Source organism: Malaclemys terrapin, chromosome 11 (genome assembly GCF_027887155.1).
Source record: "Malaclemys terrapin pileata isolate rMalTer1 chromosome 11, rMalTer1.hap1, whole genome shotgun sequence".
Taxonomy (NCBI): Eukaryota; Metazoa; Chordata; order Testudines; family Emydidae; genus Malaclemys; species Malaclemys terrapin.
The window spans coordinates 38,127,347-38,271,525 of record NC_071515.1 but is presented as its reverse complement, the minus strand read 5'-3'; the positions used below and the strand labels follow the sequence as shown (position 1 = coordinate 38,271,525).

Here is a 144,179-nt window from a genome sequence, read left to right as displayed (position 1 = left end):
CCTGTACTTGCACCATTGCGGGAGGTGATTGGGTTCTATGGGGAAATGTGTTCTTGGTGTACAGCTAGAGAAGAAGTGAAACATGGAATACAGGGTTGATTCTAAAATGATCAAGGGAGCTGGATCTTTAAGGTGACTGGGTTGATTTGTCACCAAATCTAGTATGAGTCAAGGAATGGATAGTCTCGTTTCTGAGAGGGCCTATATATACAGAGGCATTCTGTTGAAAGCCTTACCTTTTGTCCTGTAGAGTAGGTGTGCTCCTGTTGTCTGCCTTTGTCCGCATACCTTTTTAGTCCTCCTCCATGTTTTCAAGGTGTCAACCTCCGCTTGGATATGATGCATGTGTTGTGTTAGATCTGAGGCAGATGGGTTGTGGGAGGATGTGGGTGAAATCAGGGGTGGTACCCATAGTTGATAAAGACAGGGCTGTGGATGCCTAGTCCTCATTATTGTATGAGAACTCTGCATAGGGTAACAGTGAAGACTAGACATACTGGTGATGGTTGATGGAGCATCTTAAGTATTGTTCAATAATCTGTTTGATTCTTTCTGCTTGGCCATTTGCTTGAGGATGGTACGCAGAAGACAGATGTGTGTTGACTCCTAATAAATGCCTCATGCCAGAAGCGTGCAGTAAACTGAGGTGACATGATCTGGGAGGCCCAAAAGGAAACTATGTTGTTTATTGAGAGCTAGGCAACTTCCTCCACAGAGGGTAAACCCATGCAGGGAATGAAGTGAGCCATCTTAGAAAAGTGAACTGCCACTGTTAGGATGGTTGTGAAACCGCTGAAGTCTGACAGTTCCACTATAAAGTCCAAGGTAATAGCCTCCCAGGGCCAAGATGGGGCTGGAGGAGACCGCAGATTCTCTGGGCAGGGCACACACTTTGCAGGAAGCTACAAAGGTCTCTATCATGAAGTGCATTCAGGACCACCAGAAGAAATCATTGGGTTTTATATCACCAGAAGTGTCCCGCCAGGGTGGAGTCATGGCACAGTTGAAGATCTGCCACTCTCACAGGTTCTGGGGAAGCACAAATACAGTCTCTTATGAATATGATCCTCCTGAGTGTTGTGCAGTTCTCATTTGATAATGGCTCTCTCGTCAGGTGGCCACTCTGGGACTCTGCCAATCAGATCTCGGGGCAGAGCCTTACAGCATGACTGGGCTTCGTGGGTCTCATGTAAGCTGTTGCCAGCAGGCTGGTAGGCAGAGGGTTGAAGTGTGGCTGCTCTCATGAACCTTGTGGGCCTGGGTTTGAGAACTGTTGGTCATGACAATCTGCAACGCAAACTCATGTCTGTAACATGCTTATAAAAAAATATCTATGAAACACCTATTAACCCTTTAGAAACCATTTATAAACAGACCTTTAACTTGGTTATACTTTATTTTAATGTCTTTGGAAAAGGTCCATGTGACGTGCTCTTCAAAGTCTGTGTTCAAGCCATAGGCCACAAGAGAGGCCACAGCCAGGTAGCTCTAGCAGAAGAGGAGCTATAGGTCTCTGACACCACCATCACAGTCCCTCTTTCCATGGATAAATACAGCCAGAAATAAGGAGAAGTGAGGTCCTGACCCCAGTCTCTGTGCTCCTCCATCCCTGCTTTTTGTTCCCTGCATTATCTCCTCCCCTCCACCCACCCACCGCACACGTGTGCCCCCACACACAGATTTTTCCAAAGACCCAACAAAATGAAATCTTCTGTGGGAGCCCCTTCTCCCTAGAATTCCCAGTGACTAATAATTAAACAATGTCCTATGCCCTTCCTAGAATTACTGGGATATAAATGTAAATGACAAACATAAACAAACAAATCTTAAATGTCTCTTAGCACATTGCCTTCCAAAGTTCCCATAGCCATTTAAACTATATACATACATCACCAGGGAAAAGCACCCCCTGTGGGACAGAGGGATCTAATCACCCAGTTTAATAGCACCCTTCACAAACTGTTTGGGGGAGGCAAGCCCCTAACTTTACCAATAAAGCACAGCTTATTATAGCCAGAAATTATATGAACAAATTGCCACATGTCAGAAATAATTTTCTACTCTCATTACAGAAACCAATTTTCAAAGAAAACAAATCTATTGCATGTCAAAAAGTGATAAACAAAGAACTCAGTTCATATTAGACAAATGCCTTTTCAACCATGATTCCCAGGGATACAACAATTGGAAGCAAATGATAAAATAAAGTCAGATTTGGTGGAATTATGAGGAAATCCATTCATGTCTATATTAACCCCTTGGCACTGGTGGTCCCTTTCATACACGGTCTTCAGGAAATCCTGGCATTAAGAGATTAAATATTGCAAATGAACTAATCAACGGTACATCCATGTTGCATTAAACCACTTGAATCTTTTGGACAAAAGAAAAGAGAAAGGATAAAGCATACATGGATTAGTCATGCCTGAGTGTGCCAGGAATTAACATTACAACTTTCATTCCTGTTTACATTTTCTGTACAAAAAGAAATGTAAACAATATATCCACTCTCTGACTATTCAAAGAATAAAGTGTTGCATCTTCAGTTGTCATCTGTATTGTTAAATGTGACAGTGAATGTGTACAACCATTTTGTAAAGAACAACACTTTATTTTCCAGAATTCTCACCCTTGACCTTGACAAAGACTCAATTATTTCTGTTACCAGTCTTATAAACCCTACAGGGACATTCATTATTTCTGGGTTAGATATGACAAAATGCAACACCAAACAAACTTCCACCTTATAAACTCAATGTTATTAAAAAAATATGTATCAATACAATTAATGACTAAAATTGGACATAACTGCCTCTACTGTTTTTATTCTTTTATGCACTCACTAAAAAAGAGCATCACTTTTAAATGTTTGTTCTCTGAAGATCTATCCCTGGATTTGGTCTCTTTCTGGAAGTTAAATCCCAGGAGTGCAGATCCTATGCAAATGGTATCTTTGGAGAAAGTCAGCTTTCACAAACACTGAAAGCAACAGCATTCCAAACTGTGTCTGGGGACGGGAAATTACACCAAATATATTCCATCCTGTGAGGGCTCGGGTGTATACTTCCTAGAAACGGCTGGGGGTTCACCCCCCAAAATTAGCAGATCTGTCAGGATCTGCACACATCTCAGGGGATCTAAGAAGGCACAGAATCATCTTACAGGCCCGGTGGTAGCAGGGCTTCTGTAGAGTCATGACATAAAATGGTTTCTCTCTCTAGCTACTGCCTGTGGGATCCCTCTTCCAGGCGGGTTCCATGTCACAGAGGAAGAAATTAAAGCCAATAGGGTTAGTATTAACATACTCTACAGTATGTTGGGAGGGCTACATTGCCACCAAGTCTTCCTCAAGCCATGCTTCCTCCTAAAATATGGAGGCATTACCACATGGAGTTGTTTCAAAAGGATCTGATGAGGATGCCACTGAGGCAATGGTCTCACTTTCTGTGCTCCTCCCCCGCTTTAATATGTCACCTGTGGAAACCTGATATGACCCTTCCACTCACTTTTCAACCTTAGGGTCTCAATCCTGATCCTCTTGGAGCTGACAGGACGTCTGCTATTGACTCAGGGAGGAATTTCAGAACCTAAATTTGGGTGCTCAATTCGGAGTACTCAAACAGGCATTAGATCCCTTGAAAGTGCAGCTGGTGGCCTAAATGCCAATTTGAGTATGCAGATGTAGGATTTGGGCTAACTAGGATGTCCATGTTTGAAACCTGGGCTTTTCATTCTGAGCTAATTTAAAGAAGCTACCTTAAAACGCAGCAGCAAAGAGGATGGAAAACCAGTGTTACCATCTTTTGTGGGGAAGTAAACTGAAAGAAAGATTTATTCTTGTGCCTTTCTTTTGCATATTTTCTCGGAAGTTATTCAACTTAAGTTTTGCAAAGCAATTTTCCAAGTTGCACTGTAAAATAAATCTGATTTGAAAAATCTTACTTCAGCAGGGTTGGTTTGCAGATGTTATTTGCACCATTTATTTATCAAAAATAACTAGAAAATGTTTTTAAAACATCATTCCAAACTGTACAAATAGAAATGTGACATGCTTGGCATGGCTGTCTGTTTTACTTATACTGTTTTACTGTTTCATATTCTGAGCAAACAGAGAGGCTATTTTCCCCAAGGGTTCAGGAGGGCATACTATTTCATTTCTTCAGAAAATTGTTTCTCAGGATTTCAATCTTTTTAGCTAGATATGACAAAACATAATAGCAAGAACACATGCTTTTTATCAGCTCTATTTTCAAAGCATAAATAATAGATCAGTATACATTTAAGTCAGGTGACCAAGACTTATCTAGGAAATCAGATAAACAATTCAGAATGCTTAAATGATATTGTCCATTTTCATACTACACCTTTTAAAATGCCTTCAAAAGACCAATTTATAAGGATTGAGCAGTTCTAGAGATTGCCACCTGAATGGGGAATGAACTATCAATTTTCTAAGTCTTAGGGTTAACGAGGCAAAAGAACAAAAATTAAATTGGCCTCACAGCTTGGTTTAAATATTTTTGTAGCTGTCACATTAGTAAAACTAAGGCTCTTTTGGTACCGTTCACATTGACTTACAGTATTTTGGCTCTCGGCATCATTACACTTCTGTTTATAATGGATCTTGTGAAAACTTTAAAATCTCAAATGTTTTAAGAAGAGAACAAATCAGGCATCAACGGGTAGATGAGCATAATGCCTTTCTATGATACACTAGGAGTATCTCAACTAGTTGCACACAGCTTTAGCTGAGCAATTCCCATTAGCATTAATATACCTCTACATTTCTACTCTCCTATCACTTACGCAGTAATCTGAGCATCAGCTCAATTTCATGGGGATTTCACTATTATAAACCTTTGTAATACTGCATTGAGACATCATAAAGCTTTCATAGATTTTGAATGGTAACTGAACAAAAAACTATATTTAAAAAATCATCAGGTTTGAGACAAGCCTTCAAAAGACAATACCTTCTGCACCCAGGCTAGCACCATCTCTCTCTTAGCAATATATAGATATAGATACACGCACACACTCACTCTAGAGATACTGCAGTATATAGGACCTGTAGCAAAAGACCTCGTAATGCTGCACAGTCTTATATAACCAAAGGAGTGCTTCACAAATAATACTGCAGTAGGAATGCTGAAGCAAATATCTCTATGAATCCCTACACTTAATACATGAGTATATTAAAGAAAAATACTTGTCCAGTATTATGCAACACTTTTGTAAGACTTCCATTCTTGCAAGACCTCCTGTGCCTCAAATGCTCTTTAAAGTAGTTTATATTTTATGTAGTTATCTATAGGACAGAAGAATTAAAGCTGGACAGAGTCTATAAAAAATTCACTCATTCGCAGTATGCAAACAACTAAAATGAAATACTGAGTTTGGCAAGTACTCCAGCATCAATTGCCTTTTGCAATGCAACCTTTTCCAAACAGTGAAATGCAGTTGTCTATGCTAAGGATAGGGTTGCCAACTGTCTAATCACACAAACACAGACCCCCCTTGCTCTGCCCCTTCCCCAAGACCATGCCTCTGCCCTGACCCTTTTCCAAGGCCCCACCCCCACTCACTCCAGCCCCCCTCCTACATTGCTCACTCTCCCCCACCCTCACTCACTTTCACTGAGCTGGGACTGGGGTGTGGGCTCTGGGATGGGGCCAAGGTGGCTCTGGGCTGAGCCTGAGGCAGGGGGTTGGGGTGCTGGAGATGGTTTGGGATGCGGGCTCCAGGAGGAAGTTTGGGTGTAGGATGGGGCTCAGCACTAGGGAAAGGGGCTGGGGTGCAGGCTCTGGGAAGGAGTTGGGGTACAGGAGGGGGCTGGGGCAGGGGGTTCTGGTGCAGGCTCCGGCCGGGTGATGCTTACCTCAGGTGGCTCCCAGAAGCGGCAGCAAGTCCGTCAGCGGCTCCCTAGACTCATGGGCGGCCAGGCAGCGCTGCACACTGCCCCTGCCTGCAAGCATCACCCCTGCAGCTCCCGGGAGCAGTGCAGAGCCAGGGCAGGTAGTGAGCCGGTCTTAGCCCCACTGCACTGCCAGACTATTAGCATCCTAATATCTCCCGGATGGGCTTCAGTAGCCTCCAGGAGATCGAGCCCAATTCTGGGAGACTCCCGGCCAAACTGGGAGGGTTGGCAACCCTAGCTAAGGATCAAGGACCTGCACTATTTATTTTCCCTTTTAAAATTAATGCAATCTTGAAATTGACCCTCTCCAAAGATAGATAAATAATAATCCTTCATAACTCATCATCATAACAAATGTAATATATTCTCCTTGTTAACCCACACACATACACACACACACACACACACACACACACAGCAGCATGGTCTGAGACCTTAGGGTTTGGGCCTTTGAGATGCTGGGCACCTTCTACTATTGTTTCGAGCCATTTTTACTTCTGGTTCTCATATCTCAGCAGGATGCTTCAGTGTCTGGACTGTAAATACTGTGTGGTCAAATTATTCCTTTGCTTTGTTTACGTTTAAATAAAATCTAAATTGGGGCCTAGATTGTCATACTGGAACCCCATTAAGAATCCTAGCTGCTGAAACAAACCCCAATCCTGCACACTGCTACATATAGGGACACCCCTGCACCCAGACTTTATAGGATTGGGGCCGCAGGGCTAATTTATGCAAATGTAATGACATGCTCTGTCATATCTTACTCTCCTTTCTTCCCAAGGAACAAACACAATATTGCAGGAAAAGCCTATTTTCATTAGCATACAAACTGCCCTCTGCCAGGAAGATGATGTGCTGTTAGGGGTCTGAAGAAACAGACAGACAGAGTGAGAATGTGCTGTTGCCTCAGGAATAAAGACGAGCAAACATGGACAGCAGCTATGAATACTTACCAGCTGGAGCACAGAAAGAAACTACCACCACTTATGCAATGGCTGCTTTAGTGCTCGGCTCAGCCAAATTTAAAGGGCCACCCCTCTGAAAGTAACACTGGGAAAAGTCCCTATAAAAGGGCAACTCTAGCGTGGGGAGGCCATGGTTATTGTGTGACATACCCAGGGTAAAATCTAGAGCAGTGAATAGCTGTGACTGTCACCCCTTTCTTTTAACCTGCAGTGCCCTTTACACGGCTTTACTGTTGTTGCCTCCACTTCAGGACTGCTCACAAGCAGTCTCCAGCATGTAAGTTACTCCCAGCCATGTCTGCCTGTGACTGCAACCTTCCAGCTTGAAGGTGACCCCAACTCCTTCCAGGCCCAGATTTCCCCCAGAAATGTATATCTTGTACTGCCCAGCCCTCCCCTGGAAAGTACAATCTCATATAAAGTCCATCGTTTCATTAATAGAAATTATATGCACAAATCCTGTTATCCCAAATGGAGTTTCCCAAACCCTTCAATCCAAACACACTGGTTTAGATAAAACAATAAAACAAGTTGATTAACTACAACGCAATCTTAAGTGAATACAAGTAATGAGACAGAAAAGTCAGAAATGGTTACAAGAAAAATAAAAATTAAACAACTAGTGTCTAACTTAAACTAGGATATATTCAAAGTGAAGTTTTTCTCATCACATGCTCTCAGTAGTTTTACTGGCCAGGACCCCTTCTTCTGTGCAACAGCTGCTTCCTTTGTTCCTTCTGGTGTAGTGCCTCAATGGACAGAGAGTGAGAAAGGAGGAGAGGTCCTTTGGGGTGTTCCCCCTTTGCTAAGCATCTCCAGCTGAGATCATGGCAACAAGCAGTCTGTAGGGATGGGAACCCCATGCTGTTTCTTTGCTAAAATGTAGACTTTTCACCCACACCCCCTTTCCTGCCAAAGAATGGCTATTTAGCAGATAACGACCCATTGACCATGTTTAAACTGGCTGAGGTGTCAGCTCGCCCTTTGCCTCTGAGGAACTGGTTTGGCCACTCCCCTGACTTGGGACATGTTTTAGTAATATCAGAGTGAAATCTTATAACTCCACATACAATGTTGCTCTACATATTTTACCAGGACAATAATGACTGCGTATTATGAGTTTTCAAATGATACCTCACAGGGCATGCTTTGTACAAAGATTATTACAATGGTGTGCAAGGGGTGAATACAGGGGTAAAATTATTACTATTATTTAATATCTCCTGGAGGAGAGTTTTATAAAGTTTCACACTTAACATCCAGATATGTCCACTCTTAGGCAGTTGCCGAAAATAGCTGTCTTCAGAGACTCATTGTTTTACATAAACGCAAATGTGGATTTATTTTGCTTAGTGTCCCAAGGGTTGCATCCCTCCTTTTGTGTTCTGGCCTATCCAGAGTCCTTCAGCTTATCAGTGTGCTTTGTCTTTAGTTTCATTTCCCTCCCCCCCCCGCTTTTGGGTGGTGCCCTGCACCTACTGGCCAGGTGTCCAGCTCTGAAGGCAATGCCACCGCCAGCAGCAGTGCAAAAGTAAGGGTTGCAATACCAAACCACGCCACTCTCACTTCTGTGCTGCTGCCTTCACTGCTGGACTTCCAACCAACAGCCACAAAACTGCCTGCAGTCGGGGGAGGTTTCCAGAGATGGGTCTGACCCAGCCTCAGTAGCGGCCTGTGCAGAGGAAGAGGAAGTCTGGGACTAGCAGCTGGAGCCCAGCGCACACTAGGAGCCCTCGGCTGGGTCACCATCACCCTGCTCCTCCCCAGCACTTGGTAGTTAAAGGGGCCTTGAGCTGCCTGTGTGTGACCACAGCAATCCTCTGACCATGAGGCCCTGGGCAGTTGCCTACTCGCCCACCTGTAAGGCCAGCCCCACCCCTGCCAAAAATTAAAGACCCCCCCCCAAAACCATGCCACCCTCACTTCTGCGCTGCTGCCTTCAGAGCTGGGTTCCTGGCTAGCAGTCGCCGCTCTCTTGCTTCCCAACTCTGTGAAATCTGGTCTCCCCTACAACAGCCAGATTTCATGGGAGAGATCAGATTTCACGTTCCATTGTGCATTTTTCATGGCCATGAATGTGACAGAGCCCTACTTATGAATGATTCATCTGTGGACAGCTGCAGGATCCAGGCCTTAGAGTTGATACTGGAAACACTTACATATGAACGGTGTATTATGCACAGCAAGTAGTACTGCTGAGGTAATAATAAAGAAGTGTCTTATATAATATGTGCCTAGGCTATTTACTGTGCATTGAATGTAAATGTTTTCTTTTCTTCCTGCAGATGTTAAGCACCGAAGTTATTTGTACCACTGTGGAAAGGGGACAAGTTTGGAGGGGTTTGGGGTTAAGGTTCTGGACTAGAATTCAGGGGGTCTGGATTCAGTTCACAGTTGTGTCAAACTTTAAGTGAAAACCTGCCTCTATTGACGTTGATGAGAATTTGAGTTGAATACAACAAGGATTTCATTCAGGGTGTGACCTTGGGTAAGTCACTTCTCTCTCTGTGCCTTAGTTCCCAATCTTCTGCTTGTACGATGTATCCCTTTCTACCAGCCTTTGTTGTGTTGCTTTAGAATATAGATTTTCAGGGCAGAGACTGTCTTAAGATAGGTTTGCATAGTGACTAGCATGATGGAGCTCTCATTTTGGTTGGGGAAATGTAGGTGCTTCTGTCTAATAAAGTATTTGAAGGCCATCACTGAAGAGAATGTTCAACACAATTCAGATGTGCCTGTAAGGCTGAATGCCCAACTGGTGATGGAACAGGCAGCTCAGGAGACTGATAATGGGATTTACTTCTAGATCAGCACTTTGAATGTTGTCCATGACAGTAGTGATAGAAAGGCACTGACAGTTATTCAGTTGCTTGTTTAAAATGACCTGGTGATCTCAGCCTAATTCTTAGTGGACAGGTGTCCACAGTATAGAAGCCCCCGGCACTCGTTTTAGAAGTGTCTGGAAACTGTTAACTCTTTGGGGCAGGACTATCTTGATATGTGTTTGTACACAGAAGCACTAGAACCAAGAGGCGCTATCACACTACAAAAATAGGTTAGGAAAGGAATGGACAGAGACATTAAACTAGCTTCCTCCTGGTTTGGGTAAGTGTGGTGTTTAGATGCTGCTTGTATTATTAGAACTGGGAGCACTGGCTGTTGGGAGTCTGAAAGGACAGGAAACAGGAAGGAGGGGGGAGGAGCCGAGTGAGAGTTACAGTGTGTGCAGCAGCAGCTTGGTAAAGAGATTTCCACTGTAAATAAAGTTCTGTTCAAGTTTGTGAATACCTGGCCTGGGTGATACAACAGTAGGTTAAAGAGGAGACTCATTACCGTGCCAGCTCACAGGGCCCCTATGTTTCTCTTCGGTCGATCATAGAGTCTTAAACATCACTTAAAAATGAAATTCACCTAAAAATAAATAGCAATGGGTCTTTGCAAACGTAAGGCCTTATCCTGCAAACATTTGTGTGTATGAGTAACTTGACGCGTGCGAGTCATCCCATTCAAGGCATACTCGGGCAGCTAAAGTTGCAAGTGTACGTGCTTGCAGGGTTGGCCCCTTAGCTGGGAACCAGAGTATGGATAATACTATAGAGCTTTTCACTGTATTGGAACAATGGCATTAAACAGCCTAGAAAATAACCTCTCTCAGAAAACAGTATTGCAACAAAATGCCAACTGCACAGGAGCAAGTGCTCACATCTTTCTGCTACTGAACTATGTTAATTTAAAACCCAGGATTCTCTTGAAAAAAAAATTCACCCTCACATTTTGTAAATCAGAAAGTTTCCCAAGATTGTATCCATTTCTGCATTTGCAAAATATATTTAACTTAGAAGCATCCTCTTTTTTCCCCTGACATAATTGCTTACAAGAGGAGAGCTAAAACACAATCTCAAGTGTAGTAAAGGTAATTGCTGCACTTACTGCTCATGTCATGTTGATGTATTACTATGTATCAAAGGTCACAGTTCTGTACTCATACATTATCAAATTTGAAAGAGCAATATTCGGTTCTGACCAACCTTTAAACTGCTCACAATGTGTGTGAAAATGGATGGAAGGCTACCTTGGGTTTAGAAAAAAAAAAAAAAACCCATGTTTCGGAAGCTGAGAGGTCAATGAGCCAGACTGACAGGGTTAGATGGCAGTACTATGAATCTAATACTCTCTTAGATTATCAATGAGGTGCAGTGCAATGATCACAAGCTAAAACAGCTACGCTAATGAAAATGAAACAGTCTACAAAAATTAGGTGTTACAGGCCTGTGACATAGGGCAGAACCTTGTGGACAATAATGCAGAAATAAGGACATAAATCACCATTTAGAGACAATAAAACTGATAATACCTACCCTGAAATGTTTACGTGTCTATTGAAAGGAATATCCCAGGACAAAAGCCTGCAGCTTCACAATGCTGTACTTTCTTGGGAAGTTGCACTAAAGGCAGGTGAGGTTCTTGAATACCCCTACCCCATCGCACACACAAAATTGAGTAGTTATTTGCCATCCTTATCTTAGAGGGTAGGGGGCTGTTCATGCCATGATCCAACAATTGTTTGCTGTACAGATAAATTGGTCTTATTAGAATCTACTCAACCCTGAACAATTTCTGTATTCTGCCTATACCTCCAATGCAATGGTAGAGGTGGGGGATGGGGAAGTCAAGGGGAAATCCCCATAACTGTGTCAATAGCACATATAGTCATTTTAAGAAGACATGAAATCTAATTGTATTTGATCACACACAATTAGAGGAGAATGGATTATTAATAAAGAACCACATCACCCCAGAAAGAGACCACAGATAATGTGAAACCATTGAAAGGAGAACTTGAAAGGAGAACTAAATATATGTGCCTATGAAAAATTTGGGCAAATCCCAAAGCCCTTATTTTGTAGCACAGGTAACTATTAAGCATGTACAGTGCATCAGCTTTGTTTCAACTATAACCATAGTTCAGATCAGATAATAAAACTTTCAATGGCCTTTCCAGAATCATTGTTCCTACAGTAAGATGACAGAAAAGGGAGAACACACATTTACACAGTGGACTAAATAATTTTACCAAGCTAGAGTGTAGGGGTATGTCTACAAAGCAAAGAAAACCCTGTGGCTGGCCCAGGCGAGCCGACTCGGGCTCCTGGGGCTCAGACATCCGGGCTGTTTCATCGCTGTGTAGACTTCTGAGCTCAGGGGTCCCAGAGCTCGGGCTCCAGCCCGACCTAGAAGTCTACATAGCAATGGAACAGCCCCACAGCCCGAGCCCCACCAGCCCATGTCTGCTGGCATGGGCATGGGCCAGCCACAGTTTTTTCTTTGCTGTGTAGACAGACCCTAAGGGGGGACTGCTCCGGGCTACTTGTGCCTCATTCAGAGCTTTGTTGGGTCCTGATGGAGGACAGGTGTTCCCTATAGAAAGCCAGAGAGGAACAGGAAATAGGGAAAGTCGGCTAGCTAGATTGAACTGGCTGGTCAGGGGAGATGAAAGTGATAAATTATACTGAAAGCAGGCTAGAAAATGTGGACAGAGAAAGTATTGAGGACAACTCGATGCAAGCAAGGAAAAAGAAAAGGGTAGATTCTTTAGAACCAGCAGAAGGAACAGCAAGTGGGAAGGAAGGAATGGGACAGGCGGAAAGTTATATCATAGTAAAATCCCTAGCTAGGGAATGTCAGCTCCCTGAGGATTGCAGAGTGGTTCAAAAAAAAAAAAAAAAAAAAAGTGTTGGAGATATAATAAAAGCTAGGAAACTTCCTGGTGGAGGCTTGTTAACAGAGTTCAAAAACAAAGAAGAAGAAGTAGGGAAGCTCCTTAAAAGAAAGATGCTAGGAAACCTAAAAATAAGCTGTCAGCTATCTATGTTCCTAATTGAAACGAGAGGGGTAGTATATGGTGTGCCACTTGAAATGTCAGAAGAGGACATAATGCCAGGAGTTGGTGAAGATGAGGGGATACATGCTAAGAGGCTAATCAGCAAAAGTGGAGGTGATAACAAGCCCCCCACAATTATGCTGGTCACATTTAAGACAAGGACATTCTTCAGATTATCTGATACCCTAAAGTTACTAAGATGTATTTACCTCCTCCACTGGAATGCTTTAGGTGTCAAAGGTTTGGTCAAATAGGAAATAATTGCAAAGGGAAATTAAGGTGCAGCAAGTGTAGAGGTAACTATTCATATGATGGATTGTGAGGAAGGGACAGAACAAAAATGTTGCAGCTGTGGAGGAAGACACAGCTCAGCATATGGAGGATGTACTGAGGCAAAGCAAGCTAGAAAAATACAAAAAACTAAAATCATTAATAACTTCTCATATGCAGAAGCTGCTAGGAAACACCTGAAAAGGAAAAAAAGGAGGAAAAAAGAAAACTCAAGATGAGGACAGGGATTAGAAAGCAACAAATTACTGGAAAGAAGGCAATGAATGACATCAGGGTAAAAGCAGATGACGTGCTACTTACAGAAAAAGAGAGACGTTGCATTTATGACTGAAGTCATAAATTATACTTCTCAGACAGGAAAAAAACAGAGAAAATGAGAATTATAAGTAAAGCTGCTGAAAAGTACCTATAGGGGAGCAACCTATCAGCAGAATACTTTCCTAAATGAAGGAAGTATTCAAAGTTAAGAGAATGGGTGTGACTATTTTTTAGCTGGAATGCACATAGCATTATAGCACATGAGCAGGAATTAAAGACTCATATTATTGATATGATGACAAAGCCTGGTATAATATGCATACCAGAGACTTGGCCAATACAAAAAACCATGGATGTGGTATAGATAGATATGAGAGAAATAGGACAGGGCATGGGTATCTGTACCCTTGTTAAGGAGAACCAGAACTACTTTGAAGTAGATGTTAAAAAGCTAAATCTCAAGTATAATGCTGTTGATACACTGACACAAATCAACTCTGCATCTCTCAGACCACATAATGCTTCTAACCCATGCAGAAAACTAGAGGCTACAAAACTGAAAGAATTAATTGCATATGTCACACTCCCATACATTATCTGCAGTGATCTGAACAGATGCAAAAGATTGTGGGGAAGCAGGACAAATGATAAGAATGGAAAATGTCTAGAGGAATTTTTTGAAGGTAATGTAGTAATATTAAATAATGGAACACTTACCAGGTTCAATGCGGTGGATGGAAACCTCTCTTGCCTAGACCTGTGAATAGCTTCTAGTAACATAGCAAGCAAATGCTGCTGGGAAATTTACAAAGAGAAGGGAAAGTGACCACTTCCCAATGTTAATTACATATCCAGGAAAAGGAAATAAATACCACCCTCACCTGGAACCTAAAAAAAGCAAATTGGAAACTCTTTAGACACAAAAATGAAGAATATGTGGGCAAGCAGTGTGTAAGTGAGCATATTGAGGAATTCTGTAGTATTACCACCCAGGGAATTATAAAGAGACAGCCTGGCTATCCCTAGGATACCAACTTTAATTAAAGATAGGAAAAGTGTACCGTAGTGGAACAAGGAATGTGACAAGGTAGTTAAAGAAAGGAACAAGGCTTATAAGAAAGCAAAAAACTACATTAACTGGTGAGGAGTTAATTACATATAAAAAAGTAAGGTAGTTGCACAACGGGCTATAAAAAGGACAAAAAGAAAAGCTGGAGGAAATACTGTGGAAAAATAAATAAAGATACCAATACATCAGAGGTATACAAGCAACTTTGGAAAATGAACGGAATAAAGCGTGAAAGCAACGCAGTATCAAGACTTGCGGTGAAAAGCCATGGAGAAAATAAGCGCCAGCAAAGAACAAGTGACAGAGAGTCCTGTGGCACCTTTAAGACTAACAGATGTATTGGAGCATAAGCTTTCGTGGGTGAATACACTTCGTCAGACGCATGGAAAAAGTGGAAATTCTGACCACCATGTTTCAAAAAGTCAGTAATGACAAGGACCAGAGGATAGAAATTAGGGAAAGGAAAAGAACATCCCTTAATAATAATTCCGAAATGAAGAGCTGGGAGGCAGATGTGGATCTTATTTGAAATGAAAACTTCAGTGTGAGGGAACTCCAAAAAATGAAAATAAGGAGGAAAAGCACTGCCCCAAGCAAGGACAAAATAAGCTTTGAAATGTTCAAACACGTAGGTGACGAAAGCCTGAGGGGTAGCCGTGTTAGTCTGAATCTGTAAAAAGCAACAGAGGGTCCTGTGGCACCTTTAAGACTAACAGAAGTATTGGGAGCATAAGCTTTCGTGGGTAAGAACCTCACTTCTTCAGATGAAAGCCTGAGGGTAGTACTAAAATTATACAATAGCATATGGAGAAAAGGGGAAATACCTGAAACATGTCATTATTGTTTCCGTGAGGAAACCAGGCAAGATGCACTGCAGGCCTGAGACATACAGGCCAACTGCCCTCACAGCACGTTTTGGTAAAATGGAGGAAAAACTGGTGACAGAGATTAGTAGCCTACTTAGAAGGAAACAGGCTCATAGATGGAAGTGGGTTCAGAAGAGGTAGGAGTGCAACTGACCACATTGCAAAGACACACACAGAAGAACAAAGAACACATGATAGTGACCTTCCTGGACATAGGAAAAAAACTATGTGTTATGGAGAGAAGGATTATTATATAAACTGAAAACCATGGTTATTGTAGGAAGAACATACACATGGATCAGAGATTTCCTAAGCAAAAGAACTATGCGAGTCCAAGAAGGGAAAGCCTTTTTCCAATGTATATCCCATTACAAATGGAACTCCATATGGGAGCGTCATTAGCTCATTCTTTTTAACATCATGATAAATGATCTTCTAAAGGGAATGAGTGCAGGAATAGGCATCACATTATTTGCTGATGACTGTGCCATATGGACCAAAAGCTGAAACCTTGAAAATGCCACCAAACAAATCAAGTATGTCCTTCAGGGGAAAACAGAAAGAGGAAGAAAAAGTGGGGCTTCAAGTTCTCCATTGATAAAGTTAAGGGAGTGATCTTCACAACACAGAAGATTCAAAAAGTCATACAATTATATTGATATGACTAGCAGATAAGGATAGTGAAAAAGGACAAATTCCTAGCTAGAATATTTGATAACCAGCCCATTTGGATGGAGCTTATTGAAAATATTATAGATAAGTGCAAAGGAAGAATCAACTTACTTAAAAGTACATCTGAAATCTCCTGGAGAGCAGATAAAAAACAAAACCAGTGATAAGGCTATACAGAGTGCTAATCACAACTATTAGCGAGTATGGCTGCCAGGCCCGTAGGTCAACATCAAAAACAAATCTGAGAAATCTAGACTCTCTCCAAGTTTAGGCATTGTATATAGCATATAGTGCTTTCATTACTGTGCATGTAATGTCTATCATGTTTAGAATGAAGCTCCTAGACTTACCTTTTATGCCAAAGTACTAGGTAGTCTTGATAACACACCGAGCTAATATATACTGATTGCTGAGAATTAAGTGGAGAGCGGGTAGGACAAAAACTCAAAAATCCTCCAGGTAAGCAGGGTAAATAAGTGGATAAAAGGAACTCAGTGAAAAGAAAAGCTTGAAAGAGACCACAATCAATAGCTATGGGAATCCATCCCTCTCCCCTTAGATCGACATGGAATTATATAATAAAATAAACAAAAACAAGAAAAATTATAACGATACATGATATAGCAAATCAATATATCTGTGTCAGCTGAATACTGCAAGTGTACATACAGTACTGTATGTAATGCTGGTTCCAAACAGGAAGGAACGGGGAGAGTGGGAACAGCTTTGTGTACACCTGCATTCAGACTCAAGAAAGCTATAAGCTAACAGGGATACTGATGGCACTAATCTGGGCCTTAGATGTGGAGTCAGACAGGACAGCCATGGCAGCTGACTCCTTATCAGGGCTGCACGCACTATACAATGGCAAGTCTGACAGCAGAAACAGTATACTTAATGAAATATTACTGCTAACAACTGAATTAGACCATAGTAAAAGCATGGATCCTGGTGCATATAGGAACAGCTGGCAACGAATTGGCCGACAGGCAAAAAATCCTATTAAGCATGAATGAATTGACCTAGAGATCCCCTGTTTAAACTGGAATTTAAACACTTCATCAAAAATGAGCCAAGGAAGGAATGGAAAGAACTGTGGGCATATGAAATGAGGGGGAAAAAATTCCATTAAATATGCCCAATAGTTGAAAATGTTAATGTTATCCGAAGCCCTGAGAGGAAGAGTGAAGTGGCTTTATTCAGAATTTTAACAGGGCATTGTGGATTAAAGTAGTAATCTATTTCTAATCAACAAGCATAAGGATGGACTATAAGAAACATGTAATGTCCAGGGAATGATAGATCATCTCTTATGGAATTGTGACGACTGGATCAGTGAAAGGAGATATTCATATGGAAAAAAAACTTAGAAACCTTAAAGTAACATTTTTTTCTTTGTAACACCTATACAAAATACAAGGAAAATGGCTAGTGTGCAATTCTTTAAGAATACTGGGAAATCTACAAAATCCAGTGAATGGTGGTCAGACTCGGGAAGTGAGTCTGCTGCACCACTCCCAAGAAGAAGGGCCAGGGAGAGGACGTTTAGGAAACTGCAGAGAGTGAGAAAGACTCCTGGAGGGAAGAAACAGCAGGAGAGTTTGGAAGGAAGAGCCAGTAGGCAGAGCTCCAGCCAGGGGAGAGAGACAACTGAGTTCTGTTTTGACAGACTGTTTCCAACCTGAGTGGAATGGGTGAAAGGCAAATCAAAGGGACCAGGGAGAAGAACTGCTCAAGCCCCAGAAGGAGGGCTATGGGTTCCATTAGTCAAGAAGGAAGGGTTTGGGTCTAGTGGGCCACTGGAGACTGTGAGCAAGATTAAATAAGTAGATCCCACCCAGGAGGTGTAATTTTATTTGAAATACTGTGGGCTGTGTAGTTCTTAAGAAGCCTAGACCAGGAGGAAACAAAGGCAAGGTGCTTCTCTGGCCATAAGGAGGCAGCTGACCCTATTACATAGAACAACTGAGCTTTACTGAAATATACCAGATCTCAACAGGTAAGCAAAAGCTTAACATTTTTGCAGATTGCAATCCACAGAAACTAAGAGAGAAAGAGGTATTTCATGGTAAGGCATATCTACCTTGATGATACATTCAGAGCATATGCTGGCAGATCCCTTTACAATTGACTTTACTGGGGCTCCATTTCAGCACAGAGGTTCACTTGTATATGATCCACTTGTATATAAGGACTGGGGGCCATAGCGAATCTGAATTACTTTTCTGTCCAGTTGAAAAACCCCATTTGATTAAAGCTATTGTTTATATAACATATTCTTTGAATGCACTGTAAAGGCTATTACAGCAATATGACTGGGCCAAACTATACATATGTTGTATTTTCTATCCCTGTTTCTCTGGTTAGAGATATAGCTCAATAAATAACTGTTTATGTACTAAAGTCCATACCATCCTATATCCAGAATGTGTAACATAGTTGACTTAACATTGCACTAGGAACCTTAACATTTGCATTTCTTGACTTTTTATCCTAAAGCAGGCAACATAATTATAGAAAGAATCAATTACAATTGAATTGTCTTGTTTTATTTAAAAAGTTAATATGCACAATATTAATAATTAAATGGTTCTAATTAGGCTTTAAATGAATTCACAGCTCATTAATGTGAATGGGAAGAACAACTTTCCTCACTGAGATGAATGGGGTGGGGCACAAGTCCAGTCTTCACTCTTCCCATTTTACCAGAGAGTTTTCTACAAGTCTAGGTTAGTGGAAGAAATGCACGTCCATTTTCTTTGGAAATGAGACAACCAAATTTCATTTTTAAGTTTAACTTTAACACTTACAGAATGCAACAAAACTGTGGAGAAACCCTAAAAACTTGTGAGATTCTCCAGTTTTTACAACCTCAATTTTCTCTTATCCTGGCTATTTAGAGAATTTTGCTGGGTATATTTCAGTCAGCCAGTTGCAATCACCCTTGTGAAAGTTGCTTCAGCAACAAAGAACAGCAGCCACTGTCCCACAGTGCCTTTGGGCAAGGCAGGGAAAATGCCTAATGATCTCACAAAAGGGGAAGGGTTTGTTAGGCTGTGCTGGAAAAATATTAGTGACTTCTTACTGAGCATGCTCCCAAACATAGCATGGAAGCTTATAACCATCTAGCCAGATATTAGAAGTTTGCTTATTTCAAATACTGTGCTCACTGTGCCTTGAAAAGGAGAGAGAAATGCATGTGATGGGAATTGTAGGTCAATATTAGTACATTATGTGAACGAGAGGTGTATCGGCTTCTATTAATTCTCTTTGCAGTCCTGCAGAATCTCTTTGCAGTTTTGGTATGTTCTGGAGTAATCCTGAAACATGCTAGTCTTATACTGGTGGCAGGCCTTATGCTGAGTAAAAAGCATGTTAGGATTAGAAATAGTATTTTATTTTTTCTGGATACAAATAAAGAGACTGATTATAAAATGTTGTTATATAACCCAAAGATGATTAAAGTACAATGAAGTGATTTAAGTTTTGCAGTGTTGCCAACTCAGGATTTTATCATGAGTCTTGAAAAACTTCATTTTTTTAAACCGTCCTAATATTCTGGGGTTTATCTGACCTGACTGTGCACAAAAGTGTAAATTAGAATTTTCATGCCAAACCTGTGCACCTTCATACTTTAAGTATTCTTAAACAAGGATGAAATCAATCTTTCCGCATCGGTTTTATCATCCTACCTGCTGTGGTTTTTGTGCAGCAAACAAAGTCACGAAGCAAGTAATGGGCTCAGTTCGACCCCTCAATATTAATCAACAGGGAAAATGAAAGTACTACACTACCAAGGTCTTTGGAGGTCTCTTGGACCCCAAACAAGTACAAAAAATTAAATAAAACACAATAGGCAAACCACTGTCTCTTAGACTCAGACTTTAAGGCCAGATGGGACCATCATGATCATCTAGTTTGATCTCCTGCACATTGCAAGCCACAGATCACCACCTATCCAATCCTGTAATAGGCCCATAATCTCTGGCTGAGTTACTGTACTCCTCAAATCATGATTTAAAGACTTCAAGTTACAGAGACTCCACCAATTACATTAGTTTAAAGCTGAAAGTGACCCATGCCCCACGGTTCAGAGGAAGGCGAAACCCCTCCGGGATCTCTGCCAATCTGACCTGGCGGAAAATTCCTTCCTGACCCCAAATATGGTGATCAGTTAGACCTTAAGCATGTGGGCAAGACCCACCAGCAAGACCCCAAACACATACAAATATTTAAATAAAACGTAATAGTCAAACCATTGTCTCTTCTTTCTTTAAGTATTCTCAAGCTATGATGAGGACAACCAGTCAGTATTGGTTTTGTCTGTATAGCGGTTGTACTTTTAGTGTAGCAAAAATGTCACTCAAAAGATATTGGTGTCAGTTAGATCCCAAATTAATTACTGTATGTATTCCAGCATCAGATAGAAATGACGACGATAAAAAATATGGTTTTTGTTTTTTTCCAAAATGCACCAAAAGGATCTCAGGGGACTGTGAGATGTCTGAGAACACTTGCCTCATGTATCATACAATTGTTCAGCCAATTGAGTTTCTTTGAAGATAACGTTGTCAAACAATCTCTGGGACACCTATACTTGCTATGAAGAGCTTCTGGAGAAGCCACAATTGTCAGACACGTTTTCTGGCAAGCCCACACTTGACAGCTACTGTTGCTGGGGCAAAGACTCGTTGCACTCTGCATGTCTGAATGCATACCGTGTTTGGATTTTGTTGAATTACACACAGCATAATAAATCCCTGAGTAATAAATCTCAGCGACCTGGATACCAAAATGGTGAAGCCACTGGTGCAGGTAAGGAACATTGCAGCTGTGCCTCAGGGTTCCAGAGAAGCAGCATCTAGTGTGCTGGGTACTGAACAGAGCCTAAGAAACCGGAAGATGTTACGTCTGTTTCAGAGAATGACAGAAAAAGACATCAAAAAATGTTCAAAGTAAAACCCCAAACAAAGTAAAACCTGTGTATGTTCAGAACATGTCACCTATTTGCGCCATTTGTTCATAGTAGTAGACCATTTACTGCCACTTTGCTGTGCTACCTAGTTTCATTGTCTAAACCTGGGGTCAATTAGACCTCAACACCTGTATAGTTATAGCATTTTTAAAATGTGTTTGATCATGGGGCCTCTCTCTTTCTCTTCTTAAATCGGGGTTTTCCCTCTTCATGACTTGGCCTTCTGGCCAGGTCACTAATATAATCCTCCCCTTCTAGGGTAACAGTCTTTCCAGGCCTGCTGTCCGGTGGCATTTCCAATGCTCCTGTGCCTGCTAGGGAACCCCCTGCCTACCACACCGGGTTCCATTCCAGGGACCCTATAACAAGCAACCAAGATCTGCACAGTCCTACCCCCTACTTCTGTTTCCCTGTGCTTCTTCCTACCTTGCCCTCAGGTTTTCTTTCACCACAACTCTTCTGGGGTTGACCCTTCTTCCAGGGCTAGAACCACAATGCTTATTCTCCCTCTTGGGTTTTCTCCTCCCCTTCTCTCTGCTCCCAGAGAGTCGCTGCAGACTCTCCCCCTGCAGGCCCCTTCCTCTGCAAACACTTCCCAGGCACTTTTGCTGACAGTATGAAGGAATTAATGGGCAAGTTATTCAGTGATGCCATTAGGACAGGGGTAAAGTACAGTACAGAAGACACAGGTTATGTCTACACTCTAATTAAACACATGCAGCTGACCTGCGTCAGCAGACTCGGGCTCATGAGGCTCGGGCTGCATAACTGCAGTGTAGACGTTCGGGCTCAGCCTGGAGCCTGGGTTCTGTGACCCCATGAGGGGAGAGGGTCTCAGGAACCTGAGCTCCAGCCTGAGCCCAAACGTCTACACCACAACTTTACAGCCTCGCAGCCCAGGTCAGCTGCAGGTGTTTAATTGCAGCATAGATATACCCAAAGGGCCCCTCTTTTACCCCTGTAAGACACAAAGTAACTTGTAAGGAGGAGTTATTTTAACTTCCGATTTTCTTTCATTATTCCCATTTTATAGAGATCAGAAATAACTGCATGATGGCAGCAACTGAAATTATATTTTTTATGAAATAAAATATTTAAATTACAAAATAAAAGGGGTACAGAGTCAAAACACATTAAAGGGGAAGCAATTGTGTTTTTTGTACACCTGAAACTTACACCGGAATAACACAGCAATTAGGACTGTCGACTAATTACTTTTTGGTATTGACATTTTTCTTAAAGTTTTCAAACAGCCAAAAGCCATTTTTTTCCAAGCTAAATGTTTGAGCTTGTTTTTTCAATGAAAACCCAAAAACTTTCATTAAAAATTGACATTTCCCTTGCAAATATCAGTTTAGATGAAAAAGACATTTTTCTTAAAAAAAGAAAAAAAATTAATGAAAAAATTTCAACCAACTCTACTTTTTATAACTATACCCCCAACCTTCAGTTCCATGGATAGGCTGTGCATGCAGCCCTAACAATTACTATTTTTAAGTGGTTCTAGGACACCAGATAAGTGCTCCATGAGAACAGGCACCTGCAAGAGGCAATTCGCAAAGGAGAATGCTATATAGGAGACCACTTTGCATGCAGGGACCTAAACTCATGTCATTTTAACTTCTGAAACACTAACATTCACCTGTTGGCCACTCCACTCACGAGGCTTATAACCAAAGTGCAAACAAAACCTTACTCGTAATAGTGCTAAAGGAGGCTAGAGAAAATGTCTCAACTTGCTTAGTTAATTTGTTATAATACCTTGAGCTTCCTTTCTGAAAAGTAAGCTTTATATATACACAAGTCACTGAAATACAAAGGAAAGCAGCAGATATAGGTATGTACTTGTACCAAGATAACACTCTTGCGTTTTTAGATCGTTTTCAGCCAAATAGTTCCCATAACACTTTACAAAAAATTAATTGATATCTTAGGATGGGAAATTTAGCATGTTGAACATATTTCTAGTAAGATGTATGTGTATCCCCCTTAGCACTTTACTTGTATACTGTATCCCTTTTCTCCTCCCTCTGGTCTGAGACAGTACATTCTTAAGACAGAGACAGTGTGTTTTATTTGGGAGCACATTTTGGATGCCAGCATGGACTAAATCAATATCTGCATATTGTGTGTATATGTGCTAGTGAAATGACGTGAAGCCAGTCATATGACAAACATTGCATTTATTATGCTCTTTTGACTACCTCATCTGCACTCTGCCCACGGGGCCTACTTCTAACAATCCAAGAGCATCTTAAGGCAGCTGCAATTAACATGTTCCATAAAAATATTTCCCTGAAATATGGAGCTTCCCCTCAACACAACCCCTAGTCAATGACAGGTTCAAATTTGATATCTTAACCATGAAGGTAAAAAAATAGCATAACTGAAAACTGAAGATTACCAGCTTTCAAATGAAACTACTTGTGTCCCTCTCACTTGTCAATATATGAAACCTAAAATCATATTTAGCAGGAAAGTACACTGTTTTTTGGGATAATTTAATCTATCCTCCAAAGGTGTACAAATGACTCAAGAGAAACTGGTTTTGCAGACAGAAAGACATGAAAAATGTTGTTTGCAGCATTGTTGTAGCCGTGTCGGCCCCAAGATACGAGAGAGACAAGGTAGGTGAGAGAATAACTTTTATTGAACCCACTTCTGTTGGTGGACAGGACAAGCTTTCAAGCTTCACAGAGCTCTTCCTCAGGTCTGGAGAAGGTAGCAGAGTGTCCAAACTAAATACAAGGTGGGACAGATTGTTAAGCAGAGGTTCTCTCACGTAGGAGACTACTTAAAATGAAGTGGAAAAATGCACCATGAAACTAACAATATAATCAATGATATTTTAATCCAGATGACCTGAACTCCCTCAGACTTCCACCACAACTTCAACCACCACTACCCATCCAATGAACTCTCTGGAATACTCCCACTCTAGCATCAACTTCCTGGACACCACAATCAGCTTCAGCAATGGAACACTACATACAACTATATACAAGAAACCCATGGATCACCATACTAATTGCCACACATCCAGTGACCACCCCAGATACACTAAGATATTTTATGTACAGACAGGCACTCAATTTGCTCCAAAGAGGAAGTCTGGGATACACACCAAAACTCACTAGAAATCACCTCCACCAAACAAGGACTCGCCCACCAGAGAAGTAGATCATATCATGGAATGGCCACCCAAATACCCTGGGAGAACCTGCTTCAATACAGAAAAAAACCCACTGACAGCACACCCCTAAGGTGTCACCCACCACACCAAACTAAAACCCATACGGGGTATCAAATAATTACAATCCATACTTGATAGGGGCCACTTCCTGAAAGAAATCTTTCCCAAACCTCCTCTTGTAGCCTTCAAACAACTGCACACCAACCTGCCAAGCACATCATCAGAAGCAAGCTTCCCACAAACCAGGACATACCAATTCAAAGTGGAACCAAACCCTACCAGCACAACAGACAAAACCTGCAAGCCTGCACACAAAAACTGCTACGAGTATTAATTACTCCCCCCGCAAAACACACCTTTCAGGATCCATGGGTCCTACACATGCCTATCACAATATGGGGTGTACCTCATTCAGTGTATCAAATACCCCAACAACTACTATGTGGGTGAAACCACACAATCACTAAGCTCTCAAATGAACTCGCTCAGAAAAAATGATAAGAGACATAAAAGACAAAAACACCCCATTACCTGTCGGTGTACACTTTTCACAAAGCAATCACTCCATGTCTGACCTCTCAGTCCTAATCCTCAAAGGAAACCTGCAGAGAGAGCCTGGGAATTTAAATTAATAACTCTGCTGTACTCTAAAAAAACATGGACCTAACGGAGACACTGGTTGTATGACTCATTACAACAATTTGTAACACGCACTACTGCCTGCTAACCCTTAATTACCCACTTCATTCTAAGTTGTCTCCTATAGCATGCATGAACCCCTTATGCCTAACTATCTGTCCCAACTTCTATTTAATTTGGACACATTGGTTACCTTCCCCAGACCTGAAGAAGAGCCTGAAAGCTTGCCCCTTCCACAAACAGAAGTTGGCTCAATAAGAGATATTACCTCATGAAAATATTAATATTTTAACAATACTTGAAAATATTTTTTCTGTGCAACGAGGCACATGCAGAGTACATGATGGTGCGGAAGAGGTTTGACTGACAATTATTTGGGATGGTCTGCATTACTCTGTGTCAGACACAAATGGTTTATTCAGGCCATCCCAAACATGTCAATAAGACTTCTAATATAAGAGAATACATAATAGTTATACGTTCTGCATACACAAACCAATGAAATATCACCACCTCGGGGGTGAAATGTGACATCAGCTTAACAGTGTAAAGCAACTAATTAAAACTCCAAGGATAATTTTAGGCAGGTAGAATATAACTAGACAATATGGAAATTGGTTAGGATGATGTGGATCAAAGTCCTTTCTGCAAGTACTACACGGAATTTTTAAAGACCACCAACTACCAGGATCTCTGTTTTACATGCCACTCTTAGGAGGGCAGCTCCAGCAGTAAAACCACTCAACTGTGCTACAAGGTTTTGTTTTTAAAACATAATGGCAGCTCTACAGTAATCAGCTAAGTGGAAACAACTAAGGCCTTGTCTACACTACCAGGATAAGTTGACCTAAGTTACGCTACTCCAGCTATGACTATGTGAATAACGTAGCTGGAGTTGATGTAGCTTAGGTCGACTTACTGTGGTGTCTACACCACACTGCATTGACAGGAGACGCTCTCCTGTCGACTTACCTTATTCTTCTCGGGGAGCTGGAGTACCGGAGTCGACTGGAGAGTACTCTGTGGTCAATTTAGCAGGTCTTCACTAGACCCTCTAAATCGACCCTGCTGCATCGATTGCAGCAGCATCGATCCCTGGTAAGCGTAGACATGGTCTTAGTAATTCAATGTGCTGTTAACCAAAAAAACTGGAATTGTAAATTAGGCACATTTAGAAAACAGTGGAATGTATTAACATAACTCTACAAAAAGCTTCTAGGTTAATTACCAGCCCAGTTCAATTCTACCAGCGAAGTCACATAAGTACTAAAATACATGCTCTTTATAAAGCAAATTGACATATTCCTTCAAGAGTCTCCATAAACTGTTATAGTTGCTATATAGCACATGAAGTTTTCCCATGATTTCTGGAAAATACAAAGCAAATATTGTTGCTAGATAGTCTTTATTTTCCTTTAACAAAAACACAAAGGCACAAAATTCACTTATATATTGTCATTATTATACAGGTATAAATAACGCTCAGTATTCAAGTACAGTCAAGTAGAGACTTCCTATACCTTATGTAAACACAAACTAATTTTGTATATCATGTGCCTTCGGCCCATCTGCACACAGGTAATGCCAAAGGAGTTACAATACAGCTTAGTGCTGTTTAACTGCATTCTGTCAAAAAAGTTCAGACAATGACTAAGCTGTTACAGTTATGACACTTTCACACTGCTTAAGCTGAATGCCTAAAGACATTTTAGCCTGTAAACATCTAGATATTTAAAAGTCATTCAATCAATTTTAATGGGTAAACATTAAAAAAAATCCTAAAAGTTCACAAAACCAAAACTCCACTAGATAAGTTGTTGCTAATTACTGCAGCTTATGTTCAATACCTAAAACTTAGTATGCATTTGGTTAAGTGTATGGAAAATAACCCTGTAGGTAAATTTTAGTTTTCAAATATACAAAACTAAGCTAAAGCGACCTGTGATTGTGTTAGACTTCAACCAACTATACATTCTGCAGTGCATTAGCTCACTGAAAGAATACATGCTTAATTTTCAATATCCAGTAGTGCACATAGCTTCGACGTACTGTGGTAGTGAGGCAGTCTGAGCTCAAGAGAGATTTTAATTTGAACCATTTTCAAAAAGCCCACCTGAAGAGTAACAACTGGCATGAACAAAGCTAAGGCACTTGAAGTACTTATTCTGCTTCTGGGACAGACTCATCACTTTGTTCAGTTGGAACAGCGGAATCGATTTTTGTAACTGAAGGTTCAGTTTCATTTGTTGTTTCTTCTTTCACAGCCTCTTCAGATAATTCAACCCCTTGCTGCTCAGTACTCGATGCCTCACCATCTATCTGGTCTGCCTCAATAATATGTGTAATTTGTTCTATGGGTTCTGAGAAAAAAAATGATTAAATTAATAATTTGATCACTTCCAGAAATACTGAATACACAGTTAACGTAAGGAAGTGTGGGACTTAGACTTGAACATTTTCTAAATCACAGGTTTAGGGTACTGTCACTGTATAGAAGTTCTTTATAAATACCAGGACCAACCTGCAGTGGGTTGATATTTCTCTAATGGTAAGGCCAAAAGTAAGAATTTGCAGAGTTTTTTTTTTTTTTTGGGGGGGGGAGGGAGGAGAGAGAAAAGTAGACAATGGGAGGAAAAGATATTGAAAATTCAAAGCTATCAAGGTAGGCATTTATATATTCTAGCACATTTGATACAAGATTACGCACAAGAATGTTATTATAAATTGCGAATTTAAGTGCTCAAAAATTAAGTATCAGAGTTAAGGTTTCCTATGCAACCTTAATTTAGTACCCTTGTGCATATGCATTATGATATAGTCTTTAATTACATATTCACATACCATTTTTTCCACAGGACCCCTGCCTCATTTCATGGACAGGACAGCCCAACTCTGGAATTAAATCAGAGCTGGGCAATGAAGGAGGCTGTTTGTAGGACCCTTTGCAGCTTCTGCAAGAGATGAGGCAGCTCAACTGGAGCTGACTAGGATCTGATTTGTGTGTGTTCACATACCATTTTTTCCACAGGACCCCTGCCTCATCTCTTGCAGAAGCTAGGTGGTGTGTAATATTTATAGTACTGGAGGCAGGGGGGTTTAGGCCTGCCTATAACTATAGGCCCAACCCCTCAACTACGGGGGAGGAACCAATGAGCCCAGACTACAGTTGATTTCTGGGGACAACAAATGAAAAAACAGGCATGAGAGTGAGATCAGAGGTAAAGAATAAGAGATCCAGAGGGGGACACAAAGCAGAGAACCCCAGACAGCATCCACTGCTTCTCTAAGGAATTTAGGAAGTCAGTGGACACTGCCCAGAGGAACTCTGCCCAAAGACGTAAGCGGAAAAGGGACCGAAAATAGGCCCCATGGTAACAGAACACCCCTCTGTCTAGCTTCCTCCTCCTGGAATGATGGATGGCCAGCTTGGCCAGCACCAGGAGGAGGTTGATGAGGAGGTCCTGCAACTTTGTTGGGCCCCGGATGCGGTGTGCATAGATCAGGAGGTGTGGGAAAAAATGTGGCCAGAACCGGCTCCTCCAGAGCCTCTTGCTGAGGAAGAGGGGCTGCAACCTGATGTGCACCAGGGTCTCCTCGTTGCAGAAGGGGCAGGCATCAGGGGATTTCGTGAACTGCACCACGTACATGCCTGTGCTCACAGCTCTGTGGAGGAGCCACCAAATGATATCCCTCGCAGGCTGTGGGACCAGACTGGAATATAGACTGGCCTGCCAGGATTCCTAACCCTCCTCTGGTGGCAGCAGGTCCTGCCACTTGGTGTCAGGGCAGGACACAAAGGTGAGAATGTGGATAGTATGAAGCATGAGCACATACAGATGTTCTCTGGGCAGGGTTCGGAGGCAGACTAGCTGGACGCTGTGCAGTTGGCTCAGGTAGCATGTTGGGAATGGCTGGGGAGGCTTGCAGGATAAGGGTCCAATGATGAGTTTTGGAGGGGCAGAGGTGAAGGATGGGAGGGAAGCACCCTCCTGAAGGACTTGCTCGAGAAAAGCGAGAGAAGCCGGAAGCAAGGCTGCTCTCAGCTCCTGGAGTGCACATCAGGTGATGTGCAGGATGGAAAGCCCCATGCACTGGCCTACGGTTGCAGGGTCCACCTAGCCCCTCTGATCAGAGTCCAGGTGTGTAATGAATGAGGCGGGGATGCAGGAAGAGAAAGGGTGGTGTCTCAGTTAAGAATGCTGCTCTGGAAAACACTGCATTCTATCCCTGCCTCTACACAAAGTTCCTGTGTGGTGCTAGGCAAGTCACTTAAACGAACTTTTCACAGTTGGTTACTAATTTTGTGTGCTTTATTTTCTGTATGCACAACCTGAGATCCAGATTTGAGTCTGATTTGCAAGAAGACTGAGCACTCATAGCTGCAACTGAAGTCACAGCTGTACTCTGATCATATGAACTGTTAAGTACTCTGAAAAATCAGATCCTAGTCAGCTCAAGTTGAGCACTGAAAGTTAAGGTCAGAAGTGTCCACTAATCGCCAAGCTTCCCATCTGTAAAATGGGGATATCACTTCCCTCTCATCTCTCACAGGTGTTATGAAGATACATTAATGTTTGTGATGTACACAGATACTACAGTGATGAGCACCACAGAACGGCCCCCCGAGCAAATTAATAATTTTGTCTTCAGAGGAGAGTTTCAATACCGCGCAGTAAAGGCATGGGGACACTAACTGACCAATGAGGAGGAAACAAAATATTTAATACTTCTCATTAGCTGGGCATCATTTAACCTGCACATTGAATGAGGCAGGGGTCCTCTGGAAAAAACTATATGTGATCATATAATAAGGCTTTCACAAGGGAGCAAATTAAAGTTGGACAGACAACCTTAATTTTGGCATTTCCTAACTTCTGAGTGCTCAACTTTGCAACCTTAATATTCTTTTAATGTAGTTTTTTTAAAATATAATTTACTAGGTCTTTAAGAAAGCAAACTATAAAAAACAAATTCCATTATATGGCATCATACTGACACTCATGAGGTTCACCAGCAGCGCTGGAATCTTTAAAGCCACCACACTGATCTCTGCCACTTGAGCTAATGTTGTAAATGGTAGCAGTAGAAGGCTGTCATCCTCTACATGGATCAGCACCAGAGTGGTAAGTCATACTGATGGGGGGTTCACAGATATTTGCTGACCACAAAGGAATGGGGAGATTCAGGCATCTTGGATTCCATTCCAGGGTCTAGAGGGGAGTGTGGTCTAGTGGGCACAGGCTTTTGCACATTCCCTCCAATTTGACTCCTTCTGCTCTGTCCCTCTAACCAGTCCCTGTCTAGTCTCTTCCCCACCCATCTCATCATCCCAGACTCATTAGACAATGAGATGAGGCTAAGACTCCACTCCTCAGGCTTCTCATCCCAACCAGTTTCCTGGCCCAGTCTGTTTCATCTCCCAGTTCCTCATTCAATCTGTCTCTCCGCTCCTCCTTGGCCTCTAGTCCTTCCCGCCCGCACTGGTTTCCCAGTCCCAATTATTCTCCCCAGACTCCTCATCTAGTCTGTCTCTCTTATCCCCACCCCACCCCCTGGCTCCTTGTCCCAGTCTCAGTCTCCCAACTCCCAGTCAGATTTTCTTCCATACCTTACTTCAGTCCCTGTCTCAGACTCCTTGTTCCAATCTACTCCTCTCTTTGCCCAGTTCTTATCCTCTCTGCATTCAAGTCAGGTAGCTTTCTCCTCCATGGGCTCTGGCCCCAGGGTGGGTGGGAGTGCCATTGAAAGCACAGGAGAGACACCCTTCCCCTGCTATCAGTTCCAGTGCCCAGCCGCAACGTAGCCTGGAGATTTTAGCAGCGCCACCAAGAAGTCTGAGCACGTGTGAACTGCAATTTTTCAAAAGCTTATAGCAGCCAAATTTGGGTGGATTTTCAAAGGGAAAGCAAAAGGCACATTCTTGATACAGAGACCACTCCCCTGCCAAATTTCAAGCCCCTAAACTGAAGCATAGGGGCACACTAGAGGTCTCAAAAGAAGATTCCAAGCATGTGAAAAGGTAAGTAAAAAGTAAGTTTTTATCATTTAAAAATAATTCTGGCAAAGGGCTGAACTGTTTGGGCTGAAACTTTCAAAAAAAATATTCAACCTGAGGAAACGCTATGCATAAAAAAATTCAGCATAAATGCTTAAAAGTTGGCAAAGTTATATGCAACTAAAAACAGGGTCTTATAACAGCTCCACCTATTATATAACAAACTCTGATGTTTAAAGCTTTCATGTGCAAATACAAGGATTTAATTTTACATTATAACAAATTGGTTATGATTAATGTAAATGTCTAAAGTCATTTAGATCTCAGTAACACAATTTAAATGCTAGTAAAAGCTGTAATTATAGAGGGCTAAAACTCTGAAAATGAAATTGAAAAGGACAAAATATTACAATGCAAATATCTTATTTAGTTGAAGTCTTTGAGTATTAGCAATTAGTCTTGATTGATTTAATTGAAGGAAAATACACCTACATATATCGGCCTTCCACACAACTATTGTAGATTGCTTAAGACAGATTTTAATATGTCAAAGCCATTACCATATTATAGCACTCTTAACAAAAAAACTGATTCCAACAGCCATGCATTACTTAACATCCTTGCTCAGCGTTTAGTATTAAACAAAAACATGTAAACAGAGCCTTCTTCACAGTCAGCTAATGAAGTCAACTGTCCTACCTTTGCGGTAGGGAATGTTTCCCACAACAACCAGCGAGCTCACAATATTATGATTTCAGTTTGACTAAGGTGGTAGGCATCTGTTATGAGGGAGTTCACAAAAATCATGTAATAAGTAAATACCAAGTGGAAAGGAATCCCCCTATGACCTAACGTGCAACTAGTTATTTTTTAAGAAGCTGTGGTAGCAACACATGAAACCAGATTCTTAGATTTTGAGTGTGGGGAGGAACAGCCGGAGGAAGGAGAGGGGAAAAAGGAGAGAACAGAGAAACAACCTATTGCCTAGTCTCTCAAATTCTGAAGCAAGAGGCTTTTGTAACACTTCTGCAGCAGTGATGGCATCCAGCCACCTGTAATTCTACACTCAAGGAATCCACCACTAGCAGCAGAATTTCAAGAACTCTGGCTTTTCATAACTCTGTTCACAAAGGCTTAGAAGCAAGGGAATTTAAACCTTTCTGAACTAGAAAAATCAGTATATGATTAAATGGTTTCAAATTCAAAAATTCTCTGAAAACCTGGGTTATCAAAAGTGAAACAAGTTTATTTAATTCAATTCAACCTAGCACTCCACAGGATGTCAATTCTGTATGACAAGAATGGAGCAGCAGAATTACAGTTCAGGGATATACATAAAAGATATGTGAACAAGTTACTGTATACAAAAGCTTTTCTGCATTGTACAGTGCTTTATCTGGTATTAACAGTATTTCACTCTAAATAATAAAGGTCATCCAAAAAGTTTCAAGTTCGAGTCCGGGGATGCATATGTCTAAGGCCTGGTCCACACTAACCCCCCACTTCGGACTAAGGTACGCAAATTCAGCTACGTTAATAATGTAGCTGAATTCGAAGTACCTTAGTCCGAACTTACCGCGGGTCCAGACACGGCAGGCAGGCTCCCCCGTCGATGCCGCGTACTCCTCTCGCTGAGCTGGAGTACCGGCGTCGACGGCAAGCACTTCCGGGATCGATTTATCGCGTCTAGACAAGACGCGATAAATCGATCCCAGAAGATCGACTGCCTGCCGCCGAACCAGGAAGTAAGTGTAGACCTACCCTTACTCACTAAGGGTATGTCTACACTACGGGATTAATCCGAATTTAGATAATTCGGATTTGAGAAACAGGTTGTATAAAGTCGAAATGAGTGCGGCCACACTAGCACAGTAATTCGGTGGTGTGCGTCCAAGTACCGGGGCTAGCGTCGATTTCTGCACTGTTGCACTGTGGGTAGCAATTCCATAGCTATCCCATAGTTCCCGCAGTCTCCCGCGCCCATTGGGATTGTGGGTTAAGATCCCAGTGCCTGATGGGACAAAAAACATCGTCGCAGGTGGTTCTGGGTACAGCCTCACTTCCTCCCTCCCTCCCTCCCTGCATGAAAGCAACGGACGGCAGACAACCATTTTCGCGCCTTTTTTCCTGGGTGGGTGAACACTGCAGACTCCATACCACGGCAAGCATGGAGCCCGCTGAGGTCAAGACAGCACTCATGAATATTGCAAACACCTCGTGCGTTCTCGTGGAGTTTATGCTCAGCCAGGACCAGAAAAACGAGGCGAGGAGGCAGCGGCGGCGGCAGCGCAGCGACAAGCATGATGAGGACGTGGACACGGACACGGACACAGAATTCAGTGAAACCACAGGCCCCGGTGCTTTGGAGATCATGTTGTTAATGGGGCAGATTCTATCCATGGAACGCCGATTCTGGGCAAGGGAAACAAGCACAGACTGGTGGGACCGCATAGTGTTGCAGGTCTGGGACGATGCCCAGTGGCTGCGGAACTTTCGCATGCGTAAGGGCACTTTCATGGAACTTTGTGACTTGCTGTCTCCTGCCCTGAAACGCCAGAATACTAAGATGAGAGCAGCCCTCACAGTTGAGAAGCGCGTGGCGATAGCCCTGTGGAAGCTTGCAACGCCAGACAGCTACCGGTCAGTCGGGAATCAATTTGGAGTGGGCAAATCTACGGTGGGGGCTGCTGTGATGCAAGTAGCCAAAGCAATCACTCAGGTGCTGCTACGAAAGTTAGTGACTCTGGGAAATGTGCAGGCTATAGTGGATGGTTTTGCTGCAATGGGATTCCCTAACTGTGGTGGGGCAATAGACGGAACCCATATCCCTATCTTGGCACCGGAGCACCAAGCCACCGAGTACATAAACCGCAAGGGGTACTTTTCAATGGTGCTGCAAGCACTTGTGGATCACAAGGGACATTTCACCAACATCAACGCGGGCTGGGCGGGAAGGGTTCATGACGCTCGCGTCTTCAGGAACACTACTCTGTTTAAAGGGCTGCAGCAAGGGACTTACTTTCCGGACCAGAAAATAACCGTTGGGGATGTTGAAATGCCCATAGTTATTCTTGGGGACCCAGCCTACCCCTTAATGCCATGGCTTATGAAGCCATACACAGGCAGCCTGGACAGGAGTCAGGAGCTGTTTAACTACAGGCTAAGCAAGTGCAGAATGGTGGTAGAATGTGCATTTGGCCGTTTAAAAGGTCGCTGGAGATCATTATTGACTCGCTCTGACCTCAGCCAAAGAAATCTCCCCATTGTTATTTCTGCTTGCTGTGTGCTCCACAATCTCTGTGAAAGTAAGGGGGAGACCTTTATGGCGGGGTGGGAGGCTGATGCAAATCGCCTGGCTGCTGATTACGCGCAGCCAGACACCAGGGCGATTAGAAGATCACACCATGAAGCGCTGTGCATCAGAGAAGCTTTGAAAACCAGTTTCATGGCTGGCCAGGCTACCGTGTGAAATATCTGTTTGTTTCTCCTTCATGAAAACCCTCCCCCTTTACTGACTGATTTTCTGTAAGGAACCCACCCTGCCCCTTCCCCCATCTTTCTTTCAAACCAAATAAAGTCACTATCATTTAAAAATCATTTATTCTTTATTAATAGATTAGAAAAAGAGGGAGGGAACCCGGGTGGTATTTGGGAGGAGGATTGCTGGGAAGGAAAAAGCCACAAAGAAAAGGTTAAAAAAATGACAGCCTTTTGCTTGGGCTGTCTACTGGGGTGGAATGGGAAGGTGTACGGAGCCTCCCCCCCCGCGTTCTTACACGTCTGGGTGAGGAGGATACGGAACATGGGGAGGGGGGAGGGTGGAACAGGGGCTGAAGCGGCAGTCTGTTTTCCAGCAGCCGTTCCTGAACCTCCACCAGATGCCGGAGCAGCCCCAGCGTTGCATCCTTCATCCTCTGGTCTTCCTGCCGCCATCTCTCATCTCGATCGTCCCTCCTCTCCTCACGTTGGTCCCTCCTCTCCTCACGTTGGTCCCTCCTCTCCTCACGTTCACTGACTTCTTTCCTATACTTTGAAACTGTTTCCTTCCACTCATTCAGATGAGCTCTGTCACTCCTGCTGGATTGCATAATTTCAGAAAACATGTCCTCCCGCGTCTTCTTCTTACGACGCCTTATCTGTGATAACCTTCGGGATGGAGGAGGGAGGCTTGAGGAATTTGCAGCTGCTGTAGGGAGGGGAAAAAAAGAGAGAATTGTTTTAAAAGCTACATTTTGCAGAACAATGCTTATACTCTTTCACGGTGACCAACACTGTTCACATTACATAGCACATGTGATTTCTGTGCAAGGTCGCATTTTGCCTCTTAATGCTGAGTGCCTGTGGCTTTGCTGCTAGAGATCACAGGTCTGGGCAACAGAATTCGGCTTGCATGCGGCCATGGTAAGCCATTGTTTTACAGCTTCTGCACCCTCCTTTCCCACATACCAAGCATAGCCTGTAGAGTGCTGCAGAAGCCTGGCCAATCTCAGCCAGTTGGGGGGGGGGGGGCAGTGTGGGGGGGCTTGTCTGGGCCCCTTCAGGCAAGTAGAGTGCTGCGGTTTTTCTGTTAACATTCAGCAGCACCAGAAAACAAACTAACCCCCCCCCCCCCGCCATGAATTCTCTGGGATGATCACGGTACCCCTCCCCCCACTGCATGGCTGGTATCAGGGAAGATCCCTGCAAGCACCAAACTACCCCCCCCCCCGCCGCCGACCCCCCCCCTCGCCATGAATTCTCTGGGATGATCACGGTACCCTCCCCCCACCGCGTGGCTGGTAACAGGGAAGATCCCTGCTAGCCAAACGCGGAAAACTTCAGGGCCAATTTCCCATCTGCGCTTGGCTAACTGCAGGGAAGGATTTATTTTCCGCCACAGGCAAACAGCCCAGTAGGAACGGCCACCTCTGTCCCCTTAATTAAGTTCCCGTATTTCAACCAGGTTACCAGGAGTGATATCACTCTCCTGAGGATTACACAACAAGATAAAGAACGGATGTTGCTTGAATGCCAGCAAACACCGGGACCATACGCTGCCAGGCTTTGTCAGGCAATGATACCAGATTACTTGCTGCAAGCATGGCGTGGTCAAGTGTCCTACCATGGAGGAGGGAATAAGGATGCACTGCCCAGAAACCTTCTGGCAAGGCTTTCGGAGTACCTCCAGGAGAGCTTCATGGAGATGTCCCTGGAGGATTTCCGCTCCATCCCCAGACACGTTAACAGACTTTTCCAGTAGCTACAGACTTTTCCAGTAGCTGAACTGACCGCGAATGCAAAGTCAGGCAAAGTAATCATTAAAAACCGTTTGCTTTTAAAACAAGTTTTATATTTTAAAAGGTAAACTCACCTGAGGTCCCTTCCATGGGGTCAGGGTCTTGGGTACTGGCTTGGGAGGCTTGGGAGGGTACTTCAGTCAGGGTGATAAAAAGATCCTGGCTGTTGGGGAGAATGGAGTGCTGTGTGCTCTCTGCAAGCTCATCCTCCTCCTCCTCCTCCTCCTCTACCCCATCGGCAGAATCCTCAGGCGTCGAGACTATCCCCGACCCAGAATCCACGAACAAAGGTGGGGTAGTGGTGGCAGCCCCCCCTAGAATTGCATGCAGCTCGGCGTAGTAGCGGCATGTCCGCGGCTCTGACCCGGAGCGACCGTTTGCCTCCTTTGTTTTTTGATAGGCTTGTCTGAGCTCCTTGACCTTCACGCGGCACTGCTCAGAGTCCCTATTGTGGCCTCTCTCCATCATGCCCTTGGAAATTTTTTCAAAAGTTTTTGCATTTCGTCTTTTAGAACGAAGTTCTGCAAGCACTGAATCCTCTCCCCATACAGCGATCAGATCCAGTACCTCCCTCACGGTCCATGCTGGTGCTCTTTTTCGATTATCAGCCTGCATGGTTACCTGTGCTGATGAGGTATCTGTGGTCACCTGTGCTCTCCACGCTGGGCAAACAGGAAATGAAGTTCAAATGTTCGCGGGGCTTTTCCTGTCTACCTGGCCAGTGCATCCGAGTTCGGATTGCTGTCCAGAGCGGTCACAATGATGCACTGTGGGATAGCTCCCGGAGGCCAATACCATCGAATTGCGGCCACACTAACCCTAATTCGAATTGCTAAAATCGATTTTGGCGCTACTCCGCTCGTTGGAGTGGAGTACAGAAATCGATTTAAAGGGCCCTTTACATCGAATTAAATGGCGTCGTTGTGTGGACGGTTACAGGGTTAATTCGAATTAAAGCTGATAAATCCGAATTAAAGTCGTAGTGTAGACCAGGCCTAAGAGTGAAGTGTGACACAGGAAGGTAATATTTGAAAGTTTTCATCTAGTTACACACAAAGCAAAATGTCTATTTTCAACGCAGAATGCCAGGTTTCAGTTTTATAGACCACGTGACATCAGCATTGTGTCATGTAGTCAACTCCATGGTGTCACATTTAGATTGACTGACAAACCTCATACTACCAAAGTGCACATTTTGGGGAGCTGTATGGAGTCTCTTTATTAAGTGAATTTTAAATGTTCAGAAGAACCAACCACTGGTTAAATAAGGATTACTGGGTTAAATCAACTCTTCAACTCCCAGCTTTAAAGAGTCTCATGCCCTGACTTGCAAACTACAGAACTTTTACTAGTAGTAAAAGCATGAGGGGCAGTGCATGCGTCACCTAGCTTGAAAACATTCTGAAACAGAGGCATAACACATACCCCAACCTTCTAATCATTTCTTTAGTAGTTCCTTCCACTGACAGAAGTTATCTCAGAACCTTCATTTGCTCTTTTGCATTGGGCATACTCATTTTTATTTTTATTATTCTTGGTACAACGCAGGATAGCTTAGGAGTTGACAAAAGCAACCAAAGGTCTTAAAGTAACTCAAGTTTTTGACCATATATGAATTTTCTCAAAGGCTAGGTTTTCTTCTCCACTGTAGCAGACCCAGTGAAATAATCTGACTTTTAAAAATGTGCACTAGTGAGGTTTGCACTTTCCAGTGTCTCAAATACCTGCCTGAGGGATATTTGTCTCACAGGTATTCCGTGTGCATGGCTTTTATACCATGAGGAAGGAAGGAATACATGCATTTTAGTTTTTCTTGAAGGAGAAAGCCTAACATTTACACAGCAATTGCATCCATATGCCCTTTGCGGTTTTGCCAAAGAGGTAGATGAGAGCTCCTCAGCAAGTCAGACTGAACTGAGTAAAAGGGTCAACAACTTAGGACATTTTTACACTGAAAAAAAGTCATATTAGAAGTAATTGAATCCAAGAAAAGCTGATTCATCTCCTCAGTCCTCTATGCCAGAGTCAGGAGGTCTGAAGAAAAAAAGCACATAAGACATTTGGAGGCAGAAATACTATTCTTCCAAAGAAAATGTCTTACGGGTTTAAGAAATGGTGCCCTAGTGCTATTCTCTTACAGAGCTAGAGGATGTTAAGCCTTACTGGTTAAGAGACAAGCCAATTCTTTGCCAACAAAGTTTGCTTTCAGATCTGGTTTCTTGATCAGTCATTCCGAGCTGTCATTCAAACCAAGCTAGATTTATTCCCCTATAGTAGTTATTATGTCTCTGCTGCAAGTATCTCAAAAAACATATCTGACATTTGAACCAGTCTCTATTCTTCTGGAGCATCTGGTAGGTAGCCAAACAATGAGGTCAGCACTTAGTCTTAGAAACATGCATGGTTGTCTGCTGAACTTCAGTCTACATTTCTGAATCTCCCTTTTGAAGGGTAGGACTTTTTTTTTTTACAGGTAAAATAGACGAGCCAGGAAAAATAAAGATATCCGATCATCTGCCACATTGGCCTATCTCCTGGCCTGCCCCAACTGCCATTAAAAAAAACTTTGAGCATCTTTTTGTTTCTAGTAGTCACCTCATGGAAGAGGTGACTGGTGGAAGAACCCTTCATGTTGGGGATCTCAAAACATCAGATACCTAAACCATTGTCAGATCAGCAGTTTAGGAAGGGTCATATGTGCAGTCATCCTCTCCTGCTTGATGTGCAGTGAGGACTGTGCCTGCCTACCATTAGCTGCCCTGCGGCAGCGAAGACATCCTTTTCGCTATACTGCCTGTGGGGGCTTTGGTGTCTGGGGACTCCCTATCCCCTTTGCAGTGAGGCAGGATTTCTGTACTTTGGCAGTGAATTGTATGGGATGTGCTCATGTGTGGGTGTGTATACAGATTTTTGAATTTAATGGTTTTTATTCCACTTTTGATATGCAAGAAAGCCAATAAAATCTCTATGGGGGAAAAAAAAAATCAGTCTTAAGATAGGATAGGGGATCTAGAGCTCATATGAAACTCCTTGACTTTCTCTACCTTTCTGGATTATTTGTTCCAATATTTTCCAGCACTGCAATCACCTTTGATTGATAGGTCTTGGAAGTTAAAGTTTACATTGAGTTAATGGCATATCAAAACCTAATCTCCTCTCCGGGGTCCTTCTAATAACAAGTTTCTAATGGATAACTCATGTTCCTGTCAGACAGAAGCCATGGAACTATAACCAGAGCTTTATTGGGGCAGAAGTTTTACTCCAACTGTCCTCAGGGAAAAAGATTTCTGTCCCATTTTTGAGCACTGAAAATGGAAAAAAACAGTGAAAAAGAAGTTTAGGATGGCTTCTCAGCAGCTAGTATGGCTTATCTGCTTTCTCCCATCCCTTAGTAAATGGACTCATTTTTATCTCCCAATTTATAATCCTATCAACCCTTGGAACACTTGTATGGCTCTGATTAATTTTACATGTTCCTTTCAGACACATTAGCAATATTACTAAGATTACTGGGTTCTTCTTCAGCCTTTAGGAAAAATAGTGTAAGACAACATGGCTTTAAATCCTCAAGATACAATTTTGCATCCAAAGTGGTCAGAGACTTCTACATAAATCAATGTATTCTGCTTCCACTGTTTCTTCCAAGACATGATCTCCTTGGGGAGAGGAGATTAGATATCTCTGTTGTTAAAATGATTCAATTTTGTTTTATTTAAAAACTCAAATTTAAAAGACTGTCCACTTGGGGCTATGGATGCCTTTGCCATCAGCTAAATGCACAATACACAAGCCAATTACAAAAATAAAATCAAAATAGCAGAATTCTTCCACACACCAGTCACTAGTCAGCATATTACATATTATCTGCCAAACAAAAATCCTACAATCACAGCTCTATCCAAGTATCAACTCAGAGGAACTTTGTAGGATGCTTGGATAAGATCTGAGTTATTTTAGAATGAAGCTGTATACCAGGGGGGTTGGGGGGAGGATGCTTTCCCAAAGGACCCAAAGGTTCAAACTGAGTACCTATGCAGATCTCAAATTGTGGCAGTATGGTATAAGGAGACAGGAAGGTCCTTGGCCATTTAGGTTTAGGGCCTTATAGGTCAAAACCAACACCATAAACTCTGCCTGGAAGCCAATAGGCATCCAGTGCAGATACCGGAGCACAGGTGTCACATTTTCGCCATGAGATACCACACTTATGAAGCATGCTGATGAACCATGCACTAGTTTCAGCTTCCAAACAAATGTTAAGTATGACCACTTTGAAGAGCACATTACAGTATTATAAAGTACAGGTGACAAAAAACATGAAACAAGGACAAGGTCAGCATCAAAGAGAGGACTGCTCTCTCTTAATCAAATAGAGAGGAAAAAAAGTCCTTATCACTGCCACTAGTTGATCATTCAAAAGCTGCTGGTAATCTAATCAGACCACCAAACTACAAACTTTGGTTACAAGTCTTGTAGATTCACACTCAATCAGGGGTACTGATAACTTCCACCAGCTCGTCTGCTTCCTTACTGCAACTTACCATTAATTACCGAGTCTTCTCAGGACTGAGTCTCAATCAGCTCACTCTCATTGCACCCAGATACTAGGAAAAAACACTGAATCATACTCTCTGGATCGGTGAAATATGAAGTTGGGTGTCACTAGCTCTAGCAGCCCCATATATGCAATGAATAAGAGGGATGAGAAAGTAGATCCTTGTGGTATACCATGACAGCGCTTGGGGAGAGAGGGAGGGGTAAGAGCAAATCCAATACTATCTTCCATGATCTATCAAGAAGAAAGAAATTAAGGCAATGAAGTGCAGCTCTGTCCATTCTCTCCAGAGATCCCGGGCACGTTCAACATCACCTCATGATTTAAGGTACTGAAAAGCTGATTGAGGCCTATCTTAAAATGAACACCTGATCGGTTTGCATCAGGTGTTTGTCAATGCAATAAAGCATTCTGTGCCATACTCAGGTTGGAATCCCAGTTGCTCAAGGTCAAGTAAATCAGAACCACAGATCTTCCAAGATTTGTCACATTGCTGCCTTTCTACAGTTTTAATTGGATATAATGCTCCATTTTTGGTTATCAAATATTTTCAGTGTCAAGATTTGGCTTTTTCCAACAGGGATTAAATATGGTGCACTCAACAGAAACATTTGGAGACACAGAACAACAGCTGCTGTTCCCAACTAACAGGACAAAGAGAAGACTACACATGATTACTTTAAAGCACTCTGTGCTCGGTCTTCAAATGAAACCAGAGGAGCAAAATGGATAAAACTGTGCTTTGTAGCTTCTTAAAAATTCTGTTGGAGATTTAGTACTAAAATGACTCAGGTTTTAATCTACTAGAGGGAAGCCAGCTACCATGGTTTCCCTAATGAATTTCTCAATTACTGAGATATATTGAGGCTGCCATTTGGAGCTCAATTCAAACATTTACTAAGCACTAGTCTTTTGATTCAGATGCAAGATAAGATGGTAGGCATGTGAGAGCAATTTGCTCAACTAGTTTTCCTCAGGAACATCTCTGCTGGCTAATCTCTATCAAGTTGAGATCTGCAGAAGCAATTTCATGGAGAAAAGAAGAGCAATCACCTTAGTGTTTTAGTGTCAACAGGTACTTTAACCCTCTAGGTCTGTGACCATAAAAGATTATGCAGCCGGCTAGTGAATACTTGAACACAAAACTGGGGGGGAGGGGAAAGAGGGGCAGGGGAGGGAATTGGACCCAGTCATCTTTACTGAAGGTTGTTAGTCATTTTGCCCATGCGACTGTGGTTTTGCTATGTTGGTAATGGCATTAACCTTACTCCAAGGCTATGGTTTATCAGGGTTACTGATCCAAATCATGTTTCTGAATGGTGCCAACATTTTGGTAGAAGTTACTTTCCTGTTGCCAACATCTGTTGTAATTATAATTAAATATGCCACTTTTTGCCAGGAGAGAACCGTCTTAATAGGTGATCTGCAAAAGCCTTGCTTACAGTTTATACCTCATTAAAAGGAAAGCTTAGTAGCTTAAGTTTACAGAGTTACATTAATTAAACCCTTTAAAATAAGTATGGGTTAAAACTATCTGTAAGCAGAGTTTATGCTATAAATTATATCTGACAAAAATGGCTTATTGAAAATGCTTTTCGACAGATTGAGAGAATATTATTTTCATAAGAGAGGGCTGCTCAAATGAAATGCCTTGACTCAAGTCATTGTCAGTTTGTGCATAATGACAAAATTACAAATTAGCATCAACCTATAGTGCACCATCTAATATGGGTACAAGAAAACATTCTTTTGCATAGTACAGTTAGAGAATTAATATTTTGTTTTATACATCTATTATAATGTCTTAAAAGACAGTAGGTACAATATTTATCTAGTATATTATAGGGCTGAGATTTTCAGAAGATAAGGAAATTAGATGCCCACATTCCAGTAACAGTGGGTGTTGGGAACCCAATTCCTTCTTCTGTAAATCCCAGCCTGTTTTAAAAATTTAGTCCGATGCACATAGATTATACTTTCATACTTTACTTATTGACAATTAACTAATTGACAATCTGGATTGCATGTTTTGTTTTAGAACACCTTAATCCTTTTTCAATTATATCAATGATTTCCCTGTTTATCTGCATTCTGACTGCATTCTACACCGAGAACTTTGGAAAATAAGAAATGGTTAATACAATTTTATCTGCAATAGCAGCAGGAAGATCTGGGTCTGCGTTCAATAAACAACTCAACGTTTAACTAATATAACTCAAGATCACACAGGCAGGGGTGGCATTTTTGTAGAAATTTTGGTGGTGCCCAGAACCCGCCCCTGCCCAAACTCTGCACCCCCCCCCCCACCTGCCCAAGGCTCTGGGAGGGAGTTTGGGTGAGGGAGGAGATCTGGGGTGCAGGCCCTAGGCTGGGGCAGGGGATTGGGGTGCAGGCTCTGGGAGAGAGTTTGGGGATGGGAGGGGTGCAGGGGTGAGGGCTGTGGGGTGTGACTGCAGATGAGGGGTTTGGAGTGTGGGAGGGGCTCAGGGCTCTGTCTGGGGCTGGCAATGGGGGGTTTAGAGTGTGGGAGGGGCTCAGGGCGAGAGTAGGAGTGTGGGGGTGAGGGCTCTGGCTGGGACTGGGGATAAGGTGTTTGGAGTGCTGGAGGGGCTCAGGGCTAGGGTAGAGGGTTGAAGGTGTGGTGGTGGGGTAAAAGCTCTGACTGGGAGTGTGGGCTCTGGGGTGGGGCAGGGCTGGGGATGAGTTTGGGGTGCAGGCAGGCTGCTCCGGGACAGGGGACAGAGAAGAGGACTCCCCCGCAGCCCTTTCCCTGCCAGCAGCAGCAGCAAGCTGTGGGGGAGGAGCCCCCCTTTCGTGCCCCCCCCCAGCAGCACACTGTCACTGCATGTGCTCCTAGGGCCCCTCTCAGGTCCAGGATTCTCCCTCGCCTCCCCTGTGGTGGGTGCCATGGGGTGCTGCGTGCACCTCCTCCCCTGCTGTTGCCCCTGACTGTAACTTCACTGGGGGTGAGGGATGGGGCTGCCTCCTTGCCCAGCATGGGGCAGGAGTGGTGACTGCGGGGGGGGGGGGGGGGAAGAGAAAGAGATGCCCTGTGCTGCTGGAGGGTCCCATTGGAAAATGAAAAGGTTTGAGGGGTAAGGGCAGGCTCAGGGTCAGTCTGCTGCCCTGGCAGTGGAGCAGGGGGCACTAGGACCCTGCAGCAGCAGTTGCTGCAGGGAAGCAGCATGGAGGAGACAAAGACAGAGATGCTCTGCTCCAGCTGGGAAGGCGGGGGGGGGGGGGGGCAGCAACTCGGGGCCACGGGACACTCGGGGAAGGCATGGGGGGGCGGCAGGTGGGGCCAGGGGGGACACCCGGCCCCAAATATTGGTGGAGCTGGGCCCCTGGGTTCTGAATATTGCTGGTGCTCGAGCACCACGTGGGTATGGAACTCGCTGCCTATGCACACTGGTAAAACCAAATTGATGGCCATCATGATTTTCATGATAAAAAAAATCAATTGAAAGATGATCCCATAGTTAATACATTTCAATATAGGGAATATTAATGTAACATACCTGAGAAAATACAAAGAAAAATACTTCTTTTCAGAGAAGCAGAATTACAAGGTATCGTCTTTAAAGACAGTTTGCTTCACCAGCAAGATTTTCTCTCTATGAAGATTGAGTTCACAGATAAAAGCAACTACACCCTGGGCTGCTTTAATCTATGCTGGGGACAGTTACAGTTACAGTCAGCTTCAAGAGCAAGTGGGAGCTGTAAACAGCTACTTTGGAGTTCCTTCACTTAGTTGCACCCAATAAACTCTGGGTGCAGCAAAGGATTGAGCCTGAAACCTCTTGGCTAAAGAGATTAAAAGGTAGGAAAGGTAGGAAGACTAATAAAGCCAATATGGCTCCATCAGGAGCTCTTTAATTATATGAAAAATCAAAAAGGAATCCTACACAAAGTGGAGAGATGGACAAATTGCATGTGTTTCTTCCTCCTTGTTGTTAATATTAATTGTTAAGCATCTGGCCACGGTTAACCTTATTAGTGAATGCTGAAGCAAAATAGGCATTAAACACCTCAGCCTTTTTGATGTCATCAGTTATTAGCTCTCCTTCCCCGTTAAGTAGAAGATCTACACCTTCCTTAGAGTTCATCTACACTGCAACGTAACACCATGCTTGAGCCCGGGCTGAAGCCAAACCTGACCAATGCAAAAAGTTTAAAAAAATTAGGCATGTTAGGCTCGAGAAAAGACGACTGAAGGAGGTCCTAATAACAGTCTTCAAATATAAGGGCTATTATAAATAAGATGATCAATTGTTCTTCATGTCTACTTCTTACCCTCCCTTCAGCTTAATCTGCAGTAAGGGAGATTTAAATTAGATAGTTAGAAAGGGTTTTCTAACATAAGTGTAGCTAAGTTCTGGAAGAGATTACCAAGGGAGAATGGGAAATCCCCATCACTTTTAAGAACAAGTTGGATAAACCCTGTCAGGGACGGTGTAGGTTTTCTTGGTCCTGCCTAAACTCAAGGTTTCTTCCAGCCCTGCAGTTCTATGATTTTATGATTAAGCAGGATTGACTAGAAACTGGAGAACACAACAAGGCCCTGAATAAGGGCTAAAGCAGCAAGAGGCACTCCCACATCAGAGCCACTGAGCAGCTTCTTCGCTGACCAATCAGAAAGGAACTGTCTGGAATGTTCTGGGGCCTCTAAGGTTATGTCTACACTGCGAAGAAAAACTCACAATGCCAAATCTCAGAGCCCAGGTCAATTGGCTCAGGCTGTGGGATTAAAAATAGCAGTTTCGTCATCCCAACTCACGCGGGAGCCCTGGCTCTGGAAGACAGAGGGTGGATGGTGGTGGAGCCTGTGTCCCAGCTCGAATGGGATGTCTACACCTCTATTTTTAGCCCCGCACCCCAAAGCCGAGGAGCCCGAATCAATTGACCTGAACTCTGAGACTCCATGCGTCAGGTTTTCCTTTGCGGTGGAGACATACCCTGAGGTATGTGAAGTTGGAGCATATTCAGTAAGTTAGAACTCTCAAGCCAGCTTGCAGGTGCCTCACTGGATCAAATTTCTCAAGACCTAGAGGCAGTTTCCCACATGACTCATGCTGAGGCAGGAGACATCAGTAATGAGAATTCTGTACAAGTGGTATTTTTAGAGAACCGCAGCACTATTAGCAAGTAATTAGACACTAATTGTGTGTATTTTTAACCAGTTTAAGCCATTAAAGATCTTAATACACCACTACAAAAAACCCCAAATTTATTAATCTGTCCTCTGTGCAATGGCAAAGATGATCACCCTGCCTCTTCATGCCACATACAAAGTGAAAGACAATGCCACTCTGTCCCTGACATGAAAAGATTACAACGGAAGGGAGTTTTATTTGTTAAACTACTAGAACTATTTCCTGTAGTCAGCTGCCTTTTAAACCTCTTCAGCTAAGCACATAGTGACATGAACTGCTCCATACTCCCCAGCCCCACATGCTTTAGATCTTGTCTGGTTTTAACCGAACCGTAGAGAAATCCATACCTCTTTAGTAAGTAATCAAAATTAAGTCTAACTGAAGATTCTTTGGTTTTAATTACAACTATTTTCTAAACTCTCCTGAAAACATTGCATCTTCTTGTTGGTTGAACACTAGACACCTACTGTATTTGCAGACTATAAAACTTCTCAAAAGGAACTTTGTTAAATTAAAATTGACAATTTGTCTTTGAACTCTTGATTTTAAGCAAGGCAGTTTTACTAGATTTTCCTGCCCTGGGGAAAATAGCAAAACTAACTTAAGGAACAAAGGCAGGAATTTCAACCCACCTCAACCAAATGACCTACTGAAAAAACAGTGAAATTTAACCACTTAGGAGCAGATTGTCTTGTTAACTATGCACGTAATAGACAGTTTAGGTTTGCTATTTGTTTATCAATGATAAAAAAACAGGGATTTCATTAGGCCGTATTTTCAAAGGGAAAATAAACTTGCCAGACATGAGTGAAGTAAGACTGAATTTTAAGGAGTTGTATAGCTAAAAATCCTTCAGCCATGCAGATGAAGGGTAAACTACAAACACTAAGGAACAAACAATGCAAAATACACACACTACAGGAGAACAAAAAGGTTAGAATACTTTAAAAACTGCTGCACTTTAAGGAAAAAAGGCTGAACCAAGAAGAGTAGTGACAAAAGGATTTCAATGAAAATTAATAATGTCAAGCTTCACAGGATTAGTACACACCTTCCCTTGGTGGATTCTCTTGAAGTTTTACCCCTCCAGAATGCAAAGGTTCAACCGTAGTCAGCAATTCTGTTGGCTGCCTCTTTTCACAGCTGAAGTCTGGGAGTCGTGGAGCTTGCGGTCTAGTTTTTCTTGCAGGATTCAGGAAAAAGCAGTATGCACACCTAAATGCTGCACAAAGGTTTACAAAAACATACACAATAATAGTCTCACCAAGTTGACTTCAAGTCTCAACATACTAGTATTCTGAAACATATTTCCCAAGAAATAAAACTTTCTGAGTTTCCAAAAAATAAAGCAACGTGATAATATTAAGACTCTAAAGGACCTTTATTTTTTAATTTAAAAACAGTTTTAAAAAATTGGTTAATAGAGCTATGTAGCATGTCTTCCAACTTCAGCCTTAAGAGCATCACCACCAAACCTACTCGGGCCCCTCTATACTTCTTCCATTTTCCTCTGTGCACTGTTGAATGCATGTTCACTTTCAGCTCTGCTGCTGCTACTTGTGAACATTTCTGGAAGGCATTACTAGGGGTGACACAAACATCAACAAAACATGCACCTCATGATACACACAGTATTTCCAAATGCATAAACTGAATCTTTTATCTATGATTTGGAGTCATTGGCAGATTGTGTATGGAAGAAAAGTATACTTAAAGACTTATAATATAAGACCATTCTCTTGGTTTGTTTGTTTGTTTTTTTTAAAATAGTCCAGTATGGATATCCGTTGCCTTTAAATTATTCTGTCAATTATTACTCAGGCATTTTCTTCCCTGAGGGCTACACCTTGATGTGGTGGGAAGACTTGAGAGTTCTCATGACCTGGAGAGCTATGCCAACAGGAGTTTAACTTCTGGTAGGACCACTCCAGCCAGCCAGGTCAAAGACTAGGGATCAGACAAAAGGCAGTCCATTGCTGGAGTAGACAAGACTCCTAGCCCCAGTAGGCAGCTCGTCTAGGAGAAGACATACTCTGTATTAAAACCGGAGCTAGCCAGTCATGGCCCACAGACTTTGGCGGAGCAGCCACTTTCTTCTTCAGGCTGCAGCGACCTTAGCAAGTGAAACTGGCACAGCCCAGGCACTAGGCTGTGGTCACTTTGGCCATCAATGGGATCTGCTTTTGATTGTATCAATTGTTTCTCCTGCACCTCACAAAGTACTGCATCTTTGTTTGGCAAACCATCTTTACTAGCAGACAAAATGACCAAAAAGGATGAGAGAATTACGACCAACTTGCTACTACTTTGAAAAATTCTTTGTGTAGGTCTACAGTCCTTAAATGTACCTCATCCACCAAACTTGATGGGAGACTACATTATTACTTGAAAAATAATCTGCTCTCGTGGCATTTAGTAAGGAAAGCCACATTTGTGTTGGAAAAACATTATATGCTGTCCAATAATTTAAAATACACTTTTACAAAAGACCAAACCAAAGTCCCTTTCTTGCACATTTTGACTGTTTGTTGCTCAGACTGATACACAGCATGCATGCTGTAATATCAATCAGAAATAAAATAATATATTGCCTATTGTGTTGTATATTTTCTCCCAAACAGAGAGACAGACCCCCATGCGCAATGGAAAGAAAAGAGAGATGCCTGAAACTATTTCTTAAACATTAGACTTACTGTAGCTTTATTTTGCCTCTTTTGTACATCATCTGTGTTCAATAAAGAACTGTGTCTGTCTAAAGTTATTGTCAGCCATAAATTGACATATAACCTCCAGGGCTTGTTCCTACTCCTGTTTTGATGCCTCCCTGAGAGCTTCTTGCCAAAACAAGATTTTCTTTAAGTTCTGGTAAAGCGGAGCATTTAATGTCAGATAGTTTTTAGTGATAAAACCCTTTTGAGAACTATTCATAGCCCGTAGTGATTCTCAAGGATGTTTTGGAAGAGGCTTATTTCTCCTGAATAGTTTTACACACACAATATCCTTGGCCTAAAAGCTGTAATAAAGTACTTTTTTAAAACTTAAAATGTGTCCTAAGCTACTGAATAGTAAATTACCATAAGTGGCATTTCTTAGCTTGTACTAAGTACTTAACTAGAATCAAAATGTTACAGTGCTGTAACAGTCTCTAATGAAGTACAAAAGTAATTTTGAGAAGTAATTTTTTTTTAAAAAGAACAGACTATGCAAGTTAGTTCTTACCAATGTATTCAAATTCCTCCTTCAGAGCCATACCATTATGAGAAAAACACTGTTGACATATAAGGGCATACCTAAAAAAAAAAAGAAAAAGAAAAAGTAAAAATACAGGTGTTAAGTTGAAGCTAAGTATTGAGACAATGGAACTGCTGTATAGTATTTAAGCTGAGCAACTTTTAATATACTTAAAATATTAACAACAAGTAATGCCCAATTCATTTATGAAAAATGTACCACAAGCAGGGTCTCTTCACTTATACATCAGCAAAAAACAAGTTTTTAATCATAATTTTAAGAATTAAACCAAGATGGCTAGCGCTTAACTGGTCACATAGCTGCAATTTAAGTGTCTAACTGTTTCATACTAGACTCAATAGAAGCCATATCAAAAATACTGGTAATTCAACTTTTAAGGTGAAATACAATGATCTGATTAATAGCTCCTCTAACAGAGTTAGCAGGCCAGCTCAAGTGTGTTTGGGACAGTTCAGCAGGCAATTAGTTATAAGCAATTAAAAATACAACATATGAAAAGAAATTAAGAGTCTCGGATGTTTTTAGGTGATAGTTTAATTCATTCTCCCACTCACGCTTCAATAAGGCTTTTCTTTTTCACCTAAGCACTATCATTTTAAAACTGCTCGTGCTAGAGTTTACGCTCCTGAGAGTGGGGTAAAAGAGTTCAGTTCATTAGGAAAACTGTATATAAAGCCGGCAACAAACATAAGCAGCAGAATTCTAGAATATCTAATCCTGCACAAACAAAAACCAGACTTCTAACTCAATGTGCATGTGCTTTGTTACTTACTATCATTAGCAAAATGTTACCTGTTCTGTGGACCATCACCAACTAAGTATTCAACAACTCTATCCAAAGCTCCCCTTTCTCGAGGAAGAATAGGTCTTGCTAAAGGAGGGCCTGGTGGATGGAGACCTAACAAATGAAGTAAACATAATGAATTGACTTTTAACTACGAAGTCCTACTACATAATGCACTAGTTTTACTGTACATGCTAATACAGTGTATTAATACGTGCAGTATTTCCAAACTGTCCCATTTGTGAAATCCACTAGGGAAGTTGTACCACTTTAGTTCAAGCTCAACGTAGTTGGACTGCAGCTAGTTCTCTTTTTTCCAATAGGTCATTCTTAAAATGCAATTGCTCTTGCTGTTTGAATGTTTCAGTTTTATCAAGTATCAGAGGGGTAGCCGTGTTAGTCTGAATCTGTAAAAAGCAACGGAGGGTCCTGTGGCACCTGCACTTGCATCTGAAGAAGTGAGGTTCTTACCCACGAAAGCTTATGCTCCCAATACTTCTGTTAGTCTTAAAGGTGCCACAGGACCCTCTGTCAGTTTTATCAGTTACTAAATGTGGAATCAAAGTTATGATTTCTAAATCACTTATTTAAAACTACTGGTAAGTTTAATACTAAAGTTACTGTTTTTCAAAAATCAAATCTTTGAGGAAAAGGATTATTAAAAAAGCAAAAATCCACCCCTGTAAACTGAAGAACATTTGGAGGAATGTGTATGAAGACACAACATGCCCAATTCTCATTTATCTTAAGGCCCTTTAAAACAAAGGGGTGCTTACAGTGGGTGTAAATATAAGAGCACACACTGGTGCTTGTGTATTTGCTGGAACAAGGGATCTCACCTCAAAACACTTTTGCTCTCACTGCCTATATTAGCCAGACTAGACAGAAACTAGGGGGAAAACGTTCACCTGCCCCTCAAATGTAGATTACCAAAAATCCAAAAGGTTAGACCAAGTCAGTCTAGATAGCTCAAAATTAGATTCTTAAAAATATAATCTTGCATATCAGCATCTTAATACCAACAATGGACAAGACTCTCTCCTAGTACCAAAATGGCATTACTTAAAAATAGGTACTGCAGCGAACAGATGAGGAACCCAAGATCGAACACAAAAATGCTGTTATAAAACAAAGAAATTAATGAACCACTGCATCGTGATGCTAAAGAGTGATCTCGTTTAGCATTAGAGTAGTTGGGGAAGGCTATTGGTGCATTCTTCTCTGTTAATTTAAAGGATCAAACAGAAAAAAATTAAAGTAAATTTATGACCCCGAACTATTTTAGAGGGCAAGCCTTAACTTTTTGCATTGCCATTAATATTACAGGAAATTTATGAACACCTGTGGTAGAAAACCTATCAACCGTTGCTTCAATGAAGTTTCATCTCTAATAGAGATACCATATTATGGATTATCTCCCTCCCATTTAAAATCATGAAATCTCCCTTTTGGAAACTATAGCAGTTGATGCAACATGAAAAAATAGTGATGAGGAAAAATTTACGTACTTTTAGTCATCTTTCATAAGTGTTTTGTCCTCTCAAATGAATTAATCTCACAATCAGATTTTGCTTCTTTTTGTTTCCCCTCACATATAGAAATAAGATCACCCAACTCTCCATAGACCAGAGTTTGGGAACAGTGGGTCTGTTGTACAAGACATAGGCAACCTTAAAAACCTGCAAATTCTATTTCCTGTAGCTTTAACTCTTCTCTTCCTTACTCCTGAAGTGGTCAGCCACATAATGGAAAAATTCATGTCAAATTAACTTTTCAAGTCTAAGTAGTCTCAATTATACAAAACCAGTCAAGTATTAAAAATTATCATTTCATCTCCCCAAACTCACACATTAGTGGTCAAGAGGCCAAATTTGGCCAAGAGCTTAATGAATAACAACAACACAGGTACCCTGTGATACACTGATAACAAATACTGGACAGATTTTACTACGGTCATTTCCAGCTGCCTCCTCTGCCATTACTGGATGCCTACATAAACACACTGAGTAGCATTCTATGTTTTAAAGGGAAATTTGCCTCCAACCCAAAATAGTTCTATGCCCTGAAATTTGCAATTCTCTAATCTTCAGAAATAAATCTTACATTGCCATATCATTCTTCTAGTGTCCCATAAGTGAGTTTGAAAGTGTGCCCAGACTTTATACTGAAGATTTTTTGTTCCAAATTTTAAGCAGTTCATCAGTCAGCAAAACTCAAACTGCTTTTGAAAACAGGGTAACAATGCAGGTGGTAAGGCTTTGGCTTAGACTTCGTCCACACTTAACTTTTATGTTTAACAAATCTGAATTGAAAGCATTTATTAATAGATTAAATGCTACAACCCAAATGCTGATTCATGAATAACCAATTTTAAGGTAAACAAAGTTAACTAACATTAATTACAATGTACTGTTACAGTACCATTAAATGTCAAGGCCCTAAAATTGAGACATCCTCAAAATGCAACATAGGAAAATTTCTGATGAAGTTTTTTTGGTAATGATTCACAAACAATGCACTTTGAATGAAAAGGGCCTTTGAAAACCCTACGTTTAAAGACAATAAAAAATGCTGACAGAAAAGGGTTATTGTGTTTTCCATAACTCCCCACTCCTGCAATAGATTAAGGGGTAGAAAAGTGACATGTGTACTGAAATATAGAATGAAGAATTGCTAATGGTAAAATTAAGAGCTTTGTAAGCTATATTTTAATAATTTGTAATTATGGATAGTGAATGGGTTTAGATGAGGTAACACTTAGACCAAGGCCTTGCCTGGCATAAGTGTGGTTTTGCCAATGCTTCTTTGATATAAATTGCTGTTTTGTTTAAAATGATATTATTGCTGGCAAGATACATAATGTGTCATGTTGGAAGATGTAAATAACAGATACAAATATGTAATGATAAATATAAAATCCCAGTTTTCTGGGAAAGCTAGGAACAGGGTGAGATAGAATGACATGACCCCAAAACTGCAAAACCAGCAGGAAAAATGCAGAAGTTGGGTAATTGAAGTTTGTGTGTGCATATTGTATGGGTTATACGCACACACAAAAATGAAGGGGTGATGTGGTAAAAGCCTAGTGGATAAAAGTAAGTAATATGTAATGTAAAAACGTATAAAAGACTCAAGTGAACAAAGCCCAAACTAGAGAGAGACTGCACCAGAAACTGCAGGAATAGAACTGAAGGACTAGACCAAGAGATCAGAGAAGGTGATGATCATCATGGAAGGTAGAAGAACTTTTCAGTGCCCTGGAATGCAGTAATTTGGGCCCATTTACCTATTCCATCTGGTCTGTTATTGGCATAAGCATACATTCAGACATTATAAATGACAATACTTCTGTCTGAAATTGTATAAAGGCAAAAATTGATTAAGCCTAAATTGGGTGGACTTGTGACTCAGTTTCCCATTTTGATATCCAACATTGGCATCCCTGGGTGGCATGAGTACATGATGTCTTGTTCCCACTTCCGGCTCTTCAAGATTATGAAGGCTCCAGATACTATCAAGGCTTGGAAGGCTGCAGAGAACAGTGCCCTGGCCTCCAGCCATGGTGTTGTCCAACACCAAGACAAGAAAGTAAGTTCTCATAATCATAATGGAAGAGTATGTTAATATAATTTGCCACAGAGGGATTTGATAGAAAAGTCTTAGCCAAGGAAGAACCTTGGGACATAGTTAAAAAGACTTAAGAGTAAAGTTGGGAATAATAAGAAATATAAAAATTCCCATGAACTGTATATGGAAGTAGTATATTTAATAATTTTGTGTCTGAGGGACAAGTTAAAGAATGCTGCCAACAGTTAAAAGTACAGAATAGAGAAGTTGTGGCTAATGATCAAATGACAAATTACAGTATTTGCTCTTGGTAAAAATCACTGAGCTATGACAGTGAGAAACTAAGCACAACACAGATTATTGTGCAGTTATGGAAAGACGGAACACACAGTAATATGTCCAAGAATATAAAGTGCAATCAAACTAGAGAGAATTTAAGGAAAAGTAAGGACATTGGTACTAGTGAGGACTTGTCCTATCTGTACCTTTGGGAAGAAGATAATGGCTATTCTGATTTGTATTCCCCCTCCACCTATAAACCTTTTTGCTAAAATGCTGGCCAGTAGTAACATTAAAGATTATAGACCTCTCTAATTGTTAAAAGTTTGTGTTAAGTCACAGAAGGACAAATTCAGTGGTGGATGCCACTCACCACAAGGATCCATGAAAATATGCTTGTTTGTGCTAGAAACAGAGAAAAAGGCTGGGAGGTGGCAGTGGGGGGGGGGGGGGGGGGAAGCGCTCTGGGCTGAGCCTGGGGCAGGGGTGCAGAAGGGGGCTCTGGACTGGGGCAGAATGGTGGGGTGCAGGGTGTGGGCTCTGGGAGGGGGCTCAGGGCTGAAGCAGGAGGTATGGGGTGCTGGCTCTGGAAGGGGGTCAAGTCTGGGGCAGAGTGTTGGGGTGCAGTAGGGGGTACAGAGTGCTGGCTCTAGGAAGCGGGTCAGGGCTGGGGCTTTGGGTTCAGGAGGGGGTTCGGAGTGCAGAAGGGGGTATGGGGTACTGGCACTGTGAGGTGGCTCATGGCTGGGGGTTCGGGTGCAGGAGGGGGTTTCGGGTGCTGGCTCCGAGCAGGGGTTTAGGGTGGGGCTTGGGATGCAGGAGGGAGTTCAGAGTGCAGGAGAGGGTTTGGGGTACTGGCTCCGGGAGGGGGCTCAGGGATGGGGTGTGGCCTCCCACTGGGCAGCGCTTACCTCTGGCGGCTCCCAGTCGGCGGCGGGTGCCGTTAGGCTAAGGCAGGCTCCCTGCCTACCCCAGGCCCACACCGCTCCCGGAAGAGGCCAATGCGCGCTGTCCCTCTGTGCAAACCACGCCCCACACAACTCTCCCGGCCAATGGGAGCCGTGGGGGAGGTGCTTGCAGGCAGGAGCAGCGTGTGGAGGGAGACCCCAGCCCCACCCACGGGGCTGTGGGGATGCGCTGGCCGCTTCTGGGAGTGGCGTGGGGCCGGGGTAGGCAGGGAGTGTGCCTTTGTGGCAGCCACATTAAGCCACCAGAGATTGCGATCAACTGGGAGATCCTCTAGGATTGCCCAGTCGATCGCAATCAACTGATTGGTGACCATTGTTCTAGACTAATACATAGTCTTACTTCAAAAGTCAGCTTTGCATATAAACACAGACTAATGTATTATCATAATACATATATCTGATGCAATGTATTGTCCTAATAAAACAAAAAGTAGGTTGAAAAAATCAGAAAAAACAGAGTAATACTTTTTGTAAAACTCGGGAATTTTTCAGTAAAAATCTGTTTAAACTGAAAACGAAGGGGCTTATAAGTTACATGTTTAGTTCGTAATTTTTTGTTTTATATATTGTAGGCACCTGTGTTTTGAAGAGCTCAAAATATGGGGGGAAAAAAACTTATGAATGGCTCAGCCCTCAAACCAAATACAATCTGAGTTTATATATTTGTGGCATAACTTGCCAATTGAGGAGCATCAAAAACCCACATTAATTGGTTAAAAATGTTTAAAGGGAAAACATAATATTGTTAATATTTTGCAAAATGGTTATTGGAATATTTTCTAAAATGCTTTTTAAATTACTAAATTAAACTGTATTAAAACAAACTGTAATTTTTAGGAACAACAGGCTTCTCTTGGGAGTTAATATCTGAATATACAGAAATAGTTGCTCCTTCATATAGTTTACTTTAAAAAGGTAATAGTTGGGAATGGAACCCATAAGTGACTGAAGCAGTCACTAAATTGAAAGAGGTATTAGCCTCAATTCCAGTGCTGGTTCAGCCTGACTATTCACAACCTTTTGTGTTGGAATTAGCTGCTACAGAAATAGCACTGGCAGTCGCCTTGGGTCAGCATAGGAATTCAAAACTCAGACCAACTGCTTACGCATTGAGATACTAGCTCCTGTAGAACAGAAATACACCTGGTATGAAAGACATATGTTAGCTATATTTGGGCTGATAAGCATTTTGCTTATATTGTGGGACCATCATCTTTAATTATCAATATACACCCCAGTCCAATTCTTGTTATTTGCCCAAGTATTAATGGAAACCCCAAAGAGGGCTAATCAGTCACAATAATGAGGAAGCTGAAAATCACACTATAGCTATAGGTAATGTGAAATGCAATGGGTACATATATATTGAGAGATGCTTGACAAGCTTTAAAAGATATCCACATAGGGAAAACGCATAGCCTCATTACCAACAAATATCTGCTGGACTGGTATAGGAATGAAACAACTAGTCACAGAGGTTAATATCCTCTGGAATCTAGCTGTGGTAACAATGTCACCTCTTAATTATAATTACTATACAAAAGGCTATTTTTGAAGTCTTTCCCCCCAACTTTCACTGCCAATAAAGCATCCTCAAAGACTCCGATTTTAAGGAACATGTCCAGCCATGTACCTCACATACTGGAAGACACATGGATGGTGGCAAGCACCTCTTCTGGACTGCTGCACAGAGGTGCAAGCCAAATGGATCTGTTGATGTGATGCCCTAGGAGCCATGCAACGAATCTGTGGTATAGATCATAATAATGAAACAGAAACCCAAGAAAGAAATGTCAACTGCCAGTACAGCTGAGTACCTAGAATAGACATAAAACATGTGCGAAATAAAGACTACTGTGTGGTTATACAACAGTAAAAATACAATCATTGAGGGAAAGTGTGCCCATTCAATCAGCTCAATTGGTATTTTATTCTTAAATTCAAAACTATAATTGAATTACTCAAAATTATACCTATACTCAAATTTGTTGAGCCAGTAATAGGAAAAAGTCAACTAAGCTTTGGCACTAAGGCTATGCAATTACTTCCTGACTTTAAAATACTTATTGTAAAATGAAATCTGCACTTAAAAGTCTTTATTAAAATAACATACAAACCATAGAATTCACATGCAAGAACATTAAATACAATAGATAATTAGATAGTGTGTTACAGCCAGTTACTGGGACCAAATGAATACAATTGGGGAACATCCAGATATGGCATTTAGTTTTAAGATAGTATTATGGATACAAGTGTTGATAATTGTAGTAATGCTTATAATGTGTTCAAGATAAAGTGGATTTGTGGCTCAGTTTCCCACTTGAAGCCCCAACAAAAATCAGTTAATCTGATGAAAGCTATAAAAATGAATAGTTATGCTTCCTACCATCTTCAGTTGGCTTGAAGACTCTATCCCATCCTTATGGAGGATGACCAGTTTTACTGTCTTTATCACCTCCTCGCTGGACTACTGCAATGCAGTATACTTGGACAAGAAGCCATCAATGTTTAGGAAACTCAGAGTATAGACTGTTGAAGCATGTCACCTAAGCAACATGGGTTATGATGAGCACATCAAACCTGCTCTCTGCTCTGACACTGGTTTCCCCACAGACTATCCAATCAAGTTCAAGATCTTGGTCCTTATCTTCAAAGTTGCTTAATGGCTAGGCCGAGAATATTGAAGAGACTGCCTAAGGCACCAGAAGGAAGTGCTCTCTCAACAACTCTGCTCCTCAGGCACAACAGAACTTACTACCTTTAGTATTACTACTTTAAGAGTAAAGCTCGCCTGTGCAGGAGATAAAGCCTTCTTTGGTAGACAGTCCCAGACCATGGAATAAACGCCCACAGGAACTAGCTACCACCACAAACCTGAGCATCTACCACTTAAAGTGAAATGTACCTTTGCCTTCCCTAACAAAACATAAAGCAGCATGTATTCATGTATAAGTATATAATACTAAACTGTACAAGATTTCACCTCGGGGGAGAAGGTGAGAGAAAAAGTTAACCACACATGACAGATGTTCATCAGATTGCTCAATGCACTACTGCAAAAAACTCTCAGATACTACAGTGATGAGGCCTGTATAAGAACCTAAACAGAACACAATATATGGAAGAATCATATTAATGACATGCTGTGTCAAGACAGACAACCGCTATAATTATACACAGTAAGGAGGGCAACCCAAAAAAGACAGTTACCTCTTTTTTTGTAACTGGTGGTGTTGTTCGAGATATGTTGCTCATGTCCATTCCATTGTAGGTTTGTGTGTTCGCCACATACACCGGTGCTGGAAGTTTTTCCCTCAGCAGTATCCATAGGGGACCAGCTCTGGCGCCCTCTGGAGTGGCACACGTATGCCATGGTATAAGGGGCGCTGCCGGCTCCCCCCACCCTCAGTTCCTTTTTGCCAGAAACTCCGACAGTGGGGAAGGAGGACGGGTCATGGAATAGATGTGAGAAACATCTCGAAGAACACCAATTACAGAAAAGGTAACTGTCTGTTGTTCTTCGAGTGCTTGCTCATGTCCATTCCATTGTAGGTGACTCCCAAGCAGTACCACCAGAGGCGGGTAGGAGTTCATGGACTTGTCGATTGCAACACAGCTCTGCCAAATCCAGCGTCATCTCTGGCCTACTGAATGATGGCGTAACGCGTCGTAAACGTGTGCACTGAAGACCATGTGTCCACAGATGTCCTGGATGGGGATGTGCACTAGGAAGACTGCTAAGGACGCTTGAGCTCTGGTCGAGTAGGCCTTCAATATAGGTAGCAGTTCAGCCTGTGCTAACTCATAACAGAACCTCCGGATACAGGAGGTGATCCAGTTCGAGATCCTCTGCAAGGACACTGGAAGACCTTTCATCCTGTCCACTGTCCCAGTGAAGAGTTGGGTCGACCTTTGGAAGGGCTTGGTACATTCCAGGTAGAACGCTAGGGTGTGCCAGAGATCCAAGGTATGCAGCCGCCTCTCCTCTGCGGTGGAGTGCAGCTTTGGATAGAGAACCGAGAGAAAGATATCCTGGTTAACATAGAAGTGGGGACACCACCTTAGGCAGGAATGCGGGGTGGGGGGTCACAGCTGGACCTTGTCTTTGTAGAAAAGTGTATAAGGAGTTCAGGAAGTAAAGACTTTAATTTCAGATACTTGTCTCGCCAAGGTAATGGCTACAAGGAAGGCACCCTTCCATGACAGGTGTGAAATGGAACAAGAGGCCAGGGGCTCAAAGGGAGGTCCTGTGAGCCTCAAGAAGATGAAGTTGAGGTCCCACTGTGGAACCAGATCCCAGACCGGTGAGAAGAGTGGCTCTAGGCCTTTTTGGAACTGGATGGTCATGTCCTGTGAGAACACCGATTTTCCCTGGTGTGGAAGGCCAATATCGCTGCCAATTGCATCCTGATAAAGGAAAAAGCAGGGTCTTGACGCTTAAGGTACAGCAGGTAATCCAGGATAGACTGCAAAGACCTTGTTGGGGAAATGCCACACAGGAGAATCGCTTCCACTTTGCTAAGTAAGTCGCTCTGGTGCAGGACTTTCTGCTTTCCAAGAGGACTTGCTGTACCTGGCTGGAGCAAGCCCTCTTCTCCGTGTTCAACCATGCAGCAACCAAGCCATGAGATGAAGGAAGTGAAGGTTCAGGTGCAGTACTTACCCGTGGTCTTGTGAGAGGAGGTCTGGGCAGTGGCCATAGAGGGGCCACTGCCAGAGCCATGAGCTTGCCAGTGTTGGCGAGGCCACACTGGAGAGATCATGATGACCCGTGCTTTGTTTGTTTTGACTTTTGCTAGGATCCTGCTGATGAGTGGAATCGGTGAGAATGAGTACATCAGATCCCCCTCCCACAACAGCAGGAAGGCATCGGAGACTGAGTCCCTGCCTAGGCCCTGGAAGGAACAGTATTGTTGACACTTCCTGTTCTGTCTGGTGGCAAACAGGTCCACTCAGGAAGTTCCCCACCACTGGAAGAGCACTTGGACGATCTCTGGATGGAGGGACCACTCGTGGGGAGAGAAGAACCACCAACTGAGGTGATCTGCCAGCACATTCCAGATGCTGGGGAGGTCCGACACCTCAAGGTGGATGTTGTAGTGGATACATAAGTCCCGCAATCGGAGTGCTTCCTGGCAGAGAGCTGATGAACAGGCTCCCCCTTGCCTGTTGATGTGATCATCGAAGCTGTCTTGTCCGTGAGTATCAGTACCACTCAACCGGGTCGAACAGAACTCCTGCCATCACCACCCTGGAGTCGTTCCACCACTGCAGAGAAGCTAGTATCTTTGGTGGGATTGTGACAACCTTCTCCAGATGGTCTCTGGACAGGGCGTAGACTGTTGTCAGTCACTTTTGAAGGGGTCGCAGCCTGAGCCTTGCATGACAGACAACACAAGTACATGCTGCCATGTGGCCCAACAGCCTGAGGCAGACCCGGGCTGTGGTGAGGGGATACGCAGAGACACTGGCAATGAGGCTCATCATCTTCTCGAATCAGTCTTGTGGCAGAAATGCTCTGGCATAGGTGGAATCAAGGATCGCCCCGATTAATTCTATTCTTTGTACTGGGATTATCGTTGATTTTTCCTCATTTATCAACAGGCCCAGGGCACAGCACATGATCTGCAGTGCTGAGACATCACGCTGGATCTGAGACCTGGAGCAGCCCTTGATGAGCGAGTCATCGAGTTATGGGTAAACCTGGATAGGCAGCCACTGTTGTCATGCACACAGCCTCAGGGCTGTAGCCAGACTGAACAGGTAATGTGCGGGACCCACCATGAAACACAGGAATTGTCTGTGTCCTTGGAATATTGATATGTGGAAATACGCGTCCTTCAAATCAAGGGCGGCGTACCAGTCTCCCAGATCCAGGGAGGGAATGGAGGCCAGGGAGATCATGCGGATCAGCAACGGTGGCCTGGAAATCTACGCCTCATGCTTCTTGAGTGGTGCCAGTCCGTTGAACAAGAGCAGGAGTGTGTTGGCTGCTGAAACAGGGAACTTCAGCCCAACCATGGTGACCAATACCAGCACTCCAGCAACTGGTAGCGAGGCTCTTAGGACCATCGCCTTTGGTTTCCAGAGCGGTCCCAAACACTGGGGGAATGGCTAGGTGGGTCCTGGTTTCGGGGCTGCAGGGACGGGCACACCTCCATGGGCCTGCACCATGCCACTGGCAATCGGCATCTTAGGCCCGACGAGCAGTGCCCTGAATCCAGAGACCAGTGGGAGCTCCGTTGGGCTGGCCTGCCGATGTCTAAGGTCTGATAGCTCCACACACACTATTACTGAAAAATTGCTTACCATTTTTACCATATAATTATAAAATAAATCGATTGGCATATAAATATTTTACTTACATTTCAGTGTATAATATACAGAGCAATATAAACAAGTCATTATCTGTATGAAACTTAAGTTTGTATTGACTTCACTAGTGCTTTTTATGTAGCCTGTTGTAAAACTAGGCAAATATCTAGATGAGTTGATGTACCCCCGGAAGACCTCTGCGTAACCCCAGGCGTACATGTACCTCTGGTTGAGAGCCACTGGTCCAAACTATCTATCTAAAACTACTTAAATTATCTAAACTAACAAACTACTAATCTATTTACATAAATTTAGAGTAAAACCACTAAGGGATGAGATTGCCTAAGCAACAAGCGGTTCCAGCAACCATCACAGGCAGTAAGAAGGAACTTAAGAAACGCAGGGTCGGTGGGGCCTTATGCCACCACCCAGCTCTAAAGGCAGCACTTTAAAATAGTGTTAAATATAAAAAATATGTTTTTAACTTATAAGGGGGAGTCGCACTCAGAAGCTTGCTGTGTGAAAGGGGTCACCAGTACGAAAAGTTTGAGAACCACTGTTTTAAGGTCACTGAGGCAAAACACTCCCATTAAAAAGGAGTGGGCATAGCTGAATACAGATGTGAATATAAAGCTTTAGAACACTGACAGCATATATAGTCTGGAAGAAAAGAAACTGAACACCTAAAATAGTCTAGTAATAATACTTAAAAATTCAGTCCTCCATTTAAAGTATTATAAGACTCTCCATAACATTTTATATAGCAAGCACATTTACTTGCTACATGTTAATAGTCAATGCAGAGAAATACAAAAAGAAACCTAGAGATATTAAACATGAGAACATGCTCCACAAGAGCATCTTCAATCACTTGCATACTAATAACTCTCAAACCATGCATCTTAGTCTTCATGCTGTTATGGACAACAGTAATTAATATAAACATCAAAAGCAATCATTGTACGAAGACTGGTCATTTTTGCAAAGCTTGGCAAACTCTCAACTACCTGCTGGTTATTAATTTTCAAACATATGGGAGCTCTGTTGTGGTTCATGTTAAATTGATTCTCTTCTACAAAATACAGTAATAAAAATGAATGAATATTCTTACTTTAGAGATAATTAAACCCATTCATATTTGTTGCAAGTGATGCATAAACTTAGGTGGAAAGAGATTTACTCTGATATTGAATTTAGTTTAGACTAAAATGTTGTGGTTTAGAGTGTACATGCACAAAAGTCAGGAAATCCAAAGATATGTATTCCACAGCAACCATGACATCTCACACAGTGTTTGCAATTTCTGTATATGAGAAATAAGTGAATAATCGTTTTATATTTTTATATATATATATATATATATATATATTATATATATATATATATATATATATACACACACACACACACACACACACACACACACACACACACACAGAGCAGAAACTACATATATGCAAGGGAAACATGTCAGTTACTAAAAGAAACAATTTGATTTGTGCATGTAAAATATTAGCCACAAAACTTTCATTAATTGTTTCTTTTTACTTAAAAGACCTAGCAACTGTGCATTGCAATACACCCATTAAATACCTATTTCACTGTTCTATACTTAGAAGCTCAAATTCAAATAAACACAATTTAGTTCAATGTGCCTACATCTTAATATTGCTAAGGAAAATTACACACACAGTTAAATAATTAAATATGAGCAAACATTTAACCAATTATTTCAGCAACCCAACAAGGAGCATATGCTTTAGATACATGCCAATTTTAAACTTGTTAAACACTGCCATTAAGTAGAGCTGTCTCACTGCAATACATTTATTGGTGGGAAAACTTCACTTTGGTAACTTAAGAAGCTAATCAGGATTTACTAAAAACTTTCCCCAACACCTCAGTTTTGTCTCAGAACCAACAATGGAAGTTTCACCATAAAGATCATTTTCAAGTAGTTAATTGTTCAAGAACAGGGCATTACAATTAAAGTGCCTTCTCTAATCATTCTATAGAATTTGCTACCATCATAGGTCAGCATAAATTAACTTAATATGGTGAGAAGTTTAAATCTTGCTCTATTTAAAATCTTATCCCACTAAGTTGTTTTAAAGTATAGTAAAAATCCATTTCAAAATTAAATTGCCCAAGTTTCTCCTAATAGAGAGAGAGAGAAAGATCATCAATGTACTGATATATTTTATTACCTAATGTAAGCCAAAAACTTAAAATAATCACTATAAACCTTAAAACTAAGGGGACATAAGAAGTCACAGCTAAAAAAACTTCTTGGCAACAGTATAAAGAGAACAAAAACTACTCCACAGAATATGGATTAAATTGCAAAGAACGATACCAAGTATTTTTCATGGAGAATTTCCATTCCGAGTTTTGACCCAGAACTAAGCTGAAAAAAGCATCTGCAAAACAGTAGGCCCATTCAGAAGTGAACAGTTTGAAGTATCTTGTGTAACTCACGATTTTTTAAACATCGCAACTGTTGCTAAACCCTTTTATTGGGCTACAGTACCAAATTAACATGCCATTTTTAGAAAAATCCATCTATCTAGCAGAAAAGATTTTTTTAGGGTACACAGTATTTTACACTATAACTCATGCTGCATCAACAACCCTGCTAGAATAAAAATTTAAATAAATGTCAAGATGCATAATAAAATATGTGCAGAGTTTAGTGAGAAACGAATGTATACTGAAAGTGTTTTCCTTTTTACCTGATTTATACAAAAACTAGAGCTTTCCTAAACCATGAACATAAAAAGGTATGTTATACTGTTGACTACAGAATACTGCAAAGTTTTATTGCCATTTAAACAAAGAAGCCATAACAGTTAAATGAGCTCAGGCAATAGGTTTCAGTATCACAAGGTGCCAGCTGTAAAGAGTTATGGCTAATTGAATATGGAACTCCTGCTTAATCAGATAACTGCTCTGCTATTTCCAAATGAAATGCCATTTCCATACTGTCTGAAAATGGCCTGTTTTATTGGTAACCAGAGAAAACAATATAAACTGTAAATAACATTAAGTGCTCTGTTTACCCATTCCAGGCATTGAAGTAGCAGGGGATCCAGGACGTCTTGGTAACACATTTGACTGTAAGGATGGTGCAACGGTTCTTTCTGGAGGTCCACCAGGAGCTGAAGCGTCCCTTTGCAGACCAGGAGATGCTGCTAGTGGACCTGGAGCTTTGGGAGATCCCTGTTTAGGGCTTACTGGGGTGGCTGCAGAGACATTTCTTTGAGCTGGGGTCCGCTGACGAATTTCTGACAGGAACATGTACACACTGAATTTAATATTCGATACCATATTGCAAGTAACAAAAACACAAAGTATTACTACACCTCTGCCCCGATATAACGTGATGCAATATAACACGAATTCTGATATAATGCGGTAAAGCAGCACTCCGGAGGAGCGGGGCTGCGCACTCCAGTGGATTAAAGCAAGTTCAATATAACGCGGTTTCACCTATAACGCAGTAAGATTTTTTGGCTCCCGGGACAGCGTTATATCGAGGTAGAGGTGTATTTTAATCAGTAAGAGAAGTAATAAGCAGGAAGTCAAATACATGTATACAAGACTCCACTACAAAGACTAATCATACTCTGATTAAGCATGCACTTCAGTACAAGCAGTTTGATCAAATACACAATCCTATATTTTAATATAGCATTTGGTTAACAACTGGTATATACTCGGAACAAAGTGTCTCCAAAAATGCACTAATAGAGAGGTAATTGCTTAGTATACATATCTTAGTGTACAAAATGAGATATTAATTGCTAGAATTAACTTGCTATACTCAAACAGAAAATCTGAACACACTGACTGAAGTCATTTTGCCTGCAACTGGTAAAGTATTCAGTCTGAATTCCCCAGCAGTATTGGTAGTACACAACCTTCATTTTCCAAATTTGAAAATCCAATGGTCCCTTCTTGTTTTAATCTATAATTTCAGTTTGTCCAGTTTCATCCACCCTACTCTACCACCCTAATTTTTTTTTTTTTTTAAGTGTGTGCTTGATTTGTTATTGCAGCACCAATGCATTGAGGGGGAATGATGTACTATGGTGCTCCCTTCCTGCCTTTTTTAAGAAAGAGAAAAGCATGCTCAGACTGAATTATAGGCTGGTCATCAATATGGCAAACAATTTAAGGGGACCTCTTCAGTCCTCCTCATTCAGACAGAACTCCCATTTACACCAATAGGAATTTTGTTTGAGTACTGCATTGGGCTTTGGGCAGTTACAACCATTTATGGCAGAAATGAATAGCTGCTGACTTAGCCATCCAGAAATTTGTTAACAAAAAAGTGATACAAGTCAGGAACAGCTTTAATAACGAAATAGCATTTTTCTCTCACACAATTCTCTCCCCACTGGTTCCCAATTACCACTGGTACAACCATCTTCAGGCATCACTGCCTGTCTCAAATACCTACGAAATAACGTACAACACTTGGAAATCCACCCTAAAAACAATGACAAACTCCTTCACTCCATCCTTCCCCACAACAATTTCACATTATCCAAACCATGGGCAGTAGGACAGCTCACCAGTATGCCAACTTCTTCCTGGGCCATCCCAAGGAAAAATTACAGGAAAAATGTGCCATGAAACCAACGATATACCTGATATACATTGATGATACATCACATGTTGTGAAAGGCATGTGGAGATATCTCCCCCAGAGCATCAAACGCCCCCAACAAAAACAATGTGGGTGAAACCAGACATTCACTACGTTCTCAAATGAACTCTCACAAAAAAAAGATAAATGACAAAAAAGACAAAAACACCCCATCACCTGTGAGTGAACACTTTTCACAAAGCCATCACTCCATGTCTGACCTCTCAGTCCTCAACCTCAAAGGAAACCTGCACAACACCTTCAAAGATGATCTTGAGAACTTAAATTCATAACTCTGCTAGTCACTAAAAACAAGACTAAAAAGACACTGGTTTTAAGGCTCATTAGAACTGTAACACACCTTACTGCCTGCTAACTCTTAATTTCACACTTTATTTTAAGCACTACATGTGAACCCCTCATGCTTAACAGTATGTCCCACCTTGTACTTAGCTTGGACATTCTGGTCCCCTTCCTCAGACCTGAAGAACAACTCTGTGAAGACTTGTCCTTTCCACCAACAGAAGTTGGTACAATAAAAAACTTTACCTCACATATCTTGTCTGTCTTTAGAAACACACATTTAAAAAAAAAAATCCAGCTTTATTTATTGCTATAAACTCTCTGCAGTAGGGTGGATATTTACATGAAATCAGCAGATAATAGTTTACCAAGCCCCCTTCCAAAGTGGGGAAGCTCACAGAACACCAGTGTCCACCAGATGAAAATTAAACCAGTTGTGCGCATGACTGATGAAGTGCATTGTAGGCACTTTCTTTTTGATGGTTTTTCTTGTTACCAACACGGATAAATTTTAGTGAATTTGGTGACAACAGCTTATTTGAAGATTTATGTCGGGGGTTAACTGAGATCAAAGGAAAACTGGCCACTTGTTATATTTAGGGAGTGAATTGTCCTGCAAAACCTCAGACTCCACAGATTACTGTATATTCAAATAATTAAACATAGGCCAGCTCTACATTAAAAATATTAAGTTGACCCAGCTACATTGCTCAGTGGTGTGACAAATCCACACCTCTGAGGAATGTAGCTATGCTGATCTAAACCCTGGTGCAGACAGCACTAAATTCACAGAAGAATTCTTCCGTTGACCCGGTTACCGACTCTTGGGGAGATGGATTACCTATGCAGACGGGAGAACCCCTCCCATCGCTGCATGAGTGGCTACACTTAAGCATTACAGTGGTGTAATTGCAGCACTGCAACTGTGCTGCTAAAGAATTTTAAGTGTACAGATAGGCTTAGACAACACTTGTCAGCCTCCAGTGCTGGCCAAAGGTTAACTGAACTCTGTTCACCCTCATTGGTGGTATAGGGGCCTACTGCTCTAGAAAGTATTGATAATTTTTATTATAAGTTGGTGCAATTAAGTTAATTTTAACCATGTTTTACATTCAAGTGCTTCTTCACCTTGTTACACATTTTTTACAGAAAAGGGCAGGTCTAGATCAAGAGGTAACAGTGTGCCTGCTGCACATAGTGTATGGCAAGATCTCTCTCTCCTCTAAAGAGTGGAGACAAAAAAAGCCAAAGAGACTAGATTGAGAACAGACATTAGAAAAGACAGCTGTGATAAACCATTATTTACCAGGGATAAATTGTGCCAAACACGCTTCTCCCACTAAGCTCTCCACCTTCCCATCCCTCCTACATCTCCTTTGTAAAATCCTAATTGAAGTACACGTGTATCATATTTCAGCCTTCTCCTACCTCTCTATCCCATTCTTTTAGTCTTTCGCCGCCAGTGCCCTTTTGTCTTGCTTCTACATTCCTTAGTCCAAATTTTTTTTGGTAATTATCTTTTTCACCATCCTCCACTATACAGTCCTTCACCTCTCGCCACAGATAGTATTTTTTCACCACATATGCAGAACAAAGTCAGTGGGGCCCTTATTGTCAGGACTGCATTCTGCTTTGTGCTGTCCCAGGGGTTTAGGACTCAGCCTATCAACCTCCAAAGGTTTTGCAGAATAGAAGCAAGAAGGGAGAAGAGGGAGGAGCACTGCTGGCTGGGGATACGGAAGCAGTGAAAGCATCTGGGATAGAGAGACTGTCAAACAATGCATAAGGTGCGCGGGAGGAGAATCCTTTTGCTAAAGCAGTTTCACTGCCCTGCTGCTCTTGTGGTGGTCTGCAGGCTTAGGGAGGACAAAGGGGCTGTTTAGCCTGCAGACAAAGCCATCAGAAGGGGGATGGAAAAGACAGAAAGAAAGACAGAATAAAAAAAAATACTATTTTCAGTGGTGTGTGTATATGAGGCCTGCTTTCATCAGCTGCACCTCAGTCAGCAAGAATAGGGTAGGCCCGGGGTCTCAAACTCAAATGACCACGAGGGCCACATGAGGACTAGTACATTGGCCGAGGGCCGCATTTACTGACACCTCCCCCCTGCCGCCCTCAGCCCCGCACCCACTCCACCCCGCCCCTTCCCACCCCTTCCCTGTCCCCATTCCAACCCCTTCCCTGAAATCCCCACCCCAACTCTGCCCCCTCCCTGCCCCCAGGGGAAGCAGGAGGAGTGTGGGGTGTGGCGGGGGCTCAGGGCAGGGAGTTGGGATGAGGGTTGCGGCAGGAGGAGGGGAGGGGGCCGCAAGGTGCTCGCGGGCCGCAGAAAATAACCCTGCTGGCCGCATGTTTGAGACCCTTGGGGTAGACAATGCTTATATGCCTATCCTAGACCAATCACCACTTCTCTGCTAAATCTCTGAATCTTTCTATTCCTAAAGTACATGCCATAGGCAATTTTTGCTGCAAGGTTTCACAAATGTTTGTTGATTTCAGTGAAAACTATTCCCACTGGGAGAAGAGCATATTTTAGTAGCTGTAGTATTCAAGTCACATTCACCTTAAAAGATCATGAAGTAATTTAATGCTTGTGAAAAAAGCAGGAGTCCCCTTTGTCCAGCAAACAGGTATGCGTCTGACAGTGCCAGTACAAGCTCTCTCACATGTCTAATCTGCTTCAACTCTCTAGACGTACAAATGTTTCATTAGCCGTTCAATTTTAGGTGCTCTGAGATTTACAACTAAGAAAAGGACACACTTCCATTATGAATACTCCTAGGCTCACAAGCTCAATAGCTATCAAATGGGTAGGCCTAAATTCTAGCAATCTGGAATCAAGTCAGATCTTTCAGTGGTATATTACTAATTCCCTAATGTTGGGTTTTAGGTTTATTTGCCCTTCAGGGGGCTCATGCAATAGACTGGTCTCAACAGAAGACCTAGTAATGGTTCGGAGTGTTCGCCCCTTAGCAGGTGGTCTACAACTCCACTGGCAATCATACAGATACACAGGAATGAGATTGATGAACTCTGGCAGGAGAACTACCTCTACCCCAGAATAAGTATGGTAACATGTTAGGCCTGTGTGCCAGAAGGACCAGAATATTTTTGCTCAAAGGCCAGTGATATGTTTGGTCAAGCAAAACTGTTTTCTGCTGAAGTAGTAGGGACAAAAAGGAAACTAGAGTACTGTAACAAAGTGGGGGGTTTTCTCATTTTCTATGGCGTTTCAATGGTTTGCATGCAGAGGGGGTGGGACTCAGTTTCCCTGGGTATTACTCGTTTAACGAGGTGAGGGGAGAGGGAGTGTGTTTGCAGAGGACCGGAGAGAGGACGTGGGGACCCAGCCATGGCCGGGAGGATGGATACCCCAGCGACCGGTGACATGGCGACCTGGTGACCCAGAGGCCCAGCTGAGAAGACGCAGCCTTTTCTGGCCAGTGGGAGGACAATGGGCTGCAGAGTGAGGACCCAGTGACCTAACCAGCCGGTTCCAGCCAGAGGACAGAAGCGAGGAGAGGAGGCCCGGTTTACAACCCTGTTTACCTGGAGAGAAGACAATGGACAGAGGCGGGCCCTGCGGCCGGTGATCTCAGATACCCAGCTGGGAGCAGGGAGGCTCTGGGCTAGAGAGGAGGAGCAGGCAGAGCCCACCTGGATGCAGGGAGACTGGGATGTGCTGGGCTGAGGGAGGCCAGGCCTGAGGCCCTGAGAGTTTCCTGTGCTGTGTTCAACTCTCAATAAACCCTCCTGTTTCATGCTGGCTGAGATTCACTCCGGTCTAGAGAACAGGGTTGCATCAACCCCTTCGGGGTGGAGGCCCCGGGGGTCCAGAGCGAGTGGACTCCCTGAGGAGGCCCACGGCAGAGACAGACGTGCTAAGGTTCAGAGAGGTGTGGATCCAGGAGGTGGAGGGGCCTGACCCCGAGAGAGAGTGGACCCCCGAGAAGGGCTGTCTCACTAAAAGGGGCACCCCCCACGGACCGCACGGGGCCAAGAGTGGGCACGATCTGTGAGTCCGTGACAAGTACTAATAAATAGTTCCAGCAAATAACTGGATTTGGGCAATTAAGCTGGAAACAGCACATGTTGGCATATATTCTTGCCTGTAGTGAGACCTACACCCAAATATAGGGTAACTGCCAGAAGGAAGCAGAACTATAAGAGAGACTGGATTCTATATCCTCAACTAGTCTTATTCTGAAAATGGAATTTATCAGGGCTGAACTACATGAACACTTATTCAAATTCCAAATTTCTACACTTCCAGAAAAGTGCCACAATTTAATAGAATGATTGTGTCACCTGGATCCCATTTTTAATATGGAAGAGAGTTACCAAATTTTCCTTTATTTGAATATCTTGCAATTAATCAATTGAGTTTCTTCTGGGTATATGTGCAAACCAGTTATATGAAAACTAAATTCCGCATTGGGAATTATCTGTTTGAGGTCACAAAAAGACAGCCTTGATTTGGTCTCGTTTTGGTCTAAGGCCACTTAGGTCCAAATTCTGCAATCACTCATGTGGAGTGGTACTCAGACAAGTAGGCAGGCCAATTTCAGAGTGGATGTGGTCCATTCCCACTCTCTTAGTATTGATACCTCCTTCTCAATTATTGGAGTGGACCACATCCACCCTGACTGAATTGGCCTTGTTAACACTGATTCTCAACTCCCTTCTCTTCATGTGTCAGTATATTTATGCCTGCATCTGTAATTTTCACTCCATGTATCTGAAGAAGTGGGGGGTTTACCCACGAAAGCTTATGCCCAAATAAATCTGTTAGTCTTTAAGGTGTCACCAGACTCCTCATTGTTTTTAATCCTACTGTTTAAGACTAGAACTATTTATTTAAAAAGCAACGGGCATTGCATTATTGCCACACATTTAGACTAATTCTTTTCTCCAGAGAAATGACTGCTATGCAATTGTGGATCCACTAGATCTTTGAAGTAAACAGCTCTTCAGCTTTATAGATAGTTTCCATTTTCATCTATTCAAATTTTTTTTTTTTTTAAATCTATCATGAGTGCAACATTAAAGTTGAGACCAATCTGGTCACACTTTCATCATTACTTATCCTCTTTTTAAGGGGACAGAATTCACAAGTATTGACATTTAAATGATAATTGAGTTTCTGATATCTATTGCACTTCTGACCAGTTTAAGTGAAGAGAAAACTTAATTAAGGTTTGCACATAATTTAAATGTTTCACTAATTTAATTACATTCATGCAGATTTACATTTATCATATGGATCAATTTGAAATTGATATTTAGTTGCACCAATAGTGAATTATATACTGCACAAACCAGTAGCAGATACTGGTTTTGGCTTGGAGCTACTACCTACTTTGAATTGTACTACCCAAGCCAAACTTGAGAAACTAACAATATTCTTCTTGATGGCCTGATCTATAAGGTGAAACACATCAATTAAAGAAAATCAGAGACTAACAAATTTAATACTGGGCTGACAGCAAACTAGTCCAATTTTCACACAGCACTTTGAGCAGCAATGCCTATAAAGAGACTAGGAATATGTTTCCAGGCAGCTTCACTCTTCACCCAGCACTACTCAAATGCTCAGGAGAGCAGTGATGATCTAGCTCTGGTGCATCTGCTGATCTAACTCAAGAAAAAGAATGAGGACTAAAAGGATAAAAGATATGGGGTAGCTCAAACAGAAGTTAGGACTTGTGACAGGAATCACACTGAAATTCTATGACTGGTGCTATTCAGGAGATCAGAATACATGATCATAATGGTCCCTTCTGGCTTTAGAATCTACGACTAGGATTAGGACAGATAAACATAATGCAGAAGAGAAGACAAAGGCTGCTGCCAAGACATCAGGAAACCAAAGGAGAAGGCTGTTTGTGAAAACAGCACACTGCAAAACTTGCTCATTGTCACCACCATGATAATTTTGGAAGATTGAGCAAAAGAAAAAAAAGTGGATTTTATTCAACTGGAAGGAGAATTATACAAACAGCTTTAGTGGCAAATTATAATCTATTTAATGTTGTACAAATATCATCACCAGCATTCCAGAAGCTGTGACATGTGAGAAAGTGACTTGAAATAGCCAGGCTGGTTTAAAATTAGGCCTCCTCGAGCTCTTTCCTACTTCCCAAACAACAGATCACAAGCAAGTGTGGGAAAAGGATGAAAACTAAACAATGGTTTGACTATGTAGGAGTCTTCCAACCAGACTCCACAAAAGCAGTCAGGGCTACCATGCAACCAAAGATGTGGGAGCTTGGCAAGTCTTATATATGTGCTCAGCTGGAAACATGAATCTGTGATTGAAAATCATATCCCTCTGATTCCATAATTACTTGTAGTGAACACTAGACCCTGTGCAGCCCCATTGAATTGACTTGCTTTAAAAGCAAATTAGTCCGTAAAAAAAAAAAAAAAAAAGATTCTGGGCAATCTTCAGTTATATTCATCCAACGACACATTTAGATTTGAAATAGTGGCATTATTATTGTAGTGTTTCAGATTTACTTAACGTTATCAATTTTAAACAGGAGAATCATTTAAGTTTTCCAAAAAGACTAGTGTATTTATAGTCCATATTTCTGAATTAGAGCCATTCTACTTGATGTGATAAATTTTACCTTCTCTTTTGGGGTGGGAGAGTGCATGTTTCTCAGCATAAACCTTTTCCTTAATGATTTTTAATACATAATCGTTTTCTATTTCACTAGCATGCATAGTAGTACAACCTTTAAATGGAAAGGTCTAAAACAGTTAAGAACCATCAGGTTTTAGTACTGCATAAAATATTCAGGTGATCTCTGAATTTACTTTTATCTCTAAAACATTACTCTGGGAGTGTTTTGGCTAGGTAAAGAAAAATACAAATGAGTTGGTAGGAAATCCAAATCAGTCATTACATAAAAAACTCTGAACAAAACTCTTGACTGCAAACTAGTATTCTGAGGGATTGCCACCCAGAAAAATCTCACATCTGAAGATACACAAGACGCATTCAGGAGCCAGATTCACACTATATCAACATCAAGCAGCATTAAACACTTAACTGGCTGAAAAAGCATTAAATTAATTCATCAAATAACAGACCCACTACTAAATAAAGAGCAACTAATAGGCACAATCCAATACCAATTCCCTCCATACCCCCAAAAATTTAATCCCAGTTTACCACACAATTCCCATTAAAAAAAAAAAAAAAAAAAAAAGGACAGATTCCTCTAATGGAATTTGTTGCTATAAATACTGATCTTTCATAAAGAGCAGCAATTTCACAGAGCTAGTACCTTGTCCAGGTCTTGGAGTTGCAGATGCTCCAGCAGATGGCAGTTCAACCTCCTGTCAATTATAGTAATATTATAAAAGTGTAGCATCGAGAAAACATTTTATAATAAATTAGTACTGATACCAGATTCCTACCTTTGCCTTCTTAGAATCTGGATCAAACCTTTCAAGAATTAATTTAGCAGTCTTATAAGTTTCCTTTTCCATTACTTCTTCAAGCTAGAAACAAAGGTTTCACAGGTCAAGACAGACTTCTTTTAAAAAAAAATTTTTTTTTCAAATGTTTATTTTTCTATTTACAAGCATCACATTAAAATTTGCAAAAGTGCAAAACCTAGTCCAACCAAGCATTACTGTGCTCAACCACTTTGATTAACTGCATTCAAATGAAACAAAATCTAGTTTTAAAAAAATTGTTTCTAACTTGTACTCAACTGCTTTATTGCAAGGAAACACCAAATATTGTTAATTGTTTACATATAATGAGGAGAATAATTACATGCACCAACTTCAATAATGGAATGTGCAAAAATCTATCAGCTATCATTATTGGAAGTTATTAGACATGACAAGCAAATGACAGGCAATTCCTCAGATTTATTTCCTCATAGCACTTAATGCTATTAATTTAAAGAAGGTCGTTAGCCAAGTGCTTTACAGAATAAAGTCTCTGTGCCAATTAACTGCTGTCAGCATCGATTTTAGATTATTTATTAGCAGAAGCAATTAGCTTGCTGCAAATGCTGTGAACACTCACTAACTGGGAGAACAGCCATGGAATTTGCTCAAGTGACTTTAAAGGCTAAACTCCATCTTTACGGTTACATTCAAACTGCTTTTCAGAAACAACTGAACATGTTAAGAATTTAAATAAAAATTTACTGAGTATTATGCATACTTTAGGGAGCATAATTAAAACACTTCATTATTACAGCATTTTATTTACAATGCACTCAAGTGGCTTTATAGCTAATACATGGGCTTAATTAAAAAAGTAATCACTAGTAAAGTATCTTTTTAGCGGTTAATAGCCAACATCAGAGGAAGCTGAACTTTAGAACACAGATACGCATAGTTATGACAAATGGCTAATATGTACAGTGAATATAAAGTATTTTACAGAGCCTCAGATGGACCTTATTCCTCAGATATTCCGGTATCAAATAATATTTTGTTTAGAGTACTATAGTTTCATATTATGTTTGGTTGCTGGTGTGAACAGTTGGTAACTTAAAAGGTCAGTGGCCACAAAAGTAAGTTCTGTCAAACAGTCATTTATCGCTGCTAAGAAATAAATTTACTGAGACTTCAGGACCACTAGTTTGCAGAAGGTGGGATGTCTGCAATTTTCATTTCTCACCTGCAGATTAGTGATAATGGCTTACAACTATAATAGTGCCTTCTTATCCAGATAGATCCCAGAACATGTGTAAATAAAATTCACTTCATTCACAATGGAAATGCAGCATCTGTTTAACAGCTCACAGCAACACTCACAATGGTTTAAGACAGGAAATGAAATATTATCCAGATTGTACATTAAGCACAACTGAAACCACTAAATGATTAGGGAAGTAAAAAGCAATTCCCTAAACTGAAATTTGAGCAGGATATTGGGGTTAGCAAAAAGTGCAATGGAGCTTTAGTAGGAGATCAGAAATAAGGATTTAGAATACACATCCCTCAATAACATTTCTAAGGAGAAGGAGAGTCCAGAAGGGAAATCTCAAAGTGGCTGAAAGATCTGGGAAAGGAAGCTTGGGAAGGAGCCAGTTATGGTGACATATCACGTTAGGAAGGCCAAATGAAGGAGTACCTTTGTCAACCTCTGGCTCCTCCCCCAACTCAGAAGCCCTGAAACTGGGCTAATTACTTGTTCCTGTTCATGCTAATGGAGAGCCGTTAAAAGATGGGTGTCATGTTTTCATTGCTCTTTGGTAGCCACACAAGGGAAGAGGAAACTGAAGGCAAGTAGCCAGCACCACAAGAAGGCCTTTTCCATTTCCCTCCAGCAGATGACCTTAGGAGAGGCTCCACAACTATTTCAGCTCTCCTGTAAAACTGACCCAGCCATGAGAGCTAGTAGACACTAACACTATCCCATCACCAAGGGGAAGCAATATTCTCTCATTATGCCCCTCTGCTTTCCTTTGGGGAGCAATAGGGGTCAATCTGAGGGGTGGTGAAGAAACAGCACAGACTCTCCATGCAGTCAACGGGTTGTAGTAGCCTTCTTCACTCAGACCTCTTGCTGGGAGCACTGCCACTGCAGCTCTAGATTGCTGAAAATACACTGGGAAAGGTGGATACCTTTCCAAGGCCCTCCCTGCCTTCAGTCTCTTGATCTCTACCGCCACAAAAATAGTATGTGAGCAATGCAAGCCTATCCCTGACCCCCCGTCAACATCAGCAGGGCACCGACAGGTAAGCAGCCTTGCTCCAAAGCATCACAGTGGCTTATAGGTAGCATGAAGTATCTGCCTAGTAAAGTTTTTACGTGGTTCCAGTAGACTACAAACCTGGAAGTCCACTTTCAGTGCAAGTCTGCAGTTAACAGAAGTCTGGATTAACAAGGCTCTATTGCAATCTTTTTATGGACCAAGAAGGATTCCCCATTCAAATGATCTGATGCTTTTCCCTTACTGACGGTTAATGACAATCTGCCAAATAAAATAAATTCTAGACCATTTTAAGATTAGACTCTCACTTAGTTATCCTGTGCATGATGTCTGAAATGTATTGTCTGCATAAATTGCATTGCAAGCCCCCTAGATATGAAGTGTAGTGCTAAATAGTGCTAAAATAAATGAAATATTGCAGAGGATCTTGCAAGAAGTCAATGAGAAATAAATGTTATATATAAGGATATAAGGAGATTTGGAGAAGAGGAAATGAAAGGAAGGAGATAGAGAACACTGCAGGGAGAAAGAAGGAAAAGAAGAAACTGTCAAGGCAATGCAGGAAAAGATGCACTATAATCTATTACAGAAAAGAAAATATAGAACAAAGCCAGAAAGGGAAATAAGATAACAAAAGTAACATTTTTTTAACCTCAAGTAAACAGAGTTAATTAATGATGTTACAATTAAATACAATTGTGTACTGTATTTTTAAATTATTGGGGTGTGGTTTTAGTGACATAGCAGCACAGATATTTTTCACCTTGACTAGTCAGCTTAGTCCTCATGCCAGTGGGCTTCAGGAAAGTTTTTCACGCCCTGATTAAATGGATCTACAAACTGATCCAACAGTCCCAAAACCATTGGCTTGATGGGACGTCCAAATAAACTAAAATGAGATTGATTTTCAAATGGAAGAATCAATTTAGGTTATTTTTGGTGAGGGACAAGACCTCAAATTACAAATTGTAAACACATTACAAAAAGATAGTTTCCTTTCTTTCCCACCTTATGTTCTATAGTCAATCTCAGTTAGCAGAGCTGTAGAGGGAATGTTTAACAGGATATAATGATAGATTTATTTGAAAAAAATTTACTCACTATTTTTTTCTTTTGGGATTTTAGCTCTTCTAATGATTCACCTAAAAAACAAGACTTATGTTAGTTTTTAATATTAAAAATGTGATAAATATATTTCAGCATAGATTAATTGAATATGTCTCACTTGTGAGAGCCAAACAATATTTTCATTCACTGGCCCCAAGTAATCCCAGTACGTTAGCAAATCCTTCTTGTGCTTAGTTTATTCTCACATAAGAGTTTTAAATAAGCCACCTAAACCTATTGGCAGTTTCAAGTTTTATTATAAACCTTTTAAAGCACCACTTAATTAAACAAACTAGTACAGCACAAGTCTTGTTTGGACCTACATTAAAATTGGTGCAACAATAGCAATGTTTGCTTAAATATGTTGATTCAGTTGACTACAGAAAATCTTTTAGTTTGAATTTTAATACAGCTGTTTGAGTCCCAGATTCACGTGTTTAATACACTTTCTACAGTGCTGTTGTAGTTGTGTTGGTCCTAGGATATTAAAGAGATAAGGTTGGTTAATATCTTTTACTGGATCAACTTCTGTTGGTAAGAGGGACAAACTTTCAAGCTTGCCTAGAGCTCTTCTTCAGGTCTGGGAAATGTACTCAGAGTGTCACGGCTGCATACAATAAGGAATTAACACATATTTCAAGGGACCATTCAAGGTGAAGTGGCCTGTTAACAATTCTCCAGTCATGAGGGTTAGGGGTTAGTGTATTACAGATTGTTGTAATAAGCCATAAATCCAGCGTCTCTATTCGGTCCATGATTTTTAGTGTTTAGCAAAGTTTGTCTCTCTCACCATCTAATATATTTTATTCAAGTCTCATGCATGCTAGTTGCAAATACTAGATCATTTCCAAACTTATCAATGGGATCTATATATTTCATCCTGACAGCATTTCCAAAATATAACAAAATCCCAGTTTTATAAGAGAAGATATGACTACCAGAAGTTCATCTCATTACTACAGAATAGAAGGGACAGTGTTACAGCCAGTAAGCACAACATCTAACCTTTATCTCTAAGAGAAAAAAATTAAGTCAAATGCATGTGGGATTTTTCCTGAAAGTCAATACTAGTAGTTCAGTACTTATGGAAAACTCACTGTAATAAGTCAGAATGAATTCCCTGGATACTACCAATTCTCTGCTACCTCCTTTATAGGTGAACAATGCATTCTAACAAGCAAAAAAATATAAAAGGTATTTACAGTTATTTTTCCTCCCTTAGTGTTATTTAACAGCTTGCTCGGTACAGCTCATTTTGTGGGCTCAAAATTTATTTTGCAGCATCAGTTTTTCACAAAGATAGTACATAAGCGAGAAAAGGCTATAGTGACAAGAAAACTAAAATTATGGAATTACATAACCATTATTTAAGCCATCGCAAATTCATAAAAGAAGACTACTGGAATAAGATTACATTATCTATGAATTGTTACTCAAAATTTAAAAGAGTTTACATTAGTGTTTGTGTTCTCAGATGACATTTCAATTCTTGCTGATTTAGTAGGCTTCTTTCATCAAAGCAAAGATATTTTATTTGTTAATTTATAACATCCACCACAAATGTATTTAATTGGGCACACATACATAATTTAAAACAATTTATACAAAGCGACAGCTATCACCAATCCAGTAACCTCGTCCTCAGAAAAGATCAATAGGTATGGTGCAAGGCCTAGAAACCCACTGTTGTTGGGCCAGCTGGGAGGAGTAGTTTCCAGAGCCATAGAGCCCCCAAATGATTAAATATTAAGGCAGTTTGCTCACACACTGTGACACTGACAGACTATGGACTGGTATGTGACCCATAACAACTTAACAAGAGGCACTGAATAGTAAACAGGGCCATTCCTTGTAGATAGTTATCAAAGCCATGTTAAGTAGACTTGAATCTTTAACATGTTTGCCTGTATTGCTGGAGAATCAAGAGTAGATACTAACTGTATTTGTCTGTGTTTATCTATATCTTGTTAGAAGTTTAACAATGTGATTTAATTAGTTTGTAGATGCTAAAATCCTGTTTCTATCTTTTAATGACGTGTTACTGTATTCTATTGAATCAAAGACCAAAGATATAATATATAAGATATTGTAGGAAGTAAACTATTTACTTTGTCTTCAGCTTACACTGTCTATGCCATAATGAACTGTCTTGATAGTTTGAATGGTTAATTGCCCTATGTTAATTAATACAAATAGTTACCTATGTATGCATATGAAGCATAAGATTAGCTTCAAAGCAACAATATACATTACCTAGTCTTCATCAAAGGAAGGCCCTTCTGTGATGATTGTTGTCAAGAGGCTATCAGCCTGCTAAAGAACTATAAAGGAAGCTTTGGGCCTGATCCTTTTTATCTCACATCTGCTTAAACTTTGACAGGGAAAGTCTAAGCCACAAGACCTCCAGGTTTACTCTGGGTTCACCCTGGAATTCTCACAGAAGGAAACTCTGCACCTGGACTGCCTATTGGACTATAACCTTTTACATTGATTTCAGAAAGACTTTTACAAATCAGCATTCTCACCATCTCTGCTATGAAACAAACGTAAGGTTTTTATACACATTTGTATGTATATTAACTATATATAACTCTCTTTTTTTCTTTTAGTAATAAGTCTTAGATCTAGTTAATAAGGATTGGCTGTAAGAATGTATTTGGGTGAGATCTGAAATATTCATTGACCTGGCAGGCAATGTGTCCGCTCTTCTGGAATTGGTAGGACTAAGTATGGTGAATACAGTTTTCAGTAATCTCTCACTATATTAGACTTGGCTGTCTGGATAGGAGCCAAAGGGTGGATTGCTTAAAGGGGGACTGTATTTTGGCTTCTTGGTAACCAGTGTGATATTACAGAAGCTAGTTGGCTACCGGCTTAGTGAATCTAATTATAGAATAAACCACCGGTTTTGGAGATTGTCTGCCCTATTCCTTGCCATTTGCACTGAGAAAGCATTCTCAATATGACCCCTCCAGGCACCATGGTCACACACACCATTACTGAATTTGACTGCCACAGCAAATTACGAGAGAGAGGCAGCCTCCCAGATAGCCCACACCATTTAAGACTACAGATCAATGACAACAACTCAAACTGCACCCAGAAGCAATATGATGCCAGTACAGTTGAACAATTGGAAGATGTTCCAGTGGTTAATACTATATAACAGACAAGCAGCTACATTCTTCACCAAGTGCAACTTCCCAGTGGTCTTCAACTGCAGCCCCAATGAGCACTGCAGTATTTTTAAAACATAGAATCATAGAACTGGAAGGGACCTCAAGAGGTCATCTAGTCCAGTCCCCTGCACTCAAGGCAGGACTAAGCATTATCTATACCATCCCTGACAGGCATTTGTCCAACCTGCTCTTAAAAATCCTCAATGATGGAGATTCCACAACCTCCCTAGGCAATTTATTCCAGTACTTTACCATTCTGACAGTTACAAAGTTTTTCCTAATGTCCAACCTAAACTGCCCTTGCTGCAATTTAAGCCCATTGTTTCTTGTCCTATCCTCAGAGGTTAATAAGTACAGTTTTCTCCCTCCTCCTTGTAACAACCTTTTATGTACTTGAAAACTGTTATGTCCCCTCTCAGTCTTCTCCAGACTAAACAAACCCCGTTTTTTCCACTCTTTCCTCATAGGTCATGTTTTCTAAACCTTTAGTCATTTTTGTTGCTCTTCTCTGGACTTTCTCCAATTTGTCCACATCTTTCCTGAAATGTGGTGCCCAGAACTGGACAATACTCCAGTTGAAGCCTAATCAGCGTGGAGTAGAGCAGAAGAATTACTTCTTGTGTCTTGCTTACAATACTCTGTTAATACATCCCAGAATGAGGTTTGCTTTTTTTGCAACAGCGTTACACTGTTGACTCATATTTAGCTTGTGATCCACTATGACCCCCAGATCCCTTTCCGCAATACTCCTTCCTAGGCAGTCATTTCTCATTTTCTATGTGTGCAACTGATTGTCCCTTCCTAAGTGGAGTACTTTGCATTTGTCCTTATTGAATTTCATCCTATTGACTTCAGACCATTTCTCCAGTTTATCCAGATCATTTTGAATTTTAATCCTGTCCTCCAAAGCACTTGCAAACCCTCCCAGCTTGGTGTACTCCCTTTGCCATTATCTAAATCATTGATGAAGATATTGAACAGAACTGGACCCAGAACCGATCCCTGTGGGACCCCACTTGTTATGCCCTTCCAGCATGACTGTGAACCACTGATAACTATTCTCTGGGAATGATTTTCCAACCAGTTATGCACCCACCTTATAGTTGCTCCATCTAGGTTGCATTTCCCTAATTTGTTTATGAGAAGGTCATGTGAGACAGTATCAAAAGCCTTACTAAAGTCAAGATATACCACATCTACCACTTCCCCCCATCCACGAGGCTTGTTACCCTGTCAAAGAAAGCTATCAGGTTGGTTTGACACGATTTGTTCTTGACAAATCCATGCTGTTATTTATCACCTTATTTTCTTCTACGTGTTTGCAAATTGATTGCTTAATTATTTTCTCCATTATCTTTCCGGGTACAAAAGTTATGCTGACTGGTCTGTAATTTCCCAGGTTGTCCTTATTTCCCTTTTTATAGATGGGCACTATATTTGCCCTTTTCCAGTCTTCTGGAATCTCTCCCTCTTCCATGACTTTTCAAAGATAATTGCTAATGGCTCAGATATCTCCTCAGTCAGCTCCTTGAATATTCTAGGGTGCATGTCATCAGGCCCTGGTGATTTGAAGACATCTAACTTGTTTAAGTAATTTTTGGCTTGTTCTTTCCCTATTTTAAAGACTCTGATCCTACCTCGTTTTCACTGGCATTCACTATGTTAGATGTCCAATCGCCACCAATCTTCTTGGTGAAAACCGAAACAAAGAAGTCGTTAAGAACCTCTGCCATTACCACATTTTCTGTTATGGTCGTTCCCCCCTCATTGAGTAATGGGCCTACTCTGTTCTTGGTCTCTCTCTTGCTTCTAATGTATTTGTACAATGTTTTCTTGCTTCCTTTTATGTCTCTGGCTAGTTTGATCTCGTTTTGTGCCTTGGGTTTTCTAATTTTGCCCCTACATATTTTTGTTATTTGTTTATATTCATCCTTTGGAAACTCAGTCAAATTACACTTTTTGTAGGACTCTTTTTTGAGTTTTAGATCATTGAAGATCTCCTGGTTAAGCCAGGGTCATCTCTTGCCATACTTCCTATCTTTCCTACGCAGTGGGATATTTTGCTCTTGTGCCCTTAATAATGTGTCTTCGAAAAACTGCCAACTGTCTTCAATTGTTTTTCCCCTTAGACTTGCTTCCCATGGGATTTTACCTGCATGGGCAATTAAAGTGACCCAGGCAATAAAAATTAACAGATTACAAGTGGAAAGGAAAGTGATCCACAAGTTAACCTCACGGAGCACCTCCCAGTGGTGGTTAAAATGACCTCCCTGTGGCAATTCCTGGAACTCACTATTAGGAAAGTGTCATATTTTAGCGCTCAGCTAAATTTAGCAGATGAAAACAACGAGGACTCAGTACCATATAGCCAGTATTTTGGAACCAGTGTTATTTAAATAAAAAAAATTTAAAAAGTCCTAAGGGCTAGACTAGGTCCAGAGCAGAGAAAGCACATCAAATGTCTAACCAAACAGATTAAGAGATACTAGTGACATGGATCCCAGACACCCTAGAAACAAAGGTCTTAAAGTATTCCCAAATGAGGGCCTCTTGAAGGAAGAGTTATTTTAATAATGGACACTGAAATCCCCCCGACCACATCACCTGAAGATCCAATCTCTCAACCTATTACCATCACCTCTGCCTTAGTCAAGGTAATCTTCAACCATCCTACTCTCCTCCATGTTCTGTTTTTGGTCAAACGCTGAGAAAGCAAGGAAACCACCACGTGCATCTGATGAAAGTGAGACCAAGCTTCATCAAGCATATGATGGTGGGTCAATTCAACAGTCTCATTATCCGTCCTCCCCCAACAGCCACACACAGAATATCAAGCAGTATGTAAACCATTCACCTTCCCCTGCAAAATATAAATTCCCCCACTACAGCTTGTGGTGAGAGAGAAAGACAAGATAAAAGATTGGCCTCCCAGAATAGCCCCATCTAGAACAAAAATAGAAACTCCCACCCCACTGTCACTAGGATTAAGTTTAACAGTTGTACTCAGAAGGAAAAGGGTATGGAGGAAGAGAAGTCTGAGCTAGTCTGTTTAGTTTTTGGCCAAAATTGTTCAGTTTAAGATTACAACCTAGTGTCCTTTGCCCATTCAAATTCCCACTGCTTTCAGGTAATCCAAGCTCTATTAACAAATAAAATTTGACACTAGCTTTTTAATTAAGGTAGAGAGCTTTGTCCTTCCCATTTCCTGGAATGGTTAGACTTAGTTCATATTGGCATGTTCCAAGTTGCATAAAAATTCCCTCAACACACAGGTTTAACAAAAAGTATTAAGTTAGTCTGTTGAGTTTAAAACTTCTGTAAACTTAAAATATCCAGGCAAACTACACAGATACTGCAGAAAGTGAAAAAAGTGCAACATATTAGCACAAGACACTGATACACTTTCATCTCTAAAGAAAATAATCCTGGAACACATTGAAAAATAAAGCTATAGGTATATTTATATCTAAAACATTTAAGCAGTGTTGAATCAGAGGAAAGATGCTCAAAAAGTTATGTTGCTTAACTTGGTAAATTACAAGGAGTTTCAAATAACCCAAGTACAACTCTTGAATCTCCTTTGAGTCATAAGACACAGGGCCAAATCTCAATTCTCTTTACATGTTTCGCATACATCAGTAAGGTGTGTTGAAGGCAATCTCGCCTTTAATGAAGAGGTCTCTTCATGAACTCTAAATGATATGGACAGGCCCGCCACCACAAATGCCTGTTTTTAAATTTTGCCTTAGAATTTATCCTTTTATTAGAACTCTGGCCATCCCTTTTGAACATTCTGAATTATTCTCATGCCACCTATCTGTACTACTTTAAAAAAAAAATCAGGAATTCCCATTGCAGTGGATAGGCAGCTCTCAAAATACAACATATTAATATTGCATCAAGAAAATGATGCTTGCCTGTCTCACTTTCCCATTTAGAAGATGCTGCTGCTTTTTAATAGCATACTATTACAGCCATGCTACAAACAATGAAGATTGCAGTAGCCTTAGAACTTATTTCATATAAACAGTCTCTGCCCTTACTCATAGCATGAGAAAGTTAAGACAGTCAAAATACTGCCAGAGTACTTGTAGTAACATTTTTGAAGCCCTATATTCAATCGAGCTTATATTCTAGTCAGGGGGCCATATGAGTCTCTCACACAAAATCATAGAGTTTAAGGCCAGAAGGGACCACTAGATCATGTATTCTTATCTCAAAAGTAAATGAAACCCAAAGGAGATTGGACTATTGTATGCCACAGGCCATTTTAGAGATGGGAAGAAAAGAGATTAAGTGACTTTCCAAGGAAGTAAGTGGCAGAAACAGAATTTAAGAGTCTACCAAGTCCCAGTTCTGTGCCTCAACCAAGAAGTCATCATTCCTCTCCTGGAAGTTAATATAAGTACCTGTATACCATTATATTGAGTCTCAGTCCTACTAATTAGTTCCACAGCATTTGAAAAAGACTGAAAAGATACTTACTGTTTCTTTCTGTTCTTTTGGAAAAGAAGAAAATGAGCACTGTTCTTATAAACCAGATTCTGCGGGGCGGGAAAAGAAGTTATTTTACTTTAAGACTAATAAAAACTCAAAATAGTTGAATTTGTAATGGGAAGCTAACTTCACCCTCAATTATGGAGTGACTAGCACTCCTCCAAAACGGTTTACAAGTAGCCTATTCTGAAGGTTTAATAGAAACTCAAGTTTCACAGAACAGCTAGTGTCGAACACTTTCACAAAAGGTGGCATTGTTCCCCTCCAACATTTCTTGCAAATGTTGCAAAGGACACCAACAGAAAAAGTAACATTACTCCTAGGTCACATTTCCCTTGTAACACCTCGTTTTCAAAGTAGATTATCTATAATCACTTCCTTCAAGGAAAGCATCCTTAGCAACTATGCAGAAAATAGTGAAAATCTTCACAAATCTATTATAAAGTGGAAAGTTATGAATGATGCGCCAGCATTTCCTCCCATCACAGCACTGATTTACATAAAATCAGTCATGTTTCTATTAAAATATAATGAAACAAATTATTACTATGTGAAGAGCTAATGAAGAAGCAGCCACAATGGCAATGTCATATTTCATGGGGAAGTTGTAATATATACCCTCCAAAAGTAAATCAGTAAAACCTATAATAATAAGAATTTTAAAAATAAACGACTGGCACATATTTAGTCACATATTATAATATGTAAGGATTCAAGCAAGGATTGATTTTCATGTAGAAACATTATAAATTCAAGGACTATGCTGCTCAAGTAATCTGCTGCAAACAACTTCATTTGCAGGTTACTCCTTGAAATAGTTATCAGACATATACGAACCTGAGGACTAGACTTACCAGCTATACTCAAAAAACTGAAGATTTGGAAGGTTAATGGGGAGGGGTCGTACCAGAAAGGTCCACAAAAAACCGTTATTGTGCACTTGCTACATTCAATCTTTTTCCAAGCAGAAGAGTAAACTGACATTATTCTTGTCAGAGTCCTGTAAAATTGAATAGCAGCAGTGATGCTGACCCACCTCTTGTCAGTTTTATCCTGCTGCTTCATAAGACTATGAATATTAGCAGAGACAATGGAGCAGTTTATCTGCACTCTTAGGAAGAAAAAACTGCACTGATTTACATTCATTTTACAGTAGTAAGGTTCTCCTTTCAGGCATAAGGATTAGAAACTATTATTTTAAAAAAATAACAAGTGCTACTTAAACTGATGCTTTCAGCCCCTCTTGCTTGTTGTCAGGAAAATCTACCAACTCCCTAGTGGCAAGTAGATTTTCAAGCCTCACTGAGAATTTTATATAAAACCCTGTTTGTCATAGGCACTATATAAAAATCTAAAGGCAGACACAGAATTAAATGAAGCCAATAATAAATATTAGAGGTCTGCACGAGGTTAAAGCAAAGAGTTACCAAAAATCATGTTTAGCATCACAAAGAATAAGCAAAATTCCACATTTTAATGTAACACATTAATATCGCTGTTTGATAAGCACATACTTAGCATTTATATATTACATTATTAAAATGCTTACAACAATTAATAGGCACACAATCCCTGAGAGATAAGTTAGTTAACTACTATCCCAACTTTCCAGATGCAGGTGTCAAGGTATGTAGGTGAAGTGACTGCTGAAGGTCACAGACAACAAATCATTGACAGAGACAGGATTAACAAAGGCACACTATACTGACATTCCGCTTTCAAATTCATGGTTTAGTAACTATTTTTAAAATAGCTATAAAGTAGTATAAGGATTGCTGACATATTCCTTATATGTCATGTGAGTGGCACCTATTCTCTATAAAGTGATGATACAACGATGCATCATATGTCTATAGGGTCTTAAATTGTTTTGGAGAGTAGGCTATAAACCCAGAAGCATTATTTCCTTTAACAATTATGTATTTTTTCCCAAGCCAAGTTTCTTTCCCCCAACCCCCACCACCTAGTACTATATGTTGAGCAACCAGATAGTGCTATTAATACTGAAGTTTCCACTCTAAATTCTCTTTTTTAGGACTATAAAATGTCCACTCCAGCTCTCAAATTTAAAAGGTTAAATGAAGAATCTTATCAATTTAATTATCAGAGAATTAAACTATTTAAAGTTTCAGCTGAAGGAATGAGACAAAATAATTCTGAATGGAACTAATTGCAGTTTTAAGAAGTGAGGCCTTCTTATGTGCCACTGTTTTTCCCAAGTCTTCAGTTATTTAAATGTAGGTATTTCAAAGTTAAACATGCTACATATTCCTAGAACCTAGCTCACTGTACCAGCATCAGTAACATGCTCAGACCTTGTGGGAGCGACGTAACACAGTACTGTTATTGAGTGACTGCAAGGTGGGGGAGGCAGACATTTTCCAGTTTGCTTAAGGCAGAAAAATCTCTCGAGTTAGTACTGGATGGCACCAAGCATTCAACATAGGTTCACCTTTTGACTGAGAGAGAAGACATGCTGGCAGCTGCTTGCCATTCATACCTGCCAAAGAAAACTGAAGGGGACTGGACTCCCCACCACAGTACAGTATATAATGCCTTTTGTCTGCCCCCAAAAAATTTCCTTGGAACCTAACCCCCCGCATTTACATTAAATCTTATGGGAAAATTGGATTAGTTTAACATCGTTTCACTTAAAGTTGCATTTTTCAGGAACATAAGTACACCTTTAAGAGAGGAGTTACTGTACTCATTTCTACACTCATTTGCCACATTTGAATATGAGAGAGAGGCTGGCATAAATAGCAGGCTAGCTAAAAAGCCTGTTTCACAATACTATCAGGGAGGAAAAAAAACAAAACCTATTCATTCTCTTTTGTCAAAGCCTACTTGAGCCTTCATTTACAGATCAGTTCAGTCAGTATATTGCCGTACATGTATATTGGTCTACATGTTTTATTTCATGAAATGCATGTCCATTTTCAAGTGAACATCAATATTGTATAGCAACTTAGTACGTATTATGAATAGCAAGATTACTACATGTGCAAAAAGCATTTTAAAAGACTTTTGCATGTAGTTTTGCTGTCCATAGTCTGCACAAATCAGTTGTGCTATAATATCTGTATTAAAGCCCCAAAAGGCTAAACAGACTTCATGCCTCTCTGCTCCCACACAAAGGTGATCCAAGGTGAAAATCCTGTCAAGCCTAAGTTCCTGCAGGGGTAAAATTTGAAACTAAACTCAAAAATTTGAAAACAAGACACTTAACAAGCAAAGTAATCAGCTCAAACAAATAGAACTAAAATAAACTTAGCAGCCATTTTTCCTACTGTATATTCAAAGAGTTAATAGCATTCTACAATAAGAAAAAACTCTATCAAGAATACTCCAATAAACAGCTCCTCATGTCAGACTCATGCACGTTAAAGGGACACTATCAACTTTAAAAAAAAAAAAATCAATTCAACTTGAACGTTCACATAGTTTTGCTAGTTGCACCTAAAATGAACTTAAACTGAAAAATTAGAACATTTTTCTTTTCCAGTTTTAGTTTCCAGCATTCCGACTACCTACAAAGTATTTTGTTTGTGCAACTGTTTCAGACAATGGGGTGAGAAAATTTTGTTAAAATCTAAAAGATAATAAAGCCATAAAAATGGTCCAGGAATTTTAGGAGTAGCTGTAGTACCCTAATAATTTAAATATTTTTTAAAGGACTAGATTTTGAGTTGATGATATCCCTTTAAAAACCTCAGAACAGGAGTATAACTTATCTTCAACCCAACTGTAAACTCATTTTAAAGCTGTTCAGATTTACATAACCCTACTGAGTATCATTCTGATAAGCTAAGCATCTTCAGATGTTGACACTTTTTGAACAGAAAAATCTTTCCACTCCAAACCCAGACCCAGCAGAGACATTTCCCTCAAAAACATAAAAAAAGCATGTGCCTAACTACTCAGATCTCTTTTAAAGGGAAAATCCAGCAAGTTGTGATAACTCAAGGGTTGTCAAAAACAAATTCAGGCCCCTGCTGAGATTCACTTTCCACTTCCTTTCAACAAAGAGACAGCAGTTAGGAAAAAGGCATATTTTACTTACATCAATGGAAATGCAAAAAATGGAAGCATCATAATCAGCCTTGCTGTCCATTCATCAGGAAGATACCACAAATATACAATTAAACACGTAATAAGATAAAGAACTGATGAGTAGAGAAGTAGTCTTCCAACCCATAGCTTCTGTAGCCTCTGATTTTTTTCTCTAAATTCTTCTAATGCTTGGATTTCCTGTAAATAAAGGATTTTTAAGTGACTATTGGCTGAAGTTAACTGATGCTTTATTAGGTTTGTTGAAGTTGAGGATTTCAGTATGACATTTGAAAACATTACAAAAGCAATCACGCTTTCTGTACTTGACACTGTTTGTCCAACAGATCTAACAGTTTTCATAGCATCAACTACACCTTAATACATTGGTTGTGGCATGGACCAATTGCCCTTCATTCATGAGCAGATAACATTCCTTGGGCAACTACAGGAACCCAAGAGTGATATTAAGAATATATAAAAAACAACAAGGAGTCTGGTGGCACCTTAAAGTCTAACAGATTTATTTGGGCATAAGCTTTCGTGGGTAAAGACCTCACTTCTTCAGATGCAAGTGCCACCAGACTCCTTGTTGTTTTTGTAGATACAGACTAACATGGCTACCCCCTGATATTAAGAATATATGTATTTTTAGCTGTCTTAATGGAATTTAGTAACTTGGAAACAAGGGGGAGAACCAGCATCATGGGACCAGGCAGCTTATTGTGTTTACAGCAAAGCGTTCCGCAGTCCAGTTTGAGTACTGTTGCTTTAACAGGCATCTGTGAAACTTCAAAATATGTTTTTATATTTTAATAGTACCATCTCCTTCTGTGACAAAGCTGAGCTATTGCAGCCACTTCAATTTTTTATTTTTTTAGTACTCCCTCCCATTAATAATACAGTCCTGAATATTTTAACGCTGTTTTGTTTTTTTGTCAGATGGATAAATGATCTAGCAGTGCTTTGTGCTTTTAGTGACAACAGGATTACGCACACCTTCATTAATTTGGCCAATGAAAATACAGACTGGATATTTCAAAACAGGTCATTGCTCCATAAACAGACATATTTCACAAATGCTGACCAGAATCATACAAGATCACTGAACTGTCTCTTTAGTTATTCTGTCCATGGTCTTATTTTACCACCATAATAAGAGTTGCAACAACCTACATTGAAGCTTTTTGAATGAGCCAAATGAATAGGACTTTCTTCTAATGACATTTTTTGGAGAATATAAAAATGAAGGCCTAACCATTAGCCTTAATTAGATTCTCCAACCAGGCCAATTTAACATTCATTCACTTTACAAGTTGTTGAAATGTAGACTTAGACTATAACTTATGTAGCTATTTCTTGAGGAAGTACTAATGTTCAAAGTCATTTAATTTTGAGGTTCTGCTCTCTGCTTTCCTTCTCCTGAAACTCCAAGTCTCTAGTACATCAATGCTCAAGTCTGGAATCAGCACCATTATAATTTTAATTACAATTATGCTTGGAAGGATTTGATTTTCTTTATCAGTAAATGTCAGTAAACATCGATTTCACCTTATGCACACAAACCAACAAAAAATTATTTCCATTGATAATAATCAAAATAGACAGACAGGCAAAGTAAAAAAATGCTGCTTAAGAACTTAGATTTTGATTTAATGATATTTACTTTGTATATATTGACATGTGATGTTGACAATGTGTGTTTTAATGGTTATAAAGCTTTAACTTTCTGAATCTGTCTACTGAGGATTAAATAATTACCTGATCCCCCGCCGATAACTTCCTGCAACTTTATAGTTTTAAATAAATAAAAATTTTAACACATTGATATATGACAAAATTCTAAAAAGTTAAAATTGAGTTCTGCCAACACTAATTAAAATGTATATAACCTCCTCTCCTCCCATATTTGTAAAAGCTTGGTGATTTTAAAAAACTGCCCAGATGTTAGATGTCTATTTCTAAAGTAAACAAAACAGGAATAGTGCGGAGGCAAAATACATACCTTATCAATTTTCTCCAACACTTCTACTGTCGAAGGCTTTGCCTGCTTACAAGGGAGGGAAAAGAGGCGTCATTGAACTCTACAGTGATACCCAAGTTATTCTATTTACAACATCCTGCCAGCAGTACTTGTATGTGATAACAGATTAAGAGGTTTTCATTCAAAACCAAAAAATGAAGTGTACTTTTACTTTGTAGTATCTACAACCTACTCATTTTAATTGACTAGTTACCCACTTTCCATGCACATTTTTTGCTGACATTAGCTGCTCATAAAGGCTCCTCTCTAAGCCACACACTAACAAGGATGTGCACGCTGCCAGCAGACCAAGCACTCAAAGACCTGATCTACACTACACAGGGTAGATCAACATAAGGCCATTTATGTCGACCTAATTATGTCAGTGTACACAATACAGCCTTGTCCCGCCAATGTAAATGCCCTACTACACCGACATAATAACTCTACCTCCACGAGAGGTATAGAGCTTATGTTGGTGTAGTCAGGACGACACAGTGTCTGTGTAGACACTGCGTTACTTACATTAGCTGTTGGCTGTCTTGTCAATTTCAGGACTAGGTGCTGGAGCCCTGAAATTGACAAGAAAGCCAGGCAGCTAGAGCCCAGCTGCGCCCAGCTCTCTGCTAGGCTGCACCTGCCCAGCTCCCCACTCAGAGATCTGAGAAGCCCAGGCAGCTAGCCTCTGCTCCTGGTGGAGAGCTGTGCAGAGCTGAGAACCCTGGCTCTCAACCCCGCCCCACAGTCAGTAGAAGCACTCCTGGTGAGGACACACACCACCAACAGAAGGAGGGTACTGTGGTGGTTGGTGTCCACACTAATTACTGTGGGGCTGGAAGTTGACCTAACATAGGTCGCCTTAAGTCTGTAGTGTAGACATGCCCTTAGAACAGGGGGTCTCAAACTTCATTGCACTGCAACCCACTTCTGACTACAAAAATTACTACAGGACCCCAGGACAGAGAATCAAAGCCTTAGCCCGCCCAAGCCCAGCTGCCCCGGCTGTGGGGCCAAAGCCCAAGCCCCACCGCTCGGGGGGGGGGGGGGGGGAGACAAAGGCCTGTAATCCTGGGCCCTGCCACCCAGGGCTGAAGCTCTCGGGCTGAAGCTTTTGCCCTGGGTGGTGGGGCTTGGGCTTCAGCCCTGGCCCCCAGCAAGTCTAACACCAGCCCTTGCAACCCCATTAAAATGGGTTTGAGACCCACTTTGGGGTCCCAACCCACAGTTTGAGAAACACTGCCTTAGAAGAATCTGCTTCAGTGCCTAATTTGTGCCAGGATTTTCCAGGGCTGATCCCTGACACCTCCAGGCTTAGAAGTTCATAGCCTCAACACCTCTGGGCTTGCTGCCAGTGTTCCCTCTAATTTTTCCCACTCATGTGCAGAATGAATTTTGTTATGTGCACCAATATGGAGGCGGCGTGTGATACATCACCTCCATATTGGTGCACATAATAAAATTAATATGTCAAGGTGGGGCCAAGGGGCTTGGAGTGTGGGAGGGGGCTCAGGACTAGGGCAAAGGGTTGGAGTGCGGTGTGGGGTGAGGGCTCCGACTGGGGGTGAGGGCACAGGGCTGAGGGCCCTGGGGTGGGGCCGGGGTTGAGGGGCTCAGAGCAGGAGCAGAGGGTTGGGGTGCAGAGGGCTGAGGGCTCTGGCTGGGGGTGCGGGCTCTGGGGTGGGGCTAGGATGAGGAGTTTGGAGTGCAGTGGGTCTCCCCCGGGCTATGGTGAGGATAGAGAGGATTCCACCCCAGCTCTCTCCCCACAGTTCCAGGGCAGGCTGGGGAAGGGCACCTGTCCCCCAGCTGCACCAGGTTCGGGGCCAGGCTGGGTCAGGGCCAGGGGAGGGGCACCTGTCCCCTGGCCGGATCAGGTTCGGGGCAGGCCGGGGGAGGGGTGCCTGTCCCCCAGCCGCAGCAGGTCCAGGGCTGGGCTGGAGCGGGGCTGGAGGAGGAGCGCCTTGGCAGGTCCGGGGCTTGGACCCTGAGTGCATGTACGGCGCTAAATAGGCAGCTGCACTGCCGCACAGCTTAGCGGAAACTTAGCTTGCTGCATCAGTTATGAAAGTAAAAAAAAAATTGGTTAAGCTCCGCACCCAATTGCTTGAGCACCGGCAACTTTTTCTTTACAAATTAAGAACTCTGCTGTGCAGGAGAGCTGCCCTTCATTGTTCTCTGGGACTCACCTTTCCTCTACCCACTTCCAGTGCTAGTGATCTGGTGTAAACATACAGTGGCAATAAGGAGGGAGGTAGACCAGACTTGGAGGAAGATTGAAAGAGAGAGTACATGTGAAAGGCAGAACACCTGTGTAGGATCAGAGACAATTATGAATGTAGGATATGGAATAAATGAGGAGAGGAAGGAAGGAAAGGAAATATATTAATGAAGAGATGAATGAAACAAGGGAGGAGATGTGAATAGCAGAGACCACCTCACATTCCAACAAAAAAGTCATGTGAACATGACTGCCTGTGTGTGTGTTTGTTTTAAATAAAAATTACTAGCAAATGCAAACAGAATATTTTTCCCTCCCAGGAGGATTCCTTTCAGGAATAAGCAACAGAGGGTCCTGTGGCACCTTTGAGACTAACAGAAGTATTGGGAGCATAAGCTTTCGTGGGTAAGAACCTCACTTCTTCAGATGCAAGTAATGGAAATCTCCAGAGGCAGGTAACAGGAATAGAATCTTTCAGGAATAGATTCCATCTTCCAAAATACTGAGTTTTGAGAAATGAAGCAACATCTCAACCTGTTCATTATCTTGTTTGGGTCCCCCTCAAACTCAAGTAGAGGTGTCAGCCAAATGGCACAACATGAGCAGGAAAGTTATATTTTACCTTTAAGGGCCTGGTTAAAACATCCATTATACAAATTTGACAGGTTAAATCTTTAGAGGACAAGATTTATGCGGTATTTGGTTAAAAACTCAAGACATTCTTTGGGCATTCAACACATTTGAGAAATATACAGTGAATTCAGGTTAGCTTTAAATAGTTTGCAGTTTACAAGTGTTTTGTAAAGGAAGCTTTCACACTTAGATATGCCAAAAAAACAAGAAGGACCTAGGACTATGGAACTTACTCCTGCAAGAGGCAAGAATGACCAGACTTCACCATTCATGTCTTTGACCTAACTTTGCCATAAGTTCCTCACACATTCCAACAACAAACGTGTAAACTAAAGACGCTAGTTTTCCTTCAGACTGGGAAGGAAGGGAGACTCACTTCTATTTTTAAATATTTGGTAGGCGCTCTTATACTAGTACATATATTTAAGTCTCTAGACAGATAAAGGATTATACTCTCCTTGATTTATCCACTAGTACCTAGGTTAAAAGGCTCAGGAACAGCAACCAAATTACAACCTGTATGTACTGCTACATCTGTCCTGATCCAGTGTTAAGTGATTATTTAGCTCTAGAAAAGGATGTCTGAAGGAATCCCTAAGGTGACAGCCATCTTCACCACATTTCCAACAGTTACAAATTCAAAGCAAGGTCCAAAGGCAGGACAAAGAAAGCAGTAAAAGTTAAGTAAGGCACAAAAACAGCCTATTAGTAAAGACATGCCCTAAGTGGATTCTGAACTCAGGCCTATTCAGCTATGCAGTTTTCCATTTGGGTAGCATGACCAATGTTTATTTGATTATTGGTTTTCAATCAGCACATAGATGAATTACTAGAAATTTCAGATTCAGAACAGTTTTTTGACCAAAGTATCATGAACAAATACAGAATTCTATTCTAAACCATATCAAAGTATTTTAGTCTTCTGAACTACCTGTAAAGATTTTTATATTGTAATAAGATTTACTTACCCTCCAGCGGGACACTAATCCACCCATTTTTTAATTTGTGGAAATAGGTTGTTTTGGTTGCTTATAACAATCTTCTGATGGAATTCACAGCTAGAAGTAAAGCATTACTGTTTAAGAATACGCCAAAAGTACATTTTAAGATGTTTAAGGTGATATTTCACAATTGCATTCTAAAATATAAATTAAATAACACTGCATACAGGTGTCTATCATCTCCAAATTCTTCACATTATCCTGCACTCCAGCCACCGGTTTTAGAACCTCTTTGTATTGTTAAGTCATTCTACTAATTAGCCTACCAAGATTGTGGGCCAGTTTATGTTTTGCTTTGGAGATATCTATCTACAAGCAAAATACAAAATAACTAGTAGTCAGAGACCCAAGCCCTTGTCTTCATTAAAGTGCCACAAAAGTTATAATTTAGCAAATGAGAATTATTTAACTGCTATATAATTTAATTAGCCATAAATTAATTCCAACTGCAGATTATTTAAAATTCAGACCACATTAAAAAAAAAAAATCGAACTTGTCAAATTCAAATTTAATGTGAATTGAATACTCTTGTGATGTGTCAGATTGGCCTCTCTTTGTGCCCAGAAGATATACATTCCAGCCAGCAGCAGTGCAATGGTGCAGCGATAGGTCAGTCTCCAGGTCCAGCTGTCTGCCAAGACTGACAAGAATTCCAATCAGCAAAAATCGTAATGTAGTTTTTACTATATGGATGCTTCACTGAAAAATGGAATAACCACCAAATTACTTCAGAAACCAATGAACAGCAATCATAAACCAACAACCTTCAGCCACGAGCTTGCTGAGATGGGTTCAGACAGAATTACAGATGAAAGATTGTATATTTTGCTACCATTTTAGTCCCTCAATTTAGAATTTTTATCTATAAATAAGTGAGAAAAAATTAAGTTATAAATTCCTATTTGTAATAATCAGGGATTCTAGAAATCCCTTTGCCACGGAAAAACAAGGAATTTACATTTTTATAGAGAATCTTTAATTTTTACATTTTGTAAAAAAAACTATATATAAAAATAAAACCCCATATATCCGAGCCTCCATTATCCAGCTCTCCGTATTAACGGCACCACCAGCTGCCCGGGGCTGACAGTGACGGGGGCTTGGGCATGTATGGTTCAGATGATACAGAGAGGCAGATAATGGAGGCTCAGATAAATGGGGTTCTACAGTCCATCAATAAAACATTGTGTTCAACAGATAGACCTATATATATCATGGCTAGGGAAACTAAAGTTCAGCATTTCATTTTAATTGTGGAAAAATACGGATTTTTATGGAGTTTTTTAACCAGAGAATTTTGGGGAGGTTTTAATCACAGAAAGCTAGGATCCCTGGTAATAATCCCAAACCCAAAACAAGGGTTTGTACCAAGTGTTTTGAACTCAGTAGATTGAAGTGACACTGTCTCTAAGAGAAATATTCCTTCATTTTAGCAAAGGTATTAAATTACCATTACTAATTATCTTTGGCCAAATTAAAGATACAGAAACTCCATCTAGATCCAGATTTCTTCTCAAAAAGTTTAAGAGGTTGTCAGAACACGGTAATAATACAGTACACATAGCACTCACTACAGCTAATACTGCTTTAGCTAAGTACCTCTTCACCGTTTAAGGAAACCAAAAATTTCCATGGAAGCCAGAACTATGAGAATGCAGTTAAGTCTTATTTTCTGAAAACAAACCTTAAAGATGCTAAGAAAAATCAGTATTTGAACTACTGCCAAATTAATGCAAAAGAACAGATGGACAGATCAACTTTCCTGCTGCCAAATGACTAATCAAGAGGGGTGAGCTGCAGAAAAGGAAAAGCACAACTACTTTCTGGGTCCCTTAGATTTACCTGGTGGATAGCCACTACTACTACTACTACTAGAGACCACAATGAAAGAGTAATATATTTGTTTTTAACAAAACTTTTTTTAGCATTAAGTTTATATAACATCTACTTGGCAGTCACATGCAAGGCTGTGTATGCCAAATATGTATTATATATTTGGACCAGTCTGAGCAGACACTTTGCTCTTGAACACTTCTAAAAAAGAGATGCTGTTTTTGTTGCAAAATCATATAAGAAGGGCTAAGCTACAATGTGTCTAATTACTCACCAGAAAGTTTGCATTCTTTAAAAGGACACAGACAATTATATTTAACTTAGCTTTATTAGTATCACTTATCTATTTTGAAACTTATTTGGCAAATATCTGAGAAAGAAAGCAGGCTTGCCAAAATGCAGGTATGGATGGACACATGTTCATATGGACTAGAACTGTGACTTGCTTTAGTGTACTGTTCTGAAAAATCAGACACTTTTAAAGGAATGATATCTGATATGAATGCTAAATTAGAGAAGCAAGTAAACTTACTACTCTTTATTTATATGACATGTATTATATTTGAAAGATTAAGCATTCCCCATTGTTTTGGTTTGCACATGAAGTACATTATCTGCCAGCCCTTCCAGTACCACTCTTCTTCCCCCATGTCTTTCTTCTGCAGCTCTTTCACAAACAACCATAGGACAGGTTTCCTCCAGCTCCTCCATAAATACAATATCCAAGGGTCTTGCTCACTCTACTTCACACATACACCATTAACATCCTAATATCCACCATGACAAAACTTCCCCTTCCCTAGACCTGCTTCCTTTCATGCCCTCATGCCAATAGCAAGTTACAGCTTATTTCCTCCTCTCTGTCTCCACCAGCACGAGTAGACTTCCTCTTTTCACTCCGAGTGATAGTCAGTGCTGTGATAGAACCTACTTCCATAATCATCACATATTACTGAAAATGCAACTGTGTTACCATGTGCAGTATTTGCTACCCCAATGCTGCAAAGCAATAATTTAAGTGTCCAAACCTTATCAATTAAGATAAAAGTTATGTGGAAACATTTTACAGTAAATTCCTAAATTGAGAGATAAAATATGTTGACAGTATCCCTTCAACCAGATAAACTAGCTTCCGTACATTACTTTATAGTAATCAAGAAAATCTATGTGAAAACTGAATGGTTGTGAAAATTAAATGACTGAATGAAGCAGAAGGGAAAGTTTCAGATTAAGCTTTCTTCTTTTTTTTTTTTTAAGGGAAGCTGACTAGTCAACTACTGAGCAGGAAGTCCCACCCATATAAAACAACTGTAGGAAAAACTAATAGCAAAAATCAGAGGAATATCTGCATGCTTAATTTGGTGTTCTGCTAAACTTGTTTCGAGAATTGTGCACTTACACAGACTGCTTTCTTCAGGTAAGACTGAAATATGAGCATTTTGTCTTACTTTAGAACTCTAATAGAACGCTAACCTTAAAGCAAAGATGACAAGTGTCAGACTCTCCAACAGCCCTTCGAGAAAAAATGGCGTAAAAAAATGATATAGAAAGTCCTATATTTTCAGCTTCAGGTTTCTCCACACTGCTGTAATAAATAGGTGTTTTGTAAAATGCAGGTGATCTCAAAAATCAAGTTTAGATCCTTTAATTTTGCAACCTGAAACACTTACGCACAATATTCTCAAGATTTAAAGTCACCTCAATTCAGATAATGTACAAAGGGATGACTATTGAGAGTTTACAAAACTGTATGCAAGAGATTCTATTAGATGATTGCAAGGATTTTTTTCCCCCTTCAATAGTAGACATACACAGTTTTGTTTGCAATTTTCACCAGAAAACCATTTTTGCCCATAATTCATCGATGCTTTCTCTTGACAATTCAGTGCCAATGCAACACCCACAAATGAAAAAAGTGGAAGCTCATTTTGAGTTGATTCCATTCCCTAAATCCAAATAAAATCTTTTAAAGACACCATTAACTAACAAAATATAATCCTCATAGCCTTGACTAAAAAGCCCCAATATGCTTTGTAATTAGAATCACATATGATTTGGTATTTATTCCAGATTTTTTTTTAATCTTCAAGTACTATAAAAATAGTCAAGATTGCATAAAAACAGTTGACAACATGTTCAAATGTGGTGCCTAAATTATGTTCTTAAATCAATATTATGTCGTTGATTTAAGAGTCAAAGTTTTAGACATGCATTTTTGGCCAGTATCATCATAAGTTTTTAATTCAAGAAAGCCAACCATGCAGAAGAGACAATTAGGTGTGGAACAGCCTGAAACAATCCAAGCTTGAGGATGGATAGACCTTTGAGACTACAATGTTAACATTTTTAAGTTTCCTTACCTATGTTGCAAAAACCTTAGATTACTAAACAAATTCTTAAAATCAAGTCTGTTTTTCACCATTATGGCTGCCTGTTTTTGCATCTCAGTTTGAGCAATGAAAAAAGACTCCTGAACTTAATTTTAGTTGTTTTTTTCCTCCTCAAATTTCAAGTTCTTATAGATTAGCATAAGCGCCAGTGTTTGGGTTGCAAACCCAGTAGAGGAACATCTGCTAAAAATCTTTCTATTGATTAGTTTTTTAAATGTCATTGGAAATATTTGATGGTGTTAAGTTTTGTAAAACCTTATTTTAAAAACAGATTTAGGATCAAACCGGACTTCAAAGATCAATTAAGGAGTTTACTGGATTCACAGTATTGAGCCAGATCTGGGAACTTCCCTGTCTGGTGCAACACCATCAACCATGGTCACTCTGGTTGGCAAAACGGTCCTTAGTAGACTGTGCATTTGATGATGAATTAATGAGTGGTTTGGTTAAACACCTTTTTTCAGTCTAGTTTTCTACAGCTGCCCATGAAAACAGACTAGCCAAGAGACACCAACTCTGCTGTGAGGCTACCTGTACTGAGATAGCTGTACTGGAAACTAATGTAAGCCACTCGCAACTATCTTTTGTCTGCAAATCACTTATGAAACATGCTCCCATAACACTGTGCCACCTGCACCGTACTTTACAGAAGCAGGAACAAACGCATAGAGGCTTTCCCGGGGCCACCCCCAACGGCACAATTCTCGTGTGCTGGCCCATGGAGAACAAGCTGCTGTGACAAGCTGCAGCTCTCCTGTCCTCCTCCCCCAGCCTCCCGGGTCGCCTCCCCCCCACCACCCCGTGCACTGGGAGCTCACTAGCAACTAGTTCCCCTGAACAGGACGAGACCCGCCCCTCTCCCCTAGCTCTTGCAGGGCGCGAGGCCTGCGCGCCAGGGAGAGGGGCCGCCTGTCAAGCCGGTTGCGGGGGAAGCTCCAGCTGCTGAGCTGAGCGCCGCCCCCTCCCGCGGGGCAGAGCGGCCAGGGCCGAGGGCCGGGCCAAGGAGGGCCCCCAACCACCGGGCATCTGGGCCGCCTGCGGAACCGCCCCCGGCCGGCCAGCGCAGAGCCCCGGGATACGCTGGTGCCGAGCCGAGCCCCCCCCGTACCTGCCGCGGGTCTGCCCCGCTCATCCTGCTGTCACCTCCGCCGCCTCCCGCCGCCGCTGACAGGGCCGCAGACTGCCCAGCTGCTCTCCCATCAAACACCGCGCGCCGCGCGCAGCCAATCGCCGCTCCCCGAGCCCGGATCACGTGAGAGGGGAGCGCCGCGGAGCTGCGAACTGCCAGGCGGCGCTGCCGCTGCTGTGCCAATGGCCGTATTGGTGAACCGGGAAGTGGGCGGCGCGGGAGCCTCGAGCCCCCCGCCGGGCCAGGGCAGAGGATGGGAGGGGGCGGGCGGCTGGAGAGGGGGCACCCGGCGCGGGGACATGGCGGCTCCCGCACTCCGCCTGGCCTCGGAAAGGAGCCGGGCAAGGGGGGTGGAGGCGTTTCTCGTTCGCTCCCGCTTTTCTGAGCGTTCGCAGCGTTGCTTTTTAGTTAAGGAAGGCAGGGGCCACGCGTCGCGTGTGGGCGCTGGGAGATGCACGCGTGCTCGTGTTGACAGGGAATAAATACAATGCACGTTGGTGGGTGGCTCTGTCGGCGCTCACATCTTGACAGCAGCAGCGCAGACTTCCCCGCCCGGCCCTGCCCATCTAATGAAACAGCAGTAAAGTGCTCTACACCGGCACTTCCCGGACAGATACGTTTGAGGCCAGAGAGCACATCTGAAGAAGAGGAAAAGACACAGGATAATTCAGGAGAGGAATATTGAGGGGGTTGTGACTGAGCAAAGTTAAGAAGGAGGAATAGCTGAGGCCATGCAGGGGGAGCAAAGGTTTGTAGAGTGCAAGGACATGGAGAACGTTCTAGGTATAGGGCAAATGAGAGATATAGGAACATAGAGAGAGAAAGAGAAAAGGTCAGGAAAGAGATGAATGAGAAGAACAAGGGGAAGAAAAGGAGAAGTGCACAGGAGAGAAGTAAATAGGGACTTTTTAGGTAAAGCCTTTTAGGTGAGACTGAAGCTTGAATTTGATCTGGTGATGATGGGAGTGACATGGGAGGAGAGGGAGATGACTTCAGAAGCAACATTTTGAACAGACTTGACCAGGGTGGGCTGAGATGCAGTGAGGCCAGAGAGGAGAAGCTCACAGTAATCAATGTGAAAAATGACCAGCACATGGAGAGAGGAAGTTGGGGTTCGTAGGCAGTCAACTAACATTATCTAGTGCCTGCACAAAACTTTAAAGATGTAAATTATATTAGTGCAAGTATTATTAAGGAATTGCTAGTATATCTCTGGAGTGAATTGTTACTCTGTCTCTAACTGGGAGCTATTCCTGAAGAATCATGCAGAAGTTTTGCCTAGTGCAATATGTATGTGCACTAATTGTTGGCAAATATAATAGATGCTTTTCAGAGGCAGCATTTTCTTGTGGCTGTAGTTCTAGTAATTGATTTTGAGCCAGAAATCCCTGTGTCCTTTAGTACCTACTTACCCAAGAAACAACCTCTCTCCCACACAGTTGCTGAAAGAGGTTTATTAAGATAATTTTGGTAACAGCCCCTAACTATCCCGGGGCTAGAGGCAGGGTTGAGGTTGCGTCCTGGACTCTGGGATTTGCTTTTTCACTGCTATATCAGTTGCTATGGCAGGGATTCCAGTCTCTTCCCGCTTCTGGTTCATTGGAAATGTCAGCAGCTAATGAAAGGATGAAAAAGTAATATGGGCTGGGCTTACTCGGCGGACGAGGATCACAAACAGGGTGACCTTTTGGAGAGGGAGTACTATTTCTCAAGCATCCTGCCAACTACAAAGCAGTTATGGTTAGATACCAATTCCAGCTTTGGGAGTTGGTGGTATTTTAATTGTATCACTTTCCAGAGGAACAGAAAATGACGTCAAAGGAGCAGGTGGCTATAGGATGTGTAGTACCCAGTTGTCTTACAAGCCACTTACAATGCTTCCAAAATATTGGGCAGTGGGGTCAACTATTTCAGTTGTTAGTCTTGCTTCAAGTCATCAGGCTTTTTTTTTTTTTTCATCTGATGCTCAGGCTCATGAAAAGAATCTCCAATTCAGAGGGGTAGCATCTCTTCAGAGCCAAGATGCTAGGGAAGTATGATAGTCTCTGAGGCTCCTGCAACTTTGTCAGAGGAAGAAGTCCTTCACATCACCTGCCTTTCAGTACCAGGGCATTATCCTTCTTGTACTGGTTTCCTTCTGCAGTATCTAAAACAGCAACCTTGTTATCAGGGTAGTGGGAAGCACATCAAAATAGGTCTGCTTTGATTTTATGCCCAACGATCCAGAGCATGTGTTAACATCTACTTTCCACCCTTCCTCTTCTTTCTTTGTGAACTGTTTAATCTTGGAGTATGGTGGAAGTTTCCTTGGGGCATGGAGTAGAATCACTATGGAGCTATCAGTCAGTTTGGCTATGCAATCCAATTCCACTCTATGCTGCCTTCCAACCAATCTAGCTTTTATTTCTGGGAAAATGACTAGAGAACTCCAAGATTCTACCTGAGGTTGATGGGGTCATGGATTCCAAGGCTGGATGCGGGATTATTGCAATAATCTAATCTGGCATCCTGCATAACACAGGCCAAAAAATTTCCCAGAATAATTCCTTTTGAATTAGACCATGTCTTTTTACAAAACCATCCTGTCTTGATCTTAAAATTCCAGTGATGGAGAATCCTCCATGACCATTTGTAAATTGTTCCAATGGTTAGTTACCTTCACTGTTAAATATTCATGCCCTAGTTCTAGTCTGAATTTGTCTAGCGTCAACTTCCAGCCATTGGATCTTGTTGTACCTTTGTCTGCTAGACTGACGAGCCCACTATGAAATATTTGTTCCCTAGTTAAGGTACTTATAAACTGTGATCAAGTCACCCCTTAACCTTCTTGTTAAGCTAAATACATTGAGCTCCTTGAATCTATCATTATCAGACCGGTTTTCTAATACTTTAATGCATATTTCATAAACTTGATGCCTCCATTTTCTTTAAAATTCATGCCGCTACAACACTGGTAAGTGGCAATTCTGTAGATGTAAAGGATATGGGAACACTTTCGAGCATTCCTCCAAAAATCCCCACAACCTTCTGTTTTTGGAAACTTGGTGTGCTGATATTAGATCTCTTTTTTGCTGTATTCCCATCTATTGTGGTCATGTGATATACATACAAGATAATCTAAGAAATCTCTTCCACCACTGATCAAGAGTTGTGTGGTTCAAATGCTTATTTCTTACATCAGTGGATAAGGAGGTGCTTGTTCTCAGCCATTCTCAGATATGTGGTTTACTGAGTATATCCCATTGCCCTACATGTAGTTGTCAAAAAAGAATTCTCTTAGCAGATATCAGTCACGGAATTCAGGGACAACACAAGATGTCTCTGAAATAGACTGCTGTATGATTTAGCAGAAGGAATTGAGGAGTTGAAGCTATACAATCATTTAATAGCCTTGGCTCCAAACAGGTGCCATAAGAGGCTGCTTTCATGGCACCAGCGGACATTGCTTTCCTAAGGGTTCCTGAAGCTCTAACCCAGGAATCGGCTGAAATATTGGACTTTAAAGTTGTCATGCTTTCAGATATAGAAGAACTACTCTAGGTCATTTGTAGAGTGTTTTTAGATCTCCATCTGAAACCTGTACAGTTAAGTTAATGGTAACTATACGGTGGTGCGGTTTGATATATGTATACATTTCCGTTTTGGGATGGCTCAAAAATGCAATAGCATTAACAAATTGGAGGAGTTCAAGCCTTTTAGAACAAGGAGCTGGTTGTTTTGTCTTGCTGATGTTTGTTTAGTCAACACAATGTAAGAGCTCAATCTGGAGATTAAAATAGAGATGCTGGGTCTGATCTTCTGCCAGTCATTTTCCTTTGCTGCTGACACTAGGGAACTCTTCCTTTCAGCCTCAAAAGGTGTTCATAGCTAATCTTATTGCTCATACGTGGGTGTCACAGCAGTAGAGTACCAGCTGATTACAGTTGGGGCCCATAAGTAGGACATGCTTCAACTCAAAACTAGTAAAACAGTCAACAAAGAACTGTTGACCAAGATGGATATGGGATGGGATCAAGCCCAGAAGTAAAAACAACCTAGGCTGTATCTAGGCTTTACTTTTTCCTCAGTGAGCTCTGGTCACTTCCTTGAGAGTAGTCTAACATTCCATTGACTAAGCCTTCCCTTCCCCAGGGAGGCCTCTCATCTCACCAGCTTGCTGTAGGCTCCAGATCTGCTTACTAAGCTTCTTCTAGGGCTGTATGTTCTCCCCTCTAGCCCATTCCCTCCTGATTACTAACTGCAGCGGCCATGCACTCCCTCCTGGCTTGACATTTCTGGCAAAGGATTGTGATGGTGGAGCTGATTTAAGTTTGTCTCCAGGACAGGCCATTAACCTCTTTTTGCCTAGCCTAGTATGGGTTTGTATATCACATCCCCAATATAAATGTACACACAAAGTGAAGGTAGTATGTTTACAAGTTCTTTGGAATTCTGCAGCCAAAACGGTTTTTATGAGACCCTTCCACTTCTAACAGCAATACACATGTAGAATTATGATGGGTAAACAAACAGCCATTCCTGAAAACCATTCCTATGTCAGATAATACCATCCATCGATGCATTGATGACCTTGTGTAAAATGTTCAGGACCAGTTGATAGAACACGTGAAGAAGAGTCAATATTTTGTACTGCAGCTTGATAAATCTACAGTCATAGCCAATATGGCTCAGCGTTTGTGTTTACATAAGGTTTGTACAAGCAGGTAAAACAGTTGAATAACTTTTATTTTGCAAAGAAATCCCAACCCAAACAATGAGGAAATGTTCAAGATCCTCAGTAAATTCATAGCGGATGAAGACCTTAACTGGGCTATGGTTGTGGCAGGGCTGTACATTGTGGGGCTGCAGCAATGACAACTAAGGGGGTTGCAGTATGAATAAAGAAAAGTGGCACAAGCAGCAATTTGGACGCACTGCATGATTCAGTGCCACGCTTCAGCATTAAAGTTGCAACCTGAAGTACAAAAGGCCCTCAACAAAGTTATTAAAATTGTTAATTTTATAAAATTCCAGGTAATGAACACACATTGTTTTAGTATGCTATGCAAAGAGTTGGGCTCTGACCACATACCTTCTGTTTCAGAGTAAAGTCAGGTGGGTGTCACATGGGAAAATATTTTAATTGTTTTTGAATTGTGAGACAAAATCAGAATTTTCCACCATCTGATAATAGACCTTGCCAATTACATATATAATGAAACTTTTTGACGACGTTAGCTTACCTGGTGGACATATCTGGCAAATTGAATGCACTGAATGTAATGCTTCAAGGTTGGAATAAAAATATACTAGATATGATAGAGAAAATCAAGAGATTCAAGAAGATTTATCTTTGGAGATGCCACATTGAAAGGGGGTTACCAAGATGTTTTCAGACTTTTTTAAAAGGCAAGAGTGAAAGTAATCAAAATGTTGTTATAGATCAAATATTAACTCATTTGTCTGGATTGTATTCCTATTTTAATTAATACTTTCCTGGAGTTGAATACGAATCTCTAGATACTGACTGGATTCTAAACCCATTCTTGGTAACAGTTGGCTCCATTCCAATTCTAAGTATCTCAGCTCAAGAAAATCTCTTAGAATTGCTGAAGACCAAGTTTTCAAATCTATCAATCCAGGAATTCTAGATTTCTGTTAAAGGAGACTATGAAGAACTCAGGAAGGTATGAAAGTGCTGCTTTCAGTTATTTCTGTGGGTCTGGGTTTTCAGCAATAATTTCTCTGAAAAGGAAACATAGAAATCATTTAAACTTGGAAAATGGCTTACATTTGGTGCTATCAGAGATTCCACCAAACATGCAGTTCGAAACAGGCCCATTCTTCTCATTAAACTCTTAGGCTATGTCCAAACACACAAAAACAATCCATATGTTCAAACTATAGTTTTAAAACCGTGGATTTAGATCAGCTGATATAATTAAACAAAGTGCATGTAATTGAATAAAGTTGTTCAATCTTCCAAACTCTAGTGTCCTGAGGAAGTAAAAAAACTGTATTTGTTTGTGGGGAGCCACCAAGTTTTAAAATATCTAGAAGGGAGCCACAGTACTAAAATGTTTGGGAACCATGGACCTAGGGCCATATTGTGGCATTGATTTTTAAGCAGTTCTCTCCAATGAAGTTCTAACCAGAGGCATACAATTATACATCTAATTAACTTGTAGCTGGACAGCTGAGTCTCTCACATGCAAAATTAAGCAATACTTTTTAAGTGCATGTCTGCTAGTTGATTGTACACTAGAGCAAAGAGGATGCCGTGTACTATCAGTCTTGATTTGCCTTTCTATGAGATTACATATTAAATAGAAAAAAGCAGTGTTATACTGCTAGTGAAGTTAATACAACTGAATACAGAATTATGATCTAAATCCAACCAGAGTAAAATATTCATTAATCTGATTTAAAACTGCCCCCTACAGAATATGTAAATTTTGTATATCTAAATAAATACCTCACTGAATATAGCTTCTTACCAGTGAGGAATTGTTTGGATATGTACTTCCCTAATGCTGTGTAACCAGCCTAATGCTAGTGTGTATTCGCATGTTTATTCAATTTGCATCATAAATAATTAGGGCCCTATCAAATTCACAGTCATGAAAACATGTCATGGACCGTGAAATCTGGTCTTTTGTGTGCTTTTACCCTATACTATACAGATTTCATGAGGGAGACCAGTGTTTCTCAATTTGGGGGTTCTGACCCAAAAAGGAATTGCAGGGGGGTCACAAGGTTATTTTAGGGAGGGCCATGGTCATAGGCACCGAGTTTTTAATCTGCCAGGGGGCACTCCCCCTCTCTCTGCCCAGGCCCCTCTCCCACTCCATCCCTTCCCCCATGGCCCCACCCCCACCATGTTTCTTCCCATCCCCGCCCAGTTCCTCCCCCTGAGCATGCTGCACCCTCACTCCTCCCCCCATGCCACAAAACAGCTGATCCACGGCAGGTGGTAGGTGCTGGGAGGGAGGGGGAGGTGCTGATCTGTGGGGCCCACTGGTGGGCAGGAGGCACCAGGGCCGGCTCTAGGATTTTGGCCACCCCAAGCAAAATCAATTTTGGCTGCCCCCCCCCCCGTTTTGTTCTTACCCAACCCCCCGGCCCCTGCCTCAACTCCGCCCCTTCCCCAAATCCCCAGCCCCTGCCTCCTCCCCCCAGGCTCTCAAGGGAGGGAGGGCGAGCAGCAGCGCGCGAATCAGCTGTTTCGCACGCCGTGGTGCGCAAGCAGCGGCAGCATCGGAGGTGAGCTAGGGCGGCCAGGGCACATTTTTAGGGGCGGCATTCTGGCGCCGGCCATGCCAGCCCTAAAAATGTGCCACCCCAAGCACCAGCTTGTTTTGCTGGTGCCTAGAGCCGGCACTGGGGGGGCAGGGAAAGTTCTGGTAGGGGAGCTGCAAGTAGGTGCTCAGTACTCACCATTTTTTCTCATGGGTGCTCCAGCCCCAGAGCACCCATGGAGTCGGTGCCTATGGCCGCAGTATTGCCACCCTTGCTTCTGCACTGCCTTCAGAGCTGGATGGCTGGAGAGTGTCATCTGGTAGCCCAAGAGCAGCTCTGAAGGTGGCGCCCCACCAGCAGCAACACAGAAGTAAGGGTGGCAATACCATACTATGCCATCCTTACTTCTGCACTGCTACTGATGGCAGCTCTGTCCGGAGCTGGGCTGCCAGCCAGCAGCCATTCTCCAGCTGCCCAGCTCTGAAAGCAGGGCCACCAGCAGCAGCAGCGCAGAAGTAAGGGTAGCAGTACCACAACCATCCCCCCCACAATAACCTTGTGACCACCCCCGTGATAAATGAAGGGAAGGGGTAGTTCCCTTTTATGGACACCCAGCCAGTAGCTATAAAATCCCTCTTAGTAGTTGTTCTCTAATTGCTCTACCTGTAAAGGGTTAAAAAGTCTCACTCCGTAGGTAAAAGGCAGTGAGTGGGCACCTGGCCAAAAGAACCAATGGGAAGGCTAGAACTTTTTAAACTTCAACAAAGGTTCCCCTTTTGTCTGTCTCTTGTTGTTCCCCCAGGGAGAGGCAAACAGGGCAACAGCTATGCTGTAAGAAGCTTTGAACCAGGTATGAAAAATCCTCGGTATCATACCTAGAAACTACTCATTTGAAACCCCAGATATATAAGTAGATCAGGAAATGTCTAGGAAGACACAATTAGATTTCTCTTTTTTTTCTTTCTTTATTCCTCTGTGAATCTTCTGGGGTGCTTTTGTTTTGCTTATAACCTTCAAGCTGGACCTCAAGAAAGCTATTCTTGGTGCTTACTCCTTGTAGTTGATCTTTTAAAATCTATCAATAGCCTGAGTTCCCAGATGTATTTTCTTTCTTTTTTTATTAATAAAATTTACCTTTTTTAAGAACAGAATTGGATTTTTGTGTCTTAAGAGGTTTGTGCACATGTAGTTTAATTAGCTGGTGGCAACAGCTGATTTCCTTTTGTTTTCTGTCTCCGCTCTTCCCCGGAGGGGGGTGATAGGGCTTGAGGGTATCCCACAGGAAGGAATTCCCAAGTGCGCCTTCCTGGGCTCTCAAAGGGGTTCTGCACTTGGGTGGTGGCAGCATCTACCAATCCAAGGTCAGAGAAGAGCTGTAACCTTGGGAGTTTAATACAAGCCTGGAGTGGCCAGTATTAATTTTTAGAATCCTTGTGCGCCCCCACTTTCTGCACTCGAAGTGCCAGAGTGGGAAATTAGCCTTGACACCCGCCAACTCCTTTTTGGGTAAGGACCCCTACAATTACAACACCATGAAATTTCAGATTTAAATAGTTAAAATCATGAAATTTATGATTTTGTAAAATTCTATGACTGTGAAATTGACCAAAATGGACTGTGAATTTGGTAGGGCCCTATAAATAATACTTAACACTCTCTCCATGTTCGGAGTACTGAACAAACAACAACTTATGTTTTAAAAGAAGCTTTTTACAACAAAGAAACATTTTAAAATAAACTTAAAATTATCTGTAGCCTTTAGGACAACTTCTTTGGAAGAATTTTCCCCAGTAACTTAAGAGTTGAACTGTGTTCTTACCCTTCTTCAACAAGGAGCATTTCCCTACATTCATAGAGCATATATGCATCAGCAATGTATGTATTAAACAGCAGAATTTGTTGTCTAAATAAATATATGGTCCCGTACGTCCATAGAAAAATGCCATTTGGTTAAGAGAAGCTTAGCATTGCTAACTGGGATGTTTACTTAATTTGAGCAATCTCTTAAAAGTAGAGCCTTTTAGGCTTTTCTTTCTCCAGGTAAGGAAAGCCATTTAGGTTTAACTCATTCAGAAGCAGAATAAGTTTTGATGTAGAACAGAACATGGACAATCTGATGAAACACTAATCAATGAAAGAGCAGTTATCATTTTTATCATAGTTATCATTTGTCATACAAGGACATTAGCTGTGGGACTGGACATCTCAAGGAGACCCAGTCCTGCTCCCACTGCAGCCACAGGGAGTTTTAACAGAGATTTCAGCTGGAGTCTATAATTGTTGTAGAATCTGACACCTCTAGGTGAGTAGTTAAATCCAACCCAGATCCAAGGTTCTCCACAAGCAGCAAAAGATGGCAACTCCACCACACATTCATTTTCTCCCCACATATTCCCCCCTTGAAAGCTTCTCACTGTTTTTACTGGACCTAAAACAGGCGCTTGGTCTAGATGATCCAAGGGTTCCCTTGAACCTTACCCATCTATAAAGTTTATTTATCCCTCTTCAAAAGGAAAGCAGCATTATGTTATTTTTAGAAATGGTATCTTATATAGTAGAATCCAAAACAAGACTTCCAATCTATTAAAAGATGAAATATAACCACTTACAATACAAAATTGTTTGACTTCATTATAGTGAACAAGCTGCAAAACCATAATAAAAATATAGCTATTTAAAAGGAAAATCAATCATAAAATAAACACATTTATCGGTTTAGGATGTTTGGCAACAGCTATGCCATAGCAACAATTGAGTCCCTGCCCCAAGGAAAGAAGGAGCTTGAGCTTAGGGACTGGGGCTGGGGCTAAGAAGCGATCTAGAGGGAGTCTTTTCAGAAAGGCTGGGAGGCTGGAGTGGGACCGGCAGACAGAGCCGTGCAGTGGGACTGGGATCCTGCAGGTCCCGGAGGACCCACTCTCATATAGCAGTACCTGGTAAAATGTATTTTGTTGCAAGTGGGATTGGGTGAGCAAAATAAATGGACTGTGGTAATTTGTGGGAAAACATTTTAAAACTTTTAATACTTAAATTTAAGCAAGGGATAGAAAGAGATTTTATGTTAATTGTAATAGGAGTTAAGTATTTTTTACATAGTTTAAGCAAGATTTGTTTTATGCTTTTAGTGACAAAAACTACATCTGAATTCTGTTTCTATATAATTTAACTGACCTTTTTTGGTTTAGGGTTTGTTTTTAGTATGGGGAAATCTGTCTCTCTTGTGGTATTTGCAGAATCGAAGGTTTTTGCGGGTGAGAGCGGGATAAAAATGTAAGAAAATGTGGGAGCGAGTGTGAATAGGTATTGTGGGGCGGGATTAAAAAAAAATAGCCCCTGCAGGGCTCTACCAGCAGAGCTCCCTTGCTCAGAGGGAACTGGGGAGCAAAGACCTCACACCTTGAAACAAGGGCAAACTCAGTGGCGGATTTAGAGTTAGCGGGGCCCTGTGCGCAACTTTATTTTTGGCCCCCCCCAGGACCCAGCCAAAAAAAGGAACATTCTCTCTTATCTCCCCCCCACCCCATTTTTTATTCTTTTATTCTTCATCCTCCTCCTATATTATAAGTAATGGGAAGTAAATGAAAATAAAGTGATTGGGTCAGGGGGTTGGGTGCAGGAGGAGGATGGGGGGCAGGCTCGGTGAGGAAGTTTGGGTGCGGGGGCAGGCTCTGGGCTGGGGCAGGGGGTTGGGGTGTGCGAGGAGGGGTGAGGGCTCTGGGAGGAAGTTCGGGTGCAGGCTCTGGGCTGGGGCAGGGGTGCCGGAGGGGGGCAGTGGGGCGGCGCTTACCTCTGGCAGTGCGTCTCCCAAAGTGACCGGCACACACACTCCTGCGACAGCGGCTCCTAGGCAGGGGAGCGGGGTCAGGGGGTCTCCGTGTGCCGCTGCCTGCAGGCACCACCCCTGCAGCTCCCATTGGCCTCAGTTCATGGCCAATCGGAGCTGCGGAGTCAGAGCTCAGGATGGGGGCAGTGCGCAGAGACACTCCTCCAGCCCCAGGGCTGAAAAATGATAGAAAATTTTTTAAATGGAACATTGAACTGTCAAATACCAAATCAAATTTGCCCAATTTTCAAATGAATTTTTCATGATTTTTCTTACTGCTTGTGCTGGAGTTCCACATGGTATCTAAAAATCAGCTATATTCTTTTTGCTTCCTACAGTATGGGCTTGTTTACAAGTAGAGTTATTCCAGAATAACTATTCCACTTTAAATCTACACCCTAGCTTATTCCAGAGTAACTTCTATGTTTAGACAAGCTCCATCACTAATAATATGTTTATTCTTCCATCAGAACTTTGGCCCTGATTCAGCAAAGTACCCCTATTCCATTACACTTAAGCAGATGCTTAGGTCTCATTAAAGTCTATTTGCCTGAGGCAAAATAAAATGAAGTTGATTCCCATTAGTTCTTTTAATTTTGCTGTGCTGGTGTAAGCAGAGGATTTGTCCCACCATAGTAGGGAAATTTCTCTATGTATACAGTGCCTCAGCTGAACTGAGTGAGAAAAGGATCCGAGTCCCTGCCCTGATTCACGTCACCCCAGTACCGGCCCACCTTGACTTTCCCTCCTGGTACTGTGTGAACAGGACTCACATCATACAGGTAGGAATGAGCCCCGGGGTTCCTAGTTGTTTACCTCAATCTCTCCCTGGGCAGCTTGGAAAAGAACAAGGGTGCCCCTAACTCCAGGATACTCCTATTCGTTACCCTTTTAACCCATAATCGCTGCAATTCACTTAAACATATATACAATTTATTTACAACAAAAACCTTTTCTTTGGATATTAAGGACATTTCATGATGTAAGCACTGTGAGGAAATGACTTGGGTAAAGTTCAATGCAGCAGTTTCTAAAGTGAAATAGACTTTACAGTTACAACACATCTATAAGTCCGGTGACTTCTTCCTGAACCTGGATGTGGTGCCGTGAGGCTGCTAGTGTGGCACTCCCCCAGGATGCATTTGGACTCTATGTGACAGATCCCGTTCTCCTCAAGCCACAGCCCCCCTCTGGATCTGGCACTTAGTGGCCTTTTGACTGGTGACATCCTCCTCTGGGTCTGGCACTTAATGCCTTTTCGACAGACTTGGGAAAGGCACCTGTTTCTGCCTCTCTCCCTCAACCGGTGCATACGACTCTGCTGCAAGAGCATGAGACTCATCCCACCAATCCTTGATGCTCTCTAGCACTTCAAGAATGTTGGGGTATCCCAGAACAACTGCATTCACAGCTTCAGCATTGGCACTCCACCGTGTCCCTGAGAATGACTTGGGCACTGGGCCTCCCTTTGGTAGCGAAGCTCTAAGTATCATCCAATGACTGGTTGATGCAGAGAAAAAAATTGTACAATTCTTGGACAAATCCAAAAAAAGAAACTGCTTCAACACAACAATCCATGGCAGACTGGCCAACAAGGTTGAGTGAGTGTGTAGCACATGGTATGTAATCAACCAAAGTATTGCACTCTTTTATCTTTGCCTGCTTCCCTGAATATTTGCCACTCATATTACTTGAACAGGAGTACTTGTGGCACCTTAGAGACTAACAAATTTATTAGAGCATAAGCTTTCGTGGACTACAGCCCACTTCTTCGGATGCATATAGAATGGAACATATAATGAGGAGATATATATACACACATACAGAGAGCATAAACAGGTGGGAGTTGTCTTACCAACTCTGAGAGGCCAATTAATTAAGAAAAAAAAAAAAAACTTTTGAAGTGATAATCAAGCTAGCCGAGTACAGACAGTGTGATAAGAAGTGTGAGAGTACTTACAAGGGGAGATAGTCAACGTTTGTAATGGCTCAGCCATTCCCAGTCCTTATTCAAACCGGAGTTGATTGTGTCTAGTTTGCATATCAATTCTAGCTCTGCAGTCTCTCTTTGGAGTCTGTTTTTGAAGCACTCCCAGCTATCTTCGAGACACCACTGACTTCCTGAGGAAACTACAATCCATCGGTGATCTTCCAGAAAACACCATCCTGGCCACTATGGACGTAGAAGCCCTCTACACCAATATTCCACACAAAGATGGACTACAAGCTATCAGGAACAGTATCCCTGATAATGTCACAGCTAACCTGGTGGCTGAACTTTGTGATTTTGTCCTCACCCACAACTATTTCACATTTGGGGACAATATATACCTTCAAGTCAGCGGCACTGCTATGGGTACCCGCATGGCCCCACAATATGCCAACATTTTTATGGCTGACTTAGAACAACGCTTCCTTAGCTCTCGTCCCCTAACGCCCCTACTCTACTTGCGCTACATTGATGACATCTTCATCATCTGGACCCATGGAAAAGAAGCCCTTGAGGAATTTCACCATGATTTCAATAATTTCCATCCCACCATCAACCTCAGCCTAGATCAATCCACACAAGCGGTCCATTTCCTGGACACTACTGTGCTAATAAGCGATGGTCACATCAATACCACCCTATACCGGAAACCTACTGACCGCTACACTTACCTACATGCCTCCAGCTTCCATCCAGGACACACCACACGATCCATTGTCTACAGCCAAGCTCTAAGATATAACCGCATTTGCTCCAATCCCTCGGATAGAGACAAGCACCTACAAGATCTCTATCAAGCATTCTTAAAACTACAATACCCACCTGCTGAAGTGAAAAAACAGATTGACAGAGCCAGACGAGTACCCAGAAGTCACCTCCTACAAGACAGGCCCAACAAAGAAAATAACAGAACACCACTAGCTGTCACCTTCAGCCCCCAACTAAAACCTCTCCAGCGCATCATCAGAGATCTACAACCTATCCTGAAAGATGATCCTTTACTCTCACAGATCTTGGGAGACAGACCTGTCCTCGCTTACAGACAACCCCCCAACCTAAAGCAAATACTCACCAGCAACCACACATCACTGAACAAAACCACTAACCCAGGAACCTATCCTTGTAACAAACCCCGATGCCAACTCTGTCCACATATCTATTCAAGTGACCTCATCATAGGACCTAATCACATCAGCCATACCATCAGGGGCTCGTTCACCTGCACATCTACCAATGTGATCTATGCCATCATGTGCCAGCAATGCCCCTCTGCCATGTACATTGGCCAAACCGGACAGTCTCTACGCAAAAGAATTAATGGACACAAATCTGACATCAGGAATCAAAATACTCAAAAACCAGTGGGAGAACACTTTAACCTGTCTGGTCATTCAGTGACAGACCTGCGGGTGGCTATATTACAACAGAAAAACTTCAAAAACAGACTCCAAAGAGAGACTGCAGAGCTAGAATTGATATGCAAACTAGACACAATCAACTCCGGTTTGAATAAGGACTGGGAATGGCTGAGCCATTACAAACGTTGACTATCTCCCCTTGTAAGTACTCTCACACTTCTTATCACACTGTCTGTACTCGGCTAGCTTGATTATCACTTCAAAAGTTTTTTTTTTTTTTTTTTTTTTTTTTTTCTTAATTAATTGGCCTCTCAGAGTTGGTAAGACAACTCCCACCTGTTTATGCTCTCTGTATGTGTGTATATATATCTCCTCATTATATGTTCCATTCTATATGCATCCGAAGAAGTGGGCTGTAGTCCACGAAAGCTTATGCTCTAATAAATTTGTTAGTCTCTAAGGTGCCACAAGTACTCCTGTTCTTCTTTTTGCGGATACAGACTAACACGGCTGTTACTCTGAAACTTGTCATATTACTTGCATTGTCATAGCTTTGACCATGACAAAGGCTGATGTCAATCCCATTTTCGGTGAGGAAATCGAGTAGGTACAAGGCAAATTTCTCACCTGGGTGGCTGGTGATGTTTATGAAGGTCATGAAATGCTCAACTTGGACATTGGGTAGCACATAAGGCAAGATGACAGTCAGCTGATCTACACGTGACACATCCAGTGTTGAGTCGATGGACTCTGAAAAATATCCCACATATTTTATCTCATCTACAATGGCTAACAGCGTTGTCTTTACCAGCAGTGCAGTGAATTCATCACAAATAGTATTTGATAGATATGATGTATGCCCTTTTCCATGATTTGCATGTTCATTTGGGTCGAACTTAGCTATTAGCTCTAGAACACCAAGCTAACTGCCATTGTGTTTCGATCCAACACTCTCATTTAAGCTACGGAATGGCAGACCACACTCAGCAAGAAAAACTATGGTTTCAACTATGCTTCGGAGAATGTTCTTCCAATAAGCACAAGCTTCCAAAAACTGGTTCCATTTGGGTATCAATTCTGCCACTAACTTTCTTTTGGGCCTGGTAGCTGCTAACTGACAATGTATGCTGCTCACTCATTGCATGATTGGTAATGTATGCAACATTCTTCCATTGAATCATTGAAGCCTTTGCAGAACATTCCCCACTTTTTGATATCAGAAAACAGATGGCAATAAAAACAGTACACTTTCTTCTTAGAAGGCGAATAGATGAGCCATTCTCGCTTGCCAATCTGTTTGTTAGGCTTCACATGTTCAAACATTGATTTGGTCAGATAACTATTTGGATTGGTGTACTCTCGCTTTGACAAAGAAAAGTCAGCATCTAGCTTCTGACATTTCTGTGGGCCCTTCTAAGTCCAATATGCAATGAGATCTTGAGAAGTCATGTCCCACTTGCCTGGATCATTGGAGAAGGATATTTTTATATTACTATCACTGGGAAAGTCTTCAAAGGAGTTGGGTGAGACTGCAGCTAGAGAAGTCACAGGAGGCTGCTCCTTTTTATAGGCACAGGTGCAGCAGGTTCACTTGGGCTGGCATTTGCCTGGATTTCCTCACCACCAGACTTAGTAGGAGGAAAAAAATGTTAGGAGAGAAGGAGTACCTTTCAGCACTACATCTTGTCTTTCTTTGGCCTACTTCAATTTCTGCCATCCTCCTTTCTTTGACATGGTTTCTATTGTCCAGTGTAGGCCTACTGTGTACAAAGTTAAATATTGCTTGGACCCACACTTACTTAGCCCACAAAGACAAAATCACAACCACCATAAATTGAATTCACAATCTTGATGGATTAATTCGTACAAGCAATATCTAATGAGACAAAAAATTTCCGATGGCCCCGTTACCATCGCTCAGCTGTTACTTCAACATGGAATGGAGGGCCTACAGTAGGGCCTAAAAATAGGAGGGCCTAAAAATAGGCTTTAGCCTCATTAGCCTATGGGTCAATCCGGCCCTGTGTACACTGGGTTCATTGGTAAACTAAGGGCCAAATTGTCCTTAAATGCTGGCTTCAATAGGATTTGTACTTCATTGAAGACAACAGGATTTGGACCCAAGTAAATATGATGCTTGAGAGCCAGTTCTCCCTGCTACTGAGCATGTAACTCCCATTCAGGATTGCTACGTGTGTGTATAGAGCACAGACAAGTATAGAAACCAGATATCACCCTGACTGTATTTTAATGCCTTATTAGTCAAGCTGGAGGAGATAGGCAATGAGAAGAAAAGTCCTAATTAGTTGAATATATTTTACTGTTAGCTTTTGATAAACTGTTCAAGACTAGAAAGGTAGGTAGAGAAACATTAACATTCTGTGCATTTCATACTTGTTTCATAGAGTACAAAAGGTTACTTTTAAACACTGTTCTAAACTTACATATAAAACTGTTTTCAGCAAAATACTGAGAACTGGATCTGCTAATAAGCTTTGTCCTGGTTGGAAATCAAATGGAGCCATGCAGTACCAGAATGCCAGAAATAGGACAATAAATGTTTTTGGCACAGTTTCAAAGCTGCATAATACCAGACATAGACATGTAAAAGTAATGGCAAGAACTACAAAGATTATAAAAGAAATAAAATCACAGTTCGTAATTCATACGATCATGTTAAATTGCAGGCTTATAAAGCAATTTGCGTAATAAGAGCCACATGTAATTGTATCAATGTACTTCACTCAGTAAAAGATGATAAATATTAGAACTGCCCTTAAAAGCAAATTTACATTTTGAAAGCTGAAGAACAGTAACTGATTGCTTTGTATTTATATTTAGATGAATAGCTTCTGTTTGTCTTCTCACATACATCGACATAAAATAAACTTTCTTAGGGATTATGAAACTCAAAAGCATGCTGATGGTTAGAATGGGTTTCAACTGTTGACTGTTCTGTATCACAACTGTTACTATTTAAAGTTGCAGATAATTTAAGGCCCGGTCTTGCAATTCCTTCACATGTGGTACTTTCAGTGATGTCAACAGGAGTTCCATGTGTGGAGGGCTTCCAGGACTGAGCTCTTAATATATAAATATTTAATATGTGTCTGTGAATCAGAGCCTGATTTGAGGACTGCTGAAGCCAACACCCCTCCCCTTTTTTAAAACAAATTTATTTTATTAAATATGGGTAGAGGATAGACCAAAAGAGGAATTTCCCATGTCAAAGTTTTTCACCTGAACCCTGGTCTTACTACTAAATACAGATTTCAAATATTAGAACTGAGGGTCAGTTCAAGACTACTTTGGTTACTCATAGAAACTTAACTTGATTTAAGACTTTTAATCCTTGAATGCTTTAAAATACGTGGGGGGCCTACATGATCTAGCAGTATATGATGCTGCAACCTAGGGTGATTAGGTTTAGATTAGCAGAAGTTAGGATACATTTTATATGCAATGAATTCTGTTTCCATGATATAAATATAGCACCCTTGTGCTCCCTTGCTGTCTGATTTATAAATTACCATTCATCAACCAACAGGGTGGGCTAGTGAAAGATAAAACCAAAGAGAAGGTGCTAATGAATGAAAGATGGAGTATAAGGCGGATGGGAAAGAGTAGTCTTAGATGAACTGTCAGTTCCTTAGGCAAAATAAGCCAGAATACTGCAATTGAAATGAACAACTTTGGCTCATTTTTACGAGAGATTGAGTCCCAGTGAGAATAAGGGAAATTACCAGGAAAGGTAATAACATAGGTAGATAAACAGAAGATAGTGGCAACATTTAAGGACAAAATATATATTTTGCATTAGGGCCAAATACGTATTTTTGTTAAGTCTGAGTTACTTTATAAAATAATATTTGTCAACATTGTATGATGGTATTTCTTTCACACCAGGAAAACAAATTGTCTTGTGATACATGTGCACAGCTCTCAGCGACTTCAGATCTTTGTGAAGAATAATCTTGTTCTACATATACACATATATTTTTGTTAATTCCAAGTGTAGATATGTTTTAGATGTGTAATAATTCTGAAAATTAAAAGCTAGCATACAACAGAACCTCACTAATTCTCATTCTGCTAATCAACATACACAATGGTTTCAACACAAAAGGCGGCAGTCTCTCTGATTTCTTAGCAAAGATCTAATACCAGAGTGCACTAGTGAGGTCTCAAGAATAAAACATCAATATTATACACAATATTAACAGACCAATATTGTCTCATTGTTTCCTTGTGCTCCCCCATCTGTCTGTAAACTCTTGTCTTATACTCAGGGGTGAAAATGGGCCAGTATGGTACCGGCCTGTACGCAGCGACGTTAAAGCGCTGCCGCGACAGCACTTTAAGAAGGGTCCTTTGCTGCAGCAGCTCTTTAAGGACCCTCCTTAAAGTGCTGCTGCAGCAGCGTGTTAACGTCACTGCCCCTTCCCCCATCCCCGTGTCGGCAGTCCTGCTGGAGGAGAGGGGGAAAAGGGACAGCTGTCCCGGGGCTGACAATTTAAAAAGGCCCAGAGCTCCAGGCTGCTGCCTCCACTACCGCAGCAGTGGCTGGAGCCCCGGCCCTTTTAAATCGCCACCGGGCAGCACAGGCCAGGCAGCGTGAATGGGCTGGCAGGAGGAAGCTGACCCCCGCAGCCCCGCCCCTTCTTCCTGAGGCCCCACCCCTTCTGGGGGCCTGCTCCAGGCCCCCATACCGGTAAGAATTTGATATTACTTTCACCCCTGCTTATACTTAGATTGTAAGTTTTTGGGGCAGGGACCGTCTTTTTGTTCTGTGCATTTACAGAACCTAACACAATGGGGTCCCTGATCCATGTCTAGGACTCCTAGACACTTCTATGATAAATAAAATAATAATAAATACATTATGAAGATATACAAATTAATACTAAGAACTTATATAAATAAATTAATAATGCTGATTTTGTAATAGGAATTCTTTCTTATTGTGCTTGTCTGCTTACTCATTTACCAAATCCAGAAGTTCTCCATGGCCAAGATTTTTAAAAGTGACTCATGAATTTGAGTGCCCAACTTGAGACACCTTAAAATACTGTGAATCTCAGAAATTACTGAACACAGAACTTTTGAAAAGCAAGCCTCTTTAAAGTGTCCAAAGTTGGGCATCCCAAAATTAAGGCACCCATAATCACCAGTCATTTTTTAAAATCTTGGCTTATGTGTCTGCTTGTCAGTTATATGAATTAGCAGAATTTGTCTTGATTTATGTCAATTATTTCTTCGCGATTATTAATAATGTTTGTATTATAAATTCAAAAACAATAAAAATCCGTTATCGCTAGGAAAAGTACAGGCACCACATATATTCCTAGCAATCTATAAATGCATTCCTACAAACTTGTTTATTACATAAGTCTGGACATAAATTGGCCAGAAACACAGAACTTCATATGAAAAGGACAGAACATTGAACAAAAACAGCATAAATCCAGAGTATTAAACTTAAAGTTAACTGCAAACTCCTAAACATATATCCCAAAATTCACTATCTTTATGATGTTACTTTATCATATAACTGTCTTAGACAGGCAGATCAGCGTTTAACTTGTTTATCTTTCAGTTAAACAAAATTCATATGTCTCTAGGGAAGACAATGCTATAGCATAACCATATAAGCTTTGCATATGAAATTCAATTTTAGCTTTAGTAGGGCCTATCAAATTGAAAACTGTAGTATAAGGCCAATATCCTTAATCAAGTTCTATCACACAGAGATCAGGCATTTGTTTTTATTCAGTTTGTCCAAGAGTTTCTTAGCAGCTCCTCGGTCCTAAAATAGATACATTTTCCTTTGGTATTTTGCTTAGTTTTGCAGAGTACTTGATAGATATCACCTCAGTTTTTAATTAGAAAAGTCCACATTAATAGAAGAAAAACATACTCCATTGCTTGTATTTGGTGGTTCACATCTGGGAAAATCATGATTGTCTGTCCTTCTCTTTCCAGTAATGGTATGAATTCTTCTACCTGCTTCTTCTACCAAATGAAATCATGTGAGACCTTTCATTAATTTCAACTAGAACAAAAGCAAGCCCTTTATCCCCCGCACATGGAACACCCTTCTTGAACTGATCCATAAAACAACCACACTCTCTTATTTTAAGTGTCCCCTGAGGACACATTACTTCAATCAAAACCTACAAGAAAACAAAGATTATTTTCTATCTAATCTCATTTTATATTTATTTTAACATTTTTTTGCTCCATCACAGGTCATGAGACTAATTCTTCATACTGGAAATATGCCTGATGAGTGGCAAAAGAGCACATTGGTCCCTGTCTTCAAGCGTAAAGGAGATGTGCCAGAATGTTGTCATTACTAACCCATCAAGTTAATGAGTAACATGTTGAAATGACTGGAAAGAATTATTGAGAAAAGACTTTGAGAGGAGCTGAAAATCAAGTATGCCACAACCAATTTGGGTTTATTCCAGGAAGGTCAGTAATGCAGTGTTTTCAGCCCGAACATTGCAGGAGAAGTACAGGGAAAAAACACAAGGAATTGCATTTAGTGTTTGTGGATTTGGAGAAGATTTAGGACAGCGTTCCTAGATAAACGTAATGGTGGTGCATGCAGTCATGCAACATGCCAGAGATATATGGTCAAGCTATCATGGAGGGACCGTAGTAGTAGTGAGAACCAGCTAGTGGCTACAGTGAGTCATTCACTGTGAGGGTATGTCTACGTCAATGATCAGTCTTAAATCCTTTCCTATTTGTAGCTGTAATAGATACCTTGACTCAGAAGATTAGGGAAGAGGGTCCATGAAGCATGCTTTTCACTGATGACATTATTTTGTGCTATGAAGAGAAACAGAACCTGGAAAGTGACCTAGAACAATGGAGACCTGCATTAAAAGAAAATGGCTTACAAATCACTCAACAAAAGATGGAAAACATGCAATGCTTCATTGAGAGGGACAAAAAAAGTTAGTAAAATGAAATGGTATAAAGTCTTGCAACAGTTTAAATACAGTAACTTGTTTCAGTGTTGCACCATGATGGTAATGTGTATGAGCATATTAGGATCCACATGAAGAGTGCTTGGTGTAAACAGAAGGAGTTGACAAGAATTCTCTGAAATAAGTATATGCCATGTGAACTAAAAAGCAAAGTGTATAAGATTATCATTAGGCAGCCACGCTGTATGAGTCAGAATGCTGGCTAGTGAGGAAGAGAGATAAGAGCAACTACCAAAATGAGAATGCTCAAGTGGACACTAGGTAAGACAAGAGCTGATAGGCAAGACAATGAAATTATAGAAGCCACGATGCAGGTAACCCCCCGTCATGGAATAGCTGAGGGAGTATCAATGGAGATGGTTGGGTCATGTGAGACAGTAACATGTGGGATATGTTGGCCAAAGCGTACAAGAACTAGTAGTCACATGACAAAGACAGTGAGAAAGGCCTAGAAAAAGTGGCTCGAGATGAGGAGGCAGACATGAAGAAGGCTGGTGTCAGCTTAGAAGGTGCACTTGACAAGAATACTTGGAGATGAAGAACAGGAGCCAAGAGACCAGGCAAAGACAAAGAATTTGTAAACTTTCACCTTTAGAGCTAAATATTGTCTTCAGATAAGTGCACACAGCTCTATGATTTCAGCGGGAGTTGTGAGTGTTCAGAGAGTTCTATAATAAAAGCTGTGCTAATGGGCAAAGCCTCAATCCTGTGTCAATACCAAGTAAAACACTTTGGTGAGTGGGGTGGTAAAGCCCCACAGGGGCTGGGGGGAGAATTCTCATCCCTGCCTCCAAGCCACCGAGTTGTAGAAGAACCACTACACAGCTGCCACTGCTGCAGCAGCATACACAGGATGTGTCCTCGTCATGCCTCTTCCTGGTCACTCTGGGGATTAGCTCTAGAGGCACATGCTATGCCATCCTATGCCATCACTCTGACTCTGGCCTGCAGCCCCCTCTCGCTCCAGGAACCGCAGCATCTTCTTTGTGACTTAGCCCTCCAGCTAGGTCACTCAGCATTCCCCCTTCCAGGATATATCAAAGTCTTTCCGTCAGCAGTCCTAGGCAGTCTTCCCATTCACTGCCTCGGGTCTATGCCACACCTTTGGTGGCTGATAGGGGAACCTGAGCCCACACTCCTCTCCAGTTTTCAGTCCAGGGACCCTCAGCTCAGCAGTTCTGGGCTTTCCTCTCCCAGCCCTCTTCCTTCCCTGGACTGCTTCCTACCACTCTGTTTCCCCTTCTCTCTCTGAGTGTACCAGCTCCCAACCCTCTCCCAGGGAGTGACTGAAGCCTGCATGCCTCTGCAGTCTACAAACACTCCTTCCTCTTCCCAGCAGCAGCCTATGGAGTTAATTGGCCTAGCTGGCCATCTTAACACCTGTCAGTCCTAAGTGGGGTGGACACCCCATCACAGTCCCCTTAGTAAAGGGAATGGCCAGTGAATCCATGTAGCTGTGAATCTAGCAGCCATGCCCTCAGTCTGCCACCAAATCTTTGGTGGAGGTTTATGCCACCACAGAAGTGGGCTCCACAATGTTCCACCATCCATCATAGGAAAACAATACTGATTCCATTGTACCCAGAGCATGCTTCAGCCATAGTGGCCCAGAGCTGGATTTGCCCCTTAGTTATTCAAGATGCATGATAGGGATTCTTTCAGTATACCCAGACATAGTCACATGCCTTCTTTTATAGAAGACAGTATGTTATGAGGAGTTCATAACAGGCTGGCTTGCATTTTGAAAATCTCTTCCTTTGAAATCCGAATGAAATGATCCACCCAGCTGCAGACAATTAAGACTAGCAGCCTAGTATAATAGGGTGGGGAACTTTTAATGGGTGTTTATAGATTGGAAGCATCAATCCCTCTTTTAAATGAAAGAAGCAGAGGAAGAAATAGTAAGTGTTAAATGATAACTCTGAATTCAGAGAGCCCTCACAAGCAGAAGATCTGTTATCAAAGAGCTGTCAGGATACCACGCCTTCAAGAGAACTCTGCTCTTCAAGAATCAGTAGCAAAGGGAGGGGGGGAGTTATTTCAAAAAAAAGTTATTTAAAAAGAATATTTCATTAGCATTTTTAGCCGTTTTAAAGATTAAAGCACATGCCAGAAAAAGTCTCTAGCAATTAGGTATGAGAGACAAAAACAAATATTGCTCCATGAAATCACTACACTAGCATAAAAATAAATACTTAGTAGGCTTAAGGTGAGAATTTAGGGAATTTAGGGCCCTTTTTTTCTCCCCCCTTTCTTGACAGGAAATACTGTTTAGGCATTTTATATAGAGGGTTCTGCATTTGTGAAAGGATAATTTGCTCTAAAATATGTGGGCAACCAGCCTAAATTCTCTAATTGAGTAGTTTGCTCATAACCTAAGGCCATTAGGTGAATGTAAACTGTTACAGGCTTAGTAAAAAAAAAAAAAAAAAAAAAAAAAAAGTCCCATTAGGATTTTAGTATTTGTATGTGGTTGTGGGTTAGTGTGACTGTTTCCAAAATCATGGATTAATGAAAAGATCTTTTTTTCTGAGTTTGCAAATAACTGCTTTGAAATGCCCAAACTCAAATTAAGCCAAAGGGTTCTTTATTCCCAACTCCTCCTCCCCCGAAAAGGAAAACAATACTTTTACAAGTTCAAGGCTTTACTATGAGTTCCAGGGTGAATTATCCAGGATAAATCACAGACATATAGGCATTTTTTTTTTTTTAGTAAATAATAAGAAAATCTCTCTCTTTATAACTTTTTATTGAAGGCTCCCATAGTGGTGCCTAGTTCAGTTTTGCTCTACAGTTTATAAACTCACCTTAATTTTGAGAGCCAGCTACGAGTACAATAAAAATGTCTAATGCAAGACTTACTTTCTCATCTAATATGAGAAAACTATGGCCCTTCCAGAAGTATAGGTATTAGCCTCATGCTTTGTACATGTATTTCACTAATTAATGCTCATGATCACACAAGGTGCTCATAATTCTATAAAGAAGAAGACAAGTTTATGTGCAGATTCTGTATGCTGCTAACATTAAATCTTATGTTTTACCTACATTATACATGTCCTTAGTTAAACAGTCTGTTCCTCTTTCCATTCCTAAAAATTACCTTTAGCATTTTGTTTTTACTAACCTTCACATATATGTAATATGCTAAGAAATTAGGAGGAACCAGAAAATTGTAATGAAAATTAACATGAATGAGTGAGCCTAAATCCAGCCTACTATTTATAAATGTCCATCTGGGTAACAGGAAAAAGTATATATATTTGTATTTTAATTCTCCAGAAATAACTCAAAATCATTTGATTTTAAAATAGTTACCTTTATAGTTTTCCATATACCTTCCTTTTTTCACACATCAAACTAGCTATAGTAGTGTTATGAGTAACAATACTACATTCCATGCTACCATTCCCCTTAACTCTGAACTTTATATGTTAACATATAACTTGATAAGTTATTTCCTCTGAACTAAAATCTGGCTTCTCTTTTATTTGGTTCTAAAGAGTCTAAGCTCTTTGTTATTTTCTTTGTACCAAATGAGACATGTCCCCATTAGAATACACAAGTCCACCTTTTGCTCCCTTGAAACAGAAGCTGAAACAAAAGCAAAGATGACATTCATAAGATAGGATTGCAGTGTCAGGGTCTTGGACACTACCTGACTTTTTCTTATAACAAATTGAACATCTGCCTGAAACCACTTTTACAGTGTTAGACTGAAATCCCTACCCATGAGATGTTTTAGTGCAGCAATATGGGTAAAGAAATATGAACTCCAAAGAAACAAGGTTCTAAAACAAACATGCCCTGAAAGAGACTCGCTACAGGAGAAGAGTGTGAAAAACTAGTTGTGGCAGTGGAACCTGGTGCTAAACATCAAGAGAGAAATCCTGGCCCCACAGAAGTCAATGGGAGTTTTGCCATTGAGTTAAATAGGGTCGTGATTTTACCCCAGGAATTCCCACTGAAGTCATGGAAACTTGCAGGTGCAGCTCAGCATCTCTCAGGATTAGGCCTCAAAAGCACAGTTCTCCCTGCACTGGCAGCAGCTGTAGTGGTCCTAGATCCAAAAAGTGGTACAATTTCCACAACAGTTGGCAGATTTGCCAGTATAGTACAGGAAAACAGAAGAAACTGAGAGGAGAATCTCAGAAGTGGAAGACAAAATGCCCTGCAACAAGGCCAGGTTGGCATGCTCGGAGAAAGGATATGGTGACAATGAAAAAGAGAGTTGAACATTCTGAAAACCAGGGCTGCTAGGGTAAGCTTTATATTATACAAATAGTCGGATTGCCCAGGGGATTAAACGAAATAACCCCAACAGCAGCTTCCCCGAGGCATTAAAATTGTATGTAAAAGGGATTAATTAAATAGAATTACATAGCTTGTTCCATCTCCCTGGTGATTCAAAAAGATCATACGTAATTATTATTATTTATATTGTGCCATTGATGTAAGTGACATTGTACAGTAGATAAAGTGAGATAAATACCAAGTCCCTACTCTGGGGACTTTACAAATATAAAGGCACTGTGGGTACAATAAAGTACAGCACAAAACAAACACAGAAACATGTGATTGTAGAGTAGGTGGGTCTTCAGAAATGTACTGAAGTAAGGAGGGATCTGTTTGTTACAGCTGTCCCCCTGCTGGATTCCTTTTTTCCCCTTCCTTTCTGTTTGTGCTGAGCGGCTGCCCCCGCCCCTCCACCCCCAGCCATGGAACTGACCAAAGTCACAGCCTGGCCCTGCTCATGGAAATGGCTTGTGCAGACTGACTGGAGCCATTGCTCCCCTCAGGGCGGGAGGGGGCTTTTTCGCTCCTTTGTCTAGCATCTTTGTTCGGACCCGGCTCGGTGTAGGGTGCTCTGCCCAGGTACGCGAGACCTAAAGTGGCTACATAGCTGAGCATATGAGTCATACCTGTGACTCAGAACTTGCCCAGACATGTCCTGTGCCTACCTGCAGTTTCCCAGCCTTCTCTCCTCCCCTGGATTAAGGGGAACCAATCAAAGTTACTGGCAGGAAACTGCCTGAGTTTGCCCTTAAAACCAGACATTTTCTGATCAGACACCCAGAGAAGGTCCTTGCTTTGCCACCTGGTCTGATCAGCTAGGGGTCTTTGGGGGGCCCTCTCCCTGCTCTCGTTTGTTTTTCAGCGTACCCCCGTTTTTAAACTCCCCTCCCACGAACAACGAATTTGAGCCTGGAGATCTCCTGGATTGTTGTAAGCGAATCGAGTCCTCTCTGCGTCCTCTGATGCTGAAACTGCTGTTCCTGCTGCTGCTTTGGGGATTGCTAAGGAAAAACCTCTTGCACACTCCCCTTGTTCTGGCTGCAGGCTTTCTCAGGCAGACCCAAGCTAACTCCTTGGTCTGTATCTGTAATCTGCTTCTAGCTCCGCAGCGCCTTTGCTGCTAGAAATAAGCCTGCTTGCAGCCACCACTAGTTAAACCCCTCTCCCCGCTTGGAGCTGTATCCTGGGCACACACCACTCTGCCCTCTGGAACTACCCCTAGTATAAGGTGCACCCATTAGGTTAGGTTTAGCCTTTAGTCTAGATAAATTGTAATTTCATTTTGCATAGCTGTGGTTAAGTTAGGTTTAGAAAATTGCTTGCATTGTACTCTGTAAGTTAGGCTTAAAGAATTGTTGCATTGTGTTTTGTTACTTGCTAATTTGTGTAGGCTTGGTTAAATTAAATCATAGATAAGCTTTTGCTGTGTTCTGTATAATTGTCTCTCTGCTGTTTAAACTTGCAGCCTGTCTTGCTCTCTGTCTCTCTCTCTCTCTCTCTCTCTCAATCCCTTCCCCCATATGCTCACCCCACTCCTACTGCTGCCAAACCTCAATTGTATTACTGAAGTCTAGCATAAAACCCCATTGGTTACCCTTTTTCTCTCTAACACCCCTCACATTTTACATTTACACCACTGTGACACATTTTTACCTAGAGTTGTTGGTTATTTAACACATTTTACCCATAACTGTTAGTTGGTTATATGCTGCTGTGACACACCCTTTACATAGAAATTGTTAGCTACCTGTTACATTTATACTTCAGTGTTAATTGGTTACCAACTGTATTGTACCCCACTGTATTGTACCCCACGATTGAAACCCCCTATCCTATTTACTAAAAGAAATCCCTCCCCAATTGTCTACTTTAACAAACCTCATACCCTCACTATTGAATTTTCCCTGTTTTTGCATTTTCTTCATAAAGTTTATTTTGCACCCCATCAGTGCAGTAGTTGTCCCCCAAGATCCCCTACCTGCTGGCAGGGTCAGGATCTTGATGTACATTAAGTGATAAGTTCCTCCAGCCATATCAGGAAGGCATGGAGTGGACGAAGACGACAAAGGTAGCAGTCAGAAGAGAAGTGTGTACAGACCAAATGGAAGCTTATAATGAAAATCTACAGCTGAAGGTTTTGGAATTGGTCAGAAAAATTGGTCAGTTTGAAACAGCAAATACAGTTCTCAGAATCTGAGATGATGGTGAACTTTGGACATGAAGTGAAACAATTGGTGACAATCAGGAGATGCATTGCTGGAATTAAGAGGGTGCCTCTTCAAGTAGAAGGTTGCAACAATGCAAGGCCTGTTTAAATCTGATTGTGCATAAATATAGAGGAAAGAAAGAATCAATGAAATCCCTCCCATACTTCTGGCTTTAGTATGACATTTAAGATACTGATCTGATTCATGGTCAGAGGCACATCACTTGAGTTTAACTCACGACCTCCCTCCCCAGTTTTTTTTTTAGCAGCAGCTGATGGAAACTGGGCTACAACCCTGATCTGGCATTTGTCAACAACAACATAGCTGTCTCATGTCATAAACCTTGGGTCCAATTCCACATTCACAAACCTGGCCCATTGCCATCCAGATCAATGCAGCCATAACACTGAACTCAGTACCATTCCAGCGCCATTTTAATTTTAAGAAAGCAAAATGGAAGGACTTCACCAATGACCTTAATGCCATTGTAAGAAAGAACAAACCAACAACAGAAAATTATGACGAGTTTGTCCATGTAGCATGCACTGTTTCGAAGAAGCACATTCCATGAACAAACTATGTGCCAGGGAAAATATTCAGTACACAAGATACAAGCAGAAATTTGAAGCAGACCTATTCACTGAGTATACCATTGCAGCTGGCAAAGAATTGGTCTCTGCAGTAAAGGTGGAAAAACAGAAGTCAAGGCAGAATCTCATTCAGAATGTGGACATAACCCACAGCAGCATGAAAACATGAATAACTGTCTGGAAGCTTAACAATGACCCAAGGAAGGCAGAGCAACACTACATTACTGCAGACCAGGTCACACACCAACTTCTAGAAAATGGCAGGGTACTGAACAAACAACCCAAGACAAGGCTTAAGCAGCAAGAAAACTAAGACATATACTTTGGGGGCACAATACCAATGACGAAATTAATTTCTGGAATTAACACCCTCAAGAATGGCAAAGCTACCAGTCTAGATTCATACTGAACAAATCAAACATCTGGGACCAAAATACTCAAGTTGTTTAACACATGCTCAACCACTTACAAAGTACCCAAGATCTGGCACTGAGCACATGTTGTGACACTCCTGAAGCCACAGAAGGTCACAATGGAGCCGAAGAACTTTAGACCTATAATCACTACTATGTCACCTCTACAAACCGTATGAGCATTTCATTCTAAGCCACCTGTCACCACTTGATGAAAAGCACCTAATCCCAGAGCAAACTGGATTCTGCCAAGGCAAATCATGCACTGGTCAAGTGCTGAACATCACTCAGTACATCAAAAATGGCTCTGAAAAGTATGGGAGAACAGGCACCGAATCACTGAAGACTCCTCACTAAAGTATACAACATGATGAAAGATCATCACCTTACATGACTGATGCAATCTCTACTAGAGAACTTACATTTTTAAAGTGAACTATGCAGGAAGCAGAGCCAATGACAGCAATGGAAAAACAGCCTACCTTAAGGGAACGTACTGTTGCCAATAATTTTCAACATCTACGCTAATGATTACTTAGTCCCATCTCAGCACAAGAAGTTTTATCTATGCTAATAATATATGCTTTGCTGCCCAAGCCAAGGATCTCTTCTAGATGAAAACTACATTAACATCGGTGCTCCCTGGGCTCTCAGTCTTTTACACCAAGAATCAATTTTGTGCCAACCCAGCCAAAACACAACTGAGTCTCTTCCATCTTTGGAATTGTGAGGCCAATAGACAACTCAGCATCACCTGGAATGGGGTATCACTTGTCCAGTATGGAAATCCTGTCTACCTTGGATGCTAGACCACATTCTCTACTTCAAGGCACACGAGAAGACAAAAAGCAAAATTAGCATCTAGAACAACATACTCAGGAAGCTTGCAAATTCAAAACAGGGAACCAACTCAGCTGTACTAAAAGACACCACACTTGCACTTTGCTTTTCGGTGGCCAAATACGCATGTCTGGTTTGGGAAAGATTAGCTCATGCAAAGAAGCTGGACCCTGTGCTGAATGACAGCTGCCACTACATCACGGGATCTCTAAAACCAACAAATGTGAACAGCTTTTATGTGCTTGCCAGACTAACTCCTCTGGATATTAGGAGAGCAGTCACAAGCTAAATGGAATATTTACGAAAGGTTAAAGATACCAGATGTCTGTTACATGGCCACACCGCAGCAGTTAGCTGCCTGAAATCGCAAAAAAGCTTCCTAACTGCAACAGAACCACTTTAAAAAAATCACTGATGTCTGCACGACTGGAAATGTGGTGCACACGGCTCAAAATACGCAATGAAGACATCAAAATGCACATTGATACTGCCAAATGCCTTTCCGCTGGTGCAGAGAAAGATTGGTAGAGTTGAAGATATTTACATGACCTCCAAACAAGAATTGTCAGGTCAAAAGTAAATATGAAGAGGTGGGGTTATTCCAGTGACCCAAATAGATGTGACTGCAGTGAAACACAAACCATAGAACATCTGTTGGTCTGCCAACTCCTGGAGGAACCATGCACCATGGAAGATCTTGCCAGTTCTATAGACCAGGACATATCATGTGCCCAACACTGGGGAAAAAAACTATGATTGTGATGGAAAGACACAAGAACAAGAAGAAGTCTGGTCCCTCTATCTCCTCCTCACAGCCTGCTGGTCACCAACAGGAGAAGCATTGAGAGCACAGGAAAGACAGTATCCCTGTTCTCAGTTCCAGTGGCTGGAGCCACAGTGGTCCTCAGCTGCTGGGAGAAACAATATACTGCATGGAAAATCCTGTCAGCCCTGGAATGGTCTGAAGCATGCTGTCACTATATGGGGATGGCATATGCAGAGTCCACTGAGCACACAGGAGTTGTGAGGTTATGGAGCATGCTCAGTGCATATGGACTCTTCCATGAATTTAGCTCCCAAACTCTAACAAGTGGGAACTGAGATTGTTCAGAAATTTATAACTTGGTCAAGTTTGGATGGATTTTCACAGGAATGGCAAGAATCACATGTCTGATCCTAGGGTGACTCCCCTGCCAAATTTCAAGCTGTTGCTCCAAAGCATGTAGGCACAAGAGCTGGTCAACAAAACTGTTGTAAAATTATTTTTAACATGGGCAAAATATAGTTCATTAACCTCATTATTGGAAATGACTATTTCTTTAAAGCCGAAACTTTCAAAAAATCAGTTTGAGACAGATACCTGACATAGGAAATTTCCCCCTTAATGGTTTCAGTTTGGCAATATCACAACCCCCTGAAAACAGAGTCTTAATGGGAAGTGTTGGGCAACATTAACTATCGGGCAATCTACACTACCTATAATGAACTTCTAATTCATTTGCAAACAGAATAGTAGTAGTAATCTTGTACAAATCAAGATTTTCCCTGCAGGAGAAGTGAATGAATTTTCATCGTTCATTAATCATTTTCAATGTTATTGTCTTCACTAGTGTCATGACTCCAACAAGATCAGCAGCTAGCTCCATTAGTGGTTCTGGTTTGTGTGACAGTACAATACAGCCTTTTCATATTCTCACCAGAGCTGTTAATACATTACGATGACTTGTCAAAGAACTGCTTTCTGAGTTGTTCTTTCACACTGTTTTTTTAAAAGTACCCCCCAAATAAATTAAAAGCAGCAGTATTTTATCACATTATAGATCCTGAACTTTGAAACCAAAAACAGAATGATGATTTTCTTATTAGTTGCATCAAATACTGTTGTTCTGAATTTAATTCAATACAAAATCAGGCTCACATTGAAAAAGAGTATTCCTATGCAACAGTGGAAAGAAATGATGATTTGATGGGATTGGGAAATTTGTTAGAAGGGATCCATCTCATTCCAAAAGAGAATAGCAGACCACGAGCAGCATCTGCTTTCCTCTCCCTTCCTTCTCAGCCTTGATTTCTGCATGTAAAGGTACACTGCTTCCTGCTCCCATCTCCCAAACCCCAATCTGGAAGACCCAGCTCTATGGTGCTTCAGGAGTTGTCCAGTTTCCACACATATGATCTGGCTGTCTCTCCCAGCTCAAGGCTCAATCCCCTGCACACACACACACGTGCGCATGCACACACACACACCCAAGCCCTGCTGTCTCCAAAGGGAAGACCCAGCTCTATGGTGCTTCAGGAGTTGTCCAGTTTCCACACATATGATCTGGCTGTCTCTCCCAGCTCAAGGCTCAATCCCCTGCACACACACACACATGCGCATGCACACACACACACCCAAGCCCTGCTGTCTCCAAAGGGAGAAGCAAGATATTACAGGTGGGCAAGTATCTGGTGTGTATGTCGTGGGAATTCTGCCGGTATTCTAATGTTTAAATGAATTCTCTTTGATGGCATTCACAGACCCTCTTCTGTTTGCATTCTTGACTATCCTAGTATAAAAATGGGAATTTTTAAGTAAACATTGCAGAATATCTGCAGAAAGCCTAAGGCTATGGCTACACTTCCAGCTGGAGATATAATTCCCAGTTCAAGGAGACATATCAAGGCTAGCTCTGATCTAGCTAGTGCACTAAAAATACAGTGTAGCCATGGTAACACTACCATGTTAACTAACGGGAGGGGCTACCCACCCCCAGTACTGTTGTGGCAATTAGTCTAACTTTTGCCTTCTTAGGAAATTACCATGAAAAATAGGTCAATTTATTTTCAATAAAGAATGTTTTAAACAGGTGCAAGACAGAGGGGCTGGATTAGTCCAAACAAAAATGGCCTATTGATAAATGCAAGGATGGTTGAGATTATACTTGTTAAAAAACAGATGATGTAGGTCCCCAAATTAATGAACCAAAATAGGTGTGTAGGATAGTAGGCCCAATTGGTGGACAAAGTAATGAGGGTATGGCCTATTCTACCCATCACTTCCCTTTTGGGTCCTTAAAGAAAGAGACTTGCGGGAGTGGGGGGTGTGGAGAAAATACAGAAAGAACAGAAGAAAAGACAGAGAGACAGAACAGAAGAAAAGACAGAGAATTGAGCTTCACCATCATGGCTGCTCTCTCACCATCTTCTGGGATCCCGAGCCTTTGTCATCCTGATTCTGATCAGACCAGGCCAGAGAGAGGGATCCTGAAGACATCGTCACCTCTACCAGCTCCAGCTGAATCCCATACACTACCTGGGATGAAACAGGATGAGATGTTAGCAGCAGCAGCAGCAGCTTCAGCTCATCTCAACTAAATTCTTCTCTTTTACCCAAAAGAATACTTATTACGTTTGATACCATTGAAAAGACTATCAAATAAGCCAGGGGGGATTCGTCTAAAAAAAAATTTCCAGGTAAAAAGAAAGGGAAACAAAAATGTTTTTAAAATGCCTCACTTAATACTTATGTTTCAGATGCTTTCACTGTTTTTTCTTTCTTTCTTTCTGTAATAAAAAGTTTAAAAGATTTTTATGGGCATGTTCGCCATGGTACTAAGCATGCTAAAGTCTCCATATGCCCAATCATAGGCCTGGAAAGGATCTTGAGATGCCATCTAGTCCAGTCTCCCGCACTCATGGCAGGACTCTCCTCCCCAACAGGGTGTTTGTCTAACCTGGTCTTAAAAATTTCCAATGATGGAGATTCCACCACCTTGCCAGGCAGTTTATTCCAGTGCTTATCCCAGACCTTGTTTAACACTGTTTAATGTTGGACAGTGACTGGGTTAATATTTTTGGCCCATTTATTCCATCTACGTTAATACAACAATACACACCATCTGAGATGCTCGGTACCTACGTGGGCAGCTAGCCCCTCCCAGCACTCGGACTATGCTTGATTTTTAGATCATTAGCTCAACCACAGCTAGTGCTGGTATGTCTCCCTATGCTGAGAATTACACCCCCCGCTCCAAGTGGAGACCTACTCTACATTTCAGACTCAGGTTCCATGTGCAAATACTTGAGATTATGAATTTCAAAAAATTCACTAAATGTCAGTAATAGTACAAGAAGCATGATTCTAACGGGTACACTCAGTCAGGGAACAGAAATATACTATGTGGCCTATGGCCAAAAAAAAAAAAAAAAATTAAAGCATGGGAACTAAGTTTAAGCATATACATGGCCTTATTTTTATTATCATGACCACTGATATGAAACTTCAGATGCTGAGCACCTCTGAAAGTCAGGTCACTTTTATTTAAGTGTTCAAATAGAGTCAGGGATTTGGAATGTAGAATCTGACCATTAAATAGACGCAAACAAGCAAAAGACAAAATTATTCTTAGCTATTATTAGCCAAAAATACTTAAATGTAAACAGAAAATGAAAAAATATATAATCTGTTGGTAGACATTTCATAAACAGAAAAAGTAGTAATATTACTGGAATAAGATACACATTATTAATTCTTCACCCATTTCTACAACTATGAACTGCCTTCCCTCTTTTCCAACACTGCCTTTGTGCTGGGAAGAGTGAACCACCAACAGGTTCCTTCCAGGAATGTCTCCAGGATGATATTCATGTCCTGTGCAATGGAGTTGCAGCAGGCCAATTTCATCCTGGTGCCTCTAGAGAGGATTGGAACTAGCTCTGAATAGATTGTTCCATAAATCTTTGCTGTTCTAGAACCTGATCCCATTCTGCCTTCTCCAGTCTTTTCACGTTCTTTGAGATATCTCCCATCTGTTGTTGTCCTCCCAAGAGCTTCAGAGTAACAGCCGTGTTAGTCTGTATCCGCAAAAAGAAGAACAGGAGTACTTGTGGCACCTTAGAGACTAACAAATTTATTAGAGCATAAGCTTTCGTGGACTACAGCCCACTTCTTCGGATGCATATAGAATGGAACATATAATGAGGAGATATATATACACACATACAGAGAGCATAAACAGGTGGGAGTTGTCTTACCAACTCTGAGAGGCCAATTAATTAAGAGAAAAAAAAAAAAAAAACTTTTGAAGTGATAATCAAGCTAGCCAAGTACAGACAGTGTGATAAGAAGTGTGAGAGTACTTACAAGGGGAGATAGAGTCAACGTTTGTAATGGCTCAGCCATTCCCAGTCCTTATTCAAACCGGAGTTGATTGTGTCTAGTTTGCATATCAATTCTAGCTCTGCAGTCTCTCTTTGGAGTCTGTTTTTGAAGTTTTTCTGTTGTAATATAGCCACCCGCAGGTCTGTCACTGAATGACCAGACAGGTTAAAGTGTTCTCCCACTGGTTTTTGAGTATTTTGATTCCTGATGTCAGATTTGTGTCCATTAATTCTTTTGCGTAGAGACTGTCCGGTTTGGCCAATGTACATGGCAGAGGGGCATTGCTGGCACATGATGGCATATATCACATTGGTAGATGTGCAGGTGAACGAGCCCCTGATGGTATGGCTGATGTGATTAGGTCCTATGATGAGGTCACTTGAATAGATATGTGGACAGAGTTGGCATCGGGGTTTGTTACAAGGATAGGTTCCTGGGTTAGTGGTTTTGTTCAGTGATGTGTGGTTGCTGGTGAGTATTTGCTTTAGGTTGGGGGGTTGTCTGTAAGCGAGGACAGGTCTGTCTCCCAAGATCTGTGAGAGTAAAGGATCATCTTTCAGGATAGGTTGTAGATCTCTGATGATGCGCTGGAGAGGTTTTAGTTGGGGGCTGAAGGTGACAGCTAGTGGTGTTCTGTTATTTTCTTTGTTGGGCCTGTCTTGTAGGAGGTGACTTCTGGGTACTCGTCTGGCTCTGTCAATCTGTGGGAGAACACTTTAACCTGTCTGGTCATTCAGTGACAGACCTGCGGGTGGCTATATTACAACAGAAAAACTTCAAAAACAGACTCCAAAGAGAGACTGCAGAGCTAGAATTGATATGCAAACTAGACACAATCAACTCCGGTTTGAATAAGGACTGGGAATGGCTGAGCCATTACAAACGTTGACTCTATCTCCCCTTGTAAGTACTCTCACACTTCTTATCACACTGTCTGTACTCGGCTAGCTTGATTATCACTTCAAAAGTTTTTTTTTTTTTTTCCTCTTAATTAATTGGCCTCTCAGAGTTGGTAAGACAACTCCCACCTGTTTATGCTCTCTGTATGTGTGTATATATATCTCCTCATTATATGTTCCATTCTATATGCATCCGAAGAAGTGGGCTGTAGTCCACGAAAGCTTATGCTCTAATAAATTTGTTAGTCTCTAAGGTGCCACAAGTACTCCTGTTCTCCCAAGAGCTATGTTCTACCCTTGATCTCTTTTTACACATTTTGATATAAAGTCCTTTTCAGGATTTAATATCAACAGTTTAAGCTTTATTAACAGCTTAAGTTAATTTTATTTTAGCTTTAAACTATCAAATTTCTTGGATTTACATTGGAAAGGGCTTATAGTATGATCAAATCACAAGAACCCTAATTTTAAATTTTGTGGGTTGAAATAAATAGTACTTACTAAACTGTCCTGTACAATGGATACAGGAACAGAATCTAACAATTCCAGGGAAGAGGGGAACAGGATCAAAGCCAGGCTTCATAGACATTTTTAATAATGTATTTCTGGTAAAGCAATAAAGTTTACAATATGGCCCCTGTTTGCAAAAAGGACATTGTTTGCCATGTTCTTCTTGTAAATTCCTTGTGAGACTCAAAGTGTTATTTTACATGTTATTCATAAAGACAACTGTCAGTTCTGTATGGGTGTACCAATGTGTTATGGGGATTAATCAAAAGGAAATGTATATGTTAAAATCATGTGTGTCATTAAGAATCCTTTGCCAATAAAGTGGAACTCATATTATGGTCAACAGAGTGAATGGCTAATGCATAAAGTTGCAGTGGATCTTCTGTACTTCCTGGAAAAGTGATACAGAATAATTTCCAAATGCAATTGTTCATGCTTTTATTCAACCAAATATTCTGTAGAGAAAAAAACCTAGGGAAATATTGTGTGAAGATTCCCCTCACTGCGCTTTTCTACTGCCCTGCAGTATAGAACATTGCCTTAAACACTAGAACAGCAAGGGAATGGAAGGGGGAAATAGTATTTTCCTCCCAAGCATTATCAAATATTAAAGATCTATGTTGCTGACTATATAGGTGCATACTATGTATTGTATTTGAAACCAACATACATTTTAGGTTAATTAGATGATTATAGCTGTAGTCATTTGAATCCCCAATTCCATCCACTGATTGCTTTTGGCATGTAGATACGCAGGGGCCCAAAGCCAGAAGCTGATACATGGCATGAGCCTCCTTGATGACTTCACACTTGTGAACCAACTTCTAAAAAACACATACGTGGGATGTCATAACTTCAAAACTAAGGTTCACTGCACCCTTTATGTTAAATGGGGGAAATGAAATAGGGGGAGACAGAGATAATGGGGAGCATGAAAAGAGACAGCTGGGAGATGGAAGTGAGATTTAAATTGTCCTCCCTCCCTCACCCCTCAAATACCAACCAAGCCTTCAGTAGCACTTTGCATTGTTAAAAGAAACCCTGAAAGGGAATTGTTCAATGTTCCAATTTCATTTTTTATAACAAAGTGAGTTGAACACAGCTATTGGGCCAAAAACTTCTGCTGAAAAGACCTACAGGGGTTAATGTTGACTGAAAATGAGAAGCTCAACAGCACATGAAGCTGGGCTGATGTAAGAGTATTATGAAAGGGAATGCTGACATAACTCTGAAAGGATGCTATGGTGTTAAACACAACAATACAGGGAGCTTTGTTGTAATGCTGACTTACGTAAAGAGTAAATAAAAGGAGAATCATATAAAAATTGAATTAAAGTGATGTTAATGATCAAACAAACCCCCAGGAAATGGAGAGAGAATTCTAGCATAATCTCCCATCCCATTGTATCTATGTACTGAAGCATACATAGCCCTAGATCACCCGATCTCAGTCAGTGAATGAGCTTCCATAGCCTGCAACAAACGTGCATTGGTGAGTGTTAAGTGGCTAACAATGAGTAAATAATTATCCAATGAGGATTACAGGAAAATGAGGAAACATCCAGAAAGCAAAAAACCACAGCCCTAGTATGATCCAGGAGATCTCAATTGGCAATGAAGTCACTTAAGAAGCGTGAAATAAAGTTGTACAGAAAGACAGGAGCAAACCAAGAACTTAATGAATCCTACTGGGCAAAATACTTTTAAAAATGCACATCTGCTTTCCACACCCACCAGTGAGGAAACCATTGGCTCTACAAGCTGAGCTAAGAGAAGATCATCTGGTGTAAATTTATATATGCTTTGAAGGAAACATTTCCCAAAATTGATAAAATGAACTGCTTCAAAGTGTTATCAGTACTAAGTAATAACTTAACTCTGGTAAAGCTAGAAATATTCAGGGTTTGATTCTCCATTCTGATGCACAGTGTCATGACACCAGTAGAACTATTTATTTCCAATGTAAAAACTTATGTAACAGATTTGAGACCTGGGCCCTTGGTTTAATGTATCTGTTTCCCTCACATGTGCACCTTAGGATGGCTCGGGGGAATTTAGAGAATGAGATCCTCACATCGTTCCAGTGAGATATAGAGCTGTCCCACAAGGGAAAAAAAAGTGGCACCATTCCTGGACTCTGTAGCAGCTTCATTTAAATTAAAAATGTAGAGTTTTAATTAACTGAATAAATAGTATACTCTGTACAGTAGCTACAATGTTAGTCATGTTTATATACAACATGGTTTATTTTACACAGACCCCATATTTTAGTTTTCAATATGCAAAAGATTAATTACACAACTGCACCATGGAAATTGTCTTTGGGGACAGCTGGAAGTTTGGGCTGCTTTTGGCATCTTCGGAGGCAGATTGGGGTTGTGGAATAAAACGGTTAAAATGAGCAGCAGTGAAATAGTCAATAGTGTCGATATTTAAATGGTCATTAGATAGCCAACCCCGCACTGAGATGGATCCTCTCATTCTGTTTCACTCCTCTTAGAGCTGTTGTCCAGTCTGTCTGCAGATTCTGGAAAACAACAATGCATTGTTTGTAACTGGTATTCACTTCTTGTTTTCAAAGTCGTCTTTACAGCCCTCAGGACTAGAAACATGAGATTTTAAACATCTAGACTATAGATTCTTGAGCACAGTTCTGTGGGAGGAATGGATAATGGGTGGATTCTGTAGCTGCAATTGCCAAATACATATAGGCCACACCATGCTCTTTCAGTAGAAGAATGTACCTGAAATATAATTAAAAGGAACAGCTATCTTTGTCTGGTGCCAGTTGTTTTTGTAGGGTTGCCTTGTTTATATTGTAAACAGGGGAGCCAAAACATGTATACTTACTAGAGCCTATTTTTAATCATCCATGAGCTTTTCCAAAATAGCAAGTGAATCTTGAATTCATGTAACCCGTCATCTGGCATGGGGAAATCTCCCTTTCCCTGAATTTGGCTAAGCAGCATCTTGCTGTCATTAGGAGGTGCAAGATTAAAAAACTCTTTAAAATATCTAAATTAAAGATGGTGGGCTTAGAAATAGCAGAGTATTGAGAAGTAGCCAAGTACCAGTGGTTTTGAAGATTAAGGATATGCATCCAAAAATAGCCACCTTGCAAAAGCATGGAATACTACTAATACAATAACCCTGTCCTGTGACTCTCAGCCCATCCACAATCATACATGTTAGCAGGCAGCACTATCATTATAATGCCTGGTACTGCTTTGTTATTGGTTCACTACCCTACCATCTCCCAGGTCTGTTAAAGCTACAGGGGGAGAGTTACTGCTGCTTAGGGCAGCAATAACTTGCAATGCAAATTGCACTGTAAATTTTGCTGCCTTGACAGTGCAACGTGTCACATCGAACATTTCACCTCTATGTGGTTAAAAACAAAGGACCAAACTCTCTGTCCCAACTCACAGCCCTTTCACTTACATGCCACCACTTCAGTGGGACTGTGAAGGATGGAAGGGAAGTTAGAATTTGTCCCTAAAGCTTAAAGTAACAGCGAGGCCATTCTAGATATAAAATAATTGCTGATTTCAAATGTCACTGACGCTGGCCCTGACTTGGTTCACCTTTTATACACATTTACCATGGACTAAATAGTCACACAAGAGAACAGTAGTTTGTTTACACTGTGTTTGGAATATTTTTGAAGGCAGATCACTTTTTTTTTTTCCTACCCTGAGTTAGAATTCAGTTCAGGTAAATGTAGACCATCCCTTAGGAAACTAAATATGGCAACTACTCAGAGAGATTAAATGAGATTGTATGTTGTTTTTGTAAGTTGCAATTAGACAGCCAACAGCTTCACTTGTAAATACCAGACTGTAAAGGATAAAAGACCAGTGCCTGCTTCCTTCAATAAAATGCCTGTGTTTTTTTTCCCCCCAAGGAGACAAAAAGCCACACACCTTTTTGCCAATTGTACTGGAAAATTATTTCGGTGGAGCCCCTCTAATTGGACACATCCCATTTATACCATATCTTTCTCCATTATGTGACCACAAATGTGGTCTTTGTTCCCCAACATGTGAAAAGCAGGTGCTGTAGAGTCAGAATGCTTTACTCTTGAGGTGAAACTTACCCCTCTTCAGGAGGGCTCCATGCTTCTGTTGGGATGAGGCTCTATAGTCTGTAAAGGTAGTGGAACAAGAATACTGTAAATAAAGTACATGAGGTGTTTTACCAGACCATTTCCAAGCCCTGCGTGAGGATATAAAGTAGGTAGGAGCAAGTCCACCCTGCTACAGCTGCCTAAATCCCACTGTGGATATAGCCCCAAAAATCCTATTTTCAGACAAAGATTCCTAGTAATAAAAAAATTAGGAAACAAAATATGTTCTTCACCTGAATCATCCCTGGAGAAAAAGAAAATATTGTTCAAAGTTTCTCAAGACATGTTTCCAATAGGTATTAAGAATTTGATTTTTTTCTAAAACATGAATTGTTTTCCTTAAGTGCCTAGAAAACAAGGGCTTTATTCAGGACAATCAAGTCTATTGTTGAGTGTGTGTGTATGGCTAATTTTATTTAACTCTCACATTTTGTTCTCCACCTCCCACCACTTCCTTGAATAGGGAACGCTCTCTTGAGCAAGTGAATGAAATGCACAGCACCCTCTGAGAGCACAACCAGTGCTGTATTAGCAGAAGTGAATAGTGATGCACTGCACACTTGTCTCTCCAGGGCCTCATCCAAAGCCCAGTGAAGTCAATGGGAGTCTAGAAGGCTTGCACAAGCACCACTCAAGTCCTCAGAATGGGGACTAAGTGTCCTTTTCCATTACTCTTATAGACTACATAGCCTGATTCCAACAGTAATACAAAGCCCTCAGCACCTGAGGCAAGGAAGGAGAGGTCTGTGAGAGGGTTCCCTCACCACCTCCTCCTAGCTATCCTGACAATCAGCTCTGCCAGGTGCTTCATCCTCCTCCGTGGTTTCTCTACCCATCTTCTTCTGTCTGCACCTTCTTTCTCTCCTCTTCTCAGAGTGGCAGCTTGTAGTTTCTGGCTTGGCCTTCCAGCCAGGTCACTAAATTCCTTCCCTTCCAGGGAAATCACAGTCCTTCCTGACCAACTGATATCTCCAATACCCTACACCACTAACCATAGTGGAACCCACCCCACGCTCTACACTGTGTTCCAGCCCAGGGACCCTATAATGTGCAGTCTAGGCCTGTAGTGTCTTAGCCCTTGCTGCTGTTTCCCTGGGCTTCTACCGCAATCACTAGATCCCATCCTCTCTTAGTACATCAGCCTCTCAACTCCCTCCTTTCAGAGGATAACTACAGCCCTCCTTGCTGCTTACAGCTCCTGGGCTTTTTACAGGTCCTTCCTATTCCTGCCCAGCTGTGCCTGACTCTAATTAGTGGCCTTCTTGTAGCCTATATCTCTCCCCTACTGGCTGCTTAATTGGTCAATTAGGCTCACCTGGCCTAATTTACCATCTCAGGAGCCAGTGTGGGGAATACACCCATCACATGGTCCCTCATGGTTCTGGCTCTTACTCTACTATCCACACTCACTCACTTTGTTCCTCTACTTCATGCTTCCTTCCTGTGTCTTTTGTACCATCTGGGTAATTAATTAATTAGCCTTTTAACTCTCTCCAGCCCACCCCAATCTATCAGTTGAAAGCAGTTCCCACAGTCATGTGTGCAGCGGGGCAACTAATTGGAGTTGTAGTGAGCAGAGTACTGGACCAGCTTCTGTTGCCCAAGGTGTTTTACCAGAACCCCCCAGCCTGGTATGGAGGGATACCAGAGACCCCTGAGACATGGTCCATCCCGACCAGACCTACACCATCCCGGGCTGCTCCATCTTTGATAACTTGTATTTGGTCTAGGACCTTCTGGAGCTCAGGTATAGGGATAGTCTGTTGTTTACTCTCTGGACCAGGAGAAGGCATTCAACAGGAAGGACCATTGGTATCTCCTGGCACTCTGTGGGCATTTGGCTTCAGGCCCCAATTTGTGGGTTTTCTCCAGGTGCTGTACACCTCTGTGGAGTGTTTGGTCAGGCTCAACTGGACCCTGACAGAGGCGGTCAGCTTCAGGCGGGGGATGCATCAGGGGTGTCTGCTGTCAGACCAGCTGTATACTTTGGCGATCGAGCCCTTCCTCTGCCTCCTCCGTCGGAGGTTGATGGGGTTGGTGCTCTGTGAGCCAGAGATGCAGCTGGTCCCATCAGCATACACCGATGACGTGCTCCTCGTGGTCCAGGACCCGGGCGACCTGGTGCGGGTGGAGGCCTGCCAGGTGATCTACTTGGCGGCCTCCTCCACCCGGGTCAACTGGTTCAAGAGCTCTGGCCTGATGGTTGGGGCAGGGTGGCAGACAAGCTCCCTCTCAGCCGTGCTTCAAGACATTTGGTGGAGCACGGGTCCACTGCTCTATCTTGGTGTTTACCTTTCTGCTGCAGAACTGGCAGGATGTGGAGGCCAGGGTGGGTGAGAGGCTGCGGAGATAGACAAGACTCCTCCTGGGCACTAGGGCACTGGTACTGAACCAACTAGTCCTGTCCATGCTCTGGCACCAGCTCAACATCTTGAGCCCGGCCCCGGGGCTCCTGACCTGGCTCCAGAGGATAGCTCTGGAGTTCTTCTGGCCAGGACTGCACTGGGTCTCTGCAGGGGTCCTGAGTCTTTCCCTGGAGGAGGGAGGACAGGGCCTAGTCTGCCTTCGCAGCCAGGTCCATGTCTTCTGCCTCCAGGCCCTGCATAGACTCCTTTATGGTGCAGGTAGTCTGACATGGAGCACGTTGGCGCACGCCTTCCTCTGCCACCTTCGAGGGCTCTGATACAACCAGCAGCTCTTTTTTCTCCACCCGAGGGGTCTTCCGTGAGACCTCTCCGAGCTGCCGGTCTTCTACCATGACCTCCTCCGGACCTGAAAACTGTTCTTGGCAACCAGGTCCATTGTGGCCACCAAGAGGGCGGACCTCCTTGCGGAACCCCTGCTACACAGGTGTGCAGGTGGCAGAGTCCCCCTCGGTGTGCTGGAGGCTGGTCCTGGCAGAAACCAACAGAATCTGAGACCTCCTGGACTACGACAGCGGGCACTGGTCGGCGCATGGGGCTCTCCACCATTCTGACCCCCCTGCACGTGCTCCATGAGGTGGGGGCAGCCTTGTCACCCACCTCTTGGGTTTTCCTTGAGCGGGTACTATGGGAGGATGCTTCCCGCCCACTCCTCTCCCTAGGCCTTTCGGACCTTTTCATCGGGCCCCTGTCCTGTGAGCCCTCCCGGCCCCGGCTGTTGCACAATCCGAGCTGGCTGCATGTCTTGCTTCTGAAAAGTGCCAAGGAAACAACTTTACATGTTCATGCTCCACACATTTCACTTCCTCACCCTCGTGTTCCACCCTGATACCAAATAGTGGGACTATCTACCACCTGTGGAGGGTGAGGAACCCCGGTGGGCAGCCTCTATTCCATCCTGGTCCCACAGCCCACCAGGGATATTGGTTGGCAGCTCCTCCATGGAGCCGTGAGCATAGGCATGTATCTGGCGTGGTTCACCCCCATCCCCGATACCTGCCCCTTTTGCGGCATGAGGGAGAACCTGGCACATGCTTATCTCAAATGCGCCATGTTTCAGCCTCTATTCCGGCCCCTCCAGAACCTTCTGTTGAGGTTCTGGCTGCACTTTTCCCCACACCTGTTTATATTCGCACACCCTGTCCATGGCCCCACGAAGTCACAAGACCTCCTCGTCAATCTCCTCCTGGCCCTGGCCAAAGTGGCCATCTTCAACACCAGGAGGAAGATGCTAGACAAGGGGATACTCTGCGACTGTGGGGCCTATTTCCGCTCCTCCCTGATCTCACGCATCCGAGCAGAGTTCCTCTGGGCAGCGTCTGCTGGTTCCCTAGACAGCTTTGAGGAGCAGTGGGCACTGTCCGGGGTTCTCTGCTCGGTGTCCTGCTCTGAATCCCTAGTTTTGAACCTGTGATCCTCACTCCTGACCCTGTTATTCCTTAGTTGTCCCCCTATTCAGTTGGTTTCCGGGTCCAGTGGTCCCTCCCAGGATTTCCAATAAGGCCAGAGACCCCTGAGACCTGGGAGGGTGCCAACCCTGTCATCACCGGCATCTCTGGCCACCTGGTCCCCACTGACACCCCCTGTCTTCTTCTGCCTGATACCACTTCTGCTCAGACCTTGGGGCTAGCGTCCCTGTCATGCCCAGACAAGTGGGTGGGCCCCACCACCACTGTGTGCAGTCAGGCCAACCCCACAGAGGAGGAGACAACTGGGCCATCTCCGGACTTGGAAGAGGGTCCACCCCAGGGGGAAGTCTCCC

General features: G+C 41.6%; 1 protein-coding gene across 3 annotated transcripts; it reads right to left on the bottom strand.

The window, feature by feature from the left end:
- Positions 1-26,115: 26,115 nt before the first annotated feature.
- On the bottom strand, positions 26,116-99,645 carry LNPK (lunapark, ER junction formation factor). Of its 3 annotated transcripts, none has more exons than XM_054044347.1 (13): positions 99,563-99,645; positions 94,198-94,287; positions 90,361-90,405; positions 88,369-88,556; positions 84,294-84,352; positions 76,624-76,664; positions 73,259-73,342; positions 73,126-73,177; positions 63,936-64,160; positions 49,753-49,858; positions 48,928-48,998; positions 46,760-46,930; positions 26,116-27,089 (listed from the first exon to the last, which is right to left on the bottom strand). In XM_054044347.1, exons 2-13 carry the CDS (start codon positions 94,222-94,224, stop codon positions 26,890-26,892), a joined length of 1,269 nt encoding a protein of 422 aa, XP_053900322.1. In that variant the 5' UTR covers positions 94,225-94,287; positions 99,563-99,645; the 3' UTR covers positions 26,116-26,889. The 3 variants fall into 3 exon arrangements, with proteins under 3 accessions (XP_053900322.1, XP_053900323.1, XP_053900324.1); XM_054044348.1 differs by having other exon boundaries at positions 90,361-90,402; XM_054044349.1 differs by lacking the exon at positions 63,936-64,160.
- Between the last annotated feature and the right edge of the window lie 44,534 nt (positions 99,646-144,179).

What these genes read in the sequence shown, in the direction of transcription:
- LNPK (XM_054044347.1), bottom strand. Translation starts at nt 94,224, where the DNA reads ATGGGTGGATTAGTGTCCCGCTGGAGG. An exon ending in AACTCCAAGACCTGGACAAG is followed by an intron (nt 64,161 to 73,125) that starts GTACTAGCTCTG and finishes TGTTCCTGTCAG; the next exon opens with AAATTCGTCAGCGGACCCCA. An exon ending in AGAGAATCCACCAAGGGAAG is followed by an intron (nt 27,090 to 46,759) that starts GTGTGTACTAAT and finishes TTTTTTTCTCAG; the next exon opens with AACCCATAGAACAAATTACA.